The 144,179-nt window shown below is 40.9% G+C and overlaps 1 protein-coding gene and 1 long non-coding RNA gene across 2 annotated transcripts; one reads left to right on the top strand and one right to left on the bottom strand.

Annotated features, from left to right (window-relative positions):
- Positions 1-188: 188 nt before the first annotated feature.
- Positions 189-13,712, bottom strand: ARRDC4 (arrestin domain containing 4). Its single transcript, XM_036099918.2, has 8 exons — positions 13,260-13,712; positions 8,833-8,899; positions 8,433-8,580; positions 6,317-6,419; positions 4,847-5,103; positions 4,167-4,329; positions 3,568-3,722; positions 189-2,980 (listed from the first exon to the last, which is right to left on the bottom strand). The coding sequence occupies exons 1-8, from the start codon at positions 13,546-13,548 to the stop codon at positions 2,924-2,926; spliced, it is 1,239 nt and encodes a 412-aa protein (XP_035955811.1). The 5' UTR covers positions 13,549-13,712; the 3' UTR covers positions 189-2,923.
- A 30,363-nt stretch (positions 13,713-44,075) lies between these two features.
- On the top strand, positions 44,076-98,058 carry LOC118552471 (uncharacterized). Its single transcript, XR_013450127.1, has 3 exons — positions 44,076-44,207; positions 47,432-47,531; positions 98,043-98,058. It is a non-coding gene; the product is annotated as an uncharacterized LOC118552471 (long non-coding RNA).
- Positions 98,059-144,179: the final 46,121 nt, after the last annotated feature.

Here is a 144,179-nt window from a genome sequence, read left to right as displayed (position 1 = left end):
CTGAGCCCACTGTAAAACCAGGCTCAGAAGCCCCCAGGGCTGTCCGACCTGGTGATAGTATGCGCGTGCAACAAAAGGATCTTAATTTAACAGCAATTACACTTTGTCTTGTGGTACTGATTTCCCCTAAGTCTGTAACCATTTAAGTCATAGTCTTACAAAAACAAAGCAAACACAGAACCAGTACCTCACGGCATTAGTGTCATCATTTATTAACAAAAGGAACCCATAGGGTTCAAACCAGAATACAAAATACAATCTTTATTTTTTTTTTTCCTGTGGGTTAAACTGTTACATTTTTAATAATAAAAATAAAAAAGCTTTCATAGTTAACTTATCAAAAACAAAATCCCTGCCTATTGAGTTTCTTATTGTGCAAAAGAAAAACATAAAAATTAAAGTTCTGCCCATGGAAGGATTTTGTGTGCCAAAAGATACACATTTTCAGTTTCAAAAATTTTTGCATCAAAAAGAAAATTCTAAGGCCACAGTTTCTTTGCAAACTAAACAACAGAATAACAAGCAAATAGCAGCTAAATTTTTATCTTCATTCCCAAGAATTCTGTTGCAATGTAGAATTTTCTAACATTCGTAGAATAATTTCTTGATTATAAAACGGTATGCAGTTTCAACCTACTGCTTAAGGTCAGATATACTGATACCAATTTGATAAGGCAAATCATACCTTTTAGCTACTCTTTTAAGTGCTACAAAATGAGCTTTGCTTTAATTTTGTTAGCACATTTCACGATGTCTCTGTTACAGGTGATAAAACATCCTAGTGAAGGACTCCACTGAGTAGTTGGAAGCCAACTACTTGGCTTTCTACATGGGGCCAAAACTAAACTTTCTTCCTTCATACCGTTTTTCTTCGCTTCTTTCACTTTATTTTGGTATCATGGAGATGGACAATGTCTTGACAAGGCATATAAACTACAACTTAGAAGTCAAGAAACAGTTGAAGAGGATCTTTTTTTTAGAGTAAGAACAACACTGTTCAGATAACACTTAAAGACACATACCTCTTTAAAAATACACAAAGACAAAGCAAAAAAAAAAAAAAAAAAAAGGCACTAAAAACCAAAGCAGGGAATAAAGTTCTGTGACAATTTCAGTACCACAATTATTGGTATAACAGTTTTGCACTGTGATTTTAAACAGTGGCTTACAATGAAAAAAATTGCTTAAGATGCTTACATGATTACAGAGAGAGGTATGTCCAGAAGGGGGAGAAGGATACATTTACCTAATGCATGTAGAAAAAATCCCTGATCAGATGGCCAACTAACTTCTAAATACAAAACTTAACCTTAGAAGAGCTTTGATAGTTGTGACTGAATATACTGATTGAAAGAAAAATTATTCACTCTGGTGAATGAAGTACGGCATTCTGCATGGGAAGCACCAGGGTTTCTAGGTTGAACCTGTAGGACATGGAGAAAACCAAAGTACTCGGCTGGTCCAAAACCTCTATCGTGGAAATCCCTCCCTCCTTTCTACTGAGGGTCCAGGAATGCTCTCAGCTCGTGAAACCAACAGATGAAAGGAAAAGCAAGGGACCATGTGACCACGAACAGAAGGGGAGAGGGGAAAAGTCAAAACATTGCTCAGACTTCTAGCAGCAACACAATCTTGTTGGTCGGAATATCCTGAGGTTAAATGATAATAAAGATATTGCACCAAAACAATAAAGGAAAAAAATCACAGTTTAAATAGAATTACTAAAGAATTGAAATGGGAATAATAATACACGGCGCAGTGACTGCCGTCAGTAGACTAAGGTCTCTTCTTGGCAGGAATTCAGTTTGTCCTTTTTAAAAACCATGGTCGTTTGTACCCTCTTTTGATTTTGCATTTATTTTGAAATACCCTTTGGTAGGCATATATTAACTTTCATCTAACGCTAGCCTTATAGATTTTTCCCTTGGTCCACCTGCAGATTTAGTGATAGGTCAGAGGAGATTGCTACTGCCAATTAGCAGAAACTCTACACAAGGCTTATCAGGCCTCGAGTTTTCCAAGGATTCTGATAACCCCACTAGAGGTAGGTTAAGAAAGGCTTTTTGTTGGTTTTTTTGTATTTTTTTTCTGTGTAGTTATCAAGGCAGCCTGAGGATGCAACCTTCTTTTTTTTTTTTTTTTTCCCTTTCTTTTTCTACTATCATCCTAGGTAAATAAGACACGGGGAAAATCAAACACATACCCTAACAAAGTACTTAAATGGGGTAAGAACTATAGCCTTCAACCGAACGTGTTCTCATACTGATCCCCTCTGAACTGACATGCCTTGCAAGGAACTCTTTTCTTGGTTTCGTAATACTGCAGAGCCAACTTATACAGTGGAACTGTGTTACTTCGTTAGGACCTCACTGAAAGGTTCTTTCGAGGACTTCGGTCCTATGGGACACGTAAGAAAGCACGCAGCCCCTCACACTTGGTATCTAGGGTGGGCCTCCCCTATTCGTGCACGCCTCCGTGCCGCTACCGTCTTCAGAATCAAGGCTCCCAATGGGTCTACGTTTCCTTAAAGCTCAGGGTAACTTCTGCTCCACCTGGAGAAACCTCTGTAAAGTGACACAGAGCATTTCCACTCTCCACACAGCGTCTGTTCTCTGTGGTCAAGCGTGCAGGCACCCCCTTCACTTACTCTATCACCATCAGGACTTCCGGGACATTCTTCTCACGTGACTTTTCACATCTGCTTCACTGGATTACTTAAAGGGGACGCACAACGGTATCATCAACTTGTGCAATGATCCCGTCGGCCCACTGCGAAGTTCACATATTCTTTAATTTCTATCACCTTCGATCTGGATGTTCATTTATGTTCTTACACGCCTTTTCTCTCCTTCTTTTCCAAAAAGGCAGGGGGAAGGAACCGTTTTCTAAATTGATGATGAACACAGTGATTTCTGACATTTGTTCAGAGAATGAAGGAAACAGGCTGGGTCTCTTCTACATCAGGAGGATGTGGATCAACCTGCAAAAAAAGAGCAGACCAGGATTACTATTCCAGCGCCCTATAAATAATCTTAGTATCTATTTCTAATTATATGGTGGTTAGAAGCCAAGTTGCTATGAGCCTATTAATAAGAAGTCCCAGCGGGTCACTTAAGTGCTCTGTACTCCATGGCCACATAAAACAATTAAAGGCGATCCATGGTACTCTACGGGCATGCTATCGTTTACAAGGAAAATATTACAAAAGGAAGTAATCGGATCACTGCCACTTTATCACCAGAAAAAAATTTTTTTTTTTTTAAAGATTTTATTTATTTATTTGAGAGAGAGAGAATGAGACAGAGCAAGCACATGAGAGGGGGGAGGGTCAGAGGGAGAAGCAGACCCCCTGCTGAGCAGGGAGCCCGATGCGGGACTCAATTCAGGGACTCCAGGATCATGACCTGAGCCGAAGGCAGTCGCTCAACCAACTGAGCCACCCAGGCACCCACCAGAAAAAATTTTTAAATATGTATCCCCTACTACTTAGGAATCAGCAACAGATACTTACAAAGGATTATTTCCAGACGGCAACCTAAAAGTCTTATTTTCTTTCGTTTTGCTTACCTCTGAATAAAGAGGTGGCGGCTGAAACCGGAATTCCTGCATGCAGGCGAACACGGGACAGCATGCTTCCCCCTCACAGTTAGGGGGCTGCGGGTAAGGAGGCACGTGTCTAGAGAATTCCTCCTCTGACACTACGTCTGCGTAATTTGGTGGCGCTGTGACAAAAACAGAGTTGGGTCTCAGAAGTCCACACGAAAATTTGTTACATTCTTCTGAACTCTTACCAAAACAAGAAATTTAGCTAAATTTGAAAATGATGTTTTTCTTTTCCCCCCTCTAATGAGCAAGTTTTTGTGCCCACCATGATAGAACGTACTTAATCGATCCTTCTCTTGTGAAATCACTACTAACAGTTATCGCATTCTCCTCTTTTGAGATGGAGACTTCCTTCTGGCTCTGCAGCCAGCAGCTCTGTGCCCCGGCTAAGCCAGGCTCCCAAGTCCCTGCCAGGAAGGCGGTGTTAGGATTTCCAGGGCTCAGAGGAGTCAGGATGGCTGCGGAGGCAGGAGTCCTCGGCATCTGAGCACCTGCTGTCTTACGCTGCCCTCGGGTACCCTAGGTGTGAAACTCCTCGCGGGGGGACCCTCCACGCCTCGTACCTTCGGGCTGCTCTGGCAGGGTCAGCGTCAGCCAGCTCAGATCCATACTGAACTGGCTGGCAATGCTGGAGTTTCTGCTGCCAAAACCATGGTATGGAATCGTGCCAATCACTAAGGGCAGCTCGAGCATCAGTTTTTTAGCACCAGGAATGTGAATGTACACCTAATATGTCAAAAAAAGAAAAGAAAAAAAGTGAGAGAGAGAGAGAGAGAAAAAGGCAAAAATATAAATAAAACCTCCAATTTATTTTTTCACAGAAACAAGTATCTTTGTTGCCTACCACCACTTCTCCAATAGAAGCTGTAAAGGATCCTGACCAAATAAAATGAAGAACAAACCAAATGAAGAGCCCAGGAAATGCACTGAATGCTCTGTGATGGGGACCTGTAGCCTTAACATACTTCACTGTAAGCAAGCACGGCTTACATAATAATGATAAAAAATGAAGTCTATGTTTTCAATATAACAAACAGCCCTTAACTGCATGTTAGTTAATTCAATTCCTTAGGGGGACAGTTTTTGATTAAGAACAAAGGCCAATCTTCATCATTCCATGGTCTGCCATAATGCTGACATACAAGGACATTGTCCCAGGCATTAAACGTACATATTCGTGGTAACATGGCATGGTTATTACTCCATTCTACATATTTTTCATTTTAAGAAGATCTCCGCTTACAGCTAAGGAATAGTCTATTCTGATAATGCAGCAATCCAGGATGGACGGGGTAACAGGTGGGATTTTGAGAGTCTTCCCATTCCACGTGTCAGTGCCCCCAGATGCAATGTGGTTTCCTCGTACGTTGGCAACCATGTGCCGGACGGTCTTTGTTCTCCCACTCGCCAAGTACGTCTGGGTTTGGAAAATAGCAGCTTTGGGAACAATCAGCCGAGAGGAACAATTCTCTATCTCTGCATAGATTGGAATGGCTTCTCCTAAAAAGAGAACAAAAACACCTTCAGAGACTTTTCAGAAAGTTCTCACCACGGTGGAAGAGAGCCGCTAACCAATTAAAGCAAAAGTCGCCTTGTGACTTTAACAAATTGAGAGCCTTTGATGGGAAACTTGCATTGTGAATCTGTGTCAGAGATCTGAGAATTCACTGCAGGTCACGGTACATACTGGCTTCTAATTACGGCATTATTTGCTTTTCTAATGTAGCAATATTAGGTTGCCAGTTCTAAACATATGTAAATAACAAGTATCTATAAAAATTAAAATAATACATACAAATAAATGGCCCAGTACTACGTTAAGTACAAAAGATCACTAACAAACTCATTAATGCCCATCAAATTAAAATCTGCCCAACAGGAGAACAAAGACATCGCTTTTAAGGAGCCGATGTGACGGCATAAATGAAACGGATGGAGCAGACGACTCTCCCGTCCGCGTTACATGCCCACCGTCCTACCATCTGTACCACATTTGTTTCCAATGAGCCGGAACCCTGGAGTGGGGGCCAAACCCACTGGGCGGAATCAGAGCCTTCACAAACGGTTGCTCCAAGATCAATCTGACTGTTCAGGCTGTTCATGTTCTACACTCTCACCCCCTATGTTTGGGTACATAGCCCCAGCACAGGGTCAGACTGCCTGACGTGGTTTCCTGCTGCAATAGCGTTCTTTTTTTTTTTTAAGATTTTATTTATTCATTTGACAGAGAGAGACACAGCGAGAGAGGGAACACAAGCCGGGGGAGTGGGAGAGGGAGAAGCAGGCTTCCCGCGGAGCACGGAGCCCAATGCGGGGCTCGATCCCAGGACCCTGGGATCATGACCTGAGCCGAAGGCAGACGCCTAACGACTGAGCCACCCAGGCGCCCCGTGCAATAGTGCTCTTCTGAGCAACGCTGCTCCTGACATTCTTTGGCAACATCAAGTAAAATGCTGGCATTTTCCCCACTTTCCCAGTTCTAGTCTTTGTTACTAAAGTGAAAGGACCGAAGTCAGAAACACCAGAAGTTTTACTGGAATCGACTCATCACTCAAAAATACTTACATATCCATTATTTATATGAAAAACATATTATCCACATTTTAAAACAGTATGTACCTCATGAATTACAAAACACACTATTTAAAATCACTTAAAAGTAGCTAATAAAATGCATGACTCCTCTATTTGTACTTTCAAACATTTTGCTTACCATTACAGTATCCTTTTCTTTCAATTTTGGCACTCAGTGAGACAGGACCAGACGTGAAAAACCAACAGCCAACCATTTTCTCTTGAGTTTTCAATACAGGGGTCTTGAAAATTTCAAGAAATAACGTGACTTTAATTAAACCAGTAGAAAACTCACAGAACTTAAAATTACATCATTCTTTATTAAACGGTTGTGAAGAAATGTCTTTCAGAAAACAAATCAACTTTTTATCCTCATGTGACATTAGGCAAAATACTTGCTGAAATATAAAGCATTGAAAAAACAAGTCATTCTCTTTTAGGAAAACTAAGATGAATTGTCAGACTCAAATTAGGTGATAGGTCATAAGGAAATGATAAGAAATCCTATTTTATCCTATAATCATTATATTTCTGGGAAATGATATACCTTCCCTTAAGGTAATAATAGAAAATTACAGTAGTAACTAGTAAAGTGACAGAGATGCTTTTTTTCTTTTAAAGACTTTACGTGTAGATTAGGTTAAAAAAAGAAATGGTATAAAAATCAATAATCAAAATCTTCTATTTGTTTTGGCATCTAAAATATAGAAGAAGCAAATAGCCTTTTTTTCCTGAATTCAAAAATGCATGATTAGGCAGAAATTTCAAGTGCCCTCAAGTGAGACTGGTTTTGGGTTGTGTGTGGTGGCAGCACAACGCACCCAATGCAGTGGATCCACAAGGTTACCGAACAGACCACCCCACCTTCTCTCCTACGACATCAAGAGAAAGGGCACAAGACTTAAAATGCTCACTTTAAAAGACGCACAAACCAAAAGCTCATAGTAAAACCCAAAGCTGCAATAGTTTTTTACTTATAAAAAGAACATTAAAGGATTAATAGTTTTTCTTTTTGGCAAAAAAATAAAATCTCCTTAAATCATTTGCCACAATGGTCCCACAAATAGCTTAGAAATAGCCAACTTCCCAATTCTAAGTAGTTTTTAAAAGTACAAGACAGTATTGTCAATTTGCAAAAACAAAACAAAACAAAAAGACAAAAAAACCAGAAAAACCCAAGGTGTGAAGTGGACGGTAACTTCCGGCCATAACAGGAGCTTTCAGCCTGCTCGGCTGGGTGCGGGCTGTTCTAGGATTTTGGTCACAAGGGGTCCTGCAGCCAGAGCATAATTATTATACTGTCACCCTCCAAAAGTGAACATCAGAGAGAAGTCCATTCCATTTTCCAACGAAAATAGGGTGAAATACCTTTTAGCTCCTGTTTTTTCCCCTTATCTTTAAAAACATTGGCTAGAAAAAGAAACCCCCCAATACTAAACATACATCTTTGGAACACCCGTATCATGATGGAAAGTTCAAATTATCCCAGTATTTTCTATGAAGTAAAAAAATCATTCATTCATATTTAAATGAAGAACCATTAGGTCCTCACAGCTATCATGAAAGTACAAGGTATAATTTTATATTATTTTGATAATATGGGTTTAGATAAAAGAATCTAGCTCATTAGCTCCCATCCTGCCTACTCTGTTGTTACTTATAGCCTAATCTTTCTTATCAGCCTACAGTATTTCTGGTGATTATTAGAAGTTCAATGCTTTAATGTGGCCAAATCTGTCATAAGGAAATGATAAGAGAAAGGCTCTCCACGGCAGCTGCACGCACTTACTTAATGTTAGAAAATGACATGCAAAATGCAAGGATACATAGCATAATGGCCTGAGCCTCAATAACAGGCTGAGCATGATTAATACTCTTCCGTAATTACTGTTCCTCAACCTGCTATTATTGAAGAGTTTAGAATACCACAGCCCCGTGAATGTGGCCGCTCTGGTAAAAGTAACCACTCTCTGTGTGCGCATTATTATTATTAAGCCTTATTAATGCATTTCAAGCCTGTATAACTTTTTGGCAAAAGCAGCCCTGAACAATGGAGACATAATCAATAGTATTAACACAGACAATTTGTAATTTGCCCAACCTAGAATCACACATTTATAGTGAAGGCCCATGGGTTACAAGATTGTATCAGAAAGTGACAGGACAGACTAGCACCACACTGGATCGGTGTATACAGCACTACTGAAGGGAAGGAGGAAGGGAGGGGAGGAGAAAAAGGAGGAGGAAGAACTTACTAACAATGCTGGTGTGTTGACATCAATGTGACTAATCACCTGAAGCTCCCGCTTCACACTCTGATCGGGTACCTTGGGTCGTTCCAAAACTGCCCTCACACAGTACTGAATACTTCCATATTTCCCGGTGAACGAGGTTACTAAAGGTCTGAAACGAACCAAAGAGGTTAACTGAGAAGTTCATCTTTCAGTGAAACACCACTGGAAAAAAAAACAAAAAGCCTTAAAAGTGTTGGTTTGGGTTAAACAAAATAAAAAGAATGTGAACAGGGTAAGTCTACTGAGGGGCTATTCAAGATCAATGGGCATAACTGAGTCTCAGAAGATACCTGGTACCCTCACCTCGGGAAAGACATATTGCCGAGAAAGGAAATCACAAAAGTAGTATCGTTTCACTTACTCAGATGGAAGTTGAAAGCTAAATGGAAATTCATGTTTTCCAGGCTCTAATAAGAGGATGCCTTCACCTAAAAAAAGAAAATACATTTTAACTAAGGTCATATTAGATCAAGAATTTTCACAACGTAATCCTATTTTTTAAAAAAAGGAGATTTCCCTGGCTATAGCATCCAGGATACTCCAGAAAGTACATTAATCTCTAAGATTTAGAGAATTAGAATTTGAATCAGTTTCTATCAAGTTTCATCAATTTCAAACCATATATACACATACAGTTTCTATCTTTAAAGAGACCAATCACGCAAGTAATTACCATAAAGTGTCAGAGCCCAGAGTTCTCATGTACATATACACATGCACACACGCACACACGTGTGCACACACGCACATGTATGTATATACACACACACGTATACATACGTGTGTGTCCATGTACACACACACATCTGTTCGCCCCACTCATAAACCAGCACAAGTGTCCCAGCATCGTATTATAAACATACACCAATGCTATTACACTAACGTCATAGTATACTATTATACTAATACGACATATCGATATTAAATTGGATTTAAAACTGATTTAGCAAAAAATACATCTATTTACTTTGGGTATACCATAAAAATCACATTCTGTATTCCTTGGGCAAAAATGGAAAAAGGTGAAAGATTTCCTTGGAATAGTGTGAAGACTGAGTATAATAATACTAAACAGCCAAACTAACAGGACAACTTACGAGGTTAAGAGTCATGCATGTACACTTAAGCTCTACCCATTAATAGGTGGCTCGTTAATTGGTGGTTAAGTCAGGATATGGAGCGGGGTCTGCCTAGCACAGCCACGACTCCTCCCTCCTGCTCTGCGTTCTGGGTCAGCCAGCTGGGTTTTATCCCCCATAGAGGCTGAGATGCAGGGTGCAGATGGACCGTGTGAGGCCAGGGGCGCTGCTGGAGCTCCCATGAACACACACACAACTGGCATCATTCAGATCCAAAGTCAACTCCAGGGCTGTCACGTGGCTTAGACAGCTCTGCAGAGATGCTTAGAAACTTCCCCTTCACTTTATGCTCATCAATTCAAGTTCAGAACTAAACCCCCTCGTCAAGGGTGGCACGATTCAGATGAAGGAAGTGCAGCACAGATGAGAACTTTCTTCAAGATTTGCCTGGTCAGTTGATACTAAAAACAGAGATTTCTACTGTATCCATTCATTAAAAAAAAAAAAAAAGAGAGAGAGAGAGACATTTAAAGGGCTAGTAAAATGGAATATTTTTTCACTTACTAGAAACAAGTTAACATTTCAACCTGTCCTTTCAGAAAACAGGAATGCATTATTGGCCCATTTAGTCTTCTGAATCTATCCCCAATTTTCAGCGTGTAATATATTAGGGGGAAAAATGACTGAAGGTCATTCAAATATAAATACAACACAGGTGGGTGACTTGGAGGCGAAGTGAACAAGTGACAGGGACAAGAGGCCACTGTGATGGAGGCAGTCCGAGGGCTCAGGTGTGCCCAGAGCTGCCCTCCCTGTAAGACTCAGCACTTACAGCCGTGCTATCAAGTAAAAGGCTCAAGGCAATCCCAATGCTTCTGAGAGAGCTGGACTAAAGTTCTAAATTGTAATCCTTAGACTACTGAATAGGACAATCTGTGTACTTTACAATGTTTAAAAATGTGGATTTCATGTGAGTTCAAACCGTACAGTGCTTAGACGTCAGGCCCCATGGATACAAAGATGAGTAACGTCAATCCTCAGATAGACCATGGGAGGAGGGGGGGCTACAGACACATGCATGCAAGTAATGAGCACAGAGTGCGGGAGCCCGTGGAGGGGATGGTGCCTGCTCTGGACCTGAGGGCCAGCACGGAGATGTGGAGGAGGGGGTTTGAGAGGAAGGGAACAGCATGAGGCTGGGCACAGTGGGCATGTGTGGGGAACAGTTACTAGGGATACTGAGAGAGAGAAAGTTCTCTCATCATAGAGAACACGGATGAACATAGGAACTAGAACATTTAAAACAAGGCTTTCAATCCCCTCCACACATTAACAGAAACGCAAATGGAGAAAGTTGATCAACAGAGGTTATAGCATTTGGAATCATCTTAGTTTTCTTCCTTTCTCTTATGATTATCTTTTTGTTAAAAGTTTAACAAGCTGAATCATGTGCCCATTTCTGCTTCTGTTCTCATGGCTCAGTACTTCTGCCTTACACACTGAGGACTACGAAATCACAGAGAGGTGTTCCATTCACTGATGGTCTTACAGCCCAAGCTCCTCATTCAGGGCACTCGCGAGGGGTGGGAGCTAAGAACATCATTACAGAGTCAGAGACTTGGGCTCAGGAAGGTTGAGGGACTCCCACAAGGTCATACCACTGGTGGGTACCAAGTGAAACTAACTCTCTTCTGTCTTATCTTTCTACCACAACTCCTCAATAATTAAACAAAAAATGAAGAAAATCACAAAGATAGCAAGTAGATTAGATTAACGGTGCCAAACAATTATCTGGGGGGAGATTTCCTGAAAAGAAATGTCCTAGACACATTTCCCCCAAAAATCTAGATTTCTAAAAATCTCTTCAGGTGATCAAAATTCAGCTAGGTTTTGGAAATAAATGACCCTGAAAATCTACGACTATGCAAAGTTGCTAACTTCTTTCAAGCTACAGATGTTAGGAGTGTTTTTTTTTTTTTTTTTTCTCAATGAGCTCACCTAAAACAATGATTTTTAAATAAAACATAATTTTTGCCAATATCTGGTGTGATATCTTTTAAAAACAAGCTAAAAATTTTCAGGTTGTCTAGGCTTAGACATTCTATTCCATCAGAATGAAAAAGCAAGATCTAACCTGTGATTCAAAACAGTATTTGTCAGACCAGATTTTACCAAAGCAATTTTTTATTACTAATCCCAGGTCCAACTGCTATTAATCTCACTTCTGTTTACTCAGTAGTTATAGGCACAGAGATAGAGAGAGTCCACAGCCCGGGTCAAAAACCACTTCTCTCTTCCACGACCCTTGACTCCAGTCAGCCATCTTGAAAATCTGTGTTGTCCCTGCCCATTGGGGGAGGCATGTGTAGGCTGATCCTGGAAACCATACCAAGGAAAGGGTCACCCAACACACTGTACTTGTGAATCCAAAAAGGCTTTGGTCCCAAATATGTTTTTTTCCTCACTACAATACTTGGGATCACTGGATTCTCACATACCTTGAGGATTTAATGGTGAACAGTCTACTTCTCCAAAGTAGGAAAAGGCAAAATTGCACATACTATTTATTTTGTATAAGACACAGAAAACATTAAAACATTGATATACTGCCTTTTACTCTTCAAGGGAGGGGAGTTTATACCATTATCTCCTTTTATAGATAAAAGCTGAAGCTGATGAGGCAGAAAGATAAAATAGTTTAAAGTAGCTTCCACCAGCTCCATGAAGAGCAAGACTCACTGTTCCTAGTATTTTCATGATTAAGAAAATCAATTTTTGCATATTTACTATATATAATTATATAAAGTTTTATATTTATACACGTAGTATACATATAGATAAAACAGCTATGATGTAGGTTCCCACATAAGCACTTGGAAAAACCTACACTATTAACTGGACTTCAACAAGAGTGGACAAGAAGTGGGTAATCATTCCTCCAGAAACTTACAATGCCCAGATCCCACTGTCTCCAAAAGCCTACGGGGCAAGGGGCGGGGGGGAGGGATGTTGCAAGGAAACAAAAAGAAGAAGAAAAAACGAAAGAATATAGGGCAGAGGCAGAACTCTTGTTACTCTGCTCCCAGAAGAGGGAAAGTATGATAGTCAAGTATGATGGTCAACTCTAGAAACACTTCCTTTGAACCCCTACCGCTCAGGAACTACTTCCCTTTTTCCAAGATTGAGGTTTTGCTAATTCATCGTGAAACAAGAACGACTGTCTACCTCCAGGATGGGAAGAAGGGGAGGCCCATAAAACACTGAGCAACACAGCATGGAAACCTCATCGACTGATTCCACTCTCCATCCCTCAGGCCAGAAGGAACAGGACCTAGATCCCCAGATCTTAGATTTCTGACTGCTCATCACAGGTTCCCATGGCAACGGTTCACTCCTGGAAGGTCCTGGGACGCCCGGCGCTGGGCAGGCCCAAGCGAGCCAGAGGCGAGGAGCCAGGTAGACGTGCGCACTCACCTCGCGCGATCTCCCCGGTGCTTTGCAGTGGGGGGCACAGGCATTGTTACCCACCCGCTACCGGCGACCAAACTGAGGCTCCGGCCACCCCGTAGGCGGACCCCAGCCTCGGATCCCGCCCCCGCCCCCCTAGGCGGTGGGCGTCCGCAGACGCGCGCCCTCCCGGTTCCTGCCAGCCCCTCTGCGGAGCCTCCCGTGGCCCGGCGGGGACACCGGGGCCGTGGCCCTCGCTCACCGGCCGGGGGTTCGCGCAGGCTCAGGCGCACGTTCAGGTACTCCACCTCCGAGGCGGCGGCCGGGGCCGCGGCGCCAGGGCTCGGGCCCCAGGCGGCAGTGGCTCGGCCGTGGGCCTCCAGGCGCAGCGCGCGCAGGGCCACCGGCTCGGCCGCCTCCAGCAGCACGTGTCCCGCCACCGTCTCGCCGCTCGAGTAGCAGCCCTTGCGCTCATCCTCGAACACCAGACCCAGGCTCTTTACGCGGCCCTCGGACCCCACGGCCGCCGCGGACCCCGCCTCGCCGCCCATCCCGCCGGGCGATGGGGCCGCGCCAGGGAGGTCGGCAGCTGCCCGGAGCCGGCGTGGCGAGCAGAGCGGCGCCGCTGTCACGGGCGCCCGCCGCACGCCGAGGGCCGCCGCGGCAGTTGTGCGGTGCCCGGTGGAGCCCTGGAGCGCCGTGGGGCCTATCGCTTTAACAAACCCAGGTGGGACTGGACAGGGGCTGGGACAGCCCACCCCCGGCGCGCACCCATAGGCCGCTCTGAGCCCTGCCTCGTGCCGATTGGTTGTAAATGGCTACTGAGTCATTTCATAGGCGCTCCCACGCACCGGATGGCGCAGGTAGGCAGTGCGTGATCAGACAGTGGTGACCAATCGGGATACGCAGGCGTACACGTGCACAGGCCGCTTATTGGCTGGGGCAAGGCACAGTTCTCGGGCACTGACCAATAGTGAGGCGGTGCGCCCATGTGGACAGATAGTGGGAAACAATATTTGTTAGGGAGGGGGCGGGACCGGGAATCTCCGGCTCGCAAAGTGTCAACCGTTCCCATGGTTACGAACGGGGGCGGGGTTTCTGGCAGCGTGGGGACTGCAGAAGCCACTGGGTTTGCACTGGTATATGAAGTTGTGATTGCAACTGGCTTGTTTTTTTTTTGTTTTTTTTTAAATTTTTTTATTGTTATGTTAATCCCCATACATTACATCATTAGTTTTAGATATGCAACTGGCTTGTATTTATGATTTAATCTGCAGTACTCGTGGGGGAAATAGATACCCTGGAAAATGGAACTCAGCAATAATTCTCCTGTGAGTTTTTTGGGTGGAGGTGGGGCGGCTGCCTCGAAACTTTAATGGATAACTTGGCAACTACTAACCTCCCGGTTCCCGAGCCCCGCCTCTCCGGGGTTTCGGAATTCCCAGCCTGAGAAAGAGCCGCAAACTGGAGGAATGAAGGCTGTGATGCTCAACCTGGTACGACCCCCAAGGAGTTCTCCTGGACTCACAGCCTTTCTAAGCTGGGAATAGCCCAGAACACTGATTCTTCCTGTTGTAAACAAGGTCATGAATCAGGTTGTTTCAAAACAATATGTGCAACCCAAGTTTCTGCTCCACCGGAAAGGATTTCCTGACTTCGTGTCATAGTCAAGGAAGACTTAACAGGTGCCTTGATGACTTGTTCTCCACGCCCATGGCTCCTTTTGCCTGTCCTCATTTTCATTTTGTTCTTTAATATTCCATTCCTTCTCTACTCTAATTTTTTTTTACCATCTAGCGTAGCTGACATTATTTGGCCATTTTCTAACCCTTTTAAGTTCTTCCCTTATTAAATTTCCAAGTTTGTGAGCTGTTATCACAGATTGATCTCGTATTGAGATTTAAAACCTTTCCTGAAGTAGGTATTTCCTTTTTGTTGTTGTTGTTGTTTTATTTTAAGGATCCCAAAGGACAGGTTACTTTGCTGCCTTCTTTGAGTTTAAATTATTAACGTGGAACTTTACTAAAGCTTTGCAACTTCGAAGTTTCTTTATCACTTCTGAAAGAAAGTGGAAAGGGCCACAAATCTCTGCATACAGTTCTGAAATAGCTGTTAGTTTCTCAGCACTTTATCTAGAAGAGTTCCCAACATGCTATTACTGGTCCACTTTTCTTTATAACACAACCACACGTTATATGCTTACTTGCATATTGTTTATCACTACCATCTGAAGCACAGAACTTGTTCTCCTCATTGTTGTACCTGTAGTACCTAACACAGAGTTTAGGACACAGTCAGCACTCAATAATGTTGACTTGATTGAATGAAGGAATCCCAACCCATACAGTATTACTTGGCTTTGCAATAAATGAATAGTACTCTGCCTCTTACTCTACTGTATCTTCATCCTCTCCAGGCAGATGTTCTCTATCTCCCCACACCTTCCAAATTAGGTGGCTGAGAAAGGGGGAAGGCTAATGGCCCTAACCATGCCCAAAAGGCAGACTTGCACATATGGCAGGCGTTCTGTGCTGAGAACGATCAGGCTCTCTTTGCTCATTTGTCAGCTAATGATACTTTGATTCCAGGTAGCAGAATGCATGGCCAAACATTGGCTTAAACAATAAGTATATTTCTTGTTTACTTAACCAGAAGTAAGTGCAATGGCAGGTGCTATCAGGGTTGGTTAATCAGGGTCCTCTTATCTTTCTCCACTGCCATACTCAGTTCCCTTACTGGTGGCAGTGGTTACCACAGCTCTAAGTGTCCCAAAGCAGAATTTAAAAAATAAAGCAAGGGAGTTCATGTTCACTTAAAAAAAAAAAAAAAAAAAGTGAATTTTTTTTTTTCTTCTCTTCCTCTCTCCTTTCAGAAAGAAAATACATTTCCTAGATGCCCCCTATTGGGGGCATCTTACATGGTGTTGGCCAAAATGGACTCGTCTATGCACCCGTAGGTTATTAACTGGCAAAAAGAAATGAGATTTTTACAATTCGCTCAGACCAGTGATTTTTCTCTGGGGGCTAAATAAAATCGGAGCTCTGTTAGCAAATGGCTGTTGTGTGGTCAATCTAGAGCCATTCGACTGACGTTAAGTGGGCCTGGCCAAGTTTGCTATAGAGTAGAGCTGTGTCAGTCAAACCTTAAAAAAGTGGGTGAGGGGTGCTTGAGAACGCTAGACGATCTTTGCAGATTTTCTGTAAGTTTGAAATTATTCCAAAATAGCAACAGGGATTTTTTTTTCCCATAGTCTCCTGCTTGCAAGAACACTTGATCTGGGTTCTCTGACTAAAAGATAGGGGAGCCCTGTGATATTTTTGCTGCTTGTGGCTGCGTTGGATGTCTACACTGGGGTCATCCTTGGTTCCAAGCCAGGGGATGAAAGAAAACCTTCCAGAAAACTCACTTGTGATGGTTTGCTTTTTAAGTTTTGACTTCCCTCCCCAAGCCACTTGCTATTGCCAGTGCTCAGCTACTTCTATTCTTTCTCCTTTTCTTCCTCCTTCCTCCTCCTCCTCCTTTTTATTTTCAGAGTTTTAGTTATAATCACTGGGGGAGAGGTGTTCTATTGTGTGACTTTATGTTTTCCAGCTCTAGAATTTATTTTTCCCGATCCTTCAGATCTTAAAAAGGTAATTAAAATGCTGCGTAAGTTTCTCAGAGTCCATAGTCTCTCATGGTTCATCTCTCCCTCCAATTCCCCCCCCCTTCATTTTTCCCTTCCTCCTCCTAATGTCCTCCATGCTATTCCTTATGTTCCACAAATAGGTGAAACCATATGATAATTGACTTTCTCTGCTTGACTTATTTGACTTAGCATAATCTCCTCCAGGAGGGGGGTGGGGGATGGGTTAGCCCTGTGATGGGTATTAAGGAGGGCACGTACTGCATGGAGCACTGGGTGTTACACGAAAACAATGAATTGTGGATCACCACATCAAAAACTAATGATGTATTGTATGGTGATTAACATAACATAGTAAAATAAAATTAAAAAAAAAAGAAATAATAGACTCCTAAGAACAAAATGTGTTTTATTAAAGAAACTTTGTCCCAAAATAAAATAAAATAAAATAAAATAAAATAAAATACTGCATAAGTACCAGCACACATTCATTATCTTTTTGGAGAATGGACACATTCATCTTGCTTTTGCCTCACTATTTTTATCCAGCAACTTTAATTTGTGCTCACTCATACCTTGATTTTTATTTGGAGGCTGGCTGATGTTTGAAACTCATTTGCTACCTGAATTGGAAATCAAGTTTACAAAGCACAGATCTCTAGGAGGAAGGAGAAGAATCGTACCATACTGAACATTCACTGAACACCAGCCTAGGTGCTCAACATGTGTGATCCTGTTTAATCTCACAAAAATTCCTGTGAGGGGGCATTTCGGGATAGAGATCCAAGTTTACAGACAAGGAGCCAAGGTTCAGAAAGATGGGGTGCCTTGCTTCACATTCCATTTTCAGTAAGTGACAAAGCCAAGGTCAGACAAGGCATTCTGTGTTCATAACGTTGCCCTTTAGTATCATGGTTGACGGGAAAAGAGAAAGGAAGGGAGGGGAAAAGGATGGAAGAGAAAGGAAGAAGGAAAAAAGTTTAACTTACTTTAATAAGAGGAAAGAAGAGCCGTTCACCACGCCCAGTTGGGGTTCCCTACCAGCACAGTTCACACGCCCTTGACACTGAGGTGCTCCTCTCTTATGTTGACAATACCCCCCGAAAATGGTTAGCACCTGTCTCTCCACAGGCCTAAAGTGACCCTCCACCTTCTTCCAAAAATGACTGGTGGCAGCTGCAGAGGAAATAACTGAAATGAGCTTTTTTTTAGAAGGAAAGTTGGAAAGGAGAAAGCATATGGGGGAGTAGATAACTGAGCAGGGAAACAAAAGAGGACAAAATACACCCAAAAAGGGAAATACTGCAGACAAATTTGTTTGATCCCCCCCACTGGGGTGGAGAGACAGGAATTCATGTAAGAACGCAGAACTCTTTTGCTGCAGGTATCTTATTCTGAAGAGCAGAAAGACCCTGCGTTCTTCCTGCAGCGTTCTTGCATACATAATGTGGTTGAATTGTGACAGTAACAGAAGGAGCACAGCAAGAAAGTGTTTCCTGCCAGTGAATTGGTAGTAGATTACAGTTCCATTATTGAAACTGAACAGGCAAACATGAAACCAAGACTCATAAGATAAGTAACAATTAAGGATCTTAAATAAACATCATTAGACCCATATTGAATGCAGAATCAATGGGAAGAGCTTGTCTGTGACCAAACATCATCTGTTCAGCATAATTGTCCTTGACGACTATCCTTTTGCCCCACAAGGGTCTGCTGTGATGGAAATGGCCACGTATGGATTTCACAAAACACCTTCCTTCAACTATTTGGGGGCTTATGAGGAATTCTAATTGAATTAAGTCATAAAATTATCAATATAAATTATAAAGCTTTATTCCACTGTAAATTATAAAAACTGAGGAAAATCACTTTAGGAATCAAGACTCTTTCCCAGTGAACTCGAGCAGAGAGCAGGAGAGTCCTGTGAGTGCAGAAGAGTCCCATGCTCCTATTTTGGTCCCATTTACACCCTTCTTCCCTGGTCCGAGGCCATAGACACCATTCCAAGCTTAGAACTTACATTTGCAAGCATGTATGCATTTATATAGTTTTATGTTTGTTTTACACCTGTATGCACAAACACATAAAATCATACTCTAGTTATGGGCTCTGCACCTGCATTTTCTTCACTTCAAAGTATGCCGAAGCCTGTTTAATCACAACTTAAAGGTCTGTCTCATAGTTTTTTATGAATATCATAGGATTTCATGGTGTGACTGCACTATTGTTTATACAATCATAGCCCACTAATAGGCATTAGGGTTCCTTTAGATTTGGAGCTATTTTTGTTTTTAAGGCTTTTTAATTGTTATGTTAATCAGCATACATTACATCATTAGTTTTTGATGTAGTGTTCCATGATTCATTGTTTGCGTATAACACCCAGTGCTCCATGCAGAACGTGCCCTCCTTATTACCCATCACTGGGCTAACCCATCCCCCCACCCATCCTCTCTAGAGCCCTCAGTTTGTTTCTCAGAGTCCATAGCCTCTCATGGTTCATCTCCCCCTCTGATTTCCCCCCCTTCATTCTTCCCTTCCTGCTATCTTCTTCTTTTTTTTTTTAGGCTTTTTTATTGTTATGTAAATCGGCATACATTACATCACTAGTTTTTGATGTAGTGTTCCATGATTCATTGTTTGTGTGTAACACCCAGTGCTCCATGCAGAGCGTGCCCTCTTTAATACCCATCACCAGGCTAACCCATCCCCCCACCCCCCTCCCCTCTAGAACCCTCAGTTTGTTTTTCAGAGTCCGTCGTCTCTCATGGTTCATCTACCCCTCTGATTTCCCCCCTTCATTCTTCCCCTCCTGCTATCCTCTTCTTTTTTTTTTTTCTTAACATATATTGCATTATTTGTTTCAGAGGTACAGATCTGAGATTCAACAGTCTTGCACAATTCACAGTGCTTACCAGAGCACATACCCTCCCCAGTATCTATCACCCAGTCACCCCATCCCTCCCACCCCACCCCCCACTCCAGCAACCCTCAGTTTGTTTCCTGAGATTAAGAATTCCTCATATCAGTGAGGTCATATGATACATGTCTTTCTCTGATTGACTTATTTCGCTCAGCATAATACCTTCCAGTTCCATCCACGTCGTTGCAAATGGCAAGATCTCATTCCTTTTGATGGCTGCATAATATTCCATTGTATATATATACCACTTCTTCTTTATCCATTCATCTGTCGATGGACATCTTGGCTCTATCCACAGTTTGGCTATTGTGGACATTTCTGCTATAAACATCGGGGTGCACATACCCTTTCTGATCCCTACTTTTGTATCTTTGGGGTAAATACCCAGGAGTGCAATTGCTGGATCATATGGTAGCTCTATTTTCAACTTTTTGAGGAACCTCCATACTGTTTTCCAGAGTGGCTGCACCAGCTTGCATTCCCACCAACAGTGTAGGAGGGTTCCCCTTTCTCCACATCCCCGCCAACATCTGTCGTTTCCTGACTTGTTAATTTTAGCCATTCTGACTGGTGTGAGGTGGTATCTCATGGTGTGAGGTGGTATCTCATTGAGGTTTTGATTTGGATTTCCCTGATGCCAAGTGATATTGAGCACTTTTTCATGTGTCTGTTGGCCATTTGGATGTCTTCTTTGGAAAAATGTCTGTTCATGTCTTCTGCCCATTTCTTGATTGGATTATTTGTTCTTTGGGTGTTGAGTTTGATAAGTTCTTTATAGATTTTGGATACTAGCCCTTTATCTGATATGTCATTTGCAAATATCTTCTCCCATTCTGTCGGTTGTCTTTTGGTTTTGTTGACTGTTTCTTTTGCTGTGCAAAAGCTTTTTTTCTTGATGAAGTCCCAATAGTTCATTTTTGCCCTTGCTTCCCTTGCCTTTGGCGACGTTTCTAGGAAGAAGTTGCTGCGGCTGAGGTCGAAGAGGTTGCTGCCTGTGTTCTCCTTTAGGATTTTGATGGACTCCTGTCTCACATTGAGGTCTTTCAACCATTTGGAGTCTATTTTTGTGTGTGGTGTAAGGAAATGGTCCAGTTTCATTCTTCTGCATGTGGCTGTCCAGTTTTCCCAACACCATTTGTTGAAGAGACTGTCTTTTCTCCGTTGGACATTCTTTCCTGCTTTGTCAAAGATGAGTTGACCATAGAGTTGAGGGTCCATTTCTGGGCTCTCTATTCTGTTCCATTGATCTATGTGTCTGTTTTTGTGCCAGTACCATACTGTCTTGATGATGACAGCTTTGTAATAGAGCTGGAAGTCCGGAATTGTGATGCCGCCAGCTTTGCTTTTCTTTTTCAATATTCCTCTGGCTATTCAGGGTCTTTTCTGGTTCCATACAAATTTTAGGATTATTTGTTCCATTTCTTTGAAAAAAGTGGATGGTATTTTGATGGGGATGGCATTGAATGTGTAGATTGCTTTAGGTAGCATTGACATCTTCACAACATTTGTTCTTCCAATCCATGAGCATGGAACATTTTTCCATTTCTTTGTGCCTTCCTCAATTTCTTTCATGAGTATTTTATAGTTTTCTGAGTACAGATCCTTTGCCTCTTTGGTTAGATTTATTCCTAGGTATCTTATGGTTTTGGGTGCAATTGTAAATGGGATCGACTCCTTAATTTCTCTTTCTTCTGTCTTGTTGTTGGTGTATAGGAATGCCACTGACTTCTGTGCATTGATTTTATATCCTGCCACTTTACTGAATTCCTGTATGAGTTCTAGCAGTTTTAGGGTGGAGTCTTTGGGGTTTTCCACATAAAGTATCATATCATCTGCAAAGAGTGAGAGTTTGACTTCTTCTTTGCTGATTTGGATGCCTTTGATTTCTTTTTGTTGTCTGATTGCTGTGGCTAGGACTTCTAATACTATGTTGAATAGCAGTGGTGATAGTGGACATCCCTGCCGCGTTCCTGACCTTAGGGGGAAAGCTCTCAGTTTTTCCCATTGAGAATGATATTTGCTGTAGGTTTTTCATAGATGGCTTTTATGATATTGAGGTAGGTACCCTCTATGCCTATACTCTGAAGAGTTTTGATCAAGAAAGGATGCTGTACTTTGTCAAATGCTTTTTCTGCATCTATTGAGAGGATAATATGGTTCTTGTTCTTTCTTTTGTTAATGTATTGTATCATGTTGATTGATTTGCGGATGTTGAACCAACCTTGCAGCCCAGAGATAAATCCCACTTGGTCGTGGTGAATAATCCTTTTAATGTACTGTTGGATCCTATTGGCTAGTATTTTGGTGAGAATTTTTGCATCCATGTTCATCAGGGATATTGGTCTGTAATTCTCCTTTTTGATGAGGTCTTTGTCTGGTTTGGGGATCAAGGTAATGCTGGCCTCATAAAATGAGCTTGGAAGTTTTCCTTCCATTTCTATTTTTTGGAACAGTTTCAGAAGAATAGGTATTAATTCTTCTTGAAATGTTTGGTAGAATTCCCCTGGGAAGCCATCTGGCCCTGGGCTTTTGTTTTTTGGGAGATTTTTGAAGACTGCTTCAATTTCCTTAGTGGTTATAGATCTGTTCAGGTTTTCTATTTCTTCCTGGTTCAGTTTTGGTAGTTGATACATCTCTAGGAATGCATCCATTACTTCCAGGTTATCTAATTTGCTGGCATATAGTTGCTCATAATATGTTCTTATAATTGTTTGTATTTCTTTGGTGTTGGTTGTGATCTCTCCTCTTTCATTCATGATTTTGTTGATTTGGGTCATTTCTCTTTTCTTTTTGATAAGTCTGGCCAGGGGTTATCAATCTTGTTAATTCTTTCAAAGAACCAGCTCCTAGTTTCGTTGGTCTGTTCTACTGTTCTTTTAGTTTCTATTTCATTGATTTCTGCTCTGATCTTTATTATTTCTCTTCTCCTGCTGGGTTTAGGCTTTATTTGCTGTTCTTTCTCCAGCTCCTTTAGGTGTAGGGTTAGGTTGTGTACTTGAGACCTTTCTTGTTTCTTGAGAAAGGCTTGTATTGCTATATACTTGCCTCTTAGGACTGCCTTTGCTGCATCCCAAAGATTTTGAACAGTTGTGTTTTCATTTTCATTGGTTTCCATGAATTTTTTAAATTCTTCTTTAATTTCCTAGTTGACCCATTCGTTCTTTAGTAGGATGCTCTTTAGCCTCCATGTATTTGAGTTCTTTCCGACTTTCCTCTTGTGATTGAGTTCTAGTTTCAAAGCATTGTGGTCTGAAAATAGGCAGGGAATGATCCCAATCTTTTGGTACCGGTTGAGACCTGATTTATGACCTAGGATGTGATGGATTCTGGAGAATGTTCCATGGGCACTAGAGAAGAATGTGTATTCCGTTGCTTTGGGATGGAATGTTCTGAATATGTCTGTGAAGTCCATTTGGTCCAGTGTGTCATTTAAAGTCTTTATTTCCTTGTTGATCTTTTTTTTTTTTTTTTTATAATATTTATTTATTTATTTGACAGAGACACAGCGAGAGAGGGAACACAAGCAGGGGGAGTGGGAGTGGGAGAGGGAGAAGCAGGGTTCCCGCGGAGCAGGGAGCCCGATGTGGGGCTCGATCCCAGGACCCTGGGACCATGACCTGAGCCGAAGGCAGACGCTTAACGACCGGGCCACCCAGGCGCCCCCCTTGTTGATCTTTTGCTTAGACGATCTGTCCATTTCAGTGAGGGGGGTGTTAAAGTCCCCCACTATTATTGTATTGTTGTTGATGTGTTTCTTTGCTTTTGTTATTAATTGCCTTATATAATTGGCTGCTCCCATGTTAGGGGCATAGATATTTACAATTGTTAGATCTTCTTGTTGGATAGACCCTTTAAGTAGGATATAGTGTCCTTCCTCATCTCTTATTACAGTCTTTGGTTTAAAATCTAATTTGTCTGATATAAGGATTGCCACCCCAGCTTTCTTTTGGTGTCCATTAGCATGGTAAATGGTTTTCCACCCCCTCACTTTCAATCTGGGGGTGTCTTTGGGTCTAAAATGAGTCTCTTGCAGACAGCATATCGATGGGTCTTGCTTTCTAATCCAATCTGATAGCCTGTGTCTTTTGATTGGGGCATTTAGCCCATTTACATTCAGGGTAACTATTGAAAGATACGAATTTAGTGCCATTGTATTGCCTGTAAGGTGACTGTTACTGTATATTGTCTGTGTTCCTTTCTGGTCTATGTTGCTTTTAGGCTCTTTCTTTGCTTAGAGGACCCCTTTCAAGATTTCTTGTAGGGCTGGTTTCGTGTTTGCAAATTCCTTTAGTTTTTGTTTGTCCTGGAGGCTTTTTATCTCTCCTTCTATTTTCAACGACAGCCTAGCTGGGTATAGCATTCTTGGCTGCATATTTTTCTCATTTAGTGCTCTGAATATATCCTGCCAGTCCTTTCTGGCCTGCCAGGTCTCTGTGGATAGGTCTGTTGCCAATCTAATGTTTCTACCATTGTAGGTTACATATCTCTTCTCCCAAGCTGCTTTCAGGATTTTCTCTTTGTCTCTGAGACTCGTAAGTTTTACTATTTGATGTCGGGGTGTTGACCTATTTTTATTGATTTTGAGAGGGGTTCTCTGTGCTTCCTGGATTTTGATGCCTGTTTCCTTCCCCAAATTAGGGAAGTTCTCTGCTATAATTTGCTCCATTATACCTTCTGCCCCTCTCTCTCTTTCTTCTTCTTCTGGGATCCCAATTATTCTAATGTTGTTTCGTCTTATGGTATCACTTATCTCTCGAATTCTGCCCTCGTGATCCAGTAGTTGTTTATCTCTCTTTTTCTCAGCTTCTTTATTTTCCATCATTTGGTCTTCTATCTCACTGATTCTTTCTTCTGCCTCATTTATCCTAGCAGTTAGTGCCCCCATTTTTGATTGCACCTCATTAATAGGCTTTTTGATTTCGACTTGGTTAGATTTTAGTTCTTTTACTTCTCCAGAAAGGGTTTCTCTAATAACTTCCTTTTTTTTTTCAAGCCCAGCTAGTATCTTTAAAGTGATGATTCTGAACTCTAGATCTGACATCGTACTAATGTCCGTATTGAGTAGGTCCCTGGCAGTCGGTACTACCTCTTGTTTTTTTTGTTGAGGTGATTTTTTCCATCTTGTCATTTTGTCCAGAGGAGAATAGATTAATGAGAGAACAAAATGCTAACAGGGTAACAACGTCCCCAGAAAATATACTCTAAACAAATCAGAGAAGACCTGAAGCAGTGGGAAAGGAAAGGGAAAGAGAGAAAAAAGGAAAAAGAAAAAGAAAAGAAAAAGATAAAGATAAAAACAGAGAAAAACAGAACAAAACAAAACAAAAAAAACAGAATATGATCAAATATGATCAGGCTGGTATATAGATCAGTGCCACACACTAGATTTTGGGTGTATTTTGGTCTGTTAGAAGAAAGTGCCTCCCAAAATTTTAAAGAAAGAAAAACTTATATATGTACAAAAATAAGGGTTGATATGATGAAGGGATGGAATATGACTGTAAAGATGAAAATTATTAAAAATTTTATAAAAGGAATTGATAAGAAGTTGTTTGAAAAAAGAAAGAAGAGGATTTAAAAAAAAAAAAGGGAGAGAATGTGATCAGGCAGGGGAGTAGAAAAAAAAGATACACTAGAGATTTAGGGTATATTTTGATCTGTTAGAAGAAACTATCTCAAAATTTTAAAGAGAAAACAACTTATATATATATATGTCAAAAATACGGGTAACTACTATGAAGGGATAGAATATGACTCAAAATGAAAAATAAAAATGTTTTTTTTTTTTTTAAAAAGGGATTGATAAGATGTTGGTTGAAAAAGGGAAAAAAAAATTCAAAAAAAAAAAAAGTCATTTAAAAAAAAAAATTAACTTTGAAAGACTGAAGAATTATGGTAAAAAAGCCATGAATTCTATGTGCAGTATTCCCCTAGCGCTGGAGTTCTGCCATTCTCACTGATCGGTAAACTTGGTCTTCGCTGGCTGTTCTCGCTGATCTTCTGGGGGAGGGGCCTGTTGCCGTGGTTCCCAAATGTCTTTGCCGGAGGCGGAATTGCCCCGCCCTTGCCCGGTCCGGGCTAAGTAATCTGCTCGGGTTTGCTCCCTGGAGCTTTTGTTCCCTGCAAGCTTTCCGTACAGCTTTGGAGGCGGAGAGTGAAAATGGCAGCCTCCCAGTCTCCGCCCCGGAGGAGCCGAGAACTCGGGGTCCCGCTCCTCAGCGAGCCCCCAGAGAAAAGCAGTCAGTCACTCCCGTCTCCCCGGTCTCCGGCCGCACTCTGTGCTCACCTGGCCTGTGACCGCGCGCTTCTATCTCTGGCACCCGACCCTGGGTGGAGTCTCCAAACCCAGCAGATCCCCGCGGTGCGCTCCCGCTCCGCTCCTCCCCGGGGAGGAAGGGGAGTCTCCCCGGATCTGCCGCTTGTTGGGTCCCTGCTGGAGGAGCAGTGGCCCGACTGTGCCGCGGATCATGGTTTATGGCAACCCCGAGCCGAGAGCCCGCGCCTGGGCTCCGTCTCTGCAGCCGGCTTCCCTGCTCCGATACCTGGGAGCTCTGCCGCACTCAGGCACCCCCGGTCTTTCTGTGACCTCGAGGGTCCTGAGACCACACTGTCCCACGAGGGTTCCACCGCCCGCTTAGCCACCAGAGTGACATCCCTCAGCGGAGCCGATTCCTAAAAGTTCCAAGTTTGTGCTCCGTGGCTCTATCACTTGCCAGAAGCGGCCGACGGAGGCCCCTCCCCCGCCGTCTATCCTCCCGAATATCGCCTCTGATTCACTTCTCCGCACGTCCTACCTTCCAGAAAGTGGTCGCTTTTCTGTTCAGAGAGTTGCTGCTATTCTTTTCTCCGATCTCCTGTTGAGTTTGTAGGTGTTCAGAATGGTTTGATCCCTATCCAGCTGAATTCCTGAGAGGAGACGAAATCCAGGTCTCCTACTCCTCCGCCATCTTGCTCCACCCCCCCAGATTTGGAGCTATTTATAATAATTTTGCACACACCCTGCTGTAAGTCTCTGCATAATTATCTCCCCTAAGGTAGAAACCCTACAGTATGATTGCTGGGTCAAAGGACATGTCATTTTTAATTTAAATGGATACTGTCAGATTGCCCTCCAAAAAGATTATAGTCTCATCATCAGTGCATGGAATCACTTTTTTTATCTTGCCAACCATGGATATAAACAGCCTAAAATTTTTGCCAATCAGTTGGGTGGGAAGGGGTATTTCATTGGGGTTTAAATGTACTTTTGTATGAATCTGAATGAGATTGAGCATATTTTCATGGGCCATGTTATTCTGTAAAATGGTACTTCATCTTTCTTGCTCTTTTGAAGGTACTCCCTTTACCATGATTATGAAAACTTTATCAATATTTTCTCCTTTTGTTAATTTTTTTACCTTAAGCTCCTTAAATTTTGAGTATCTTGTGAAGAAAAGTATTTAATCATTTATAGCTGATTCCTCCAACATAATTTATTGTAATTTATATCTTTTTCTCACTGCATGGAATATTCATTTTTATCACATAATGAATTGATAGAAATCCATCAATCTTTTTTTTTTTTTTTAATTGTTCTCCCTTATACTGTCCTATTGTCTGTTCCTGCACCAAAACATTTTTGTTCACTTTGGGTTTTTCTGTAGTAAGTTCTGATAACTAGTGGAGCAAATAATCACCTCATTTCTATCCTTTTACACATTTTATTTTGGCTAGTTTTATGCATTTTATCTTCCTGAAGATATTTAGGACTAACTTGTCAGGTTTTCATCGAAAAACCTGGATATTTGATTGGAATAACTTTGGGAAAAGTTTGGATTTATCAGTTAAGTTTGTAGAGAATTAGCATTTATAAATATTAAGTTTTCACATCCAAGAGCTTATGTGTTCTTCAACAAAATTTTCTTTTTCTTCATATGGGTCTCACACATTTCTGGTGAGGTTTATTTTATATATTTTCCCTGCTATTTTGACATACATGGGATTCTTCTCCCCCCCCCCCCCCCCCGCCGGACATTTTCAGATTGGTTCCTGCTAGTGTATAGGAAGATTATTGTTTGTATGCTCCTGCACCTCAGCACTCAGTGGACTCTCTCCATCTGTTAGATTATGGGGCTCATGAAGCCCTCTCAGGTTTTTTCAAGGGTCAAGTAGATCCCAGGCAAATGGGGTTAATAAGGCATAAGAGTATAAAAATAATAAATCCTTTCACAGATTCCAAGAGTCAACTTCTCTGTGTCCTTTGGACCTCTTGAGTTATAAGGGAGCACAGCATCAGGCAAGGCAGGAAGCCTTCCAGCTCCCCACATCACACGTCAAGATGGCGGATCCCTTGGCCTTTGGCATTGGCTATGGGGCTACAAGCTGCTGAGTGGGGCTTATTGTGGATGGATGTTCAAAGGCACGTGGAGAGCAGATCTCTGCCTCGGGTGAAGGCCACCGGGGCAGAGAAAAGAGTAGGGGCTTTTGTTCTTAGGTTCAAACCCTACTACTATCACTTGCTCTATATAATTGAGGAAGGGACTAAGTTCTCTGGGCTTCAGATGTTAATGCCTTCTTTGCTGTCTGTGCATCTCTCATGTTAAATGGAGCTTTCTTTGAGGTGCCTGGTATTCAGTAAGCGCCCAGTGAATGGTGGCCCTTGTTATTCTTAAGATGATGGTGGTGGAGAAGGACTTTGAGTCTGACAAGCCTGCTTTTGAGCCCAGGCTCTGCTACATACTGATGGCATGATGGTGGACAAGCTATTTGGATTTCTTAAGCTCCGGTTTCCTCAAAGTTGCTCTAGTGACAATTTAAGGATTCAGTGAGAATATGTAGGTGTTAGTTCTCTGTGAACTGCCATATTTCATGTAATGGTAGCTGGTGATGTCATTTCTGTCATTCTTCCTTCTAGGGGCAAGATAAAAAGTTCCCATTGAGGGCGCCTGGGTGGCTCAGTTGGTTAAGCGACTGCCTTCGGCTCAGGTCATGATCCTGGAGTCCCTGGATCAAGTCCCGCATCGGGCTCCCTGCTCGGCAGGGAGTCTGCTTCTCCCTCTGACCCTCCCCCCTCTCATGTACTCGCTCTCTCTCTCATTCTCTCTCTCTCAAATAAATAAATAAAATCTTTAAAAAAAAAAAAAGTTCCCATTGAGATGCTGAGAAATATATTTTATTAGCTCATATTAAAGTCACATTTCTAATTATAATCTTTAGAGGGAGCTTCAAATAACATTTGTGTCCTGTGAAGAATGTTAAGATTTTGAATGACTGGATTTGTGTGTGTTTTAAATATGTCCTCAACTAGCTTTTTCCCATAAATGTATGGAATAAGGATCCCAGGTAATGATCTAAACTGTGTGCTCAAATCCTAGTGTCTAACTGCTCTCACAAACCTGAGCAACACAGGACACTGCTTTTCAAAGGCGTAACGAGACCAACTTACAACGTTGATTTTGTACCTCAAGCCACACCACCATGGATTACTTGGAGAAACAATGAAGACCTCTCAGTTGCTTGGGCCCAATATATTTTGAGTCTCATTAGCAGAGTTGAAATAATCCATTTCATTTATTCATTGCACTTAGGCTAGCATGGAGAGAGGTAGTTCAATTATTGTTAATAAAGAAAATCAATTGATTATCACAAATTTTGAGTTGGAGTCAGAAGGTTTTTTTTTGTTTTTTTGTTTTTTTAGGTGGGGAGGAGTAGAGGGAGGGGGGAGAGAGAGAGAATCTTAAGCAGGCTCCATGCCTAGCACAGAGCCCAATGTGGGTCTTGATCTCCACAACCCTGAGATGGTGACATGAACCAAAATCAAAAGTTGGATGCTTAACCGAATGAGCTACCCAGGCGCCCCTGGAATCAGAAGTTCTTTAAAATTGGACAAGGTGGGTTGGGGTGTGAGAGTAACATTTCATTGAAGGAAACCTTATTTGCAGAGGCACTGTTTCTATAGAATCTGCAACCAAACAGTGGCTGATGTGCACATTCTAGAGGACAAGCCAGATACTAACCAGCCCCCAAGATGTGGCCACCATGTATCCATCTATCCTTGAAAAAAAAAAAAAAATGAGTGCTTTGTAAAGTAGTCATTAGAAGTAATGAATGTTTCCAAGTGGAGCTTTAAGACTGCTAATTAGATAATTCATCACACTTGTTGCCAGTACCCACAAGCTTTAAATTTGCTGCTCAATGATTTTCAAAGAAGTAACTTACCTTAAGGGTTGACTGGAATAATCACCTCTTCAAATGCATATGGAAATGAGATGCACAAGTGGACCAGGGCTTGATTCACAGGCAAGCAGCTTGGAGATACTGACTCTTGTTTACTAAACACAGTGTGGCTCACCTGATTTTTCACACCGACAGGTGGTGAAAGGCTCTGTGAGTGAGGTCAGAGGCATGTCCCCACCCTGCTTGTGGAAGACTTTTGTCACTGATGGAGAGGTGAAGATTGACAGTTCATTGGAAGGTGTTTGTTAAACTTGGGTTTTAATAGTGTGCGTTTTTTTCCCCAGGTCTCATGTTTAGGACAGAAACAGGATTGTACCCGAGGGAAAGGATATGAGTAGAAGACATTCATCTCATCTTGCTCAGGTTTGGGCCCACCTGCTTCTTGTACACAGAAGAAGCTGAGAGGGACAGGGGAAAGCAGAGTAGGGATCACTGCTTAGCCCAGATCCAATTCAGGGCAAGAGCACCCTAGATCAGTGGTTCTGAAGTCAGGATGCACTTTAGAATCACTTAGAGAGCTTTAAAAAAAATACAGATGCTTGTGGGGGGAAGCCAGGGTGCTCAGTCAGTTAAGCGTCTGACCCTTGGTTTCAGCTCAGGTCATGATCTTGGGGTCCTGGGATCAATACCCCTCTTGGGCTTGGGGAGTTTGCTTGTCCCTCTCCTTCTGCTCCTCCCCCTGTGTGTTCTCTCTCTCTCTGGAATAAATAAAAGCTTAAAAAAAAATACAGGTGCTTGGGCTCCACTCAGATCAGTTCAACCATAGCCTCTGACCTGGACACTAGTGTTTATTTATTTTTTATTTTTATTTTTTAAAGATTTTATTTATTTATTTGAGAGAGCAAGAGCGAGAGAGAGAGAGAGAAGGAGCAGGATGAGGGGCAGAGGGACAAGCAGACTCCCCACTGAGGAGGGAGCCCGACGTGGGGCTCGATCCCAGGACCCTGAGATCATGCATGACCCGAGCCAAAGTCAGATGCTTAACTGCCTGAGCCACCCAGGTGTCCCTGGACACTAGTGTTTATTATGAGCTCTCTGGTTACTTCCAGCTTAAAATAGCACATCTGGAGTAAGGACTATTCATTGTCTCAAAGATGAGTTAGTTCTCATTGATCCCAACCAATGGGAAGCAAACTGGTAATCCTTACTTGTTTAGACAATGGTACTGTGAAGGTTTAAAGTTATAGATTCAAAGAAAAAATAAAAATGTATGGAAGGTGACAGGTGTGAGTTCTTAACCTGAGATCATAGGGGTTCCATCACCCCCTGAAACTGCGTGCCAAGCTTTGAGCATATGTAGGTCTCTATATTTGAGGAATGGGGTGACAGGGGGAAAGGGTTCATCCCCTTTAGAGGATTCCCAAAGGAAGCCACAGACAGCAAATATTTTAGGAACTGCTGAGGGGAAAAAACACCTCCATGAAATTCATGCCCACACAAAGACACACACATACAGTTTTGAAGAAAGAAAACTTATAGGTGGGAGGGTCCTGAGTGCTCCCCCAAACTTTCACTGTTCTCCCACTGTTCCCCACGCTAACTGCCGTGGTCACCAGTTCCTGGTGCCTGTGAGAGCTCCCACCTAACAATTCTGACCCCGTGAAAATCACCTTTCCTTGATATACCTTAGCACAGTGGAGTGAGTGCAATCTTCTTAAAACTACAAATGATGAAATAGAACAAATAATTAAGATGATCAACCAATGAAGGAAATAATAGCAGGTCAGATGGAGAATCTCTCTCTCTCTCCCTCTTTTTTGAAAATTTCAGATGGAGAGTCTTTTAATTCTTACTATGCTCATGCTCCAAATTTCTGTCTCACTTCCCATATATCTGAACTGGCTTCCCCCCAACCCTCCATCTCCTCTTGGCCCAGGACCCTCTTACTTCTGGCTACATGGGAACATTCTCCTGAGCCAATGTCCCTGGCAGATCAGTAAGAGATTGTTGCAGTTTCCAAAATGTGGGACATGCTTCATGCCTTCGGCACCTTTCAACTTCAGTCTGTTTTCAAAGCAAAAATGGAAAAGCGGTTTGAACTCACCCGCTAAATCCTACCAGTTGATATGGAAATCCTAGCAGAACTTCTTAAACTGAAAGGGGCATTTGAATCCCAAGGCTATCTTGCTAGAGATTCTGATTCCCTCTGAGAATCACTGTACGTGGCAAAATCCTAAAGGAGTCTGTTGCAGATGACTCCGAGGTTGGGACCCTTTGGCTCTGTCTGCCACCGGGCTGGGGATTTGACAGAGCAGGTGACAGTCCTTGTTTCAAGTTATCAGCCCTGCTTCCCCCTAGAACACTCTGTAGTTGCTGCAGCTGTGTCATTGTGGTGGGCTCTGTGCTTTCCCTACCGTTGCTGATCTCATGCCTTCCGTTAGCTCAGGAAGATGGCCTTGTCCCTACCATCAAGGGACAGCTCCCGTTACAGCGCTGCCTTCAGTCTGCTGGAGAGCTGATCTTGGCAGATCCTTGCAAGCTCCTCCCCTCTGCTGATTGGATGGGTTTGGAGACTTATTGCTGCCCCAGTCCGAGCAGTATGACCAGAGCCCTGGTGTCCCACGAGCATCTCTGCCCCCAACCAGGCACTTGGTCTTTTTGTCTGCTGGGTCTGGAGCCCAGGCTGGAAACCTAGATGTGGTCTCGCCTCCCTTCTCCTGAGGTCTGCTGCTGAAACTGCTGGTCCAGCCCAGATGGAGCATGAAGGTGAGATGCTGACCACATGGGATGATGGAACCGAGACGCTGAGACACAACACCTTGCCCCATTTTGCCAGACGGCTGCCCTTGGGGCTGATGCCAATCCCCCCGGCAGCAGTATTAACTCTGCTGCTTTGACGTGGTGAGTCAGACGTCCCTGGGTCTTGCTGTTCCAGCCCTGGAAGCTGCTGGTGTGTTCAGTGGTTGCTATTATTAGTAGTACTAGTAGTAATAAAAAAGAAGTCACAATTAGCATTTATTAGTGCTCCCTATGCTGTAAGCACTGGACTCAGCATATCACAATTGTTGTTACATTTAATCCTCCAAAGAACCCTATGAGATCGTTTCTTTTTTTTGGGCACAATTTCCCCCATGGGGAAACCAAAGCCCAGAAAGGTTAAGTTACTTGTCCAAGGTCACTCAGATAGTAAGAAGCAGAGTGAGATGGGAAGTCACAGTCTTCAGACTGAAAGCCCCTGCTTCTAACCACTATGACGCCCTGTCTCTGCTGCCAAGTGCCAAGCCTGTCCCTGATTGACAACTGCTAGAACTTCAACGTAAAAACAAAGCAAAAACAAAAACAAAAACAAAAACAAAAAAACCAAAAAACAAATAACACCGAAACGCTAATGAGTTTCTTTTAGAAGCTGCCAAACGTCATCTGATCCTGCAGCATTTGTGCTCTGGGCTCTGTGTAAACAAAGTTCTTCAAAGTTTGTGGGCACACTTTCTGCATATAGATGGCTGCTCGCAGTTTAAATACCCCAGAAGGGAGTTGATACCTTCTGTCATCCCTGATTGGTGCAGGGAATTAGTAAGGAAACATGACCAGCAGTCGGTGGAAATCATGAAGAATTTCATGCCCAGAGCGATTGTAAAACTATATATAAATATAGTTTTAATTTATTTAAATAAATATATAAAAACAATAGATGAGCTAATAGGACCTCGGCCCGGAGCCACCATATGTCAGTGGAAGGCAGGAGCCGTGGGACAGTTGCCTTCCTAGCCTGAATAAGAATATTTGGTCCAATTGCCAAGAACTTTGGCCTCTCTTGGCATGGGAGAGCCCCGGCGTACCGCAGCCATGCCACATGGAAATGCTGCTGGACAGTTCAGCCTTTGCCGAAAAATAACACGCCAGAGTGGTTTCTATAGCGTTGGTTGCTACTGCTTTGCATCTGCATTGCATTTGTCCTTACGGATGTTGCAAAAGTTTCTAAAAGTACTTTCTGCATGCCAGTTATCATCTGAGGGATCTCTCGGGGCTTTGTGTATGGCATCTTCTGGTCCCTCCTTTTGCAAGGGACACTGGTGCCTGGGAGGAGCACTTCCTAAGGAGACCGTGCAGCCCTAGGCTGAGTGCTGACAGCGGTTCTCTGGCTGGGTTCTTTGGTGATGAGCAATAGAAACCAACTCCGGCTGATTCCAGAAGGAAAGAGTGGGTGCTTATTGGAAAGCATGTGGTAGGTTTACAAAAGGAAAACCCGAGGAAGCAGACACAGGACAGGAGAGGACATAGACAAGCTCAAGAAATCTAGACATCAGGACCTAAAGCTCTGCCTTTCAAACTGCTCATTGTTGGGATGAAGCCATTCATTCTTCCTCTTGAGTTAGCCAGTCAAGATTCTTGGGGTGGGGAGCATTTGACCTTCTTTACTTCAGTCAAGGGGCCACTTTGGGGGCTAAGGAGGGGAAACATCTTGACTGATCATTCTGTTGTGGTGGCTGATTGCCAAAGGGGCCCCAATTATCCCCCTCCTATTAATTATCTCCCTCCTATTATCCATGCCCCCCCTTTTTCAGTAGGCTCTATGCCCCATGTTGGTCATGAGTTCGTGACCCCGAGATCAAGAGTCACGCGCTCTGCAGACTGAGCCAGCCAGGCATATCCCTGCCCCTTTAACAAACATGACTTTGCAGCTTGTTCCATCAAGGGGAGGTGTTTGTGTCCCCACCCTTGAACTTGGACTGGCCCAGTGACTTGCTTCGGGCAAGAGCAGGTGGCATGCCTTGAAGTGAGGCTCAGGGGGCTCAGAAGCTTCTGCTCCCTTTCCTGGAAGCTTGTCAGTCCCTGAGAGTGAGTCCTGGCTAGCATGATGGAAGATGAGAGGCGTGGCGTGGAAGTGAGTTGTCCCAGCTGAGGTCATCTTAGCCAGGGTATCCACTATCTGCTATCGTGCATCAGATTATTCCCCAAACTAGTGGCTTAAAACAACAATGGACGTTGATTACCTCACACAGCTTCTGAAGTCAGGAATCCAGCTGGAGCTTAGAGGAGGTTCTGGCCTGAGCTTTCAGATTAGATGCAGGCTGGGCCTGAAGTCTTCTGAGGCTGGAGGATTCACTTCCAAGGTGACTCCCGCCATGGCTGGCGACTTGGTGTTGCTTGTTGGCTGGAGGCCTCTGTTACTGCCCAGGATGGCCTCTCTCCACAGGCAACAAGACGGCTGCCCCCCCCCTCCCGCCCCTCCCCACTTCAGAGCAAGCAATCCAAGAGGGCAAGCCGGAAGTGGCAGGGCCTTTGAGGACCTAGCCTCAGAAGCCTCCTGCCTTCACTGCTCTGACACCTTCTGCTTATTAGAAATGAGTCACTAAGTTTGGCCCATATTCAAAGGAAGGGGGATTAGGTTTCACCTTTTGAAAGGAAGAATGTGGAAGAATTTTCAGACACATCCTAAAACCACCCCAAAGAGCAAGCCCCCAGTAACCCCTCCAGCTGACCACAGATTCCTAGGTAAGCCCCCAGCGTCAGCCAGCCCAGCCCACATCCGCAGAACTTGCCAGCTAACCTGCAGACCCATGGGCAAAATCAGTGCATGTTTTAAATCACTAGGTTTTGCCATGGTTGGCTAGATAGCAGGACTTAATTAAGATACCTACTGAGACTGTGTGCAGTGAGGGAAGGCTAATTTTCTTTTCTTTTCTTTTAAGATTTTATTTATTTGAGAGAGAGAATGAGTACAAGCAGGGGCAGAGGGAGAGGGAGAAGCAGACTCCCCATTGAGCTGGGAGCCCAATGTGGGGCTTGATCCCAGGACCTGGAGATCATGACCTGAGCTGAAGCAGACACTTAACCATCTGAGCCACCCAGGTGCCCCAAAGGAAGGCTAATTTTCTAAAGGAGGGTCAGGATGCTACCAGGCACAGAGATCTGCTAAAATACTTGTCTTTACAGAACCTTGACAGTTCTTTTTTTTTTTTTTTTTTTTTAGATTTATTTATTTTAGGGGTGCCTGGGTGGCTCAGTTGGTTAAACGACTGCCTTCAGCTCAGGTCATGATCCTGGAGTCCCAGGATCGAGTCCCGCATCGGGCTCACTGCTCAGCGAGGAGTCTGCTTCTCCCTCTGACCCTCCCCCCTCTCATGTGCTCTCTCTCTCTCTCTCAAATAAATAAATAAAATCTTTAAAAAAAAAAAAGATTTATTTATTTTAGAGAAAAAGAGAGTACATGCACACACAAATGGGGGCAGGGAGGAGCAGTGGGAGAGGGAGAGAAGCCCAAGCCGACTCTGCGCTGAGCGCGGATCCCGACACAGGGCTCAGTCTCCTGACCCTGAGATCATGACCTGAGCCAAAACCAAGAGTCAGATGCTTAGCCAACTGAACCACCCAGGCGCCCCAAACCTTGACAGTTCTATAAAGGCATGGCACAGATAGATGTCATAGTGTGAAACAATCATAGCAGTAGAAGCATTTCAAGGTCCAGAGTTATCACAGATTATAAGCTCCCAGAACATAAAGGTCATGTTTACCTTGAGTAGCCCTGCAAAGTAGACCACAGTGTAGATACTCAGTGACTGACTCTTAATACAGGAAGAGGATGGTTGACACTGGAGGTCCTTCCTAAGAGTTAACCATCTGAGCATGGTTTTAAAAGTGCAATAGGAATTTCTGAATTACTCAGTAGTAATTACTGAATTATTCAGAGGGCTTTGAATATGCAACACCTTGGAGGTGTGGAGCAGTGTGGCATAATTTAGAAACTAGTGGTGTGGAATTCCTAGAACCTGAGGTCCAAAGACACACTGGTGGAAAACGAGTATAAGGAGGTAGGAAAGGGACAGAGTGTCAAAAGCTTTCCATGTAGTTGGTCATTCATCCTTGTGTTCCCAGGACAGTGTGAGTTGATGTATGCTGTCCGGGTATAATTATTAATAGGGCTCCCTTTCACTGTCAAAAAAGTCCTGGTTTGGGCAATAAATTCTATGATCAGTGTGATCCTGTGCTGTGATGAGAAGAACCAGTGTCCACAGGTTAATCAGTGACTGGGCTTTTCACTCTACAATGAAACAATGAAAAGACATAACGTTTTTTGAGTTGAGAACACTTTTGCGAGAAAAATAAGAATCAAGGAAATTCTTTTCTCTAATACTTTATTTATTTATTTGAGAGAGAGAGAGAGAGAGATCGCGAGCAGGGGGGAAGGGTAGAGGGAGAAGCAGACTCCCTGCTGAGCAGGGAGCCTGATGCGGGGCTCGATCCCAGGACTCTGGGATCATGACCTGAGCTGAAGGCAGATGTTTAACTGACTAAGCCACCCAGGCGCCCTCAAGGAAATTATTTCTAGTGAGTGATTGCCAAGGCAAGACTTTCAAAAAAGCCTTCTTAACCCTGTTTTCCACGAGATTGTATTTTAATGTTTTATATGGCTTCCTGTTAGGAACGTGAACTTAATTTTTAATATGAACTGACAATTTTCTTTTACTATATGTACCAATTAAGGACTTTTATGACAGGACTATTGTTTGGAAAAGTTGTGTAAAATAATTAGATTTTTTTTTTTTCTAATCAGAGAAAATAGTCATGGAAGAAACTTCATTGTTTTTCTTTTTCTACATACTATTTAATTACAAAAGTAATGCTCCTGATAAGGACTCAAGTGATACAGAGATTTACTATAAAAATTATTATTCAATTCCCTCCTGATTTTCAATCAATCCCACTGAGTTAGCTAATGTACTTTCTTACCTACAAAATTATCAGGATATTGTCATATATTTTACTGAAATATTCTATAGTTTTATTAATAATGTTATGTTTGGGCATTTAAATATGGGTAAAATTTTTGGATATGATGTGAGATAAGAATTCAATTTTGCTTTCTTATTAGACACTCTTAATCACTAATTTGAAATGCCTTTCTATATTCCCATAAATATATGCTTAGCTTTGGGATTTATCTTGTGTCCCATTAATCTATGTACATATTTTTGCATTTTTACACTACTGTTTCAATTTCTATGGCTTTGTATTATGTTTTAGTATTTGATAAGATAAGGTCTTTCTTATTGTTCTTGTTTGTCAAAAAATCCTTATTGATTTTTGTGCATTATTTTTTTCTTTCAAATGATTTTAGAATCAGGTTATCGAGTTCCAGTTTTAAAAATTCCTTGTGGGGCACAGGGGATTTTTAGGGCGGTGAAACATTCTGTATGATAATGTGCTGATGGACATTATATATTATATATTATGAATTCATGAAAACCAAAACAAAAATAAACTGTACAATACAAAGAGTGAATCTCAATGTAAACTGTGGACTTCAGTTAATAATGATGTATCAGTATTGGTTCATCACTTGCAGTAAGTATACCACACCCATGCATGATGGTAATAATAGGGAAATTGAGGGCAGGGGAAAAGGAATATATGGGAACTCTCCACTTTCTACTAATTTTTCTGTAATTCTAAAACTCCTCTAAAAAATGAAGTCTGTTAATTTTTTGGGGGGCTGCCCTGATTAATTTGTGGGGAATTGGCATCTTTAAAATATAAAGTCTTGGCATCCTAGAACATTAGTTCAGGTCTTCTTGGATATCCTTCCTTCAAGTACGTCTTCTGCTTTTTCATTTTATTTATTCCTAGGCATTTTACAACTTTGTTGCAATAGTGAAAAATATATCTCTTATTTCTACTATGTATTCCTATTGGCTGTCTCTGTGATTTAAGAAAGATGGCATTTTTTAAAGTGTAATTTAAAGTAGTTTATTACTATATATTATGTTATTAATTCACTTCATTACTCACTAATTCTACATGTTCCAAAATCAAAACTCTTTTAAAATAGTTATCATGAATTTTCTTTTTATGTCTTATCTCTAGTGTTGCATTAAACAGTGTGTAGGCATATGTACCAAAGACCAAAATGTTTTCTACATTGATTGCAAAGAACTTTTAAGCCTGTCTTTCCAGGGACTTTAAATAAAGATTTTTAACTCTGAGAACAGCAGTTTTGTGATGAGCTACAAGAGAATTCACATTATTTGTCAACAATGGTATTGCTTATGCACTTCCTTTCAGTCCACAGTTACTAAATAGGGTACAATTACAGTTCTGGCATTCATGATTCAACTCCAAATCACAGTGCTACTTAGACAACTAAGTGATTATATAACAATACTTTTGAATATGCCAGAGGAATTTCAACACACTTCCTGAATGCTAAATAAATTCTTTCACATATGCAGGTAGGTTAGTCATATACTTAGATTATGTTTTCCATTGTTAAATCAAAGATTTTAATTTCGCTTCTTCATCTTGGTCAGATGTTTTTATGGTTATTATTTATCCATAAGTTTCCTATATCATTTTTACACTTACAGTTATTTAAAGTGTATCTTAAAATTTAGATTGATACATTACCCCTAAGTTTCAGAGTAAAATTAAAGCAGAGAATAAAGATAGAAGGGCAGATCCAATCCAATCCAATATTATTCCATTTTTATCCCTTTTGCTAGCTTATTGGTTTTATAAAATACATTTTTACTTACATAGTCTATTTTCAAGTGATAATGTACCAATTAATTTATAGTTAAAGACACTTAAGCTAATATACTTCCATTTATCTCCCTGTAGCCTTTGTGTTATTGTTGTAATATATTTTACTTCTGTATATGTTGTAAACACTACACTACCTTGTTATCATTTTTGTTTTAAATAATCAATTATCGGGATGCTTGGTTGACTCAGTAGGGGATGTGACTCTTGATCTCAGGATCATGAGTTCAGGCCCCACGTTGGGCATGGAGTCTACTTAAAAAAAAAAAAAAAGTAACAAACAAATAACCAGTTATCTTTTAAACAAAGAAAAACACCTGCTTACCCATGTAGTCATAGTTTATAGTGTTTTCATTCCTTTATATAGATCTATATTTCCAAATGGTATCATTTTCCCTCTGCTAGAAGCACTTCCTTTAGCATATTTTGTAGTAAGGGTCTGCTGGTAGTAAATTCTTTAGCTATCATAACTCCAAGAAAGTTCTTATTTTGACTTTGGTTTTGAAGGTGGTTTCATTGGATTAGAACTCTAAGTTGCCAGTGTTTTCTTTTACTACTTTACAGCTATTGCTCCACTGTCTTATTGTTCGCATTGTTTCCAAGGAGAAGTATCTTGTCATCCTTACCTTTGAGCCGCTGTACATCACATGTTATTTCCCTCTGATTGATTTTAAGATTTTTCTCTTTATCAGTGGTTTTGAGGCGTTGACTATGATGTAGGTTTCATTGACCTTCCTGGATCAGTGAGTTTAGACTTTATGACAAATTTGTAAAATTTTCAACCATTATTCTTTTCAATTTTTTTTGAAAGATTTTATTTATTTATTTGAGAGAGAGAGAGAGAGCATAGATGGAGGGGAAGAAGAGGAGGGAGAGAATCTCAAGCAGACTCCAAGCTGAGCACAGAGTCCAACGCAGGGCTCAATCTCATGACCCCGAGATCATGACCTGAGACGAAACCAAGAGGTGGTTGCTTAACTAACTGAGTCACCCAGGTGCCTCTCAAATATTTTTTTCTACCTGTCCCCACTGCCCTTCTGGAACTATAATTACAGGTATATTAGGCTGACTGAACTTGTCCCATGGCTCACTGAAGCTCTGTTCATTTTTGAATCTTTCTTTTTTACTTTGTTTCATTTTGGTTAGTTTCTTTTTTTTAATGTCTTCATGTTCACTAATCTTTTCCCCTGCAATGTCTAACCTGCAGTTAATGCCATCTAGTGTATTTTTTTAGCTTATACATTATGGTTCTCGTCTCTTGGTCTTTGATTTGGATCTTCTTTATATCTTCTGTATCTGTGTTATTTTTCAAGCATATGGAATACAGGTATAATAAATGTTTTAACGTCTTTGCTAATTTTAATATCCATGTTAGTTCTGGGTCAGTTTAAGTTGAATTTTTTCCATATTATAGGTTGTACTTTGCCCCTCTTTGCATGCATGGCAATTTTATTAGATATTAGGTGGTATAAATTTTACATTTTTTGAGTGCAGGATATTTTTGTATTCCAATAGATCTTCTTGAATTTTAGTATGGAATGCAATTATTAGGAAGGAATTTGATTGTCACATCTTTATGATTTGTTAAGACAGACTGAAGCAGTGCTCAGTCTATGGCTAATTATTTCCCTACCACAGAGGCAAAGCTTTCTGAGTATTCTGCCTAATGCCTTGTGAATCAGGAGGTTTTCCAATTTGGCTAGTGGGAACAGACATTGTTTCCAGTCTTCTGTGAATCAGAGCCCTGTTACCTGTAATACTTTCAGGTGATTCTTTCCCCAGCCTTAAGTAGTTTCTTTGCACACATGCACTGATTAGTACTCAGCTGAATCCTTGAGGGAGAGCCTCAGTAGATTCCCATAGTTGTATCTCTGTCCTGCTCTCTTCTCTCTGTTACACCATTCTATAGACACTAGCCACCTTGGTCTCCCCAGACTCTTAACATTGTCTCTTCAAATCAGTAAGTCTGCCTGTTTCCCTGCTCTATGAATTAGAAACTCTCTTCAGTCAGTAAGCTGCAAAAATCACAGGGCTTTCATTGCTGGTGAGAGTGTAAATTTATGCAAGCGTTTTGTGAAACAATTTGTTATTGATTTTTAAAATTGAAGGTGTGTATAATCTACAACTTAGGGATATACTCAAAGCACTGAAATGTGTTCAAGAGCATTCACAGCAGCAATGTTTATGATAGCAAAGTTTTAAAAACAAGCCAAGGTCCATTGATAGGAAAATGAATGAATTGTGGTATATTCATACCACAGAATCCTGGGTAGCAATGAAAATGAGTTCAGGGCAGCTTTATGTATCTCAATATGGACAAGTCTCATCACAATGTTGAAGTAAAAAGCAAATTGTGGTAAAAACACAGCATCGTACCATTTGTATGAAGCTCAGAGGCATATAAAATATGAAATATATTGTCTAGGGATTCACTTTGATGGCAAACAAGAAAATGATGCACACAAATTTTGGAAGACTAGTCGCCCCTGAGCGACAATGGATGAGAGGAAGGGGAGCTGGCATAGAGAGGAAGAGCGTACCACATATCGGGTTGGGGGGCTTCAAAAATATTGCTAATGTTCTATTAACTTTTGTGGAAGGTTTATGAGTATTTTACAACATTTTTATGCCTTATGCCTTTATATTATTTACTTGTTAGTATGTATGAAGTATTTCATAATAATAATAAAATAAATTTTGCATTCACACTGTTATATAGGTAACAGAATTTTAATTGTTTAAGCTAATCTTATTCAGCCTTCTAAAAGAGCTGTCCTCAAAACTATAATTTATTCAAATGCATTATAAACTAACTGAATTTTAAGATGGTGTTTGGAGGTCTCTAGTTCTTGAAAATGATTGTGCCTTTTGAAAAGGTACCTTATGAACAACGAATTAAAATATTTAATTGAAAATATTAAACTTACATTGGCAGAAAGTATAAACACCATCAACTTCTTTTAAAATCTCTGTTTGGAATAATTAACATGTCTTCTGAAAATTAAAATTACAATCTTTATTAGTTTAAAGATAAATTCCTAGCAGTAATATTAAAATACAGTTATAATTCAAACTGTGTTGTAATCATTAGTTTTGTTTTTAACTGTAGCATTACATTAAAAAAGAAAAAAATATAACTTCTATGTTGCTAGAACTGACAAGATGCCAAAAAGTATACTCATATATTAATAACATGTAAAATCAAACAGGTTTGGTGTGTGTGCATTTGTGTGTATTTTGTGTGCATTTTAAAGGTAAAATTCTCCCAAAGTTAACACCTTAAGGGATATAAACAGTATCATTGTGAATCCAAGAAGTCATGGCTTTGAGTTGAGAGGAACAATTTAACGTTCTCTCATGGTAGGCATGCTCCACCCCAGGGCCTTTGCACATATCATTGCCTTTGTCTGGAATGTTCTCTTTTCCCAGGTATCCTTATGGCTCCTATCCTCACTTTATTCAGATCTCCACTCACCTTGTCAGTGAGATCTTCCCTTGTCATGCATCTAAATGTTACCTATCCCACTCCTAATAGTTCATATCCCCTTATCTGCGTTTATTTTTTTCCCTTAGCACTTACTGTTGTCTAATATACTGTATATTTTATGTAATTTTTTTTCACTGTTTGTCTCCAAAACAGAATTTAACTTTCTCATGAACAGGAATTTTAGTCTTATTATATCTATCTATCTATCTATCTATCTATCTATCTATCTATCTATCTCTATCTATCTATCTATCATCTATCTATCTATCTATCTATATCACCAATAACTCAATAAATATTTGTCAAATGAAAAAAGATGAGTGAATGCTATTTTCAAATAAGAACTATCCATCATTGGAAGACCAATAGTTTTGGTTAAAGTGAATTTTTGTTTTAAATTTTTAAAAGATTTTATCCATCTATTTTAGAGAGAGAGAGAGAGAGCAAGCTTGTGGAGAGGGGAGAGGAGCAGAGGGGGAGGGAGAGGGAAAAGGAGAGAACCCTCAAACAGACTCTGCACTGAGCATGGAGCCTGACTCAGGGCTTGATCCCATGACTCTGAGATCATGACCCAAACTGAAACCAATACCTGGAAATCCACCTGACTGAACCACCCAAGCGCTCCAGTTTAAAGTAAATTTAAGACAAGTATTTTCTATAAGCTCGTTGGAAATAATGCAAAATAAACTAATTTTATTGTCAAGCGTTAAGGAGATATATTCAAAAATTGTCACAAAAGAATCCAGTATTAAACCTTATAGATCACGGTGTCACATTAGTAAGTTTTGTATATATTTTGTCATTAGGTAAATAAATAAACAAATATATGCTTTTAAAGGATTAGAGGTGGTATGAACAATTTTCAGAAACCCTATGAAAGGTGACTTCCACTGAAAAAAATTGTGAGAATTTGGCCAATTTCAATGAGAGTAAATTACAGATAAGATAGCTTACATCTTTAAAACAGGAAGATGTCTATAATGATATTGGAAATAAAGTAAGTATTTTTACTCTGTAAATAGCTAGTACTCTAGTTAGTGTGACTGTATTCATGTGGGAAAACTCTTTTCAACTTTAAGTGTCTGTATCTATCTGTCAATGCCCTTGCTTTGTAATGTAAGACTAGGATTCTGCAGATCACATTGCTTTTCAGGCAGCTACCTTCGCCATGGGTAAACGGGTCCTGGAGAGAGCCTGCAGAGCTGATGGAGTGAGACCTGCCTGGCTCCTTTATTTTTGTTCCTGTGGCTTTTGTATCTGGTTCCTTTCCTTGCCCTGGAAGTTCCGGTTGATTGAAGTTTACATTTTTCTTTTCTTCTCACATGTGCAGAATCCACTTCATGGCATTTCCAGATCACCAGCTGGCAAGCACCCTCTCCTGAGATGTCTGGGTCCAGGCGCCGGAGACCCATCCTCTGAGCTATGTTTTCCAGTTGCTCCTTTGTGATATGTTGGAGTTCTCTTTTTGCCCCATTCAGTTAGTTAACAAACTTTTACTTAGTTAATATCTTTTTTGTTGTTGTTGTATATTAAATCCTTTAAAGTAACTGTCATGATTCTGTCTTCTGACTGGTCCTTCACTGACACATCTCGTCCATTTCTACTCCTTGTACAAGGTAACATAAGTATATGCCCTTGGTGGATTGTTCCTTTTATCTATATTAAAAGCATTCCTTTCAACATTCTTTGTTGGTCCTAGGACTTTGGTCTCCATTCCCGTTCTTTGTGCCATCTCCATTCCTCACTGTCTTACAGGGGGGCTGACACGTGCAGGCTCCTTGGTTGACTGGCTTTCAGATGGGTTTGGCCAGCGAGAGGCTGTGGAGGGAGATAAACCTGGGAGGAACAGAAAAGCGAGGGTACTTACCCCTTGCTTTCTGCCTCTTGTCTTGGCTGCATTTCCTTGTGACTCTACCTTCTGCCAGGCAGTGATGCTGGCACCCCCAGGACCTGGAGACATGGCCTCCTTCCCGGGGTCACCACACCCTCTCCCCTTACTGATATCTCAGCAACTCCACTCCTGTAAATAGTTCTCTGCCCTACATTCCTGCTGTTGAAAATCCTTTCTGTGGTTTCTGTTTCCCTGGTTAGACCTGAGTAAAACACCATTTTGTGCCTTCTAACTTGTCTGGTGTGGATGTCGCCATTTTTTTTTTCTTTTTGTTCTTATTTACCTGGCATATCTTACCAGCCACACAGCACATATTTCTGTGTTATGGCTTTTCTTGTTTTAGTGATTTTTTTTTTGTTTTTGAACAGCATAGAGCCAGATTTTACTTTTTTACTTAATTGGAAAGAATTATTTACTTTTAAAAACGTGAAGTTAACCCCTTTGCATTTATTGTGATTACTGTCTTTTGGTTATCTTATTTTATAATCCTATAGTTACTCTATTTATACTGTTCCTTTAGTCCTTTTCTTGACTTTTAACTGGTTGATCAAAGTTTCTTTGTTCTCTTTTACCCGTAGTAATTTGGAATTTCTAATCTTGTTTCTAGGCATTGAGATAATTTCTTTTAGACTTTAGTTTTTAGAGTAGCTTTATTTATTTATTTTTTTTCTAGAGTAGTTTTAGATTCACAGCAAAATCAAGAGAAAGGTACAGAGGTTTTCTATATACTCCTGCCTCCACACATGCATAGCTTCCCCATTATCAACATCCCACACCGGGAAGGTGCATTTATCACAATAGATGAACTTACATTGACACATCATAATCACCAAAAGTCTATAGTTCGCACTAAGGTTCACTCTTGGTGTTGTATATTCTATGAGTTTGGGCAGTTGTGTAATGACATGTATCCACCGTTACAGTATCATATAGAGTAGTGTCACTGCCCTAAAAATCCTTTGTGTTCCACCTGATCTTCCTTTCCCCTCTGACCACTGATCTTTTTACTGTCTTCACAGTTTTGCCTTTTTCAGAATGTAATCTTTTCAGATTGGCTTCTTTCACTTAGTGATATGCATTTACATTTCCTCCATCTCTTTTCATGGCTTGATAGCTCATTTCATTTTAGTGCTAGAAAATATTTCATTTTCTGGATGTGCCACATACTATCTATCCAGTCACCTACTGGAGGACATCTTGGTTGCTTCCAAGTCTGGGCAATTATGAATAAAGCTCCTATAAACATCCGTGTGCAGATTTTTGTGTGGACTTAGTTTTCAACTCCTTTGGCCAAATACCAAGGAGTATGATTGCTGGATGGTGTAGTAAGAACATGTTTAGTTTGTGAGAAACCATCAAACTGTCTTCCAAAGTGGTTGTACCATTTTGTATTCCCACCAGAAATGAATGAAAGTTCCTGTTGCTCTGCATCCTCACCAGTATTTGGTGTTGTCAGTGTTCTGGGTTTTGGCCATTCTAATAGGTGTGCAGAGGTATCTTATTGTTTTAATTTTCATTTCCCTAATGACATATGGTGTAGAACATCTTTCCATATGGTCTTACCATCTCTGTATGTTCTTTGGTTTGGTTCATTTTTTAAGTTTTTGGCCCATTTTTTATCAGGTTGTTTATGTTCTTTTATTTATTTTTTATTTTTTTATTATGTTATGTTAATCACCACACATTACATTACTAGTTTTTGATGTAGCGTTCCATGATTCATTGTTTGCGTATAACACCCAGTGCTCCATTCAGTATGTGCCCTCTTTAATACCCATCACCAGGCTAACCCATCCCCCCCCCCAGAACCCTCAGTTTGTTTCTCAGAGTCCATAGTCTCTCATGGTTCATCTCCCCCTCTGATTTCCCCCCCTTCATTTTTCCCTTCCTGCTATCTTCTTCTTTCTTTTTTTTTTTTTTTTAAACATATAATGTATTATTTGTTTCCAAGGTACCGGTCTGTGATTCAACAGTCTTACACAATTCACAGTGCTCACCATAGCACATACCCTCCCCAGCATCTATCACCCAGCCACCCCATCCCTCCCACCCCCGACCACTCCAGCAACCCTCAGTTTGTTTTCTGAGATTAAGAATTCCTCATATCAGTGAGGTCATATGAACATGCCTTTCTCTGATTGACTTATTTCGCTCAGCATAATACCCTCCAGTTCCATCCATGTCATTGCAAATGGCAAGATTTCATTCCTTTTGATGGCTGCATAATATTCCATTGTATATATATACAACATCTTCTTTATCCATTCATCTGTCGATGGACATCTTGGCTCTTCCCATAGTTTGACTATTGTGGACATTGCTGCTATAAACATCGGGGTGCACATACCCCTTCAGATCCCTACATTTGTATCTTTGGGGTAAATACCCAGTAGTGCAATTGCTGGGTTGTATGGTAGCTCTATTTTCAACTTTTAGGTTGTTTATGTTCTTTTTGTTGAGTCTGAACAGTTTTTTGTATGTTTTGAAAAATCCTTTATCAGATGTGTCTTTTATAAATATTTTCTCCCAGCATGTGACTTGTCTTCTCATTCTCTGGGACACTGTCTTTCATAGAGCAGTTTTTAATTTTAATGGACTCCAACTTATTTCTTCCATGGATTGTGCCTTTGGTACTATATCTAAAAAGTCATCACCAAACCCAAGGTCGTCTAGATTTTCTCCCATGTTTTTTTCTACGAGTTTTATAGTTTTGTGTTTTACATGTAAGTCTCTGATCTATTTTAAGTTAATTTTGGTGAAGGGTGTAAAGTCAGTGTCTAGATTAATCTTCTTCTTTTTATTTTTTTAAGGTGGATGTCCAGCTATTCCATCACCATTTGTTGAAAAGACTATCTTTTCTCTGTCGCATTGTCTCTGCTTCTTTGACAAAGATCAGTTCAGTATATTTATGTGAGTATATTTCTGGGCTATCTATTCTGTTCCATTGATTTCCTTGTCTATTATTTTGCCAATACCACACCATACTGATTACACTATGTTTATAGTAAGTCTTGAAGTTGGATAATGTTAGATCTTCAGCTTTGTTCTTCAATAGCTGGCTATTCTGGGTTCAGTGGCTGGCTATTCTGCTTCTCCATATAAACTTTAGAATCAGTTTTTCAATATACCTGAAATAATTTGCTGAGATTTTGATTGGCATTGTGTTGAATCTATAATTAGAGTTGGGAATAATTAACATCTTGACAATATTGAATCTTCCTATCCATGAACCTGGATTATCTTTCCATTTACTTAGGTATTCCTTGATTTTGTTCATTAGGGTATTCCTTGATTTTGTTCATTAGAGTTTTGTAATTTTCCTAATGCAGCTCTTATATGTGTTTTGTTAGATTTATACCTAAGTATTTCATTTTTGGGAGGTGCTATTAAAATGGTATTTTGTTTTTCATTTTACATTCCATTTGTTCATTGCTGGTATATAGGAAAGTGATGGACTTTTGTATATCAAACTTATATCCTACAACTCTGCTATAATCACTTATTAGCTCTCAGAGTTTAAGATCAATTTAAAAAGATAAAGTATAATATACGTATAGAAAATTACTCAGATCAAAAGTGTACAGCATGATGAGTTTTCAAAAAGATAGCACACTGTGTATCAGCATCTTAGAATGTTCCTTGTTCTTTTTCAGTCACTTTTCCTTCCCAAAAGGTACCCCTACATTTTGGTATTTTTGAGCCTATGGCTTTCTGTCACATTAGTATCTATACTCTCTGATGAAAATAAAATCTTTGCATTTCTAAACATTTTTTTTGTACTCCTCCGCTTCCCAAGACCCAGGTTTGATAATATTTGTAATTTTAAAAATCATTATTTTAGCTCCAGATTGTTAAAAAACGGTTTTTAAACTTTTATTTTTAAAATTTAATCTTCTATTTTTGAAATTTAAAATCTATACTTATTTAATTGTCTTGTTTATAAAAGTATCTGTTCTGAGCAGTTGCATTAAACTCTAGAAATGCATTGTCACCCTTGTTTTGATGTAGTTCTAGGGTTTGCCAGTTGCTTTTATCTCTAGTGTTTTTTATATCCAGGATTTTTCTCTTTTTTGGATATAGACATAATTTTTAATTGGCTGGAATATATAAATGAGAAATATTCTTTTTCAGAAAAGACAAATTTGGAGGTATATTTTATGAATCCTTGTACAACTAAAGAAATGCTTAGTTGGTCTTCATGTGCAAAGATAATATGGCTTAAAGGATTCTGGGTTCACAGTATTTTCTTCAGAACAATGTAGATATTTCTTCATTGTGTTTTAGTATTGAGCATTTTATGATAAATTCAGCATATGTTTCTCTTTCCTTTTTAATAAAATTGTTTTATCTTTCTAAAAGTTCTTAGTAGTATTTTTTTTTAGAATTAACTTTTGAATTCGGAAATAATAGCAGGATATATCTAGTAATATGCAACTACTTTCAGTATTCCTTTTTAGTGTTTAGGTGGCACTTTAGTTCTGAGAGCTCAAGTCTTTCTCAAATAATTTATATTACATTTGTCTTTTGCTTTACATTGTCAAATTGGGCTTTTATTTTTCAATTTAATTTCATTTTTAGATTTTATTGATATTTATTTATTTATTTATTTATTTATTATTTATTTATAGTGTGCTGTAGTGAGCAGGGGGAGGGGAAGAGGGAGAGGGAGAATCCCAGGAAGACTCTGAGCTGAGTGCAGAGCCTGATGTGTGGCTCGATCCCACGACCCTGAGATCGTGACCTGAGCTGAAATCAAGAGTCAGATGCTTAATTGACTGAGCCACCCAGGTGCCCCTCGAACTGGGCTTTTAAATTACTATTTGGAGGTTGACTGTATATACATTTTGTTGTCCTGTGCCCCACTGTGTTTTATATTGTGCTAATCATATTTTTATTTGTCTAAGAATTTTTTTTTTTTACTTTCTAATTGTCCCTCTTTACCAGCCTACTCTTATTATATGAATGCCAGAATACCTTCAGTGTCATAAGGAATATTCAGATTTTTGGCCACATTTTCTTCTCTTCCCTTTGTCAATGATGTTTCTTTTGGGGACCATTTGTTTTGCTTTTATGGGGTGACTTCTCACTTTTATGCCATTATTTTTTTAATTTCTGGTGATTTTTGGTTATCTATGTATGTGTGTGTATATGTGTATATATATGTGTGTATATATGTGTATCTAAATATATTTATATGTGTATATGCATATATATACACACATATAAATGTCTAGAATAGATGACATTAGTTGCTGCTGTTAGAGCTTTTTTTTTTTTTTAAAGATTTTATTTATTTATTTGACAACAGAGAGAGACACAGCGAGAGAGGGAACACAAGCAGGGGGAGTGGGAGAGGGAGAAGCAGGCTTCCCGCGGAGCAGGGAGCCCGATGCAGGGCTTGATTCCAGGACCCTGGGATCATGACCTGAGCCAAAGGCAGATGCTTAACGACTGACCCACCCAGGCACCCTGTAGAGTTTTTCTAGGCATAAATGGGAATGTTATCTGCAGAGTTCTACTGGGATGAGGAGATGGGGGCCAGCTTCTTTTAGGATGTATAGGCTCACATCCACTGTGGTGGCCTGGAGTTGCCTGGGAGCAGCCCCATTTCTCTTTTGGCTTTAATGCCCATGCCAGGAGCCCACTGAGAGCCCACAGTTTGCTCCTGCTCCCTGAACCGGCTGACTTAGCACTTGAAGATTTGGGGGGCTTTTTTTGTAAAAATTATTATTCACTGCTTCAGCCACACCCTTGTTTACCTGGAGTAGGTCACAACTCACTTTGGTCTCAACCTCGGTTCTGTCCCACTTGTTTTGGGTCCTATAGATAATTTCCAATGTTGCTGGTCTTCTGGTAGAAAAGTTCTTAGGTTTTTTACTGCTTCTATCAAATAATCCTTACTTTTATTTTGCTTTTGTCACCTCAGTGAGATTTTTGGAGGACAAATTGGTCCTTTTTTAAGCCATATTGAATGAGATCCTCTTTGATCAGTTTTAACCAAATCCAACTAACTGGGACAAACTTAACCTAGTATGATTTGTCTGATGAAACAACAATGCCTATCTGATAAACATGCTTTGACAACTTGGAAATACAGCAAGACTGACCTTTTCTAATACCTATCATGTGGCAACAGGATCTTTACTACATGCTTTAGTATCACTCAGCTCTGGGTACAAAAGATATTCAGTCTGCAGTCTTGGTCTTACCCAGTCACTGAGCGTAGAAGACCAAAGCCGGCTAGCTCAGGAACTTAAAGCAGACCAATCATCTGGCATAGCCAAGAATTATTCTCCTGCCTCAAATTTTGGGTCAGTCTTTGAAGTTCAGGTTCCTCACTCAGCTCTGCTGAAATTCATCCTGCTTGAATGAGGTCCTCAACCCATGACTGACCCTTGATAGGTGACTTTCTTGAGCAGCTTTGAAGCTATCCCAGTAATTCCAGCTGCTGCCTGGGATCATGTCCTAATCCAGAGAAATGCTTGAGCAGAAAGCTCCTTCTGTTTGGCATTGATTCCCTGTCCAGAAGCTTCAGACACTCTGACCTGGCTATTTGGGCTGGTTCATTGGACATTGAATAGAACTTCTACACACAGTCGTTTGCTTGCTAACTCCTTTATCTGGCGGTCAAATTCTACTTCTACACCACAGACTCAACCTTTGCCCCACAAAATCCCATGTACTTTGATAGCCCATTGCTGAGGGAGAAGCGAAGTCTCTTGATTAAGGCAATTTTATGGTAGTATTCAGGGGGTAGTTTCAATTTTAACAATGTTCCTAATGGTCAAGAATGGTTATCTATGGGTGTTAGTGTTGTCAAAGATTATCTTTCTTCTCTTAAATCTGCAATAAGAATGGACTATCTTTTAAAGAAAATAAAAGGCTCATGTTAACTTTGAATTATTATTGTCAAGAATTAAATCTCTACCTAGAATGGAATGCAAGGACCCTAAAAGATGATGTAACAGTTGAAGGAAGCAGTTTTGAGATTGAGAATCAGTAACCTCGGTTGCCTCCCTGCCTGTCACTTCTCTCCGGAGACTCCCAGGCCTGTCTTTCTAAAGAAAATTGTTAGAACTGGATAAATGGAAGCCCCGCGTCATTAGCAGAGGGTAGAAATTTAATGTGCTATACACAGTTTTAGTGACTGTGGGGTTTACTATCTATGTTTCAGTGGTAGAAATGTTTAAATATTTAAATTCTTGACTTTGATAAGTTGATTAATAATGTATAGTCTATTTACATTTCTGAAGGTCTGTTCTACCTCCGAATCACAGTATCTGCTGAATAATTAATATTTAAAGCTTTTTATTCTTCCCCTGCTCCTGGGCTGGTGTCACTAGAGTTCTGGACCATAGTTGGGGCAATATGAATTTTGGCAAATTTCACACTTGAATCTCGAGGCTAGGCTGATGAATTTGGTCAAGTCACTTAATAGTTCCAAGCTTCTGGAACTGACAGTGAAGACAATAGTGTGACCTCTAATAATGAAGGGAGTAATACCTCCTTCACAGGGTCAGGATGAAGAGAGTAGGGTCTGGAGTTACATTGCTTGAGTTTGGATCCCCACTGAATGTCTAGCTGTGTAACTCGTTAACGTCACTCATCTCTCCCCAGGTCAGTTTCCTCAATACATAAATTGAAAACAATAATGATATCTTCCTCGTAGGGTTGTGATGAAACATATAGGCATATTATGTTTTATTTCAGAGTTTAGCACATTAGAAATATTCTGTAAATTTAAATATTTTAGGATTCTTATAATGCACTAAAATTTAGAGTTATTGGCTTTTCCTTTCTTTCTCACTCTCTTAACTTCATTTCATCCTTTATTTATTCTGTGCATACTGCGCACAATCACATCCAACTTATCTATTGTTTGTCTACCCCACATGTTGTTGGGCAATCCAGAAATAACCAAAGTAGCTGCCAAGAAGGCAGGCAAAGGGGTTTTGAGAATCTAGGACAGGACAGTTACTGGCTGTGTCATGACTATAAAGTTTGCCAAAGAAATAAGCGTTTATTCCATTTTTATTCAGTTTTTATTTCATGTCCTTCAAAAATATTTTATTCTTTTTGTCCAGGTGTAGCATCTTTTTCTAGATGCCTCATGGTTTGCTTATTTATTTATTTTATTGTGATTGCGAGTAGTTACTCTCTTTGGAATACAGCTTTCAAGTAGATTATCCTGCTGTAGCAAGAGGCTACTGATTTTCTATACATTGATCTTGAGCCCAGAAACTGTTATTTTTTTTTTTTTTCATTCTACTAGTTTGTTTGTGGATTCTGTTTGATTTATTCTGTTTGACCTGCTACATATTTATTATTGTGTAGACTGGGGGTGTGCAGACTTTTTCTGGAGAAGGCAGATGGCAAATATTCTTGTCTTTGAGGGTCTTGCAGTCACTACTAACTCTGATCTTGTAAGTCAGAAGCAGTCATAGGCAATACGCAAACAAATGGGCATGGCTGGATTTGGACTACAATAGGCTTGGTTTAGGCGATGGGCTGCTACACATAACCATTTTATTTATAAATTAGGACATTTTGCTTTTGTAGACTTACCTTAAGCCTTTTGCTTCTTTTTCATATATTTTATGGACTCGGATTTCTAGGATGGTATTATTCAGTGATGCCAATAAGTGGGAATTCTTGGCTCTTTCCTGATTTTATGGCGATTCATTAGAAAGTTTGATACTAAGAATGACATCGTCTTTGGATTTAAAAAGTTTCTCTCTGTTCCCACTTTGCCAAAAGCACTTATACTAAATAAATGTTTATATTTACAACTTTTCTGCACCTGTTGAGATGATCATATCATTTTATTCTCTAGGTTGATTGATTTTATAATTTTGAAATATCTTTGCCTTAGTAATATAAATCCAACTCATTAAGGATGTGTTAGTTTTATACACTGTTGATTTGACTTGGCACTATTTTGTTATTGTTGCATTTATGCTTATAAATGATTTGGGCCTTTGTCTTTTTGCACTACCCTTGACTGGTTTCAGAATAGGGTTATAATAGGATCAAAAAGTGAGTTGGAGAGCTTTCTCTATTTCTTTATTCTGAAAAATGTTGGTAAAAAAATAGTTTTGGGCTCTGTGCAGTTAAAATTATCTTGTGAAATTGATTGAGGAAGAGTTTTTAGACTGCTGATTCAGATTACTTAATAGCTGCTGGCTTTTTCACAATTTATTTGTTTTTGAGTCATTTTGGTGATTAAAGTATTTGGGGGGAATTTGGCATTTCAACATTATTTTCAAATGGATTGGTACAAAATTGTTTATAGTGGTAACTTATAACTTATCTGTGGTCATGGGGGCGCCCAACTGGCTCAGTCAATGGAGTGTGCAACTCTTGATCTCGGAATTGTGAGTTCAAGCCCCACATCAGCGGTAGAGATTACATAAAAAAATAAAAATCTTAAAAAAAATACCAAAATAATTTATCTATAGCTATGTTTCTTTTCCATTTCTGATTATGCTAATTTGTGGCTTCTCTATTCCCTCTTGATCAGTCTTGCTAGAGATTTATAAATAATACTCACTAGGAAGGAACTAGATCTTGGTTTTGTTGTTTTTCTTCATTGTTTATTTTAAAGAAAGTAACTTTACTCTTACGCTTAGTCCCTTTCTACTACCTTATTTGAATTTGTTTTCTTCCTCTTTTAATGTTGCTTTGGTTGGACATTTCATTCACTTACTTTCAATCTTTTAAAATGCTTATTAAGGAGGCACCATGGTGGCTCAGACAGTTAAGCCTCTGACTCTTGATTTCGGCTCAAATCATGATCTCAGGGTGGTGAGATTGAGTCCTGCATCCAGGTCCATGCTGCACGTGGAGCCTGCTTAAGATTCTCTCTCTCTCCCTCCGCCCCTCCCCCCTCCATCTCTCTTGCTTTCTTTCTCTCCCCCACTAAAAATAAAATAAAACAAAATAAAATAAAGTCTTCCTAAGGCTGTAACATTTCCTCAAAGTACTCATTTAGCTGTATCCTACAAGTTTGATATTTGCTATCATTTAGTTATACATATTTAATAATGTCTTATAATTTAGGAATGTGTTTTTTAGTCCCCATTGTATGGTGGTATTTTAGGACTTTTGCAGTAAAGTTTGAATATTATTGCATCATGATTAGATAATATCTTCATTGTATCAAATTTGGAACTGCGTTGAGACTTCCTATGCAATCCTGGTAAGTTAAAAGCATCAGTCCTATGTGTCATGTATTCTTTGGGGTGTCGGGGTAGTAGGGGGTGAAGGATTGGGGAATTCAGGTGCTGGCAGGTTGAAAGATGCTGTGGGTGTGGGCGCATCGAGGAAGCAAGCCTGCGTGTGTTTGTCAGTCGTCTTTAGCTTTCTCATTTGTCAGCCTATCAATCTTTATGATGCAGGTTTCTGTAGTATACCGTATTGCATTTTTACATTCTATACCTTGGCATCAGGTATGTATTTTACTTAAGGACAATTTACAAATCAAAACAGAAACTTGCAATAAACTCCCTTTACAGTTGTGGTTATAAGAAGCCTCAAATTCCCTAGGGCTTGATTGATAAAACATGGCATTTCTCCTATTCCTACGATAATGTTCAGCAAACTTTATGACAGAGGGAAGCAGCTGGTAAAGTGGGTTCACAGAAAGGTGAAGGTAATATAGCCATGAAAAACAAGAGCATAATGATTTTAAAAGGGATAATAGTTGTAACAACACCATTAACCTTTTGCTTCAAATTATTGAATGTGTGGTCTTCTTTAGGGGTCTAATCAAAGGTTTTCCATAACTGCAGTGTGGGAAAAAGAAGAAACAATGTAGAAGTTGCTGTAATTTTTCCCTTCAAATTATTCTTTTCCCTAATGCATTAAGAAATCAAGACCATTGCTGGGCTTGGACTTACTTTGAAAATGTATATAATTTGCTTTAAAGTGGAGAGAATGTTAAAGGGATATATAGACAGAGAGATATAGATAGAGAATATCTATAGTGTATTATATGTGTGTATGTGTATATATTATCTTTCTGTGTATAATATATCTATATAGTAGACCAGGATTCAGATACCTGGTGGTAAGAACAAACACCATTGCCGAGAGAGAAAGACATTTTTATGAAGCTTAAGCATAGAACAATATTTCCTATTCTAGGTTTAGAAATCCATTTGGGATTTTGTATGCCATTTGGGTGATAGTTTAATTTAGTGGAAATCAGAATCAGTCTCTTTTTAGACTTTGTGATTTTACAGCTGATGGAGGTTGCATGCATGCAGCAAAGGTGAAATTAATTGCAGAGTGAATGGATCAAAGAAAGCCAGATAATGTAAACATTAGTGGGACTAATTTAGATGAAAAACTATGATAACAGAATTTTTGTTGAGGGAAAGGAGAATTATCGAGACTGGGGTCTCTTAAGCTGGTGTCAAGGGTCACACGGATGTTCTTGGACTAGAGAGGTTTTGAGAACCTCTCGAAATAGTATGCACAGTTTTGTAAGAAGATACCTGTGTGAATTGTTTTGGGAAAAGGTCTGTAGGGTTCAGCAACTTCTCAAGGTTATGGGGGTAATGGATCTCTAACCCCTATAAAGTTAAAAACAAATGATCTAGATTTTTCTTTTTGTATTTACCTTGTTGCCTGGTAACTGCTACATTTTCTGCTTCTAGAAGTTTCTGTAGCTAGACTCTTGAGATTTGGTGCTTCCCTGCTCTTTCCTCTTCCGGAAGAGGCTATTACATGTCTTCTTTGGCCACCTTCTCAGAGTCTTGAACTTACGGGGAATTTCCTTTCCAAACCCAACTTTGGGATACATGGTCCAACAAGTAAGAGAGCGCTTGGAAGTTAAAGAAGATGCATGAAGACGGAATAGTGAGGCGATCTGGTCCGTCTTGGAAAATCTATGGCAAGGCTCCGATATATGCGTGAGTTCCTCAACTTTGTGTGTATGAAATACGATCCAAATATAGTTGGCCTATTGTTAAGGCCTTTGCTCATTTGTTTTTTAAAAAAAATTAAATGCAAATATTGCATCTCAAACCCTATTTGTTTTATAGGTGACTCCTATTTAGCTCTTACGTTTATCTCTCTATTTTTTATTCCATTTTGTGACCTGAGTTTAGTTTTCAACTTTAGGATGTTATTGTCCTTCTTGTTCTGGGTTTTATTGAGAACCTGGGAAAAGGTACAGAGCTTTTCCTTGGAGATACGCTCATTCTGACATTTGGGGCATATAATTGGAGAGCTTCCATAAATCCTGCAAAAAGTGTGGGTCCCAGAGGAAGAACTCTCGGTTTAGACTCTGCTCATTTCTTGCCTGGTTGTACTGCCTCTGACTTGGGTAACTCCAGCCCAGTTTCTACAGCGGTCTTTTTCAAAGGCCAATGTGATTATTTTGCACCCCTGCTGAAAACCTTCTAGTGGCTTCCCAGTGCTTACAGGCTAAACTCCATAAAGCCCAGTCTACTCCAGGGCCTGAATGCTTCTCACGACCATCTTCTTGTCTACCTCCCCTGCTGTCCCCTACCTCACGCTATATACTCCAATGCACACCCTGCCCCTTGTTTGCCTCTGTTATGCACACACCCTGCTCAGTTTTTTTCTGAACCTGCCATGCTGTTCCGGTGCCCAGTCCTGGCATTTGCTCCTCCCAGCTTGGCTGGTTACCCCTTGAGTATGGTTGGTGATCACCCACCCACTCTTCAGGACCCATCCATCTCTTCTTGAGTGAGGCCACTCTGACACCCTCCCTGCCCACTCACACCTGGTATGGTGGCTGTTGGCTCCTGTGTCCCACCATGGTTGCTTGTCCTTGTAGCTCTCAGAACAATGTAGTTCATTTATTTGTTTACATGTTAGTAAGGTTACTATAGTCAGAAACTAATGTTTTATTCTTATCTGTAGCCCAGTTCTTGGTAGGTTTCCTTTCAGTCAACTTCCTGTTTAAATTTTAGCTTTGTTGAATGAATGTTTCATTTGGGTTTGTTGGGTACCATGGGGAATTTATTAACACGAGAGATTCCAAAATTTGAAGAGCGAATCATCAGTAGATAATGTACAATCACTCTGATCCAAGACAGTCTATCAAGAGAACAATTCTCCCTCCTTCCCTCTTTTTCTTTCTCTCTTTATCACTTTTTGGAATAATATTGTATGAAAAGAGCATCTTGTTGTTTCTGAAAGAACTAAATTCAAATTCTGGATCTTCCATTTATTATTAGCTGAGCTTAATGGAAGCCCACTGTTCTACTTAACACTTATTCTCTTCACCTCCAAATTAGGGATCATAAATATACTTTTTCTTTTTTATCTCATAAGAAAACTATATGATTTCCATCTGTATGCAGAGATTGCTTTGGGTAATGTGACATAGAAGTGTTAGGAGCATTAGTTATTAATATACTGCTGGACTTATAGAACCATTACATTAATCTGAAAGTGCCAAGTGAAAGTGTTCAAACAGGAATAGAAAAGAAACATCTTTGTCCCCACTCTCTATTCCTGTACACATTGCAGACATCACCAATGGATAGCAGAACTCTTTGTCCCTGAGGCCACACTTTGTTTCAGACTCTTTCTCAAGAAGTCATTAACCAGGGTTGATGATTTTTTTTTTTTAAGATTTTATTTATTTATTTGACAGAGACAGAGATAGCGAGAGCAGGAACACAAGCAGGGGGAGTGGGAGAGGCAGAAGCAGGCTTCCCACCGAGCAGGGAGCCCGATGTGGGACTCGATCCCAGGACCCTGGGATCGTGACCTGAGCCGAAGGCAGACGGTTAATGACTGAGCCACCCAGGCGCCCCAGGGTTGATGATTAATCAAGCAGTCATTAATCGGGTTAAGCTATTAATCAGAGTTGGCTCAAGAGATAAAATGCATGTGCTATTTTTAATGCTAGAGTCTGTGACCAAGAAAGAAACAATAAGTAGGGAAGAATCTTGTTAATATTACAAGTCCACAGACAAATGCACATTTCACCGCCAACAGCAACTATGGTGTTCCATTGTCTTCCTTCCTAATGGTAGGGTTTTGCCTGGGCACATGGTTCCTCAAAATCAAAATGGGATATTCTGTTCTATTCTTTGTAGCAGGATGTGGCCATGGAGCATGAGTTTTGGCCAATTGGATGGCAGCTGCAGTGTTGAGTGGCAGTTTCTGGGAACCGTTCTCAGGAGGCGGTTGGTGCCAGCTCTTTGCTTCTCCTTCTCTTCGTCTCTTCCCGCATCCTGCTGCTGGCACAAGGACGTGCCCTGAGGAGTGATGACAAAGCAGTCAACTGGAGGAGCTTCTGTTCTTGAGGACATTACCAAGTAGGTCCTCTGGACCAGCCCCAGACTAAACTTCTCTTTTGTTTAAGACACTGTTAAATAGTCATTGAAATCTGCTGAGAGTCTGCCCTTCCCCATAACGGTCTGTTTATTTAATCCTCCTCCTTAGGAGTTCTTAGCACATAGGACAGTAAGGCAAAACACATTTACGGTAGGGATAACAAGGCCAACAGAAAGACTTTTGTGTACTTTTCTAGGTTGGAAAAACACACTGGGCCGATGTCCGTTGGGATAGTTGCCTAAAGTGGCAGCAGGAATGTGATGAGGTAATAGAGCTACGGATTGGGAAATTGGGATGTTGGATTTTGATTTGAGCCCTACATAAGTTGTCTGAAATTGTTCTAGGTAGGTAGAACCTCAGTTCTCTATTAAAAATAATGTGTACTGGAGGCGTCTGGCTGGCTTAGTTGGTGAAGCATCCCACTCTTTGTTTCGGCTCAGGTCATGATCTCAGGGTCGTGGGATTGAGCTCCACATCAGGCTCCATGCTCAGTGCAGAGTCTGCTTGAGAATCTATCCCTTTCCCTCCTCTTCTCTCCACCTCGTGTGCTCTCTCTCTCTTTCTAGGATAAAGTTTAAAAATTAAAAAAAAAAATAAGTAAAAATGATGCGTACATCTGAAGGGAAGTGGGGAAAGGTTTGTGCCGATGTGGGGGTGGAGGGTGTGAGGGTGTGAGGTGGGGACAAAGTCAGGAGAAGCCTTTCCAGATCTGAGAGACCTCGCCACCAAGTTGGGGGCTGACCTGTTAGCTGGTAGAGGCCCTGTAAGGGGATTTGTTAACAAGGGACAGCAGACCCACGATACCTTTGTATTGCGACATTCCCACATTCGTACACCTAGTCAACATGCCTCATCAATTTTCAACGGTGAATAGTTTTCTGCATTTGGTACGTGCTGCTCGCTTTAAATTTCTGTCGTAGAGCTCCACTTTCGCCCTTATCTTTTATATATTCTGTTTACATTTGAATATCTATATTATACTGACTACAGTAAAAAAAAAAGTATATAATAAAGTCATTCGACATCAAGAACAGCTTTTTATCTGCTTTGTCAGAACATCGTTTAAATAGCTACATTCTCTTAATGCACAGTAGTTAAATAAACTCCAAGATTCTTATCCTGCAATAACCCATTAAATCATCTTAAATACTATGTCATAATGACAACTTGATGCAACCAGATGTGATGTTTGGGGATTTAAAAGAAATACTTTTCTAAAGACACAGCCTCCTGATTTTACGTTCTTGAGGCCGTTTGCACAGCTGTTAAATCTCACCGTTCCACTTTCTGTGGGTGTATATCACTTCTGTTCTGCCTCGTGCATGGCATTACTGAAGTGCAAACGAAATGTTCCCCAGGACATTGTGATACGCACTTTTGGGAAATCCGCATCGGCCATGATTTAGTTCTCAACGTGAGATTTTCTCACTCCTGAAATGTGCAAATAAATCTAATCCCATTGCGACACCAGAGCACTAATATCAGGCCTTGCAAGATGCCCCTTGGTCTGGGCACCTTGGTAAGTCAGCTGAGCCCAAAAGGCCAGTATTCCTCATACCCAGGCTAGACAGAAGGCACGGGCTTGCATAATGCACGGCTGAAAAGTACAAATCCACATTTGGGTTAGGAATCACCTCCTGACAGCGTGTTTTTAACGCCATCAAAAGAGTAACCTGAGACCTCCAGTTTCCGCCCTGCAATGAATTATTTATAAAAGGTGTAAGCTTCATAGTATTTGAAGTTTCCATGTCACACGGGATCAGAAGTGAACTTTTGAACTTCTGATTTTATCAGCTGGTATAAAAGTTGGCACAATTCAAAGTTGGGTATGTGATGAACCATCAAAGAGAGAGAACCCATTTGACAACCATGTTATACATTGTGTGCGGGGAAAGATAATGCCGCCATCACGCAGGAATCCTAGAAATTAGGTCATAACAGGCAGTGCAAGTGGGCCCTAATGAACCCAGATTCATATCTGTGGTGAAATTATATTGCTGGATAATGTCCTCGGAAAAGCTGCCATATTTCAGTCTGGAAAGAAGCCCATTGCTGATACAACAAATCAATTGATAAGAAGTGTCTTTATTGCACTCAATAAAAAAACAGCTCAACCCCAAATAAACATACATGGCTCATAAAACAAATTGCTCACCTAAAATGAATTACACTCTAAGTTTTTTTTTTAAAGTAAATTACACAGAATATGTAATTGATATATGATGTTTCCGTCCACTAAAGAGTAAGATTATAAACAGTACTAAAAGTAAATGTTTCCATGTTTCTTTTTAGTTTCATTTTTTTTTTTTTGTTCAATCTACAGGATTACCAAGAGCAAAATGTAAAAGAAAAAACAGTGGTAGAAATTGCCTGTTTTGTGAAATATAGGAAAAAATATACCATCTGTGATTTAGCACGGTTCTCAATATCCCATCTGTGATCTAAGCACGGTTCTTAACAAAGGCTGAATCCATTGTAGTTCAATATGATTTTTAAAAAAGTTTTCCTAAGAAGACTACTTTTGTAAGATGCTAGTATTTTTGGCATGGCGTTCCTTCTGAATGAAATAGTAAATAGTAAATATGGCCTTTATGACTATTTTAAGAATTTGTCATTTTTGTTGCATGCAAGGGCTTTACAGTTCTGAAAAGCTAATAAACCAGAGCCATCTTCTATCACCTTGGCCCCAGAAGACTTGATAAATTGTTAATTTCAAATTAAAAAAAAACTTGTTAATTTCAAATGAATTTTGAACCCTGTGTGATGGGTTTTCGTTTCTTCACGCATTGCTTAAACAAATATTTATTACCAAGAATCTTTTTCTTTCTTTCTTTCTTTTTTTTTTTTGAGAGAGAGAATTCTAGAGAGAGCATGCACGAGTGGTGGTGGTGGGGAAGGTGCAGAGGGAGAGGGAAAGAGAGAATCTTAAGCAGGCTCAACACTCAGCTCGGAGCCCAATGTGGGGCTCAAACTCACGACTCTGAGATCAAGACCTGAGCTGAAATCAAGAGTCAGACGCTCAACTAATTGAGCCACCCATGCACCCCTATTACCAAGAATCTTGTTAGATGGGTTTCCATGTATGAGGGAATCTGAAAGTATTAAATGGTGCTATTATGCTGTTTTAGTCAATGTAGTTTGGTTCAGTATTAATTAGAAAACACAATGGCTCATCCCATAGTAACCATCAATCTTTTCTCAGGATGATGCTGCCACCTACCCACTTCCCCCTGATGAACTCATTTGGTGATATGAAGCCACACGTGGGCACCCCCACCTGTCACCATCAAATAACATGAAAGCAGGGTTTCTCAACCTTAGCATTATTGGCACTTTTGAATGGATAATTCTGTGTTGGGGGGCTGTTCTGGACACTGTAGGATGGTGAGCATCATCTCTGGCCTCTACCTGCTACATCCCAGTAGCATTCTACTCTCCCAGTGTGACAAACACAAATGTCTCCAGAAACTGCCAAATGTCTTCCACTGGAAAAAAAATCACCTTTGGGTGAGAATCACTCATATAAAAGGAGTTGTTAAATTTTCATATTAGCAATTGTTGGCAACTCTTAAGTTTTCTTTTTTTTCAGGGGCACCTGGGTGACTCAGTCGTTAAGCGTCTGCTTTCGGCTCAGGTCATGATCCCAGGGTCCTGGGATCGAGCCCCATGTCTGGCTCCCTGCTCCGCGGGAAGCCTGCTTCTCCCTCTCCCACTCCCCCCTGCTGGTGTTCCCTCTCTCGCTGTGTCTCTCTGTCAAATAAATAAATAAAATCTTTAAAAAAAAAAAAAAAGTTTTCTTTTTTTTTCCTCTCTCTCTCTTTCTCTTTGCAGAGAAATAGTCAATGATTTGTACCTAGCTTCTTACAGTAAATAAAAACGGGATGGAGACTATTACTGATTATAGAAAGGAAGACAAAGTGAGAAGTGGTTTAGGAGAAGTTAGGGCTGCAAGAACTGTTTTGTAATGTGTGAAGATCAGAGGTGGACAACACCATTGTCATTCAACACAGTCCAGTTCTCCAACTACTTAAAACTGTTCTTAAACTAACCAGGTTGTCTCAAACCACCATTCCTTTCTTCATGCTGGGTCCTTGGGGTATGTGTGTGTATGTGTGTGTGTGTGTGTGGGGGGGGGGTGTCCAGCCCTCCTTGGCCTGGAAAAATCCTTTTCATTTTGAAAAGCCCAGCTCCCATGTCTTCTCCATTTTTTCCTTTGAGGGTCTCCTAGGTCCCACTGAGACCTAGGAGAAGTTGGGTAACTTTTCTCTTTCTGCTTCCATGTTGTAGACTTCTGTTAATTTCAATTTAGTGCTTTTCATATTCTGCTCAATATTTCGGTTAAGTGGTTAGATACCTGCCTCTCAAGATAGTATAAACTCTTTGAAGCTAGGCTGTCATCATTGCTGCCTATAACATCTAGGCTAGGGATTGCGTTTGGCTGTGATTGACGGAAATCTGGCTTAAAGAAACTGAAGTAGGGAGCTTGTTTCCTTTATATCGTAAGAAGCCTAGAAGTAGGCAGCTGAAGCCATTGGTTCAGCAACTCGGCAACAAGTCTGCATCTCCAGACTTCTCTGGGCATTTCCTTCTTGCTTGCAAGACGGCGGCAGCTCAGCCAGCCTTCACTTCTGTGTTCTGGGCAGGCAAGAGTAGGGTTCTCCAGCGATGAGCACACTTGCCTTGTATCTCTTAGGTCAGAACTGACTCACATGGCGATTCCTAAGGGTAGACCAGGGGTGGGTGGGAGGGGTGAGTGTTGAGTTTTATAGTCTGTTGTAGAAACTGGCAAAAGAAAACAGGTTGGAATAGGTTTCAAGTTAGTCACCCTCCAATGGCTGACACCGTGCTAAGTGCTTGTGTAAGGGATGTGAGGTTAGACTCCAGCAAGAACTCTTCCTCGTAAGGCCTTTGGCACAGGAAGAACAACCACCAGCACTTTAAGAAATGTAAAAAATTTAAGAAATTTCCTCAAGTGTGCCATGAAACTATAAATCAGGCCTCAATTCAGCCGTTGCTTTCAAAAAAGAGTTTAATACATATTCGTGCGTCCTTATCTTTTGCTCTGATTCTTCATGGCACAGAGGATGGATTCAATAAAAGGAATATGTAGGAGAAGGCACAGAAGTCAGACTGAGGGGGCGTCTGCGTGGCTCAGTTGGTGAAGCGTCTGCCTTTGGCTCAGGTCATCATCTTAGGGTCCTGGGATCGAGCCCCGCGCTGGGCTCCCTGCTCAGTGGGGACTCCCTCTGCAGCTCCCCCTGCTTGTGCTCTCTCTCTCTCAAATAAATAAATAAAATCTTAAAAAAAAATAAAATAAAAGAAGTCAGACTGAGAGGAGTGTGAGAGGAGTGTGGGGCGGAAGGAAGGCACAAGTGTGATTTTATTGTGTTGTGCCGGGAGGTACCAGAGCCAGGAGGACCTGGGAGGCAGAAAGAAATTTGGATGGCCAACATGAACTGTGCTGTCACACTGGGATTGGGCTACAGGGGTCACATGTTAAAACGTGACTTTTCAGACCCACGTGAAAATTTACATAAAGACATCTAATAACCATTTGAGATGTGGTCTACCCCCGCCCCCTGCCCAGTCTTACTGCTTCCCCAAGTAGCCTGCATGAAGCCCAGAAATTTGTGTGTTAGGGTGTGTGCCTGTATTTTTTTCTCTCTCAAATATGCATATTGAGATCTTTAACCTGTAACAACAGTGTTAGTAGAAAACATCCATTTTATTTTCTTCTTCAGTAAGTGTGACAATTTTAACCAAGAATGGCCACATTGTTTTCTTTTCTTTCCCTAAGTCAAACTCTTGTCTATTGAGTAGAGGCTCACTTTGGAGTTGCTTTAAACAAAAGAGCACATTTTGTTCTGATATTTACTAGGGCAAACCTCAGCCTCCCTGTCTCTGGGCTTCCCTCACAGAAGACCTCACTAAAGGAACATTTTCCCCTAGCAAGAGATCTGCAGATCCACAATCCCCCGTCCCCCACCCCCACCTCGTTTCCCTAGAGATTTCTTTCACTTCGTCTGGTCTTGGGTATGATAAATGACATGGGGCTAGTGGTGACCTGTATGCAAACTCAGAGAAAGAAAAATGGGGAGTAGAAAAACAGTATTTCCCTTTTCTTATCTAAAATAATAAACTTATAAAAAATAAATAAAATAAAATAATAAACATATCTAATTGATTCGTGGGTCTTTTCTCATGAAACAGTAAGCCCTATTAGGAGATAAGATGATAAATTATGGGGGGAGGATCTTTGCAAAGGTTTGTCATTGGTTGGTAATAATGGTAGTGAGGGCGTAAGATTGATCACACCTGGCTGGCTCTCAATTCATTGAATCCAATCGCCTGTCATTGGCAGGTGGGCCAAGAAACGCAAGTGTTCGTGATGTTTCTATTACATGCAGTTTGTCCCTAATCATCCCAATGGACAATTAATGCGGGGACATCTATGCATTTGGCTAAACTACAGATTTATGTTTGTATTTCCTACAAGCTCCTGAGGAAAATAATTATTGTTTTGTTTGTGTGGGCTTTTTTTCCCCCTTTATTATTCACTTTTAGGTGTCCTGATAATGGCATTGTACATTATACTCTTTTATGTCTCTTCCTAAAAGGAAGTTTAAGAAAATTTGAAAATTTGCAGAATAACACATAAAATGTGATAGCATATTATTAAATATTATATTATTAAAAACAGCCAATGCTTATATACTTCTGTAATTGTGTCTGTATCTATGTTAATGCACAGAAAAAAACGTCTAGAAAGATGCTCACTACCCTGGAGAGGCTGGGGAACGGGGAAGGGTTATAACAAGAATATATTCATTTTTCTCTAGTACATTTGAAAACAAATACAAAAGAACTGTTTAAAATGAAGGAGGAAAAAAGAAAGGTCCTGAATCTCCTTATACTAACAAAAATGCTATTAGACTTATGTGATTTTTCCTTCTAATCTTTTTTCACTTGTATATATCATACATAGTTTTGCTTTCAGTGAACATAACATTTAAAACTATAATATTGTTTAAAATCAGAGAAGGATGAGAAAGAAAACCAGTGTTGGGTAAATCTACCATCCGCATTGTCCTATGTAATTATGTAAGTGTTTAGGAAATGCTAAACATCCTTTTAGGGAAAGCCTCCTTCCCTTTATTTATGAGCACCCTCCACCCATCCTTGTCTTTCCCTCCTAATTTCCAAAGAACTTCCAAAATTTCCAAAGGATTTCTTAGACTTCCTTTTAGGAAGAGACATAAAAGAGTATATACCATCATGTGTAAAATAATGACCATAACTAACATTTGGTGACACTGTTCTAAAGTACTTTGTGTGAATTAACCCATGTAATCCCCATAGATCTGTGAGTTACAGGTATGGTTGTTACCATTTTACTGAGGAGGAAACTAAGGAAAGGACAGAGAAGCTGAGGAAACTGTTGACAGTCACACAGCTAGAAAGTGGTGGACCCGGGATACCCATGCACGGAATATGGCTCCCGAGTCTCCACGGTAGTTTCTACCACACTGCCCCAATATTAATAGATCCTTGATAGTAAAAACACATGATACTATGTGTCTATCTGAGTCTTTAAATTTTACACAAAGGAGGTTACACCATACCTGCTACTCTGCACCTTGTTTTTTCACCTTTTAAAAGAGGTCTTTTTTTCATAGCTTATTCAAAAGAATCTTATTCTTTTACTATATTGCAGAGTTTTCTATTGCAGGGATGCAACTCTACTCATAAATGTTATAGTCCTTTTTTTCTGTTTCTTTTTGGTGTTGTTTTTCACTTGTATTGCTTTATTTATGTTTTCTCCCTCTTCTGGGGTCAACTTTGTACCTTGTATTTTTCTAGAAAATACATAATTTCCTTCTCTGTTATTTCTTTCCTTTTCTGCTCTTACCTTTATTATCCTCTTCTATTATGTGGGTATATTTTATTGTTGTTTTTCTTAACTTCTGGAATTGGATATTTAAGTAATTCGTTTTTACTTATTTCATTTGTAGGTTTTCAATGCCATGAATCTAGATAAACACATTTTTCCCCCTCTGATATTTTGCTTAAAAAAAATCCATGAATAATTTAAGATATTGTTAAAACTTTCTGGTTCGTTGACTTTTTCCCTTCTAATTCACCCTTACACTTTCCGCCTTCTATTACACTTCTTGTTCCTGCCTCGCATGTCCTGGTTGATGATCATTACATCTTCATATTTTATATTTTCAAGTTGATAATGTAAACTTTATCTTGTCTACTCCTATTTCCCATAGTAAGTTAGTTTTAATTGTTTATTTAAATAAATTCGATGCTCACACACAGCATTTTGTGTCCCGAATTTAAAACTAAACATGATCATTTTGTTCTTTATCCTTTTCAATGAAAGCAAGGGTAGTATTTTACATATATCATAAGGTACTTGGCGGCTCCTTCAACATTGGATGTTTAGATTGCTTCCCATTTTCCTTTCTTGCATGTTATACTGTAACCGCTGTTTTTAAGGATTTATCTCCAACCCCAGATTCTGCATTATTTGCACAGTGAGAGAGCTTAGTAGGTGGGATTGTGAGTGAGTGGTGGTTTTGAAGCCTCTGGTAATTTATACCTCTCCGCCTTGGGCAGCCCTGACTCTTGCAGGAATCGTGCTAGACTGCCCTCCTCTGGCAGTCATTTTAACTGCAGACACGTTTCCATTCCCCGGTTACTTCTACAGTTGGTAGCCAGACCTGGACCTGGAATTCAGTGAGACAGATCCCTTGGCAGTGAGGCCGGTTTCTCCTTATTTCTAGAACCTTTTTTTTCTTGATGTTCAGCATGTTTCCTGGACTGAATTTCAGAACCTTTCCCCAAATTCTACCCGAGAGTTGAGATTGCATTACTTTAAGAGAACCATAGAATTTGGACTCTTAAGAATCCATTTTGGAATCATTTTCTTCCCCATAATTTTCACATCCTTATCTGTATAAAAATCTACCTGCTCTGTTTTACTTTCACACAAAACCCTGCAAATATTTTCTTCGAGTCAGTACCCAGCAGGTGCTAACCTCAGATATAACATGTTACCTTTGTACTTTAAAAAAGGTTTTCTTACCAAAAACCAACACACAAAGGCTTTCTTACCTATTTTCAGTAGTAAGGGGCAGCTCGGTTGGGGCTGCCTCGTTGACGTGCCCACAAGTGAGGTTCGAGAACAATCTATTGCTATGAAATAACTTTTTCCTACAATGGTGTTGAACACAAGATGACCCAGACTGAGCTGATTCTCTTGTCCCCAGATCACTTCAAGCCAGTCCACTGAGCCCCCTCTCTTAGCCCTTCCTACTACCTTACCTTCTACGCCCTGCTGGTCTTATCTACCACGTATCACTCAATGTCCATCCTTTTTCTCTCTCCTACTGCTAGCGCCCTGCCTCATCCAGGCTGCCTCAAGATCTCACCGGGACTCCTGCACTGGCCTCCAGCTGGTCTTCTCCTTTCAAACCTGCCCTTTCAGTCCCTTACTTGGTACAGCAGTCTGGGGAATTTTTCTAACATGAAAATTTTTACTTAAAAGCCTTCAGCAGCCACTACAACTCTTGTGGTTAAGTTCAAATTCATTAATAGGACAGGTTATGCTCTCTGTCCAGTCTGTGGGTTTTGTGCATGCTCTCTCCTCTTCTGGAACGTTCTTCTCTCCCTTCTCTCTGTGGCTAAATCCAATCCATCCTTAGTGCTAACCTTAGATTTTACTTCTTCAGAGAAATCTTCCTGCATCTTCCAGGTTCCCTGGATATGGTTCCCTGTCCCACACTTGTCACATTGTACTAGTTCCAGCTGATGAGCCCCTAAGTTCTCTAAAGTCAGGGGTACCTTGGTTTTGTGCACTCTATCAATTAGAAATTTTACCTGACTGTTAGTAATAGAGACTAAACAGAATAAGATAAAAGGATATTTTCCTCACATATCACAGTCCTGAGAAAAGTACCTCAGAGCTGGTGTGGGGATTCCATATGCCCATTGGAGAACCAAGTTCCCTATATTGCTGCTGTGAATCCTTAGTCCTTGGCTCTCATCCTTAAGGGCACCTCATGGCCCAATATGGCTGCCAGAGCTCTAGCCATTACAGCCATGATCCAGACAGGAAAAAAGAGGAAAGAGAGAAGGACGAAGAAAGTCTGCACGGCCATTTGTCTCCCCTTTAAAGAGCTTTCTCATAATCCTTCCTAATAATGTCTGCTTCTATCTCATTAGTCAGACCTTAGTAACATGGTGATACCTAGCTACAAGGTCCATTGGGAATTAATCTTCCCCTAGGTATAATGCCACCCCAACTAAAGTTGGGGTTCTGTTACTGGGAAAGAAGATGGGAATGGGTATTTTCAAACAACCAGTAACTTCTGCTATGGTCATTCTAGTATCTCAAGGTCTACCTTTTTGAGTTCTCAGTAGATTTTTATGGAAGAGTGAATGTGCCTCACTCCAACCAGAGGAGCAGACAGCCCTGGACACAGAGGGTAAAGGAAATCAAATAGTTAGGATAGGAAATGTTTATACTTAGGTCAATAGAAACCATGTCCCTTACAATGATGAGCATGACCCATCTGTAAGTGACATGGTGACACCTGTTTCCCTGAGCTGCTCTTTGCTCCGGGTCTAGCACCTGGAAGTAGGTAAGTGTGGCAAAGAGATTCCTGGACTGGGGGTCAAGGCTAGGATTCTAGGCTTTGCTCTGTAACTAACAAGCTAGCTGGCTTTGTTCTCGTCACTTACCCTTCTAAATCATTTGCTTCAGTTGTAAATTAGGGCCTGTGCCATCTTTTCTATTCACCTGCTGTAGGGTGGGGGGCGCCTAAGAAGATAATAAGATAATGTCTTAATGAGATAATATGTGGACATGCAGGCCTGATCAACAGTGGGCCTGCACCCACCTGGGGTCAGCTGTTTACAATGGTGCTTTCCAAGCTATGATGTGCCTACACATCACCTGAGGCTCTTATGAAATGAACATCGGCTTCAGTAGATCTGGTGTGATGCCTGAGGCTGGTGCTCTGCCCTTTGGAACTCCCGGGCCAGCTCCACCTTATGGAACTGCGGGAAGGCTCTGGGGTGAGCAAAGAGGAGCTTAGTGCTAGGGGTCTCTGATCTGAGCACTCCAAGGATTCTGCCTTCACCTGAAGAGCTGCATTTCCTCATCCTCTCTTGTCAAGCACATTCCCTACCCAATGGAGCATGTGTTCCCCAGTGAACCTGCCCATGTCCTCTGGGGAAGCTTTGGGAGTGTGGCCTTGACCTTCTTCATGCCTTTGCTTTGCTGGGTCAGGTGGTGTTCAGACCTTCACTGATGGCCAGATCATTTTTTAACCCTTGTGTGGCAAAAATCTCCACTTCAAATAAATGGAAACCTTAAACAAACAAACAAACAAAACACCATTCAGATACAAATAAAGTGCACAAAGCAAACAGAATGTATAAAGTCGGATTTGCTGATAATCAATAAACACCTTGCAGGACTTGATATGGACGGCTCTGCTTACCCTAACTGCCCTTTAACCTTTGCAAGCAACTTACATGCAACAGAGCCCCAGCCTTGGCCTCACACGCCATGCTCTGAGAGCATGTCTCGGCCCAGGCAGGAAGGGCAGAAGTAGGGATTTTTGTTTGGCTAGCATCACAAAACTGGCTTGGTTTTAAAAATGACGTTAAATTTTTCAGCTTATGAAAACAACCGGTACTTATCTGAAAATGAAGGTGGGGGACAGAAAACGTAGAAGACAATCTTTCCTATGTGGGTATCACACGGCTTCTCTGTCTCCCTCTGTCACTAATGAGCATGAATAGAAGTTGTGCCCTCGATTTCTTGGTGAAGTTGAATAACACAGAGCCATTAGACAAATGAAGGGGTGTGTTTTCTGTTTAATCTTTGGACCAATGTGTGAAGGTAGGACCTATGTTATTCGCATTTTATAGATGAGAGAACTGAGGCCACGACCTTACTGGGTTATGGTGATGATTTTTCTTAAACGTGCAATATACATAGGAAAATATCTAAATTCTGGCACCATGTGTTATAATTGTGGTGAGACTTGGCCTAAGCACTAGCATTCTGGGATGCACTGGAGGGACTCCCAACTCAAAGTAGGAAAATCAAATATGGCCTCTCAGAGGAAACGCCAAACAGGAATGGGCTAAGTGAAGAGGGTGGGGTGGGAAGGGCACAGCTTCCAGGCACTATGGTGCGTTCCTTCGTTGTAAATTCTTTGCAGGAGATGAGAGGGACATCCACTTCCTCTTTGCCTTCTTCATAATAGGCATGCAAAATAGGTGTATTGACCATAATAGCAATACAATCTTCCAGAAACCAAATCTAGGGCCATTTTTGGCCTCAACAGTTACTTGTGCAAATTACAAATAGATGATCCCTCTGGGGGTAGGTGTTGGGCACAAGGAAAAGGCACCCTCCCTAGACCCTACTCTAGAGGCTATGGCTTTGGGCTTGGCCCCCACTTAGCCCTTGTTAGTTATCTTGTTCCGTGCACCCACTGCACACCACTACCCATCGGAAGTCCTTGGTCATGGCCCTTGGCCCCTGAATACCGTGGCCCCACCTCCCCTATCCCTGACACTGGGGAGAGGTAGCAAGTGTGGGTCCCATTGGCATGGAGGCATAATGACCAACACCAGATACTTTAAGACTGGATTTTGATGGGGGCAACAGGAAACAATCTCTGAAGGCCCCAAGTGCCTGAAGAGAGTGGAACGGAAGCAGCTCTGTGGATAAAACAGGCAAGTTGAAATGCCCAGAGATAGGCTTTTCTTCTTTCTAGAGATTCCCAGAGTGGCCTTGCTTAAACATGCCCTTTCTTGTACCTTGAGAATAACTTCAGGGAAAATAATTTTATTTGTTCCTCATTATTTTTATGTGACTAATAAATCACATATAATTCTGGCACTTCTTCCTGATAGCAATTAGAATAAACAATAAGAATCATTTCAGCTGCTTGACAATTAGGGTTCTAATGAGTGAAATGGAAGTTGTGTGATGAGGATTTGGACAATTCATTAGTTGGAAACATAAGCACTTTAAAAAAAACTAATGAAGTCTTTAGCTAAATTATTCAAAACACAATGAAAAACTGGACAGGAGGGACAGATGCCAGAAATAGGCCATATTCTTCACATTAGAGGGGGAAAAAACATTCTGAGACAAATCCTAAAAAGGATATAAGAATCAAGAGTCCGAATGGTGTGAAATCTTCCTATCACTGAATGGTGCAAGCGCCACCACATATTCATATAAGGAGGCACTTTCCACCATGTTCAAAGGCTTCGTCACTTGGCCTGACTATATCCCCACTGATTGAGTATTTCTCAGCTGAGGAAGATCAGAGAGGTTGGGCCACTTGCCCAGAGCTACCCAGCCATGTGACCCAAATGCCCATCTCTGTACCTGTCCACCCTGCCATTTCCAAGGTCCAAGGTAAATTTCTCCTGAGGGGACATTTTAGAAATGGCAGAAATCAACACAGGAAATGCAGAAGTGGAGGTAATCTGTATCTCCGTTCCTCCTTCCTTTTAACATAAGTATAATTTCCTATAGTAAAATACACAAATTTTACCCAAGTGCACAATATGTGAATAGGCGCACCTATGTGCATACTGCTCAAATCAAGGACTAGAACACTTCCACATCCCAGAAACGTCCACTGTGCCGCCTCTAAGTAATCAGCACCCCAGAGACAACGGGTGATCCGCTATCACAGTAGGAAAGCTGTCTTGTTCTAGAATTTCATATAAAGGGAATCATAAAGTATTCAGTGTTTCGTATCTGGCTCCTTTCACTCCACAAAAACCATGCTGTGGCACATATCAGCAGATCGGCCCTTTTGATTGCTGTGAGCGATCGCCGGGTATGAATATACCACAATTTGTTCATCCATTCTGCTGCTGATAGACATTTGGATTATTTCCAGCTTTGGACTATGATGAATGAAGCTGCTTCGAGCATTCTCACGGCACCCACATTTTGTGGCCATCAACACTCCTCCCTAGAAGGGGAATTCCTGGGTCACAGGGTGGGCTATGTTTAATTTCACTAGAAAGTGCCGTATGATTTTTTAGCTATATTTTTTTTTTTTTCTTTTTACATTAGCACTTCAACTCAGACTTTACCCACAGGCAAGAGTCACAAAATTTAGAGCTTTGGGTATCTTTGGGTTCCCTGGTGAGCAGTTCTTCCAATCTCATTTTAACTAAGGAAAATCTGGTAAGTCCATCAGAGTCTTGTGTTCATCAAGTTTGGTCTGTACGTTTCTGTGAGGGGTTGAGTGTTACAAAATTAAAAAAAAAAAATGGTGTTTTACGGAGCAAGTACAAATGGGAAGGCAGAAAGAGCCCATGGATGGAGCAGAACCCGTTCGCTCCCGGAGCGGTCCTGCGGGAACCAAGCACTGGCCGCCTCCGGCTGCCTGGCTGCGTGGCGCCACCTAGCGTCGGCCGGGCTCCGTGCCGGGCTTGCTCAGCGCCTCGTTTCCTTCGGGCGTAGGAAATCACCCGGCGTCCTGTCCTGGTGCCATCTTGTGCCAAAACCCGCAGAGCTCTTCTCAGCATCCTTGGCTTTCATCTTGCATAGTTCCTGAGCCTTCTGGAAAGGGCCCCTCAGGGCGCCTGACATCTTGATCCCCAGTCCTCGCTGTGCCCTGAGGCTCCAAGAGCCTGAAGACCATGGACAGCGCTAAACTGCACCCGCGTCCCCTCCTCCCCTCAGTCCTTCCCACTGTGCCCCTAAGTCTTTCCCTCCTGGACATCTCTCAGAGGATGGAGTCTTATTTTAGAAGTCCTTTGGGGAAGGCAGAAAGGGGAACTGTGAACACTGAGAACTTAACTTCTCTTGAATTGGTGTGCCAGGTTGTGGGGTATTTTAAAAGGCCAAAGATTTCTAGGATTTGAAGAGCCACCAGAATATATGTGGGGTATTTTATATTTAATGATTCAACAGGCTTCTGAGGCACCTATCATTAACCCATTTTATAAATTGGGAAAAGGAGATTCAGAGAGGTTCAGTTTTTTTTTTTTTCCCAGGTCTCACAGCCATTCCGGAAAGAACCAGATCTCAAACTCACCACTGGCTGATTCCTTCTAGGAAAACAACACTTCTTCTCATCCCCCCCGCCCCTTTGTTTCCTCCCCCCACCCTTTACATCTTGTCCTGCTCTCCTGGGATACTCATAAAATGTCGCTCCTCCCACTTTAGATGTCACAGATCACATGGTTGGAAGGAACTCCTGTTGGCCCTTACAGACCACTGCCTGGCTCCCAGCCAGCAGTCCTGAGTCTCCTGGAGGGGCCCAGACCAACCGTGCCTGTGCCCAGATTTCCTCGCCCCTCCCCTGTGACCTTCAGCTCTTTGCTTATATGAAAAAGAATCCCTCTGGGATTTGAGATGTGTGGGTGCTTTAGCTCCCTTTTCCCAGGAAGGGATGCTGATAGTGAGGCGAGTAGAAAAATAAAAATCCAGAGCAGGAAGGGTCCTTGAAGTTCATTTAGTTCTGGTGCAGAGGGATACTGAGGGAGGAGGAGCATGTCCTAGTGACAGATCCTGCATGACTCGGTGGTGTGGATCGCAGAGACAGGGTGGGTTACCATGTTCTTGGCTGTCTAGGCGCTGTCCCTGTGTGGAGAGAGGCATACAGGGTGTCCATGGGGAGTGGATAGAAAGGTATGCACAGACAAAAATGAAACTGGAAGGGAACAGTCACCTGTCCGAGGGGCCTTGTGAGTCTACAAGTATGCCCCTGACCAGTCTGTGTAGAGACCCTCTATTAGGGGTTGAATTGTGACCTCCTCCCACCTCATTCATAGGTTGAAGCCCTAACTCCCAGGACCTCAGGAGGTGACCTATTTGGAAACAGAGTTTTACAGAGGTAGTCAGGTTAAAATGAGCTCATCAGGGTGGGCCCTAATCCAATATGACTGGCAAAATAAAAAAAGGAGAGACAGACAGCTCCACTGCGAGAACACCATGTGAGGATGAAGGCAGAAACCAGGCTGATACTTCAACAAGCCAAGGGACACTAAAGATTGTCAGGAAGCCACCAGAAGTTAGGAGAGAGGCCTGGAGCAGGTCCTTCCCGTAGCTGCTAGAAGGAACCAGCCCTGCAGACATCCTGATCTCAGACTTTCAGCTTCCAGAATCAGAATCATGAGACACTAAATTTCTGTTTAAGCCTCGTCCCCTGCCACCTCCCCAGCCCACCCCCCCAGGTGCGCTCTGTATAGCAGTTCCCGGAAATGAGCCCAGGCTGTATGGTGCTCACTGAGTTGATGAAGGTAGGCTCATGTATGATCATTGCACTGTTGTTACACGCTTCTTTGTAGGTGAGGGACTGTGTTCTGTACTTGCTAAAGATTGCGATATTTTTCCTCAAAACTCTGGGTTGTTCCCACTGAGTAATGACTACTAGGTGACCATTAGAAGTGTGAAACTCTTGGGGCACCTGGGTGGCTCAGGCAGTTAAGCATCCGACTCTTGATTTCAGCTCAGGTCATGATCTCAGGGTCGTGAGGTCGAGCTCTGTGTCAGGGAGCCCGCTTGAGAGTCTCTCTCTCCCTCTCCCTCTGCCCCTCCCCACCCCAGCCCCCCACCCTCACATGTTCTCTCCCTCTAAAAAAAAAAAAAAAGAAAGAAAGAAATGTTGAGCTCTTGTCTCCCAAACCAATCTCAGGTTGAGGGGGAAATAACCTATAATTGCAGGACCAGCGCTGGGGAGAGGGAAATGAGGTACCCAGGGTGAAAAATTTAAGGAGGCCCCCTCTCTCAGGTGCTGACCCTCCACCGGCACTGCTCCATGCCCCCTTAAACTCTGCCCCCTATGTGCCTCTTTTGCCTTACCCTGGTCTAGACCCTGTACATTCGTACCTGGAGCCAAAGAGAAGGAGATAAGTCTGCAGGATGTCTAGAAACTGCTATGTGATTGCAGAAACTGCTGTCAAGAAACCGGAGATGATTGTAGAGAAGATGCTTCTGGACAATGCCTTTGTTTCCCTGAGGTGTCTCCATTGGCATAGCTGGGTATAGGACCGGTGTCATGATTTTCATTTTTAGTAATTCTCAGAAGACGATTTTGAAAGAATCCAGGGACTCCATCAGCAAACATGTCCCGATTTCATGAGCTTGAGCTGGCTTTACCATGGTGCTGGGAGGGCAGCAAGACCTGCAGCTTCGCTCAGGGACAGCCAGCGTGGGCAGAGCCCGAAGAACAGTTATTTTCCACATGGCAGGACCAAGCCGAATGATAAGCCTTTTATTTTTAACTCTCAGTGAAAGATCTCCCCTCATAGGAATCTCAGATGAGACACCCGGCCTTGCACCATTGAATTAGGGTTGCCAGACTTAGTAAATTAAAGGACGGGTCACCCAGTGAAATTTGATTTCTGGATCACCAATGAATAATTGTTTAGTATAAATATGTCCCAAACGTTGCATGAGACATATTTACCTAAAATTATTATCCTTTATCTGAAACAAATATAACTGGGTATCCTGTGTTTTATCTGGCAAATTCTATCTGGAGCCCGTATAAGGCAATTACCCGGAATGATTGCTGATATTTTTAAGAGCGCACAATAGTATGATAAGGTATGGAGGGTTGTGGCTCGTGAAAGTTTTGACCACTCCCCGCCCTTGAGGTTTCTATCCAAAAAGAGAGCCATTAATCTCAGTTTTTCAAGTGCTTCTAATTGTGTAGGCAGGCATGTTTCACTTAGAAGAATTCAAGCTACATTTTTTGGCTTAAAGAGATGGGAATGGTATATAGCAGCTTGTTTGGAATTTAAATGCGGTCCAGCCTCGAAGACAAGTCTTTCGTGACTTAGAGCTGTTTCCTTGAGGCTTTCTTCAAGGGTTGGTGTTCAGGGACTGTCTTTGAATGTAAATTACATTTTTGTTAAAAATAATTTGTTCTCAAGGACTGCCCAAGCAATGCGGCTGAGAGGAACATCCTCATGACAGATGTGATTTGGACTGGTGTCCTTGGCAACTCTACAGGACAAGGGGGAAGCCAGGGTCTTGTTGTTGGGAGTGCTCCTGTCCATCCACCCACACGTCCATCCCTTCATCCATCTGCCAAACACCTGGGTTAGGCACAGATGGAGAAGAGAGAGAAAAATGATCCAGTTATATTCTTGAAGGAGCCTACAGTCTTTTAGGGAATACAAGCATGTAAATAGGCAATTCTAATAAATTGTGACTTTGTTATGATAGAGGTTGATACTGTGGATTATGGAACTACTCAGAGGCAGGATTTAATTTAGGTGAAGGAGAGGAAAGAAGAACAAATTTTCAGGAGGAACTGAGGCCTTAGTAAGTCTGGAAGGATGAGGAGGAGTTATGTGGCTAGGTGATATATTTAGAAAATTGAAGCAAGAATCATTGGTCATTATTTGGGTAGAGACTACAGAGGGAAGGCGGAGGGAGGAATCAAAGTTGAGTCCTAGATTTCTGGCTTGGTACCCACCTCCTTAGGCTTGGACCTTCAAAGTAGTCACTCTTAGAAGTGAGTCACTAGACCACAATCAATATTGGGAAGACTTCAAAATGTTCATTCTCTGTGAGCTTGGTAGGTCTCACACTATTCAATGAGAAAGAGTCACCTCTCCTTTCTGGAAGCCAAGACACAGGAGGGCAGACTAGCAGACTGAGTTATTAAATACGCACATGTCCGATATCACCGTAAATGTCAAAGGTTTCCTTTTTTCCCTGATACTTTGGCATCCATAGTTTCAGAAGTAGAGCATATCTATGAGATCACAGGTGAAACAGAGTGGATGTAGGGAAGAGGAAGTCAGCTGTGCGGTCCTGCTGGGTATGGGGGTTGCTGCTTCCAGAGAGCTGCCCAGAGAACTTGACGCATCAAATCTGGCAGATTGCCCTTAAAAATGGGACTGTGTCATTGGGTGGCACACTTCCACAAAATGGGAGGTACTGAGTTCCATAGATTGTATTTTTGGGCAAAATGTACTAGATGAGCTTACAGATTGTATTTTCCATGTCTTCATGACTAATGTTTGCAATTACTAATAGTTGGGGACAGTTCCCACTGGAACAGACGTCTTCAGTATTTTTTTTAATATAAAATTAGTCATGTAGATTCCCTGGGACTTGGTGTTTTATTAAGTCTCTCTATCTCTTTCTCTCTCTCTCTCTTTCCCTTTTCAGAGGAAAGCTTTGTGCTGTGCACGCCTAAAAGATTTTTTTTTTTTTTTTTTTAAGTGAGATGTGCATTCAAAGCGAAGTGGACGGGTTTCTGCTCAGAATTCAAACAAATGCCTTTTCTGGTCAAAATGATGAAAGGATCTAAAAGACAACTCTTTGATCAACTATCAGATGATACTTTTGTTCTACACCAGTGCAGCTTGCAGAATGTTTATTTGGCAATAGAAAAAAGGTCACCATTTTAAGGCAGTTCAGAAACCAAATGTTCCCATAATATGGCAGCTTTCTCACAAAGCACCCCTTGGCTTTGCTGCTTTGGAATCTGTGCTTTTGACAAGCTCAAGCTCTCTTAGATGTGTGGTGTGTGTGGGGGAGGGCAGCGGCGGTGTTTGGAGGTCTGTGAATTGCAAAAAACGGAGGTCTCCGCTGCAAGGAAACTATTTATATCACAAGGTGAGTTCTTTAAATAAGAAAAGGAGGTGGTGGAGGGAGAGTTTCTGGGCTAGGTGCGACATATGTAGAAACAGAACAGCGTGTGCACAGAAATTTGAATCAGGTTGTGTTTTTTTTTTACTACCCAATCCTTTCTTTTAAGCAGCATTTGCACACCCCCTCCCGCAACAGAAACCTCTCTAATTAGCTCCTGCAGAATGTGTCTCTTTACTGCCACCTGTTGTTCAGGAAAATATTAGGGCTCAGTTGGGGGCCCTAGGAGCCGGTGGGGACTCCTGAGGTGCTGTCTCCGTTCCCCATGGCCATCCTCACTGGAAGGAACCCTGGGAGGCACAGGTGACCGAGGTGACGTAAGCCACGCTCATCCAGAGCCTGCAGACGGAGCTGGAAAACGACACAGTTTCTTGACACTGAGCAAGCTGCGCACTTCGTTGCTAATCGTTATTGATTTAGAGTCTTAAAAAGCTGTGCTTCCCGTTTCAAGAGAAGCGATGGAAAGTATTTTAGAGGTGGAAATTGCCTCTTCAAATGGTATTAAGGAAAAAGAAAGTGAGTGGAAGGAATCCAAGGTTGGGATTGTGCAAAACGCTATCTCAGCCTTCGGTATGCTAATTACAAATGCCGGGGAAAGTTGAAACTAATCACAGGCTCGGGTCAAAGCCCCAGTCACCGCAAGTTAACCCAAGTGGCCCACTGTATACATTATATTTATTTTTGCTTCTCTTGGGTATAGTAAATGTGTCTGGTTTTGTTCATTAAAGCCTCAGATTGGGCTTATTTGGTTAACATCTGTTAGGACGAGGGTCTTACTCTTAATTGGTACCATCTGGAAAGGAGGAGGAACACACAGAGGATCATCATAATGGATTGAAGGCCCAGCCCTTATATATCCTGCAAAAAACTTGTTTTTGTTTGTTAAGCTGGTATTATATACAGATATACATACATATATGTACATATATACGTGCATATACGTATATATACACATATACATACATATACATATTTTATATGTAACATATATATAAAATGTTTGCTCATGTGAGAGACTATAATTTTATAATTTTACCACCCAGCAATACAACAAAAAATGATCGGGATATGAGAGTCGCTCATTTAAGGTACCAGCAAGATGCGTAGGGATGCTAAGGATCTTCCTTTGCTGGGATTTCTCCTCTTTGCAACTCCCTAGTGCTTATTCCGGGCATCTTCCTCTGGCTCTGGTTTCCATAGCTGCAGCGGGCAGGTCCTCCCCACTTGCACACAGATGCCATTCTGCACTCAAAGCCACAATGCCACGGGCCATATTAGTGTTTCTGGGCTTTAGATCTCTCTTTATGTAATTTGAGAGCTCATTAATAAGTACCATTTTGTGAAATTGAGAAATAGAGAGGGAGTCCTGGCATTAAAAATAAAATCGGAGAAGAATTGAGTTAGGAACACAATGCACTTCTTTTTTTTTTTTCCTGCTTATGTCGATTATAGTCTGGAGATAAGTGGGGACCCAGACACTCCGCTGCTCGGCCCCCACCAAAACCTCTGCAGGAAGCAGAAATCCGAGTAGACTCTTAGGATTGATTTCCAGAGGCATCTTAGCTATGGAAGGGCTGCTTCTAAGATTCTAATTTTATCCCATTTAATTCTTGCCATCCTGTCCTTGCCGGGAAGCTTACTTGTGTGTGTGTTGAAGGGGGTGGTAATAAGCTTTTGAGGACTGGCCTGGGGAAGTCTCTTCATGGGGATTTGGAGTGGGGGGGGCGGTTTCCACCTCTTCAAAGTTTCCTCTGCAGGGGACTATGCCTCTGTTACCCTAGAAAACTCTGGCTGAAATGGGAAGTCACTTCTTCAAACTCCAACTTCTCGTACTTTCGGGTGAAGGGAGTCAGGTCACGCCGCCATGATGGGCCATGGAGCTGGCCCATGATGTGATGATATGCATGACTACCTCACTGGTTGATTTCTTTCCAGGTTTTGAAAGAGAGCCAGGACACTTCCCTCTGTTCCTCACTGCTGCCTTTTCACAGACCGACCCGGGCACAGACATAAAGTCAGACTGTGTGTCCCTGCTGGAAAGGTTGGAAGAGAAAAGGGTGTATTCGAGAAGAGGCTTAGTGTTATATGGGCCTCCATCCAGTATGTTTGGTAATATTTTCCCAGCCTTCAATTTCCTTCTCGTTATTTGTCAGACACGTGTGTTACAAGATTCTCTCTCTATTCATATATCTTCTCATACTCATAGATTTGATTAGGACTATACATGTTTCTAGGGCCAAGTTATTACATTCACCAGTGGGCCAATTATTGAATTATTCAGATACTTTCTGGAGTCGCCAGTGATCCAAAGTCCAATACTATGGTGATTTTTCAGGACTGGCTTCAGGAGGTGAGAGCTGTGTAGGAGTTGAGGCAGTTTCTTACCTCTGGGAGACAGCCTCCAGCCATCCACGCATCCCAGTCCATTGGAAGTGTTCTCAGACTCGGGTGCTGGGGAGCCAGGCAGGTGCACACCCTAGTCCCTTCGGGTCAGCTTCACAAGTGCTTGGACGTCTTTGAACAAACGGGGCTCCGTGCCTGGGAGCAGGCTCTGCAGACACTGAACATGGCAATGGGATCACTGAAGTCACGGGGATGGAGGAGGAGGACTCCAGACTGGCAGTCTAGCTATTTGCTGAGTCCAGTTCTAGCATTTCTTTCTTTTTTCTTTTTAAGATTTTATTTATTTGAGAGAGAGAGAGAGGGAGTGCATGAGCAGGGGTGGGGGGGGGTGTTAGAGGGAGAAGCAGACTTCCCGCTGAGCAGAGCGCCCACCCAATGCAGGACTAGACCCCAGGACCCTGGGATCATTACCTGAGCCGAAGGCAGATGCTTAACCAACTGAGCCACCAAGGTGCCCCAGTTATAGCATTTCTAAAGGGAAACTGGACTTCCATAAGACAAGACGTTTGCATTTCATGTGGAGAATGCTTTGTCCACATATAGAGTCATGGGGCTGTGTTCTCAGGACACCCAAATTGAAGAAGGTGGGGCGTTTAAACATTTCCAAATACACCTTTTAATCTATAGAGATAGATAAATCATTGATAAATGATTGACTGGCTCCTTAAGATGGTGTCATGTCTTCTGTTCCAGAGTTATTTATTTTTAATTGTGTGTGTGTGTGTTTTTTTTCAATATTAGAGATGGTACCACCAAATAAGAGCTTGCATTTCAAGAATATAGCATAGAGAAAAATTTAAGTTTATGACAGTGTATTTAAAAATAATAATCAATATTCACTAAAATCATGTGCGATATAGTTGAGAAGTCTCTGACAAAGAGGATGGGATTTTTATCAGTTAAAGCTGCCATGTATCTGATCTTAAACACAGTTTATAATTCCCATAGCTTAAAGTTCTGTGGTTCTTGGCTAAGTATAAAATTTTAGAGGGAGATTCATATTTCTGTTTTTTTTGTGTGTGTGTGTGTGTAAGGTCATATTTGTTACTGTCTCAATTGTGTATTTCAAATTTGCACAATACAAATTTCTATAAAATATAACTGCCCAGTATTTTTGAAAACATAGATGTCTAAATAGTTAGAAGCTAACGTTTTAACTGAGGGCTTAGTGGTTTGGTTTGCACTTAAAGAAAAAAAAATAAAGATTTTATTTATTTATTTAAGAGAGAGAGAGAGAAAAAACATGAGTGGGGGGAGGTGCAGAGGGAGAGACACAAGCAGACTCCCTGCTGAGCAGGGAGCTCAACTCTGGGCTCCATCCCAGGACCCTGAGATCATGACCTGAGGCGAAGGCAGACGTTTAATTGACTGAGCCACCCAGGAGCCCCCCAATTTTTTTATTGTGGTAAAAAATACACATAACATAAATTTTACCATTTTTGACTATTTTTAAGTGCAGAGGTGAGAGGCATTCAGTACATTCACTATGTTGTGGGACTGTCACCATTATCCATCTCCAGAACTCTTTTCATCTTGCAAAACTGAAACTCTGTACCCATTAAATAATAACTCTCTATTCCCTACCAATCCAGCCGCAGGCAACTACCATGCTACTTTCTGTCTCCAAATTTGACTAATCTAGGTACTGTTATGAGTGGAATCATGCAATATTTGTCCTTTCATGACTGGTTCATTTCATTTAGCATAATATCCACAAGATTCATCCATGTTGTAGCATATGCCATAATTTCCTCCCTTTGTAAGGCTGAATAAGATTCCATTGTATGGATACATCACATTTTGCTTATCCATTCATCTGTCATTGATCACTTGGGTGGCTTGCACCTTTTGGCTATTGTGAATAATGCTGCTATAAACATGGGTATGTGAATATCTGTTTGAATCCCTGTTTTCAATTCAGGATATATACCCTGATTTCCATTTTTGTGCCTCTGTACTTTTTGTTCCTGGTGTTCACTTTGCTTGGAACATTCTTCCTCCCATTTGCCCCACCACCACCACCACGATCCCATTCATGCTTCAGGGACTGGTTTTAATGTCTGCTCTTTGGAATACCTTCCTGGAAGTGCTCAGCAGAAAGCAGGCTCCCTACTCTAGGCATCCTTAACACTTTGTTCCCATGGTGGGTATGGATTACAGGGAGAATGAGCGGGGGCATGGTGAACTCTATCCACCATGTAGAGGTTTTTGACACCAACCTTCACAGAAAGACCAAGCCATGTGACTGGTGCCAGCAGGACAATGTTGGTTACCATGTAGTCCCTCTCTTAGAGGCACTCCTGGTCTCCTTGTGAAGACAGGACATGTTCATATAGAAGACACATGACAGTATCCTATCTTCCTTGGTGAACATATTAGCAGACCACGTAGTTCTAGTTTATGGTACCAGAAGCATATTACCGTTGACCAGATTTAACTGAGTACATACTATGTGCCTTGCACTATGGGGAAAACAAATCTTAAGACAGTTTGCAATTGACTTGATCACAAAGATGTAGCATGAAACACTTTACTTCCTATCCTGGTGTCGGAATCATTCATGGCCCATGATAGGTGCCACACATGCTTTTGAATGAATTGATTAGTATTTTAGAATCTTGTAGAGAGTTATCATATTTTTACTCCTTGTCTGCATACGTGATATTTTTAGCATTTAATAGTGAAACGCAATCACAATTTCCATTAAGTGAAGCCCCCAGTCAACTGAGGATTTCAGAGTTGCCCTCTCAGTGGTTCCCCTTAGGGGTGGTTGCCCAAGGAAAGTTAGGGCATGGGACAGAAGTAGCCTCTCTATCTAAGGGGTGGCCCCTGCTACTTGTTCTAGGCTTTTTGGCCAGAATTTTGTGCTGTTTCTCAACCTCTGCATTTCATAGTTGGACCCCATTTACAGATGGCTTCCAACAGGCTCATTGATAATTATCAGTCATCTGTCAGGTGGTCTTAGAACCTTAGCCTTTTGCTGGTGGCTCACAAAATGACAACACCCTCTATAACTGTCCCCCTCCTCCTACCGCTGGTAGTTTCAGTATTCCACGTGCTCGAGATCAACCACACAACACATTAATAGAAATCATGAAGCTCTCAATAGGTAGGCTGATCAGTGGTTCCACCTAAAGGACATATTTGGTTGAACCCTAAGAAACCAGGTCCCCTCCTCCCCGCCACCAACTCTAAGGTATCAATATAATTTGGCGGGGGAACAATGGAAGGTTAAGGCAGAAATGGGCCAGTTAGACTATGATTTTCATCAAATTATTTTTGTTAACAAATTGAATGATAAATTCTGGGTTTTGAAAATTTAAAATGGGTTTTGATTCGAGAGAATTTTATGGACTTTTCCCCACGGTGCTTAGCAATGGACAGCGGGGAGGAGTCGGGGGCCTTCCACTGGGTGTCAGGCTTCCTGAGCTGGTGAGGATTCATAAAGTCATCCAATGAGAAAATCACGGCAACCACAAGAACAGCTCCCAGCATTTCCGGCACCTTCCTATGTGCTGGGCACTGTGCATGTTTGTTTACATTACCTTACATCATCCTTCAAGAACTCTGAGGTAGATACTATTATGATGCTGCTGATTAGGATATTGGAGTTCCTAGATGAGGAGACAAGGCCCACAGAGAGGACTTCACTTGCCTGTTTGCCCAGCTGTGAAGTGGTGGACCCAGCATCCCAACCCAGGCCCCTCCAGGGTCAATGGTGTAAGCGACATCATGATGTTGCTGCTTCTATTGAAGCCTGTCCTTTCCGGGGGCTGATTCCAAAAAGCTATGCTGTGAAAGAGGTGTCTTCCTCATCTCCATCTTAGAGATGAAGCGACAGATGCCCAGAGAGCGTACTGATTGGCCAAGGTCGCACAGCGCATGGCAAGGTCAAGCTTGCGTGGACAGCGTCAGCTGGTGCACACTGTGTCCCATCCCCCCACGGTCACTGTACAACCATGGTCTGGCATTCTAAGTGAGGGGAAGCACTGTGTTTTCTGAAGAGTTGACATGGTCTCTCTTTTTCGGAAATGCAGCCTCTTAGATGGGGCTCTGCGGACCCCTAGAGAAGGTAGTGCTCCCCAGCAGTGGCCTGAGTGCGACGCAAGTGAAACCTCAGGGCCCCTCACTTGCTGGAACCCTTCCAAGAGCCCGGGAAGGACCCTAGTGATGTCGTGTGTGTGTGTGTGTGTAAAATATGGGCAAGTCAGTAAGATTTCTGTAAAATGTGAAAAAGAGGGGTGGGGGATGGAGTAACAGGGTGATGGGTACTAAGGAGGGCACCTGTTGTGATGAGCACTGGGCGTTATATGCAACTGATGAATCGTCGAACACTACATCAGAAACTAATGATGTACTATACAATGGCTAACTGAACATAATAGAAAATAAACAAATTTTAAAAAAATTAAAAAAAGAATGTGAAAAATAATTTTGTACTCTTTTTCTTAAAGAGTCACCAACCGCCAATTATTTAAGCCAGTGATTCTCAAAGTGTGAAACCCACCTCTCCCCCTCCAAAGTGTGGGTCCAACAACTAATGCATGGACAGAGAATTCCTTAGAAATGCACATTCTCAGCCCCACCCCGATGATCTGCATGAATTGGAAGCTCCCAGAGTGGTGTTTTCTCAAGGCCCCAGGGAGATTTAGGTGCAAATCCCAGCAGAAGCACCCTTCTGTGCAAGGTCCCTTCTAAAACCCAGCAGCTAATTTTATAGGACTGACTTCAGATTCTCTTTCTTAAAGGGCCTCCCTGGATTGTATGAGCCTCACAGCTTCCACCTAGATCCACCCCTGGTCCCAACTTTTAAATGTGCTTGTTTCCCTCATGCTGAAGTAGAGCGTGCGTTCCTGTCGTTCCTGTCGGGGCAACTAGGCGTTTGACGCACATTTGATGGTATCTCTAAAATGTTTGAACTTGACAGGAAACCCCACGATCCTCTGGTTTACCCAGGGGGAGAGATTTGACTGTGCAGCAAGAAGGTAACCTCAAGGCTCCATTCACCTGTGGCCCCGCAACTTGAATTGCCCCAGGCTCGCAGGCAGGCTGCAACCGGGCAGGCTCTGAACTTTAAAGAGGCCGGGGGAGGAGGGCTTGCTGCGAGTTTTGCGATGTCTTCAGCAGCCTGTCAGGGAGAGGCAGGTAGCATGTGGGCAGAAGCCTTCCAGCCTCCGCTGAGGTGTCCAGGTCCCCAAGTTGAAGGACCCTGCCGGGCTTTGTCCAGGAGAATCTTTTGTGGGGAGCTGCTGCCTGAGTTCCCAACAGGAACAGGCTGGGAGGGTTGCGAAGTAGACCTGTGGCTGCACCCTAGGGATAAAGTCCTTGGGCCCAGAGGGAGAAGCAAGGGGTTTAGATGGTGATGAAACAGGTACAAATGGGTCTTCTCTATTCTGTAACCTCCTGGTTAGTTCTTTTTCTTTTTTTTTAAAGCTTTTATTTATTTGACAGAGAGGGAGAGACAGCGAGAGAGGGAACACAAACAGGGGGAGTGGGAGAGGGAGAAGCAGGCTTCCTGCGGAACAGGGAGCCCGACGCGGGGCTCGAACCCAGGACCCTGGGATTATGACCTGAGCCAAAGGCAGACGCTTAATGACTGAGCCACCCAGGCGCCCCCCTCCTGGTTAGTTCTTATCACTAACTCTTGAAATTTTCTTCTTCTTCTTTTTTTTTAAGATTTTATTTATTTATTTATTTGAGAGAGAGAGAGAGAAAGAGAGAGAGAATGAATGGGGGGGAAGGGTAGAGGGAGAGGGAGAAGCAGAGCCCCGGCTGAGCAGGGAGCCCAACTGTAGGACTCGATCCCAGGAACCAAGGATCATGACCTGAGCCAAAGGCGGACGCTTAACTGACTGAGCCACCCAGGTGCCCTGAAAACTTTTTCTTGAGAATCTGTTGTTCAGAGCTGCATGGGGAGAGTTTACCTGCAAGAATGTTCTGTGCAATATTTTTTTTTATCCTAGTGAACAATAGATGCCATGAAGATCCCAAATTAGTAGAATGCTACCTATATTGCCGGTCCCTTCCTATATGTAGTCATTAAAATAGCAGTCATTAAAATGACGACAGGAAAAATTGCTAAACAGCAAAGCAGAGGAACACTCATGATTTTTTTTTTTTTAAGATTTTATTTATTTATTTAAGAGAGAGAGAGCACTAGCAGGGGAGAGGGGCAGAGGAAGAGGGAGAAGCAGACTCCCCGCTGAGCAAGGACCTCCCCCCCTCCATGTGGGGCTTGATCCCAGGACCCTGGGATCATGACCTGAGCCAAAGGCAGATGTTTAACCAACTGAGCGACCCAGGTGCTCCTTTGTTGTTGTTGTTGTTGTTGTTTTTTTGTTGTTGTTGGCTTAAAAGAGTTTGCAAATTACCATGCCCAGTTCAATCTTCTTTTTAAAAATGTTGTGTAAAGAACGAACAGTGGAAATCTATACTCCAAAATGTTCACAGGGTAACTTCTACACATAATGGGATATTAAGTGTTCATTTGTCTTTTTCCCTGTCTTCGAAATAATATATATTGAATGAGTTCTCCTTTGTCATCACAGAAAAGAAGTGCTACATCAGCAACTTCGATGGGAAGTACCATTTGTTAGTACAGCATGGCCATTTTAATGTTGCTGGATTTAAGCAAGACTCTCCAGAGTGTGTCAGTTGAGAGATTGAATATACAAATTACCAATGGCCAGACCATGAATAAACACAGAATTCTGACCCACAACCTGCAGCAACAAGTCCAGGAAACCAAACCCCTGTAACAATGGGCCCCAAATGTCCAGGACTTTGTCAGCAACGGACACCTTCCCTAATTTTTGTCCCTGCTTCCAATTTAGGACCAAGTGGAGAAAGCCAAATAGGCTTCCTTAACTGATGACACAGGATGCCCCCCTTCTAGTTAACCCATTTCCAGCCTCCACTTGGGACGTACCTGAAGCCTTCCTTTTCCCCACCACAATACTCTCCTCCTACTCTGCCTGCCTTTGAGTCTCTACCAAGCATGTTTGATAGCAGCTGGCTCCCTTGATACAGTAAACTCAAGATAGGTGGATAGACTCTGCTTGTTCTGCTTTGGGTGGTCTTTGTTCATTTCCTCAAAAGTGCAGCCTTTTGGAAAAAACATGTGCATTACACAAATTATTCACCATGTAGGTATCATTATGCTAGATCCTGCTATGAAAAGTCCAATTCCTCATTGGAATTATGTTAGTTCTGCTACGAAAAATCCAACTCCTCATTGTAGAGAAATTTTTCATCAGCCAATCATGAAATCTGAATGGTCCAGAATTATTTGGAAATGAGGGTCCAGCTCATAGTGAATAAAATAAATACCGAGCTTGAGACTATTATTAAGATTTCCAGGTAGGGAAATTAGCATCAGGTGTAGACCTTACTGGTTTTTGCAGATCTATGGGATTCTGACGCTCCCTAACTATTTGCTAATCTCATTACCTTGAATGAAGTTGAGTTTACAGAAACATTAAGTTTGATTTAGTGGCAAATGAGCTAAAAAACAAGAAAACCCATAAAGGGCTTAATTTTGAACAGGATACCATCAGCCATGTTGTGAGCAGTTAAACTGGAATTTTCTACTGGCTAAATTGTGTAAATGATCGTGTAACAGTTGATTGGATGGATCAAACTTCATTATCAATAAGAGTTACTTAGTGTGTTAGGCAGTTTTCATCTGAAAGAAAGCTAAGGCTAACTTCAGAACCTTTATAGGAGAAGAAGAATGCCAAACAATTTGGAAAAATGTGTTGAAATCCTGCAGAAAGAATTGAGACACGCGTGAATATGAATGAGGGATTCTGATTATCTAACAGGTTTTCAGAAGACATCTGTGGTGAAGTGCCCTGATATGAATAAAACAAGGGTAATTTGATTCCTGTGTTAATGGGCATGTGTAGGTGGGGGTGGGGTGGGAGGGAGAAAAGTCACAAATCCAAGCCACTGAAAAGAAATGATGCTTCTATACAAACACCAAACAATTGGCTTGTTTAGTCAAAGTTGGACAATTTCGGTGTCAGCATATGTCATTGATTCTGATGGCTACTTTGTATATGGTGGGTCCATGATGCATGTGTAACGAATGTGTTAATTCAGTACAATAATCTGGAGATCAAATGGGATTATACGATGTCAGAAAGGTTTCTCCAAATTCGAGCTGACTAATAAAATTTGCTGAATAGAGTTTTTAGGTGGGCTGCTTTTCATTATAAGTGAACACTGCATGCTTTTGCCATAACACTTGAATAAATGCTTACAAGTTTAGAATTGGGTGACATAAAAACACATTCCTGTGAGTATGGCATCCAAGAACAGTGGTGATTTATGTTGTTTTTCCACTGAATTTAAATGTTTAGTGAAGATTTTGTTGATTTTAAGGCTTACGACTTAAATCATTAAATAGTCAATGATGGAAGAAGTTGGCTTTGTCACCACAGAGCATGTTGCAGATGGACTGTATGGGCACTTCTGTCCTTGCAGTACTGAATCAGAAGGAGTAAACTCTTTTTTTTTTTTTTTTTTTTAAGATTTATATATTTATTTTAGAAGGAGGTGGAGAGGGGCACAGGGAGAAGGAGAGAATCTAAAGCAGACTCCCCGCTGAGTGTGGAGCCCGATGTGGGGCTCAATCTCCAGATGACCCGAGCTGATATCAGGAGTCGGACGCTTAACTGACTGAGCCACCCGGGCACCCCCAGAAAGGGTATATTTAAGGTTGGGTCAGTTTCATAGGTAGGTGGTATGGCATCATGGTAGATTCATTGAAAGATCCACCTTCCCTATGACAAGGTACTTATCTTGCCCACCTCCTTTGGCAGTTATCCATGCTTCTCTAAGCAACTGTAGTTTTTGCTTTTAGAGGGTAAGGAATGATGGCAAATAATTTCCATCTTTCAGGCCAACTTTAAGCCACTGGAAGTGGTTAGTTGGAATCCAGTATTTAGATTTGTAAGATTGCGCCTGGGCTCGGGGGGAACAAGTGTAGGACTGGCAGGCAGGAATTGGGAAACCTTGTATTGGATCTATGGCTTTACTCTCAGAAGCCACTAAAACAAAGTTTATAGTTTAGTTCTTACTTTAATAGCTTAATTGTTTGAGTGTCTACAGATTGGAAGGGTCTACACAGGCAAGGCATGTTTGGACAGGGTTGGAAGAAAATATTCCATTGCTGGACACTGCTCGTGTGAGGAAGACTGGCCTAGTTTGAAGTTCTGCCATGGGGAAGATGGGATGCCTGGTCAACCATCAGGGAGGTAGGAAAGTGCTTGGAAGGAATCAGAAGCGTTTGTGGGGGGCAAGTGTATATCAGAGAACTCATGTGGTCATTTTTTTTTTTTTTTTCTTTTTTTTTGCCAGCTCTGATTTCATCACCCTCTCTGGCAACTGTTCCAAAATCCTCAGGCTTCCCAGTTCAAGGAGAGAAACGCTTTCTATCTTTCTTCTGACTCTGAAACTTTTTATTTCCCATTGTTCTCAGGGCAGTCAGACTGGATCTTTCTTTGGAGCTCTTAAAGAAACAAAAGAATATCTGGGTAACGAAAACGAGATGCAGGTGCCTGGGAGGTGGTCCGGTGTGGATATCATTCCGGGAACTGCTAAAGGCAGAACTATATGTATTGATTTTCAAGTAGAATTAGGTGGGTGAGATCGTCTTTCAAAGTTGGCTAAAAAATGTACTTGTCCTTTCTAAGGTCTAATTAAGATCCTCTGTCAGAAACCATAAAAAGAACTGTATATAATATCACTGGGGACAATGCAAAGCATTGGCCCCTTTTGCAGCTAATAGGATGTCATGATTCAAAGAAGTTACCTTTAAAAAAAAAACCCAAGGCTGAAAAATAAAAAAAGAAGCTCTTCTCATTAGATTATATCTGAGTGACCCTCCTGGTCTTATATTTGCAATGTATTTGGAGTAAAATTCATGGATCAATATGGTTTCTGAGACAGGAGGTTACATTTCATGTTGATGAGATTCAGGTTCCCTTCTGTTATGGCATTATTAATGGATGCTACTCGCTCATCCACCAGTATATACTTTTTTTACTTTCTCATCTAGAAAAGTTAGAAAGAAGAGAATATTAAGAAATACTTCTGGGTTAAACTTTTCCCCCATTTTTCCTTCCCCCCCAGTGAAAGATAACTGGACCAGCAAATGGTTCCTGGCTACATATGGAGGCAATATGGGTCCAAGAAAGCTTGATGACAGAAAGCAGAGATGTAATCTATTCCAAATGGACCATCATCTGGATATTTGAAATGTCATGCTGTAAACAGTGTTCCCTTGTCTTATAAGTTGTTATGTAGGGTTGAATGCAGATGAAAGCCTAAATTTATATCATGAAGCAAAGTATAAAATGAATGTTAACCTTCTAAGTACTTCTTTTTTTCAATGTCAGATTCAGTTAACTGCCTGTCTTCTAATAGCGGTGCACCTAAAATCTTTAATGCTCTGGCCATTTGATGACCCACCCCCCACCAAGGGGTAAGAAAGTTAGAATTCAAAGGAATTTTGGGACCCTTTTTCATAAAACTTATTTTATAAATCAGCTCCACCTTATTTTTAAATCAGAAAACTAAGATCTAGGGAAGCTATCTAGTCGCATAGCTCTGTAGGTAGTAGATGATCCAGGAATTTAGTCTACGGGCTCCTAGGATATGATAATTTGTATGATGCTATGTTGCCTTTAAGTAAATACCTGTCTTATCCTGTAATGTTTCCATCCCTAGGAGAGGACTGATTTCACACCGTGTCCTCATAACCAGAATAGGTATTCAGAATGGACCATTTGGTAGTGTAGGCTTTATTCATTCAATTTTCTTTCATTCATTCATTCATTCATTCAGATAATATTTATTTTCCTTCAGCTTTTATTGTAAAGATATACATACTCAACATAAAGAGTATCAGCAGCATCAAAATCCATATAAAGGAGTACAATTCTCCTTTCCGCCACCACATCGTGCTTCCCAGATAGTTGCTCATGACAGCATACTGTATATCCTTTCAGACATTCTTTGATGTATAAAAATATGTTATAGTATATAATATAGCATATATGTATGCACCGGTTAAAAAATGGGGGAGTACTTGGGGCGCCTGGGTGGCTCGGTCGTTAAGCGGCTGCCTTCGGCCCAGGTCATGATCCCAGGGTCCTGGGATCGAGCCCCGCATCGGGCTCCCTGCTCGGCGGGAAGCCTGCTTCTCCCTCTCCCTCTCTCTGCTGCTCTGCCTACTTGTGCTCTCTCTCTCTGTGTTAAACAAATAAATAAAAATCTTTAAAAAAAGAAATAAAAAGAAAACTATTAAAAAAATGGGGGAGTACTATACATATTTTCTGCAACTTCCCTTTTTAACGTTTTTCACATCATAATATCACGGACACTTTGCCATGTCTTATCTAATTTGTTCCTGTTATCGAGTGTGTGTGTATATTTTTTATATATTTTTAGATACGTAGCAATCCATAGTTTGCATGCTATGGATGCTTATCTCACCATTCCTCTGTTGATGGGCATTTTATGTAGATCCTAATTTTTATGGTGGAAGGCAATGCTACAAAGAGTGTCTATTTTTGCATGTGTAAGATGCATTCCTAGAAGGGGAATTTCTGGGTCCTTCCATTCATATTTACTGAGTAACTATCGTTTGCAAAGTGCTATAAAATGATTGGATGGGCTATAAAATGATATGATGCAATCTTTACAGGTAGATGGTTCCTGCTCTCATGAAGCTTGTAGATTAGGTAGCAAGAAATGTATACAGATAGTGGATTTCAAGTAGAAAATCACGAGCGCTATTTGGAAAATACATAGAAACTGCCACAGGAGGGTAAAGACACCTTGACTTTCTAACCCAGCCAGTGAAAACTAACAGTTATCTGGAGATGGGGGTCTCAGTGGAAATGCACTGAACATTTCTGAATAAAGTTACTTGAATGAGTTGAAACATTTGAGAATGCGGGAGGGGACTTGGGTCTTGAAAGAGGTGTACAAATGTCCAGAAAACATAATTGGTTTTGAACTTTTAGGAAGTATCTATATTTGCAAAAGGGAGAACTGTTGCAGTCCACTAGATCATATAAGACTGAAAGAACTTTTGTTTCAAAGGGCCTTCCTCATTGTTTGATGTAACAAGGTCTTATTTTGACTCAAGCCTACCTTGCTTTAGGTTTTGGATTCACATATGTGTGGGGTCAGTTACAGGTGGCCTTCTCTTGAATCTGGACCATTTTAATAAATCACATATCCGTCTTCAGCATAGCAGAGGTCAAGAACGAGCACTTCTATTTTTTTCTTTTTTCAGTTACGATCCTGAACCCCATTGTCGTAGGGAAGCTTCTCCTGAAACTTCAGCAGCCTTCATTAAAACATCCTCCTGCGTGGGAATCTTACAATAGGATGCAGATTTATGGGTTTTAAAAATCTCTTCAAGCATAAAATGATTTATGTGGAGATGGAGGTTATAAGCCGTGCGCTCTAACATCTTCATCTTTCCAGTGAGAAATTTGGTGGGGAAAGGTTCAGATTCTTATTATTTTGAGTATGATATTTGGCAAAAATTCCTCCAGTAAAAATCTTAGAATCCTTTTTTGCTCCATTTAGCTTCATGTCCTTGAAGTTACCTACTACATAATACAAGCTTAGCCCCCACTTGTAACACTCAGCAAGTTCAAAGTACCCATCAACACGCAGTGAAAACCCACAGGATAGTAGGGAAAGTGATCAAAAACCAGAGAAACTAACCCCAGGCAGAATAAGAGGCAATTTTCAGAAGAAAAAATTGGGGGAATCTTAAAACATTTTGATCATTCAAAGCATTTCTCAACTCCTAATAAGAGAGGGCAACACACTAAATCATTGGCAACTGGATTAGGAGTCAGGTCCTGATTCTTCCATTGCAAGGTACAGTGGGGTGGGGCTGGGGTGTAGGACAAAGAGATTTGCATTCCTCAGAATGCAAAGCAGACAGCTGAGTTTAAATGTTCCCTTTGGTGTGTGATGTCTTCATCAGGCAGTCAGGAGGCTCCCCAGAAGCCCTGTCAGGCCTGGGTTTCCAGACAGCTTCTTCAGGAAGCACCATGGGTGGATGCCATCCATGCAAGGGTCCCTATGGTCTATTGTGAGTGATGTCTCTCAGTAAGGCCCCAGAGCCTGCGTCCCACAAGCAAGAAGCAGCAAGGGAAAAACAATTTTGGCTTTCACAGGTGTCAGGACTGCAAACAAAGAACTGTTTATGAAAGAGGCAATCACCCCCTTTTTAAAGTCAGCTTGGATGGTTGAAAGCCATGCTAGGAGTTATCAATAAGAAAAAAATTATTTCAATAAGGAAGAATTTTAATAGGGATAAACACTCTTATAGATAAACCCTCTGGAAATGGGAGAGTTAACTTGTTTGTTGATTACCAGAAATATAAAAAAAAGATGGATGCAGTTAGTTTTCAAGTAGATTTTACCTATCATATTGAAACATACCCTAGAGGTTTCTTTAAATTGTGATTTCTTTATTATTAAAACTAGTAACTGATGTTGGGGCACTTGGCTACCTTAATCAGTAGAGCATGTGACTGTTGATCTCAGGATCATGAGTTCAAGCCCCACGTTGGACATGGAGCCTACTTAAACAAACAAAAACTAGTAACTGAATCTAGTTGGTGTGGTCATGGGTTAAGACACCGTGGGTTCAGAACCAAGTGGAATCGGGTTTCAGTCTCACTTCTGCCACTCACCACATGTAAAACTAGGCATAGATGGCCTCACCTTTCTGTGCCTCAGTTTCCTTGTCTGTAAAATGAGACCCATAATAGACTCTCTTACATAGGTTAGTAGGAGTGATAAATGAGATGATTTCTAGAATGTACTAAAAAATTATTCATCATCACAACTAATACTAGTTATAATTCGTGTTGTGGTTTAAATAACAATTACATTAAAATATTACTTAGTATTAATTATGTTCCAGAATTAGAAGCTTTTAAACCATTATTGTTGTTTGGTTTTATTAAAACTCCACTTTGGGGTGCCTGGGTGGCTCAGATGGTTGAGTGTCTGCCTTTGGCTCAGGTCATGATTTCCAGGTTCTGGGATCAAGCTCCGTATTAGGCTCCAAGGAGCCTGCCTCTCCCCCTGCTTGTGCTCTCTCTGTCTCTCTCTCTCTCTCAAATGAATAAATAAAATCTTTAAAAAAAAAAACCTCCACTTCATCCACGTGTTCACAAAATAAGACAATTCTTACTCAGGTCAATAAGTAGCCACTATACATACCAAGAGATCACTGACAGTAAAAGTAATTAAATTAATTAATTTTTTAAAAAGATTTTATTTATTTATTTATTTGAGAGAGAGAGAGAGCACAAGCGGGGGGGTGGCAGAGGGAGAGGAAGAAGCAGCCTCCCCGCTGAGCAGGGGGCCTGACGACGTGGGGCTTGATTCCAGGACTCTGGGAGCTTAACTGACTGAGCCACCCAGGTGCCCCAAAAGTAATTTAATTTAATACCTACATCGTTCAATATCTCTCTGATGATGAAGATGATGAAGAGCCTGGCTCTTGGTAAGCACTTATTAAACAGATTATTTTTATTATCATAAGTGCATGCTTCTCTGGTCTGCTCCCTTTCTACTTCCCCTTGCGGATGTCCCTTATAAGTGTCTATGAGTCAGTTACCATGTGACTGCTTTGTCTACACGTTTAGGTTTGAGGACAGGAACTGTGTCTTCAGCACCTGAAGGGATAATGGTTCCTGGTGGGCATGAAGCATCTAGCATAGTATTTGGCACATAGTAGATGCTCCGGTAATTGAATTCCCTTTTACCGTGAAGCTGTGTTGTTGACTCATTGGATTCCTCTTCATTTGGGGAATGTGGTGATCTACATTCTCCATTAATTTTGTGTCACACCAGGACTTCCCTCGTACATTTTATCACCCTAGTTCAGAAATCAGGATTTTTGGAAGTCAGGGGACAACACAATAGCATCAGGCCAGCAAAAGCTGCACCTACCAATGGCCTCGTGGTGGTTGGGTACACAAAAATGCAAGAGGGTGGGGGCACAGGCACTGCCAGGCAGCTGAAGGGGCTGCTGGGGCAGGCTTTTAATTGCTTATGGTTGTGCCTCAGGTTTATTGCGTTTGTTAATTGAAAGGTAAATTGATCATTCGTCCTTGCACATAATGAAGTATAGAGATGGAAAATATAGAGATGTTGAGGGAAAGTGTGCTTTGTTTTAGAGAAGGAGTTGGATTAGTTAACTAATCATTGGGCACTATTCCAAATCATAGAGGGAAAGAGGGTTGTTGACAGTCCAAATTTGATGAATATACTTGGAGTCAGTGAGATAAGAAATAAAGGAAATTAAGAGAAATTAAGGTATAAAGGAAAGCCAGATGATGCCCAGTAGAAGCTGGGTACAGCCAAACCGCAACCCAGAGAGAATGAGGAAGTTACCGTACAGGACTTTCGGACTCTCTTAGTCTTGATCAACACATTGACGAGTAGAGGAGGAATAGTTGAGCCTTCACACACATCCCACCCTGCACAGGTGGACCAGCAGCCTTTCTCCCATCTAGGTCCCCATCTTGTTAGCACCACCCCAGCCATTGGGACGTTCAGCTGGACTCTGACAACAGAGATGTGAAAGTGTCTACGTTCAGGAGAATCGAAGTGGGATAGAAGGAAGGTAAAGGGAGCAGGTGAAAGAAGGAAAGCTTTTCCTTCCCAGGGACCAGTCAACAACCCAGAACCTGGCTGACTCTACTCTGAATTTCCTTCCTTCATTCACTGGTCACATGACCAAAGGAAAGAAAGCATGATGGCATCTTAGTTTCATTCCCTTTATGATTATTTAAAGAATGGGAAATTCCCTGCCCTAGCTCCAGAGCCTTGTCTCTTGATTTCTTTTTCCTCTGTGACCCTCCTTCCCTCTGCTGGACGTCTCTGCACACTGCCATGCCTCTCCTGCCTCCTCCAGCTGCCTCTGCCTTCCGGCCCTCCGGCTGCCTTCACCCCCTGCCCTGCCCGAGAGGAAGGAAGGCCGCTGCCACTGAGAAATGCAAGAGGGCCGCCACCCGGCAGGCTTTTCTTTTTCTCTTCTTTTCTTTTTTTTAGCTTCAAGAACGTGTCTCTCTGGCCTTGGTAAGTGTGGGCAAAGGCTTTGGGAGATAGTGCGGAGAATGAGGATGGGAACGGCGACAGTTGTGGCAAGCCCACAAGCACCAGCAGGAGGGAAATGCTATCCTGCCATTTCTGGAAGCTACAGAGCATATGGAGAGCCTGGAATTGTTGTCAGCAGCCCAGATCGGGGCGGCGCCATCCTGGCGGCTTCACTCTGGCTTTAAGGAAGCATTTCAGCAAGCTCCCTTACCTGCAGTTGTCAGCAGAATTGCCCCAAATACTGGTCCTGGGTAGTTTTCCATATTCCTAAATAAATATACCTGAGGATCATGATTAAAGGCTTCATCGTACTCCATAGTGTGAATGTACCATGTAAGTTACCGAACAGAATCCTGACTTTAAGACATTTGGTCTGTTTCCATTTTTAAGAACTGATTCTAAACAACACTATAGTGAACATCCTTTTAACATACACTTTTGTATACTTCTCTTATGCCTTTGTTAGCAATGTCATTGCTAAATCAAAGAATACATGTATTTTCCAAGACTTTTGATATATAATGCCAACCTGGTCCCTAGAAAACTTAAAGTGATGACTATATCCTTCAGTTATGCAACATAGGATCTCATTTGTATGTGTAGGTATATGCGTATTGATGTTTTAGCTTAAGAAATATTCTGAAAGATAAACACTACCATGTTGAGAATGGCTATTTCTGGGTACTAGGATTTTAGGAATATTTGGGGGAGGAAGGGGAGAGACATTATTTTCTATTTTTCTACAATGAACATTTACTACTTTTGTATTTAGAAACCTAATTCTATCATTCTCTCTAAGGCTGGAAGTCTAGAAGTGAAAATAATATCCTAATGAATCTTAATTGATTCTTATTTATTTTCTCTAGACCCACAGACTGTCAGGGCTCTAAGGGATCTTGAAGTTCACCTGGTCTCACCCCAACCATGTACTTACTGATGTGGAAATTGAGTCTCCAGGATATGGCTGGAGCTACCCCAAGGCAAAACCATTCTCTAGAGGCCAAGAACATTCCTGACTGTTTGTTGACCAAGCATGTTTCCATATTCTTCCTTCGGCTATTAAAAAAAGAAAATCGAATTTGCTTTTATTTATTTCCTCTTACATTTTAAAATTATTCCTACTAGCTGATGATTAACTTACCAAAGCACTGCTCCAAAGCTTTTGGAGATCCAGAACAGAGTTCTTAGCTTTGCCTAAAAGAAGATGTAGATTCCATCTGATTTAATACATGCTCATTTAAAACATTGGGCAATAAGAGCTGGAAGAAGAGCATGAACGAAGACTCAGAAGACAGACCACTGCCATTTTACTACTGGTGTTGCCTATTCTCTTCCTTGCCTTTTCAAAAAAAAAAATTGCTTTTTAATTTTCCAGTATCTCTCCTGTTCTTTGTTATGTGTCCTTAAATTAAAAAAAAAAAAACACAAAACTTCAAATTGCCCACTTAAGGCAATCATTTTAGACCACAGAAAACCATCTCTAAGTCTTCAGAACGCTCAAATAAGCTTGATACTATTTAATGGGAATGGGGATGGGTCAAACTGCTACTTCCCAGGAGGACAGATGTGTAAGCAGGGGAGTTCTGCTAACTGCTGACACCATATGACACAGAGATAGAGCATTCAAGCTATTTAAAGAATTTTGATAGAGATGTTAAAAATGGGAGAAACCCCAATACTTAATTCCGCAGTGCCTAAACATTTGGGAAGTCGATGTCCCCAACCAGGCTCTATTTTCTTGCAAACTGTAAAAGGAACATTGGAGTCTATTGTATTTGCTGTACTTCCATTTGACCAAAAAATATAGCAGGATCCTGGAAATACAAGTCCTTCCTCTTAATGGGTTGTTAGCTGGGCTATGAGAAGCCAGGCCACTGAGCATTTGACTTCAGTTCAATTCACCTATGACCCCAGAGGAATCCTGACTTTAGATGGGGAGGGTGGGTCTGGGGGTTGTTGTGACTTTTCCCAACATGGCGCACAATATGCTCAATTGGTGATGGGACAGGTTGTGTTTGGGTGGGCATTGGTCCCCATCTTTCTGTCTATATATATATGTGTGTGTGTGTGTGTGTGTGTGCACGTGTGTGTATACACATATTTACATAAAAATAATATGGTATAATATAAATGGCATAATAAGAATCAATTAAAATATATATATATATATATATATGCACAGAGAGAGAGAGAGGTTTTCTTTCTATATGGAGAGCTTCTCTTTATATAGTAGCTTCCTGAAAAATCAATGTAATATAATAGGAGGAAAAATACTCAGTGAAATCTTTCCTTTCTTGTAGTTGATGCAGGTTGGAAAATAATGCTACTTAGATTAAGAGAAGAAAAATTGTCATTTTTGGGAAAAATAAGTAGGAGGTCTGCTGGATCCTCAGATATGAAAACTCCCCATTGTCACCTCCACTTGCTTTTGTTCGTCATCCTGTGCCTGATTGCATGTTATCACCTTCAAGAGAACAGCTGGGTCACTGTGAAAGGGTGTTAATCTCCCAGTGGCTTCCCTAACACCTTATTGACAGCTCAAGTCAGGGTGGCCTATTTTGGCTTTGGTGAATCTGACTTGTCAAAATTCCTTTTCAACTTTATATTCATTTAAAAAATATGGCCTCTGCAATTTCCCGAGCCAGATATGTAATGGTAACTATTTTAAATGACCCAGCAGAGTTGCACAATAGCTCTCCCATTCCTGGGAGGCATTCTGCTTGGCAGCAAACTCCTACCTGCATGCATCAGCCAAGCCTGGGGTCTGTCTCCAGAGAGAAACTAACATACAACTAATGAGTTATAGACAGTCCTATGCATTGCACAGAGGAACTCCAGTTCTCTGCTGATTTGAAGATTTTTAGTGTTATTTCCTGTACTTGTTAGCTGGAGTGGAGGGAGTACAGTCAGGTCCAGATTCTCTGTTGTACTCCTGCCTGGCCTTCAGCCTGCCCTATGCTGGACCTGCCCCTGATCAGAACCCATCAATCTAACAGCAAACCCTGGTTGAGTGTCCGCCCATTTGATGAACATGTGGTGTAAGCAAGTATGCTGGAATAGGAGTGAGATTTCAGCGAAGTCCCAGGAAAGCTGGGACAAGTCGGTCATCCTACAGGGAAGCCAGAATGAAAAGGAGGGTTGTGGCCAGCCGGGAGAGTCATGGTCCTGCTTCAGTGGCAGATGCTGTTGGTTTAAATAAAGAGAGGAAAGAGCACCACATGGAGCTTGCAATCTAGCTGATGAAGTAAGACTAGTAAGCACAGGACAGTTTTAGCATTAAAAAAGAATATTTGATGCTGAGCAGATTTAGTGTTAATTTGTGCTTTGCATGCAATTAGAGCATGGGCCATGTACTAATTGGGTAGCTAGAATGCATTACAGATAAGCTAAGAGGAGGGTCCATAGGGTTTCATGTAAGCTTTGAAGTAGGGGCCAGGCAGAGGGTGGCATGATAGATAGGAATAGAAAATTTGAGTTTAGGCTCGGGTTTGAGGCAAGTTCTAGTGTGGGTAAAAGACTGCCCTCTACCTGTTAGAAGAGAAAATGTTCTTGCCAAATAATAATGGGGACACATGAGTAGACAGGGCTTGGAAGTCCAGATGGCAACTTGAGGTATTAAGAGGCCAGAATTTCCAGGAGGATGTTGTCCGGGTGACCAGGCCCATGACATCCTCAGAAAGACAAAGGGTTCCCTGAGGTATCCAGTCTGGGAAACACCCCATGCTCTCTTCCCTTAGTGGAAAGTCACAATTAACAGTAAGATACTTCAGGCTTGGAGAAGTCCTGCAATAATGAAATGGAACAACCTATCCTTTCAAACACAAGAGGCCACCAAGCCCCCTTTCTATGGAGACAGGGTCAAGATGGAAGGCAGGCATTTAATAATATTTTGTGGAAGAAAGATTCTTTGGAAAGTGCTTTGGAGCATGTTACTGAAAGAGTCATTTTTGTTTGTTTGTTTGTTTGTTTTAAATGCTAAAGTGACACTTTGAATGTGTTTTAGGAGGCTTGCCCTAACAATGATTGCAAAAAAGATCAGAAGAGGTACCATGGCAGCAAGAACCATCAGAAGGACAGGCAGACCTGAGTTCAGATTTGCCGCTCACTGCCTGTGAACCAGGTCTCACACAGGTTTATGTGGTTCAATTAAAATTTGGTTTTAAAGATCTTGGCACAAAGCCTACCACATGGCAAACACTCTATGGAAGTTACGGTCATTATTTTCAATTTTTAGTGACAAATTGGAACAGAGAGGTCAAGCAAGCAAAGTTTGCCTTGCCTATGGGATTTTAGACATTCCCAGAGTTGTCCCTCCTTCCCTCCCCAGACAAAACTCCCTCACCGTTAATAGTCTCCAGGCGCCATCTTTCCTTCCCCAGTGAGTGCACTGTTAAAAGACTAGGCAGCTCCCAGCAGAGGCAGAGCCCAGCAATATGCAGCCTGTTGTCTGTCAGACGATACAGTAGCAGGCCCAGTGAGGGGCTCAGCACTCACACCCCAGGAGAGAAAGTCTCACTGCATGGGACATAGGAGATGCTGAAGAGGTGAGGGACGCACCATATGCTACTGGGTCTTTGTGTGTGTGCGTGTCAAGGAGGGGGGAGAGATAAACAATGGCAGAAGGTAGCACAAGGCTCAGGCTGGAACATCCACCAAGATGGCTCAGGTACTCCAATGGCAATCTCCTGGACACACACACTTGCTTTCCTTCTTCCTTTTGGAATAAAAGAATGTTCTTAATTTTGGAACAAAGGAACAGTAGCAAAGCATGCTCAGCCAAAATGAAAGTGAGGAGAGAGCGAAAGGAGAAGAGGACCCATATGCTCATGTTCATCCAAACAAGCCACACTTCCTTTTGAAATTGGGGAGAAGCCATGCTGTACTGTGGCCAACTGTTGTCTTCCAAGTCCTGATTTCCTTACCCAGATCCTGCAAAGTGTCAGGTAAGCACAATTCCCCTCAGGGGAACCCCATGTTTTACAAAGGAAGTATTTGGAAGGTAAGGGGGGCAGGCAGATTTGGTGAGTAGAGTTGAAATGCCATCTGTTGTTCTTGAGATGTTTTATGAATTCTGCTGCCACCGTAGAGTGAACATGGGATCAGTCATTCAAACAGGGATGGTTTTGAGAGTGAGAGGGTGGTATTTAATAATTACATTGGGACAAGGAGCTCACTCTGGGTCTCCCAGGCGAACCAGAGTATATGGCCCCTGTTGTGGTCTGAATTGTGTCCCCCCCCCAACAAATTCATATATTGAAGGTCTAACTTAGGCTCAGTACCTCAGAATGTGACTGTATTTGCAGATAAGGTTCGAAAGAGGTGATTAAGTTAAAATGAGGCCTTTAGATTGGGCCATAACCCAATCTGACTGGTGTCTTTATAAGAAGAGAAAATTTGGACATGCAAAAGAGAGACACAAAGGGGTGCACACAGGGGGAAAGATCATGTGAAGACCCAGAGAGAAGGTGGCCATCTGCAAGCCAAGGGGAGAGGCCTCAGAAGAAACCAATTTGGCCAACACCCTGATCTTGGACTTTTGGCCTCTAGAACCATGAGCAAATACGTATCTTTTTTTTTTTTTTTCCCTTTAAGATGTATGTATTTATTTAAGAGGCAGCGGGAGGGCAGAGGGAGAGGGAGAAGGAGAGAAGCAGACTCCCTACTGAGTGCAGACCCTGACGTGGGCCTCCATCTCAAGAACCTAAGATCATGATCTGAGCCAAAGTCAAAAGTTGGAGGCTTAACAGACTGAGCCATGCAGGTGCCCCAATATATTTCTGTTGTTTAAGCCACTCAGTCTGTGATATGTTATTATGGCAGCCCTAGCCAACTAATAAAGTCACTTAGTTGAAATTTCCCCAATTTCCCTCATCTGTAAAAATGTAGAGAATCATGCCTAGCACCCAGGATTAAATTCGACAATATATAAGATGCTTAGTACATTGCATTGTGCTATAATGTAATGTATATACACATTGACACACGTAAGCCTACTTAAGGCCACATCCTGAAAGTTGTTGGTTTTACCAGTTCCAGACAATGCACTGGGATCTTAATTATAAAAACAATAAATATCTGTTAGTCCCATGGAGCCCTTGAAAATGACAGCCTGAAGGGTTTTTTTTTTTTTTTTTTTCATTTGGAACTTGAGGAAGAAAACAAAAGGATCAGTTGAGAATAACTAAACCCACACTCTGGAATATGAACTAGAGACAGAATTTATTCTAATACAGTTAAGTTAAGTATGATCCCACATCACCGAATGTTTAGTGACTTGCACTAGCATTCTGATGGGCAGGCTTCCCAGGTGTCTACAGCCTTACCTCTGGGTGGGGTCATCCACATGACTCATTCCCTTGCATGGCCCACATTGGGTTGACCACCTTGTGGGGGCCTCCTGTGGTTCTTAAACCCCCCTGCCTGTGGCCCAGTCTTCCCTGCTTGTACCTCAACTCTCCTGCCTCTGGGCATGTGTTCATGTCCCATTGGCCATGGCTCCAAGTTCATTCTGGGATTAAGCTCAGTGGATTCCAAGAAGGCCTGCTTGTTTCACACACTCGGCCAGTGGCTGAGGCTGGTTACCAGGGGTTGGGGTGCAGGGAAGGTGTGGAGGGGGGCTTTGTCTCCACTTGGGCTGAACTTCTATATAGCTTTACCTTCTCACTTGTGTGCTGTGCTGGCTTTTGAGGCAGGGAGCTTACATGTGGGACAAACGCCAGCAGAGGAATGGGGCCTGTCCAGAACGTCACTTTCCTGGTCAGACAGTCTCAAGAGGGTCTGCTGGACCGTCGCATGACGGTCTCAGGAAGCAGGTTCCACTGAGCCATGCTCAAAGAGCAGCAGACATTCAGCACACGGTGGCTTTCCTTTCCTGGTGGCTTTATTGGGAATTATTCCAAGGCTGTCCTTTCACTCTTCTGAGGAATAAAGAAGGCCTCATTTCTCCCCATGGGATGTGTAAGGGAATCTGTGACTTACACAGAAACAAGAGGCCAGCTTCAGTCAGTCACAGGACCAATACTCCTCCAGGCCAGGAGTCTTGAGGGGGCAGTAGGCCCAGCGAAGGGGGAGCAAGGACAAGGCAAAGTGAGCTGAGGCCTGAACACCTGGCCCCAGGTTCCAGTTCCTCTTGCCCTGATTAGTTTTCCTCTCTGGGCTTCAATTCTTCTCACTGGCTGAATGTTTTCTGGATACTTTTCCACTGACTTTCATGCTGAGGTCAAAAGATATGACTCTGCCCCACAAGGGTCTGATTCCTATTTAGAGAGAAGTCTTATTAAAAGGACCACTTCCTTAGTTACGTATAACACCCAGTGCTCATCCCAACACGACTAATGAATCATTGAACACTACAACAAAAACTTATGATGTACTATATTCTGGCTAACTGAACATAATAATAATAATAAACAAGGACCAATTCCATTCCATTCAGTCACTCAACAGTTATGCAAGGCTTACTGTTTGTCAGGAGCTCATTCATTTATTTATCAATTTATTCCCCATCTTTTTTTTTTTTTTTATGGTATACTAGGTAATGTTTCTAGGCCCTTGGGATTTATCAAAACAAAACAAAACAAAAATTATGCTTTTACCCTTAGGGTAGGGAATAAGATATTAACATTTAGGAACCACCAAATATGATATGCTAGAGCAGATCAGTGCTGTGGAGGAAATAGAGCCAAGGAAGGAGGTAAGAAGCACCGGGGGACATGGTTGAATGCAAATTTATGTAGGCTTGTCTGTGAAGGGCATTCTGATTTGAACCAAACACTGATGGGATGGTAAGATGAACCTGGTGGAGAGCCGGAGGAAGAACATTCTAAGTAGGGGACAGCAGGAGCTGAGCTTGTCCTGTTGGGACCCATGTGGAGCTCAGGGCAGCTGGCCAGGGTGAGTGGGCAGGTGAGTGCTGGAAAGTGAGTCCCAGGGTGACAGTGGCTGGATGAGGGAGGGCCTTGAGCAAGCTGAAGGACTTGAACTGTCACTCTGTCTGATTTGAGCCAGAATGACCTGATCTGACTTCTGCTTCAAAAGGCTCACTTTGACTTTCATGTAGACAACAGATGCCAAGGGAGAGGGTGTCCCCGAGTGGATCAAGGACACCTGTTAGTCAGAGGGTATGGCGGTAGTCCAGGTGAGAGGTCATGGCACCCGGATGGGTGTTTTTGTAGTCTACCTGTGTGTGGTACACAATGATTAAATGGATGCCCTCCAAGCTCCCACTAGGGGATGGTTACCAGTGTAATGCTGATAGGATTGTACCACCTGGGATAGTGATCAAGCTAAACCCTCTTCAGTGTTCATCCAGTGTCTGTCATATACCGGGAACTTTCCAAACTTTATGCCTAATTATCATAAAAATATCCCAAGAGAATATGATTGCTTCCAGATTATTAATGGAGAAACTGAGGCTCAATGAAGTTAAGCTCCCCATGGGTCCAAGGTTATACAACTAGTACTTTGGGGAACTGAGCCTCTGGCCCAAATGCATCTGTCTTCCGCTCTGCTGTGAATTCACTCCATCCTAAAGCATCTTGCATATTCCTTTTTCATATAGGATCTGTGAGACGTAGCACCTTTGGGTACTTGAAAATTTTAGCAGTGAAAAAAGAAAGATTCCCATAAGCCATATCTGCATCTCCTGTGTGTTTCTGGCAGTTGGCTGTCCCCTATCCCCATGTGTACCAAAAAAGCATATGGAATCCTTACTGAAAGATGGATCTGAAATTCCAGTATCCTCTAGAAGTCTAAAGCATACTTTTCTATTGGAAATGACACATGTCAATAACCAGATAACACCTCATACTCTGATGTCATAAGTACAATGTGAAGAAAGAGAATATGTATCAACATTTTATATAACTTAGAGATTTACCTTTCATCCAATCATATGACATTTAAGTTTCTATCAATTTTGAAATAAAATTGACCCACATCAGCTCAATATTTTCCTTCTCTAGAAAAAATAAATTAATACCCTGATCATTGTAATACAAGGAAAATATACTTGATGTAACATTGTATTTCCTTCAGGCCAGGTCTCCCCCAGCGAAGGGAAGCCAAGAAATGAGATGGTTATCTGGAGAATCAGAACAAAATCATTTTACCCTCAATAATGTATGGAATTTAAGACAAAGCATTTTTGTTTTGTGAATTATCCGTGCAGTTTTATCTGCTTTTAATATTAGTATTGGAACCTGAAGGCATCTGAGATTGTTCTGTTCTTCAGGTATTTTTATGCTCAACAAACTTAACCCAAGTTCGCCCAAACTGTGGCTGGAGGCGGTGGGTCTTTTTGCCAGCTCTGAAAACCTTCAGCAGAGTGTCTGAAACAATGTGGCCTGAACTGCAAGGTAAATCACTGGGAAGGTCAGGGGAAGGCCTGCAGTCCCTCTATTGGAACCCAAGCCTGACCTGGTCCAGGGGGCTGCAGGGGTCTTTATAACCTCCCACATGTGTTTTGACTCGATATTCAGCCTGTAAACAGCTGTCAGGAAAGAACAAAGGGCTGTTTTTACCCTGGGGCCCTGGTTGCTGACCTGGAAAGGGTGGTGCTTGTCAAGTGGATTTGGACAGAGCCCCAGCAGGCGGGAGCAGGGTCAGGCGTCAGGGTGGATGGTTGCAGTTGGATCTCTGACACCTTGAAAGAGCTGGGTCCCTGAGATGAGACTTTTTAGTCCCTTTCTGGAAATGTTCTGTCAATGCATTAGTGTGGAGTGTGGGACTCCTATAAGTTTTCAGCCTTGTCCCGTGGTTTGTGCTGTGTCCACTTGTCTCCTCCACCATGGGCTTAGGTAGGCAATTCCTGACCATCTTCAGCATCAGGCTCTGGGAGCAAAGATGAGGTATAGTTGTCCTATGTATGTTCCTTCTCTCTCTTCCTTTAAAAGTACAATGTGGTTTTTTTTTTTTTTTTTTAGGGTTTATGTATTTATTTGAGAGAGAGAGAGAGAGAAAGTACCAGCAGGAGGAGGGGCAGAAGGAGAAGCAGGCTTCCTGCTGAGCAGGGAGCCTGACGCCAGGCTTGATCCCAGGACTCTGGGATCATGACCTGAGCCGAAGGCAGAGGCTTAACCCACTGAGCCACCCAGGCGCCCCTGGTCTTTTTTTTTTTTTTTTTTAAGATTTATTTATTTATTTTAGAGAGAGAAAGAGAGAGCATGAGCAGGGGAAGGGGCAGAGGGAAAGGGAGAGAGAGAAGCCTCAGGCAGACTCCCTGCTGAGTGCAGAGCCCAACATGGGGCTTGATCCCAGGACCTTGAGATCATGACCTGAGCCAAAATCAAGAGTTGGAAAAATTCAAGAGTCAGACGCTTAACCGACTGAGCCACCCAGGCGCCCAAGAACAAAGTGGTCTTAATCATAAAACTGAACATATCTCTTGTATGGATTCTGTTGGACTCAAACACAGGGAAGTACCCTATGTGTAGACTTGCAAAGTACAGACATCGCCTGGAAGCTCTCAGGGATGTGGTCTCTCCAGGCCCCGCTGCAGACCGACTTAATCAGAATCTGCATTTTAACATGTTCTTCAGGGATCCTTTATTTTTTATTTATTTATTTTTAAAGATTCTATTTATTTATCAGAGAGAGAGAGTATAAGTGAGAGAGAGACCATGAGCAGGGAGGGTGAAAAGCGGGCAGAGGGAGAAGCAGGCTCCCCACTGAGCAAGGAACCGGATGTGGGATTCGATCCCAAGACCCTGGGATCATGACCGAAGGCAGACGTTTAACCGACTGAGCCACCCGGGCAACCCTCTTCAGGGATCCTTTAAAAGTCTGAGAGGCACTGTCCCTGAGTACGGTGCCTCTGCTTCCTCATCTATACACTGGGATCAGGGGAAGCTAGATGAGGGGAGGAATGCCCAATGCCCTACCTGGGGTCTGGTGGGGAGCAGGGGCCACGGAGAACCCAGGGCTCTTCCTCCTGCAGGCTGAGTGCAGTGCTCCCTGGGAGTTGGAAACATGGGACTGTGGCCTTGGACAGACAGCTCAGGAAACGCAGCCAGCCCTGCCTTGCACGGAGCGGCGGACTCTGCTGTGATGCCAACCACCTGCCAGGCTCGTCCCAGCCCCCACCCTGAGCACACTGCAAGTGCCAATCAGCTGCAATGAACCCCAGTGGGCCCCCAACAACAGGTGTCTCATTAAACATCTCTCGCCCTCCCAGGCTTACCCACTGACAAGCACCAAACTCACACTCAATCACCGCTTAATCACAGCCAGACTCCATTAACAAGTCATACTAATTACCAACTTCTAACAGTGTCTCCGGTTCGGAGGCAAAATACCTTATTCTTTTTAGATGAAAACTGGCTTGTGATCCTTCAGAAAGACCCATAATTAGGTCCTTTAAAAATGGGGATCAGGGGAGGAGACAGGAGAAAAGCCGATAGACCCAGGGTGGGTACGGCCTTGAACGTGCACAATGAGAAGCTCTGTTTGTTTTAATTTTGTGCCTGCTGGTGGCCCACAAGGGTCCAATTAGCTTGTTACAGATGCTTGTATTGGTTCCATCCTCTTGTCTCATCTTTCCTTCCTTTAAAAAATATTTCTTTTTCTAGAAGGGATAAACTTGTAGCACAGATTGCTGGCCTGCAGGCATCCAAAGATCAACAACTCGTTTTCTGTGATCGAGCCCCCCTGTGAACCATGAACACTCATTTACAGAATTCCTAATGCATAGGCTGAAGCAGGGAGGGAACTTGGCCTGGGCTTGAGGTGACTATAATAGGATCTAGTGCATTTTTTAAATGGCCAGAAGGTACATATATTTGGCACGAGAACAACTTTTGTTGACTGGCTTTTATGCTTTTTTCAATGTATTTTGAGTCATAATAAAGTTATTATCTTTATTATTCTTTGTGTTCCCTTTTCCATCATAAAACACTTCATTTTATTACTTGGAAGGGATCTTATTTTTTATTTATTTTTTAGAGAGAGCGAGAAAGAGAGAGAGTGTGGGAGCTGGGAGGGGAAAAGGGAGAGGGAGAGAGAGAATCTTAAGCAGGCTCCATGCTCAGTGTGGAGCCTGATACAGGGGTTGATCACATGACCCTGAGATCATGACCTGAGCTGAAATTGAGAGTCCAATGCTTAACCAACTGAGCCACCCAAGCACCTCTGGGATCTTCCTTTTTGGAAGAACTTACACTGTGTATAGAATATTCATTGCCAGTCAAATATAACAAATGAATAAAAATGAATTTCTTATTAGATTGGATGTGCTCTTGGACTCAGCCCACGGATGGTAATCACTCTGATGTCAAGGTCAGTGTAGCCAGCACCCAGCAATGGTGGAAGAGTTAGGACAAGAAGGAAACTACAATAAAAAGTGGCAGAAGGGTGCCTGGGTGGCTCAGTCGTTAAGCGTCTGCCTTCGGCTCAGGTCATGATCCCAGGGTCCTGGGATCAAGCCCCGCATCGGGCTCCCTGCTCCGCGGGAAGCCTGCTTCTCCCTCTCCCACTCCCACTGCTTGTGTTCCCTCTCTCGCTGTGTCTCTCTGTCAAATAAATAAATAAAATCTTTAAAAAAAAAAAGTGGCAGAAATGTGGATGATCACCTTTTGTCCCAGTCTTCTTCTATTGTCAAATGAGGGGGCTTTGTAGCCCAAATATTTGAATCAATTCTACCTTTAATTAAAGAATTTGAGGGGCACCTGGCTGACTCAGTTGGTAGAGAATCTGGTTTTGATCTCAGAGTAGTGAATTCAAGCCCCACGTTGGGTGTAGAGATTACTTAAAAATAAAATCTTAAAAAAATGGAAAAATTTGAGATCGAATCAAAACCATGTTTTGAAATCTATGATTTGTGTTCCTCAGTGGAGATATGATAATAGTTTTAAGGGTTCTGATTTATAGAAAATGTTTCTTTTAAAATTTCTAAAAATTCCAAAAGTTTCTATGGTGCCAGCCAGCAAGTTTTCCCTCCTTCCATTCCTTCCTTCCTTCCTTCCTTCCTTCCTTCCTTCCTTCCTTCCTTCCTTCCTTCCTTCCTTCAAGATTTAATTACTTAATTTATTTGAGAGAGAGCAAGCACAAGTAGGGGGGAGTGACAAAAAGGAAGAGAGAGAAGCAGACTTCCCACTGAGCAGGAATCCTAGGACCCTGGGATCATGACCTGAGTTGAAGGCAGACGCTTAACCAACTGAGCCACCCAGGTGCCCCTTCCCATCCTTTTATATTTTCAGTCATTCCAACTCCAGTTGATCACATTTAGTTTCTGAGGTGGGAGATACCACTTGATTGTACTCATTGGAGATGATGACCATAATCTTAGCCATAAAGCAAGTCATTAATTTTAAATTATTAAAGTCATATAAGTATGTTCTCTCTAACCACAAGGGAATTAAATTAAAATCAATAATAGAAATATATATGGAATATCCCCAAATATTTGCAAACCAAATAACATACTTCTGAAAAACAGGTCAATAAAAAATTGAAAAGGAACATTAGAAAGTATTTTGAATTCAATTAAAATGAAAACGCACCATGTCAGAACTTGTAGGATACTGGTAAGGCAAGTGCTTAGGGAAAATTTATAGCATTAAATGCCTTTATTATAAAATAAGTAAAGTCTCAAGCCAATGCCTTCAGCTTCTATCTTAAATATCTGCAAATTAAACCCAATGTAATAAGAATAAGGGAAATAACAAATATCAAAGTGAAATTAATGAAATAGGAAACAAAAAAGCTTCTGAATTAGTCAAAGAAATAAAATCTAATTCTTTGGGAAGATCAATAAAATTGATAAACCTCTAGCCAAACTGGTCAGGAAAAAGCAAGACATGAATGACCAATATTAAGAATTATGTTGGTGACATCACAACAGATTCTACAGATATGAAAAATATGAGAAGACAATATTATGAACAATTTCAAGACAATAAATCTGCCCATTAGGTAAAAATGGCCAGCTTTCTTGAAAGTCATAAACTAACAATGATCACTCAAAAATAACTTTATATCTCCTAAAGACATATAATTTTTAGTTTAAAATTTTTTCAAAAGACAGTTTCAGGCCCAGGTGACTGTGCCAGTGAACTTTACCAAATATTTAAGAAAAAATCCCCCAACAATTATTTACAAACTCTAAAAAAAAGATTTGAAAAGAAGGAAATATTTTTAAACTAATTCTTTGAGGCTAGCACTACACCAAAATGAGACAAAGATATTATAAAAAAAGAAAACCATATATCCATATATCTCATAGAAATATACAGAACAATTCTAAACAAAATTTGATCAAGTCAAATACAACAATATATAAAAAAAGGTAATACACAGGGTAAAAGTGGAGCTTATCCCGGAAATGCTGGTTTGTTTTAATGTTGGAAAATATTAATTGATGTTATTCATTATATTATCCAAATAAATAAGGAAAATCTTATGATTATCTTATTAAATACAAACGAAGCATTTTGAAAAAAATTCAACATCCATTCTTAATGAAAACTCTCAGCAAATTAGGAATAGAAGGAACCTTCTAAACTTGATAAAAGGCATCAACTGAAAGCCTCCAGATAAACTCATACTTTTATTTAAAGACTAAAGACTTTCCCCTAAGATCAGGAACAAAGAAAGGATATTAGTTTTCACAAATTTTCATTGACACTATACTGTAAATTCTTGCCACAGCAATCAGGAAGAAAAAAAGAGGAGGGCATTCATATTAGAAGAGAAGAAATGTAACTTTCTTTATTCACAGACATGATTGTATATGCAGAAAATCCAATGAAGTCTCCAAAAAACTACTAGAAGTAATGTTAATTTAGCAAGTTTGTAGGATGTAAATCAATATGCAGAATATAATTGTATTCTTATATACAAGCAACAAATAAATGGAAATACAGGTTATAAAGAAAATGCATTGGGCGCCTGGGTGGCTCAGTTCGTTAAGCGACTGCCTTCAGCTCAGGTCATGATCCTGGAGTCCCTGGATCGAGTCCCGCATCGGGCTCCCTGCTCAGCAGGGAGTCTGCTTCTCCCTCTGACCCTAACCCCTCTCATGTGCTCTCTCTCATTCTCTCTCTCTCAAATAAATAAATAAAATCTTTAAAAAAAAAAATAAAGAAAATGCATTTACCATAGCATGAAAAATATAAACATCTCAAAGTTAATTATAGTCTTAAATATAAAACCTAAACCTACAAAACTTCTAAAGGAAAACAAGTGAAAATCTTCATGATCTAAAATTAGGCAAAGACTCCTTAAGGACAACACAGCAGCTGATTCATAAAGGGAAAAATTGATAAATTGGACTTCATCAAAGTTAAAAACTTCTGCTCCTCAAATGATACTATGATGAGAATGAAAGAAAAGGTCACAGACTGGGGAAAATATTTGCAAAGCATTTCTGATAAGGGACTTTTATCCAGAACGCATAAAGAACTTTTGAAATTCAATATAAAAACAAATAACTCAATAAAAATAAATGCACCAAAGATCTGATAAGATACCTCACAAAGAAGATATATGTATGGCAAATAAGCAAATGAAAAGATGCTCGACAGCATTAGTCTTTAATAAATGCAAATTCCAAGCACAGGGAGATATGACTACACAGCTAATAGAATGGCTTAAATTGAAACTGATCATACCAAATGTTGACGGGAATGTGGAGCAACTAGAGCTCACATGCACTGCTGGTCGCCATCCAAGAAGGAATAGCCACTTTAGAGAATGGCCTTGCAGTTTCTCTTGGGAAGCAGGATGAGAAGAGTTAAGAGGGAAGGAGATGGGAAGAGGGTGGGGATACAGGAGGGGAGAGGAAAGGGTTACAAAAGGCAACAAGGAAACTTTTGGAGATAACAGATCTGTTCATTATCTTGATCATGGTGATATTTTTCATGTGTATACATATATCACAACCTACCAAATTTTACACTTTAAACATGTGAAGTGTTTTGTACTTTCATTATATTTCAATATAGCTTAAACATTTTTTAATGTTATGTGTATTACAATTTTTTAAAGTTAAGTTTTAGTCCTTGTTAATCCATGGGGAAAGTAGGCTGTTCCTTTGCTTGTGTATAGCTCCTGGAAATTCATGGTCCAGAGGCTGTAGAGTGAATGGAAGAGTTAGCTCTTCTTTGCAATGTTTCCCTTCCTTTATGTAATCTATTGTCCTTAATGTGCCCCAAATCCTATTTTATTAGTTGACGGACTCATCGTCCTTTTATGAGACTTTTGTGCATTATAATTCCAGCTCTTGAGGTTAAGGCTCTCAGGTCAACAGAAATTGGCTCAAAACCACCCCTCCCCCAAAACTCTGATTTCTACTTAATTGAGAAGCAGAGCATATTAAATACTTTTTTGTTGTTGGATGATGCCTGGTGAATGACAGCAATACTCTGTGATGTACTTCTGTGCACATCCTATGTTAAAATGGGCCAATTTGTTGTTAAAACACTTATAACTGAAAGCTGGATGTGGTAAAGATATATCTTGTGCACGGAGACTATGTTGACACTTGTTTCAATATGAATTGAGGTTTATGCACTGAGACTAAGAAAAAAGCAACTCTCAATTGTTGCATTGATGAACCAACTAGAAGCCAAGTTAGAAATGGAAGATTTGATGGTTTTTGCACTTATACAGAGTTTAAAGATCCAAAATTGCTAAAAGAATATTATTTGTTATAATGCATTGGACTATCAACTAGTTAAAATTTGTTTTTTGAATTTAAGAAACAAAACAAACAAAGAAAAAATGGAAAGAAACCAAGGAACAGAGTTTTAACTAGAGAGAACAAACTGGTAGTCACCAGAGGGGTGTGGGTAGGGGGCAATGGGTGAAATAGGTCAAGGGGATTAAGAGTACACTTATTTAATGAGCACTGAGTAATGTATAGAATCATTGTATTGTACACCTGAAATGAATAAAATGCTGTATGTTATCTATACTGGAATTAAAATAAAAAATAAACATCCTCAAAAAATTTATTTTCTGACATTTCAAAACATTGATTCTATTTTAAGCTTTTCTTAAACTCTTTTAATCCTTTTCTTAATGCATCTTTATCGTAATAGGGATATTTTCTTACTTTATTTACAGTGTGAGAATTTTGGAGAATTTGACTTTAAAATGTAAATGAATTAAGAATAAAATAAAAGGGCAGAAACTCCTAATTTGGCCGTAGTTACTGAGGTAATAAAGAACAGAAATGATTTCTAAACTTTGTGAGAACATGGCAAATTTTAGAACTCTTCGTGACATATTTAACTCAAATGAATTTAGAAAGCTATGTGCACAGTAGACCAGAAGCCCAGCAGATGGTCCCCTTGGCCCCTTGTTCCTACTTGGCCCCTTTCATGTACTAACATTCAATAATTCATCCTGATTGCCAGAAGTCCAGTAGTCCCCCATCAGTAGCCAATTCTTCTCTCCATCTTCTTTTTTCTGGAATATATTTGTAACTCAATAGATGTGAATCATTAATATAAATAAATGTTAACAATAAGTGACATACTCACTTGGTTGTTTGATCATTCATTTATTCAGAAAACATTTTTGGAGCACTTTCTAGGTGTCCAGCACTGTGGCAGGTTCCAGGCCATAGGACATTTTCTTCCATTTATGAAGGAATCTTATAAAACAAGCCTTATGAATCTTATAACAAAGGACCATAGACTGGGTGGCTTATAAACAACAGAAATTTATTTTCTTTCAGTTCTGGAGACTGGAAGTCTGAGGTCAGGGTGTTAGCAGGGTTGGGTTCAGTTCAGGATCCTCTTCCAGGACACGGACAACCACCTTCTGGTTGATCCTCACATGGCAGAAAGCATGAAAGCTCTCTGGGATATTGTTAATAAGGGTGCTAATCCATTCATGGGGGCTCCACCCTCATCTAATTATCTCCCAAAGGCCCTACCTCCTAATATCATCTCATTGGAGGTTAAGATTTCAACACATGAATTTGGGAGAGACACAAACATTCAAACAACAAACTGATTAGACAGCCTCTTTTTCAAGCCCAGCTGTGATGAGTAACTTTTTCTGAAGTTTATATGGGCTTTTCTATATTTTACCAACTTCAATCACTCTCCTCTCTCTCATTATAACCGTCATTACACAGCAAACTGATTTCATCAAAGGAGACAAAGAGAGGTGAGTGGAGAGGGCTTTTGCAGTTACCATTTTGTGCCTCCATCTTTGTTATGTGAGCTCTTGGGTTCTTAGGATCTGAAATACTTTCCCTGAAGCATGGCCAGGGGCTGATGGATCCAGGGGCTGGTGGGCATCTGGGTGCAAGGATACAATCACAATTCAGCTGTGTTCCTTCTAACATCTCGTATCAAGTTAGATACCTAAATCCAACACAGTAGAAGGGGAAAAGCGAAGGTCTTGTCTCCAAGTAACTATAATTCCAACAGAAGGCTGTAGAGAGTCTTAGGCAGGTCACAAAGAAAGACCTTGGGTGCTCTGCATTTTCCTGGCTGTGATAAGGTGTTCCCCACCATCGAGGGTTCAGGGAGAGCATAGAAGGAACCTGGGGAGGAGCTTCCACTGGGCTCCTCTATAACTCCTTGCAGTTTCTGAATCCTCCCATCTCCTGATTCTATTTAGGCAAATCCTAATATAATCATTCTGTAGAGTTTAAAAGCCTGTTTTCAGGAGTCTATTGCAGGCCAACTCACTGGGTTGACCTTGAGCAAGTTATTAATTTCTCAAGGACTCAGTTGCCTCTTCTTTGAGATGAGAAGAATAAGAGTATCTACCTGGTAGGCTTGTTGTCAGCATTAAGCTCCTGCTGTTATCGTTATTATTAATTTCCTACAATGTGCCAGATGGATATTTAGGAACTGGAGCCATAAAAGTAAAGAGTGAGTTCCTGATCTCAGAGACACCATAGACTAAGGGAGAGGCAGATGCTAAGCAGGATAATAATACAATGTGGTAGGTGTGTTCATAGAGATAGTGACCTCCTGTTGTGTCATAGGGGTTAGAAAGCATTAGCCTGGGCCACCTGAGTGGAGAAGGGGGAAGGGGTGGGGGTGGGAGCCTCAGGTACCTGCGGAGACATGGAGTGGAGACGTATGTGAGGGCAGAGATGACAAGCAGCTTGCTGCAGAAGCAAGAGGGGTTGGAGCTGTGGCTTAACCAGGGTGGAAGGCCTTGTATGCCATTCCCAGTATCTAGAATTTGATTCTATTAGATGAAAGGATAGGAAGGATATTCAATAGGGAGGTGACATGGTGGTACTGACTTTTTAGATGGAAAGCTTTTGTGGCCATGTGGTGGTATTTGAAGGAGACAAGGCAGAGAGGCCAAGGTGAGTCCAGACTAGGGTAGCCATAGTGATCATAGACAGGAGGGGAAGGTTTGGAGAGATGGCAGATATCCTTTAGGAGTGATGTGCCAAGGAGATTTCCAGGATTCAGTGGAGAAGAAGACAGCAGTTAGTTGTTGAGGTATAAAGTCTGCATGTGTATGTAGTAGCAATGAGAAGGCCAATAGTAGGGTGATAGCAAAAGCATCAGACATTTACCATTCTTGATTCAGGAAGTACAATGGGTGGGCATGTTTGGATTGGGAGAACAGCAGTGAGGGAAAGGAGGAAATTGAGCATGATTCCTGATTCTCCAGTTTGAGCTATTGAGAGGAGCAGAGAGGAACAGACTGGGAGGAGAGCAGTGGATGTCATGGCAGATTTCCTTCCCCTCCCCTTCCTCTTCTTCCTCCTCCTTCTTCTGGCTCTGAGAAAGTCCCAACTTGTTCAGTAGGTGCTAAGTGGGCTGCAAGGAAAGCCAGGGGCTTCTGGAACTGGAAACAACTGTGGGAGACAATTGAGAAGAAGCATTGCTGAGCCATTGATCTTGAACTCCTAGATATGTTGTGTTTGCAGTGATGGGCCATGACCTCTGGGGTTAGGATAGTACCTTCTGCTGGTAGCAGCACAGGGATACTGATCAGCATCCACACTCGGATCCCACAGAGCCTTCTGAATTCTTCATTTTGTTCTTCTTAACATTCCAGATTCAGCCTCTTGGGTCGACAACATTCTGTCCAATATCCAACCTAAATGACTTTGTTGCAAGGGGCTGTAGTTACATAATGAGCTGGAACCTAAGGGTAATTTAGTAGCTAAATGGAAGGTGAAAGGTGCTGAGTTTTAATCAAGAGATTTTTCTTGAATTTTCCACACCACCAGATATAATCCTCCTTATGCCTTTTCTTTTATCAGGTATTAATAGCGTCAAATAGCGCTTAAACTTGTACATGAGGTCACTCAGGTCTGATTTGAAATGTACAGCAAGGGACCCTACAGTGTTCCTTGGCCCCAAATGGCCTTCTCAAAATGTTTAAACCGAGAGATCAACTACACTATACAATATGCACAACAGTGTACAGTATTTAAACAGTATATAGTATATAGTGTAGACACAGGCTTGAAAATATCAGCCTGGGTGCTTATCCTGGGCTTGGTTTTGAAAGGTGGGCTCTTATTTTGTTTTACTATTTATTTATTTACTTGAGAGAGAGAGAGAGAGAGAGAGAGAGAGAAAACATGTGAGCGGGGGAGGGGCAGGGGAGAGGGAGAAAGAGAAGCCTCAAACAGACTCTGAGCAGGGAGCCTGATGTGAGGCTCAATCCCAGGACCCTGAGATCATGACCTGAGCTGAAATCAAACGTTGGATGATCAACTGACTGAGCTACCCAGGAGCCCCAAAGGTGGGCTCTTATTAAACATGACTACTGACCTTTTCTCCAGGGGTTTAAACAGTGCTAGGGGCCAACACACCCTTTTCTTACATTCACAGCATCTTTTGTTAAATAAAATCATTATTTACTGCAGGAAGAAGGAGTCCTCACCCTTTGAGCATCAAAATATGCTGATACCTCTCCCATCCTGAAAACAACAACAACCCAAATTAACTTTTCTTGACACACTCAGCTACCTACCACCTATATGCTCTGTCCTCACTTAGAGCAAAATTTCTGAAAAGAGTTGTCTGTTCATCTGTCTCCACTTTCTTGCCTCCTGTTCTTCTTTGTAGCCACTCCAGCCATGCTCTGGCCCCACACTCCACTTGAAAGGGACTCTTGTCAAGGTCACATGTGACCACCTATTGCTGTATCCTTGGGTCAGTTCTCAGTCCTCATCTCAGTTGGCCAAGAATAGCATTTGCTATGCCCTCCTCATTGCCTTCCAAGACACCCAACACTGTTGGTTTTTCCTCTATCTCATGAATTGCTCTTCTATAGGCTCCTTCCCTAGTTTTTCTTCTTTTCTCTAGACTCTTGCTTTTGCACTACCAAGTTCAGTCCTTTGTTCTCTTCTCTATCTAAATTCCATTTGATGTCCTTAAATGTTATCTACCTGCAGATGACAAGCAAATTTACATCTTCAGCCTAGATCACATTCATGAATTCCAGACTTTTATTGCACCATGAACCACTCACTTCATCTCCCTTCAAGAAAGAATTTGCCTTGCCCTTCAGCCTCAAGGAATATAGTTGGCTGTCAGTCTCCAGCTTCAGTAACTTTAAGAGCAGTTGCATTGTTGGAGCTGAGGCCAGGCTCTCCCCAGCCCATCACCAGCCAATGACTGAAGACAGCAAGGATATTTGAACCTGACCATTTCTGTCCAGTGTGGGAATTCCCTAACTGGCACTTAACCCCAGAGCACTGAACTGGCTTGGCCAAGACTTATCAGATCTACATCATGATCTGTGCCTGTCCTGGTCTAATCCTGCTTCTTGCCCCTTAATTATAGTGTTGTTTCCAACGAAGTTCATGAACTCCCAACCCTGTTCCAGTGTCTGCACCCTCCATGGAGAGTCCCACTTGACAATAGCCAACTGCCTACAACAGCTTTGCAAAGTTGTCTGTTAACTACCTCAACATAACACGTCAAATATCAAACTCCTGTTTTTCTCCAGTCTCCTGGCTCCACAAGCAACCTTCATCTTGGGGGATGGAGGTTCATCCATAGAGAAACTCAACCAAGAACCTTCTGTATCTCTCACAATCTACCTCTAGTTCATCAGCATATCTTGGTGTCTCTCTACCTTCAAAATATATCCAGACTCTATCCATGTCTCTCCCCTTCTACTGCCTGAACCCTGGATTATTGCAGGACCCCTTAACAGGGGTTCCCAAGGTCTATCCACATGGTCTGAGTAGCGTTTGAAAACTGTCTCAGGTCAGACCCCATTAAAGCAGACCCCGTGATAACAATTCAGGCATATGGGAGTTTTGAAGAAAATGTACCTAGGTGAAACTAATAAGGGAATGAAGAAAGGGATAAAGGAATGATCAAGGAAGGGTGTGATTGAGATAAGGAGCAAGGGTGCTCTGGAGTAACATGTATGTCCTAGAGTTTGTCCAGCTTGAAGGAAAGGATTAGTGCTGGGCACTAATCAATTCCAGGCTCCAGCCTGGAGATGTAAATTCCTAGGTACTGTGCATCCTCTGTGTTGGGGTCAAGGCCCCAGTAGCCCAAGGATAGTTCTCCAGAGAAAAGTCACAGGTGTGTTTGTGAGAAGAAAAAACACACAGAAGCCAGAGGATGGGTACACAGGAGGGTCCAAGAGATTGAATGAAGCTGACAATATCTGCTACAAAAAATTAGATCATGTAACCCTTTTGATCATAACCTGCAAAAGGTTCCCCATTTCCCCTCTAATCAACCTAAGCCTTTATGCTGGTCTATAAGGCCTGACATGATCTGTCCCTCCCCAACCACAGACTACCTGTTTGTCTTCATCTACTATACTACTACTCTCCTTCCCTCATCTTGCTCTGGCCACACTGGACTTCTGCTACATTTCTAACACTCCGAACATTTCCTCACCACAGGACCTTTGTACTGGTTGTTTCCTCCCCTGAAAAGCTCTTTCTCCAGATAACCACATCATTAAATTCTCCACTGCTTCTAAGTCTTTGCCCAAAAGTCACTTCCTCAATGAGGTGAGATTTCCTCAGTCTTCTGAGCCCCATAATTAAAACTGATCTGCCTACACTGTGACCCATGTTTTCCTGACTTCTCTCACTATGATCTATTTTTTTCTATAGAACTCAACATCTTGTAACTAGAACTAACAATCTTGTACTATAGAAGGTAGGTGTTTATTATGTTTATTGTTTATTGTGTTTCTTTTGATGCAATGTCAGCCCCAGGATGTCTGTTTTATTCACTGATGCAGACCAAGGACCTCGAACAGTGCCTGACATGTAATAAATAGGCTTCTCAATAGATAATGTTCAAATCAATGCTAAAGGGTACAATAAGGGTTAGATTCTCCATGCTGGCCATCCTAACAACAGCTGTGGTAAATGTTTTTAAACTGCTATATTTCACTGCTTTGTGAGCTAGAACACACATCTCACCATGGGAGATTTCTTCAGGATGCTTCCTCATGATGCTTGGTTCTGGAGGAATGAGTTAGGATAAAACAAATGTCAGAGAAAGAAAAAAAATAAGGCTCACTATTTTATCTTAAAAGGCCAATGGTATGCCGAAGCAGGCTGTGGGAGAGCAGAGGCATCGTGCATTTGTTCTGTGTACTTGGCTCTTTTCTTCCCTGCATACTTACATACCTAGAGTAAGGACTCAATCATTGTGTTGAATGAATAAATGAGTATATTATCTATTTGTCTTTTCTTCTCCTATAGCCTTCTTTTCCTGAATGCAGGAAGGATACATTTGACCAGCGAGACTAGTTTTGGCCTAGGTTTAAGGATCAGTCTTGAATCTGAGAGTAATTTCACTGCATGGTAGTCTGGGTGTGGTTCTACTCTGGTTGTGTGCTAGGAACTGCTTTTCAGGGTAATGAGGACGAAACTCTGGTCTTAGTACCAGGATTCTCCATGAATCTTCTGGACACTGGTCTTGTACCCTTTGCATTTGTCCTTTGCTTGCATATTACCTGCAGGAACAAAGTCAGCTCTGGTTCTTTAAAATGGTTCTACTACCCAATACAACCCCCCCCCCCCATTCCTGGTGTCCTCTGAGGGCAGCACCCAGGTGGCTGCTGATGGATTTCCTTCTTGTGTTTTCTATGCTACCTGCCAGGCTTGTCTCTCCCAAATGACCTATTTCTAGACTCTAAATGGATCCCATGTTGATTGTTTGCCTGGATTGCGACTTGTTGACTATTTTAGTTTTTGGACTGTCTGTGGCTGAATTTTCCCTATTACCAACTTCTAAAGCTCATCTCCTAACCTCTCTTTTTATGTTACCTACAAAGCAAATATTGTTTTAGGTTTTAATTCAATTTACCTTGTCCTACTATATTTAACTCTTTCTCACCTGGCCAGGCAACCATGTCATAAATTAAGCCATATATTAGAGAAACCCCAATGTAACTTAAAAATCCATTCTCAAATTTGTGTAGACCCAATGCAGACAGCTTTACCTGTGTTAAAATATCACTGCGGTGACTTGATTCTATCTCTGGAGCCCACCACCATTTGGTCGACATGAATATCTCTGGACACACTATTTACTTCCTGCTGTAGAATTTGACAGACTTGAGCATTTGTAATGCACACAAATTGGAAATTCTGGAGCTCACATTCCTCTTTGATCAGGACTTCCTGTGACATTCCCCTGTGTGCTGCATCAGTGAATTCCACATCTATTTCAAGACTGCAGTCATTTGGTAGGACTTCCCTTCAAAGAATGTTGTCAATGCAGCACGTATAGATGAGAACGCCCGCCATCTGCATTTCAGGAAATCAGAAGACGAAGAAGAAATATGCTGTTTAAGCTAAGGATTTGCAATTTCATCACACTGCTTTGAAATGAGTATTTTGCATTTTAAAAGGCTGTATTAACAATAGAACCACTGAAATATCCCCATAGTGAATAAGACAGGCTAGATGGGCTGGTGTCCAGGTTATAAATACAACTAGTACTGAATTCAGACATATTAAAGTTAACATTTCTCTCTTGGCTTCCAATTCATTATAAGGAAAGAAAAATACTAGAGTCATGGTATTGGTACAGGGAAGGCCTTAAAAGATGATGATTCAAGAGCTTTCGAACTGTGTGTCTGGAGTCCCAGAATTCTCATCATTACCTCCAAGGGGTAAGACAGGGTAGGGCATAGAATGTGGAAGTTTGGGATATGACAATGAACTAGTCAAGGCTTTGGGCAAAGAGGTCCACTTTTCCTATAGTACATATTAGTGTTTATAACACAATTTAAAAAAAATTCTTTTATTATGTTATGTTAGTCACCATACAGTACATCATTAGTTTTTGATGTAGTATAACACAATTTTTTTTTAAATAAAAAGGCTATTATTTTTAAGTAGACTTTATTTTTAGAGTAGTTTTACGTTTACAAAAAAATTGTACAGAAAGTACAGAACATTTCCATAAACCCTCTCACCACCCCCACACCATTTTTCTTATTGACATTTTGCATTGGTGTTGTGCATTAGCTACAACTGATGAACCAATATTGATACATTATTATTAACCAAGGTTATAGGTTATGTTGGGTTCACTCTGTATTGTACATTCAGTGGGTTTTGACAAATGTGTAATAGCGTGTATCCATCATTGCACTTTCATACAGAGTAGTTTTGCTGCCCTAAAAATCCCTTGTGCTCCACCTATTCATCCCTCCCCTGAAAACCCTTGTAACCACTGACCTTTTTAATAACTCTAATTTTGTTTTCTCCAGAATGTCATATTGTTGAAATCATGCAGTATGCAGCCTTTTCAGACCGGCTTCTTTTACTTAGAAATATACAGTTAAGATCCCTCTATGTCTTTTTTGTGGCTTGATAATCAATTTTATTTTATTACTGATAATACTCAATTAAATGGATATGCCAATTTGTTTGTTGGTTTGCCCATTGAAGGTCTTCTTGGTTGATTACAATTTCTGGCAATTATGAATAAAGTTGCTATAAACATTAATGTATAGAGGTGTGTGTGTGTGTATGTGTGTGTAGATATAAGTTTTAATCTCGTTTATGTAAATACTTATGAGTGCAATAGCTGGATCATATGGTAAGTCTATATTTATCTTTGTAATAAACTGACAAATTATCTCATGTGGCTTTGCCATTTTGCATCCCCATCAGCAAAGAATGAATTCTTGTTGCTCCATATCCTTATCAGCATTTGGTATTGGAAGAATGGGGTATCAGCCATTCTAATATGTGTATGGTACCATGTCATTGTTGTCTTAATGTGTAATTTCCTAATGCCATCTGTTTATCTTCTTTGGTGAGGTATCTGTTCAGATCATTTACTCATTTTGCAGTTGCAATATTTGTTTTCTCATTGTTGAGTTTAAGAATTCTTCGTGTATTTTCAATATATGGCCTTTATCAGATATGCATTTTATAAATATTTTCTCCTATTCTGTGGCTTGTATTTTTATTCTTTTAATGGGGTCTTTGTGGAGCACAAGTTTTTATTTTAACGAAGTCCAACCTATCAATTTTTAATTTTATGAGTTGTACTTCAGTGTTGCATCTAGAAAGTCGTCATCAAACTCAAGGTCACCTCGATTTTCTCCTTTATTATCTTCTAAGAGTTTTATGGTTTTGTGATTTACATGTAGATCTATTATCCATTTTCAGTTAATTTTTGTGAAAAGTGTTGTCTGTGTCTCACTTAATTTTTTGCATGTGGATGTCCAGTTGTTCCAGCCTCATTTGTTGAAAAGACTATTCTATTTATTTTTTAAAACTTTTTAAAAAAGATTTATTTATTTATGTTGAGAGAGTAAAAGCACAGGAGTGGGGGGGGAGGGGTAGAGGGAGAGGGAGATAATCTCCAGCAGACTCCCTGCTGAGCATGGAGCGCAACACTGGGGCTCAATCCCAGGACACTGAGATCATGACCTGAGCTGAAACCAAGAGTTGCACGCTCAACCGACTGGGTCACCCAGGTTCTCCTAGACTACTCTATTTTTGTTGAACTGCCTTTACTCCTTTGTCAAAGATCATTTGACTATATGAATGTGGGCCTTTTATGGGCTCACAATTCTGTTTCATTGATCAGTCTATTGTTTTACCAATACCACACTGTTGATCACTGAAGCTTTTTAGTAAATCCTGAAGTTGGGTTCTATCAGTCTTCTGACTTAATGACTCCCTTCATTTTCAGTATTGTGTTGGCTATTCTAGTTTCTATTTCTATTCTCTCCAATTATATGTAATTTATTTCTCTTTGTGTGAGTTTTGATAGACTACTTTTCAGAGAACTGTTCCAGTTCATCTATGCTATTAAATTTGTGGGCATAAGGAGTTCATACTATTTGCTTATTTTCTTTTTAATGTCAGTGAGATCTGTCTTGAAGTCCCCCTATTTCCTTTCTGATATTAATAATGTATGAGAATTCTTTTTTCTTCTCATGTAGGCTGGCTATAGGTCTACCAATTCTATTGATCTTTTCAAAGAACCAGCTTGTGATTTTTATTGATTTTCTCCATTAATTCTTGTTTTCAGTGATTTTTGCTTTGCTTTTTATTATTTTTCTTCTGCTTATTTTGAATTTAATGTGCTCTTCTTTATCTAGTTTCTTTAGAGTAAAAGCTTAGGTTATTGATTGTACATCTTTCCTTCCTTTCTAATATATGTATCCAATGCTCTACATTTATCTTTAAGCACTGTTTTTGCTACGTTGACTCATTTTGATAAGATGTATTTTAATTTTTGTTTAGTTAAGTTTGTTTTAATTTCCCTTGAGACTTCTTCCTTTATCTGTGTGTTATTTCTAAATATTTTGCTTAATATCCAAATAGTTAGTATTTTGGGATTTTCTAGCTATCTTTCATTTATTAATTTCTATTTAAATCTATTATGGTCTGAGAGCATACTTTGTATGATTTCTATTCCTTTAATTTTTAAAAAGTGTCTTTTGTAACTCAGAATGCAGCTTATCTTGGCGAATCTTCCATGTGAGCTTGAGAAGAATATGTGTTCTGCTGTCAGTGGATTAAGTATTCTATGAATGCAAATCAAATCCAGTTGATTAATGGTGCTTTCCTGTTCAGTTATATTATTTATTCTCTCCTGCTGGGTCTGCCAATTACTGAAAGAGGAGGGTTAGAGTCTTCAACTAAAATAGTGAATTTGTCTATTTCTCTTCAGTTCCATCAGTTTTGTTTTGTTTTGTTTTGTTTTTTATCTCATGTGTCTAGATGCACTGTTTTTAGATACACACACATTCAGGGTTGTTATGTCTTCTTGAAGCACTGACCGCTTTATTATTATGTAAGCCCTCTATTTTTGATAATTTTTCTTGCCCCCAAATCCACTTTCTCCAAAATTAATTGACCTACTTCAGCTTTCTTTTGATTAATATTATGATGGTATCTTTTCCCAACCCTTTACTTTTAACCTATCTGTATTTTATATTTAAAGTGGGTTTCTTGTGGACAACACCTATACTTTGGTCTTGTTTTCTTATCCACTCTGACAATCTCTGTCTTTTAGGTGTATTTAGACCATTTATATTTATTATTTATTATTTTTTCCAATAGTTTTAATTGTAGTAAAATATACCTAACATAAAATTTACCATCTCAATCATTTTTAAGTGTGCAGTTTAGTGATAATAAGTATGTTCATAATGTGTTACCATCACCAGTATTAATCTCCATAACTCTTTTTGTCTTGTAAAACTTAAACTTTATACCTACTAAATAATAACTCTTCACTACTCCCATCCCCCCCCAGTCCCTGAAAACTCTTACTTTATTTCCTGTCTCTATGATATTAGCTATGTACCATGTATAAATGGAATCATAGTATTTGTCTTTGTATGAATGGCTTATTTCACCTAGTATAATGCCCTCAAGATTCATCCATGTTTCATTACACAACAGAATTTCCTTTTAAGGCTGAATAATATTCCATTGTATGTATATACCACATTTTACTTAATCATTTATCCATCAGTGGACACCTGGGTTTTTCCCACATTTTAGCTATCATGAATAATGCTGGTATAAATAGGTGTACAAATATCTGTTTGAATCCCTGCTTTCAATTCTTCTGGGTTTACATCCAGAAATGGAATGGCTGAATTATACGGCAAATCTGTTTTTAAGTTTTTGAGGAACTACCATATTGTTATCCACAGCAGCTGTGCCATTTTACATTCCTACTAACAGTGCCGAAGTGTTCCAATTTCTCTACATCCTTGCCAACACTTGTTTTCTGTTTTTTTTTTTTTTTTGATGTAGACATCCTAATGGGTGTAAGGTGGTATTTCATTGTAGTTTTTATTTGCATTTAATTAATGAAGTTGAGCATTTTTCATGGCTGTTTGGCCATTCGTATATCTTCTTTGGAGGAATGCCTATTAAAATCCTTTGTCCGTTTTTAAATTGGGTTTTTTGTTTCTTTGTTGTTGAATTTTTGGAGTTCTCCATATACTCTAGATATTAATCACTTATCAGATATATGATTGCAAATATTTTCTGCCATTTTGTAGGTTGCTTTTTTACTCTGTTGATAGTGTCTTTTGATGCACAAATTTTTATGAAGTCCAATTTGGTTATTTTTTATGTTTTGTTGCCAGGGCCTTTGGTGTCATAGCCAAGAAATCATTGCCAAATCCAATCTCATGAAATTTTTGCACTTTATTTTCCTTTAAGAGGTTTATAGTTTTAGATCTTACATTTGGGTTTTTGATAGATTTGGGGTTAATTTTTGTATATGGCATTATTTTCGGGTTCAACTTCATTTTTTGCATGATATCTAGTTTTCTCAGCACCATTTGTTGAAAAGGCAGTTCTTTCCCCACTGAAGGGTCTTAGCACCCTTGTTAAAAAATCACTTGATCATATATGTGAGATTTTGTTTCTGGGCTATTTTATTCTGTTGATCTCTATGTCTGTCTTTACAGCAATACTGCACGGTTTTGATTACTATAGCTTTGAACTAAGTTTTAAAATCAGTAAGTGTGGGGATGCCTGAGTGGCTCAGTCAATTAAGTGTTCAACTCTTGATTTCTGCTCAGGTAATGATCTCAGCATCTTGAGATCAAGCCTGGCACTGGGCCCCATGCTCAGCTGGGAGTCTGCTTGAGATTTTCTGTCTCCTTCTCCCTCTGCACCCCCCCATGTGCTCTCTCTCTCTCTCAAATAAATAAATAAATCTTTAAAATCAGGAAGTGTGAATCTTTTGTGTTTCTTTCGTCTTTTTCAAGATTGCTTTGTCTATTCAGAGTTCTTTGAAATTCCATATAAATTTTAGAATGGGTTTTTCTATTTCTACCAAAAATATCATTGGAATTTTTGTAGGGATTACATTGAATCTGTAGATTGCTTTGCTTAATATTGACATCTTAACAATGTTAATTCTCCTAATCTTGCTTTTCTTTTCAGATTATGTTATTTTGTCTTTTAGCATGGCAGTGTTTAGTGTAAGGTTTTATGTTTATCTTGCTAAGACTTACATTGTATTTACTCTTTGCTGTACTTACAGGTATCAGAGGCTAAAATTTCCTCATGTGTTCTTGTTTTTGTCTCCTCTGTTGTCTTTGGGTTTCCATAGAGGCTTCTTCTTAAATAGGGCTGAGGCTTGCAGTTCTTTCAGTTGCATTCCTGTTATTATACAGAAGTATTGATGTGATGGTAAGATATGAGGGAGGGAGGGAAAACATTCTATAATCCTATGATTAGGTTTCAGCCTTATAGTTAGCCTGTGACCCTGGGCTGTGACCTTTACAAATGTTTCTCAGCTTTCTTTTTAACTTCTTAGTCAGACAGAAAGGCTAACAGGAGCTGGAGTTGGATATTTCCATTTTTTTAAGGAGAACAGAACATTCAGCACATATTTCAAAATGATTAATGTTCCCTTTCCCTTGCCAAAACAACAGGGAATTTTCTGTAATCTTCAAAGTGAGAGCCCGGCAGGACTCCTAGAGGAATGACTCATGAAAATGTGCACCCTAACCTCCCTGCAACAAGCCTGGGCCCCAGGAGATTTTACCTCACCAGCTAGTTTGTGTTCAGTCTCCAGTAATTAGTCAATTTCCCTTTGAGTATTCTTAACACTTGCTGGCTCCAGTTGTGGTTTTTGCTCCCAATACACTGTGGTCTTCTGTGTCCACCTGTCTTTCTACCTTTTGGAGTAGCAATTTGCCCACTGACTTTAATTCTCTGATGGATCTAAGAAGAGTTCCTGATTTTTAGTTTGTTTAGATTTATCTTATTCTGATGATGGGAGTAATGACTTCCAAGCTTTTTATGTGTTGCATGGGGGACCACAGAGGCCAGCATTATTTTTCTTAATGTTTGATAATATCACTGATCTAGTTCAACATCTTTTCATGGAAGACCAAACTGAACAAAAGAGGTTATGTCAGTTGCCCAAGGTTGCATAACAATCTGATAACTAAAAAAGCATGTCTCTAGACTTAGTTTTCAATATGTCAGTGATGAACAATGTGAACAAAAATTAAGAAAACATTTCCATTTACAATAGCAACCCAAAGAAGGAAATACCTAGGAATAAATTTAATTAAGGAGGTAAGAAACTTGTACACTTAAAACTATAAAGTATTTGTTAAAGAAATTAAAGAAGACCTAAATAAATGGAAAAACATCCCCATGTCATGGATTGGAAGACATAAGTCCATTCCAAGTGTACAATTCAGTGTGATTTTTAGTAACTTTACCAAGTGGTGCAATCATCATTATAAATAAGTTTTAGAATATTTTCATTCCTTTAATATGATTGTTCATGCCCATTTATAATCAGTCCCTTACCAAAGTGGTCTACAGATTCAACCAATTGATTGATTGATTCCCAATCAAAATTATGACTTTTTTTTTCAGAAATAGAAAAACCAATTCTCAAATTCACATGGAATTTTAAGGGACTTTTAATAGCCAAAACAATCTTGAAAAAGAACACAGTTGGAAGAGCCATGCATTCTGAATTCAAAACTTACTACGAAGTTACAGTAATTTAAAAAATGTGGGACTGGCATGAGAACAGACAGATATATGGATGAACAAAATGTGATATATACATGCAATGGGACATTATTCAGCCAGATAAATGAATGAAGTTCTGATACAACATGAATGAATTTTGAAAACATTATGCTAAGTGAAATAAGCCAGACAGAAAAGTACAAATATTGTAAGATTCCACCTACATGAAATATGTAAAATATGCGAATTTATAGAGGCATAAAGTAGAATAGAGGTTACCAAAAGCTGGGGAAAGAGAGAAGGGGAGCTATTGCTTCATGGGTACAGAGTTTCTATCTAGGGTGATGAAAAATTTTGTAAATATATAATGGTGATGGTTGCATAACATTGTGAATTTAATTTATAGTACTGAATTGTACACTCCCCCTTCCTTCTTCTTCTACCTCCTCCTTCTCTTCCTTCTTCTCTTTCCCCACTTCCTCTTCCCCTTGTCTACCTTCTTCTAACAGCTTTAATGAGGTGTATTTTTCATATCATAAAATTCATCCATTCCAAGTGTACAATTCGGTGATTTTTAGTAACTCTACCAAGTGGTGCAATCATCACAATGAATAAGTTTTAGAATATTTTCATTCCTCTAATATGATTGTTCATACCCATTTATAGTCAATCCCTGCCCCCTCACCTGCCCAGTTCCTGTCCCCAGGCCCAGGCAACCAACCTATTTTCTATCTCTATAGATTTTTATTTTTCTGGATATTTGAAATGTAAGTGTACAATATGTAGTTCCTGGGTCTAACTTCTTTCACCTCAGATACTATATATGATGTTGCTCCATAACATAGCATGTATCACTAGTTTGTTTCTTTTTATTATTGAATACTATTCCAACTATTCCATTGTAAGTCATACTACATTATATTTCTGCATTCACCAGTTGATGAACATTTTGATTGTTTTCAGTTTTGGCTATTGTGAACAATGCTGCTATGAACAGTCATGTGCAAGTATTTGTTGTGTATATGCTTGTTGTGTACATGGGTACGGACCTAGAAGTAGATTGCTGGGTCATATGAAGTTTTTATGTTTAACTCCTTAAGACACTGTCAAATTGCTTTACAATCTCGCTTTACCACTTAGGATTCAACCAGCAACATATAAAGTTATCATTTCTTCACATTCTAGCCATCATATGTTATTATATATGTTATTCATTATAGCCATTGTAGTATGGGTGAGGTGATATTTCATTGTGGTTTTAGCTTGCATTTCCCTAATGACTAATGATATCGAGCATCTTTTTTGTGCACTTATTAAGCATTTGTATATCTTTGGATAAATGTTCATATTTTTGCCCACCTTTTGACTGGGTTGTTTGTCTTCTTACTATTGAGTTGTAGGCATTCTTTGTAAATTCTGGATATAAGTCTTTCATCAGGTATGTGTTTTGCAAATATTTATGAGTTGTTCAATGAGAAGATTTTGAAGGCCACTGAGTGTGAGCTAACATGGTGGGAAACACTAGAACATGGGACATCACACACTATGGCATCCACAGATCTTTTCTCACAAACAGCATTTCGTCTAATAGTGTGTAGATATGTCAAAAATCAAGTTGCTTTCATTAGTAAGCAGAGCCAGTGAGAGTCTCTGGGATGTCAGGAAATGATGCTGACATTGTTCCTTGCTAGATTTGGAGGTGGTGGGGGGAGGAGGGAAGTGACTTCTTGTATCATTTGGCAACAAAACAAGCTCTCAAAGAAACCTTCCAGCAGGTTACAAATAATTTTGATAATACAGGAAAAAATGGCTTTGAATATACATGGACTATTTCTTTCTTTCTTTCTTTCTTTCTTTCTTTCTTTTTAGCAATACTATTCTTTCTTGTTTTTTTTTTGTTTTGTTTTGTTTTTTGAGGGAGAAGCCTGCTTTTTTACAGCAGTGTAAACAAGTCAGTGAAGTATACTACTTTGAGTTTCCCCACATATATATTATTTTTATTTTTTTGGAATGTTAGAATACAACAACCCAGCTGCATTACATAGTAGTTACTGAATGCAAGTCAGGCTAAAACAAGGGTAAAGTTTTGTGGCTAAAAATATTCATAGCAGCAACTTTTAAAAGATGATTTTATTAAATCAAATCATTGCACTTGGTCATTTTATTTGCTACAGCAAAACAAGGCCATTAAGTTTTTAATGCTTCTCATTTCTGATTTTAACAGATTGTCTTATTCTGTTCATACATTTCAAGTTAAATGCAAGCACAAAATGTTTACCAACAACTCAAGAGAGCACTTGGGTTTTTTTTTTTTTTTCCCCAGTGATCACAGTAAAGCATAAAAAAGAGAACCCTCATTCTCTTACTATCTTCAGACTTAAATTTTGTAAAGAGGTAACTGCTTTATAGTAAGACCAACCACTAAAGCTTGGTGGTCACACACACACACACACACACACACACACACACACACACAATACTTCTAATATTGAAATACAAGTAGGAAAATTAGTAATATTGTGTGTTTCAAAGAATAACAAACCTGAAAAATACATTCACTAATAATTTGGCAATGGACTATTTATTTCTTATTAGTATTTTATCAAAATCTCCTGAAGTACACCTGTAGGTGTCCAGAGCACAGGTGTTCAGACCTGCCTGCTATATGCTTTCTTTGGAACAAGTCTTCAACATCCATCAGTGTATTTCAAAATCATGACTTTCTTCAATGACTCTGACCTTCTTTGAAAACACTTGTCTTTCGGTGAAAACAATATTTTTCAATATGTGAGAAAGGAGAATATAATCAATTATGTGAAATAAATAACCAATACACCCTGGCTTTTGGGGAGTGAACAAATATCAGTGCTAACACAATGCTTGGAACTTTCCTTGTAGTAATGCAATCCTCATTTCCTTTATTGAGTATGTAGCTATGGGCAGATATTCCACAGTGTTCTTCTTTTTTTCACTTTGTGTGAGTTTGCCACCCAAAATAACCTAAAAAAGAATGGCATCCTAGATACAATTAATATCCTCATAGAAAAGCATCCTGATGTAAATACCATCCTAAATTTCTATCCAAATTGTAAGCCTGATACATGACTTTCCCATTTTCGTAAGTTTATGTCCCTACTTGCTTTGACCATCCCTCTTTTCAGTGGGAACATCCGACAGAGAAATATATATGAGACTAAAATCTCAGAGAAACCTTGTGGAATCCAAAAAGATGACCCACGCAAATGTTTTAGCTCTTCAGGGATCTAGGCAATTAAAAGCATGAGGTCAATACAATTCTATTCCATTGGTAAAATTTCTATTGTCTTGTGTGAAATTTATAGATTCTTTCTTCTTTCCTCACTGGAAAACTTTAAACCTGTATTGGAGTAGGGAGGTAGGCATGTGCCCCAACATCACGCCATGTGAAAGCTTCACATTTCGGAGAGGGAAAAGTAGTTATAATTGTTTAAATTGCAATCATATTGTTAAGTATACATGAAAACAATTAGGTTTGTTGAGACACAAAATTCCTGTCATTATTTTATTTTATTTATTGCTCTGGGACAATATAAGATCTTCGTTTTTTTTGAAAGATAGAAAATAAAAACAAAGACACTCTAGGCATGAACCGGCAGACCTACTCTTGCTCAAATTACCACCACACACTACCCTCCCTTTGTGGCCTTCCCATTTCTTTCTCTCTCTCATCATTGATCTACAACTAGTACACGCAGAAGTCCCTTGAAACAGGATTCTCATGAAAATCAAATCAAGATGGAATAGAAAAATGGTAGAGATTATTCATATTTCTGGCCTGAATTCTTTTAGGTCTTTGGCATTTCTCTTCTTAAAAGAACTCAAAATAACTTCTAGATATTGATTTGCACCAACAATACCCATGTGAAGAATAGTAGAGGTAATTAACCACCCAGTATTAAATCCAGGAATACTGAATCAGAGAAAAAAAAAATACCATTACACCTGACTTTAAGTTAAACGTGGGTTCTCAAAAACTTGTTTATTATGTTTTAATAAACTGAATGCTTTTAAATATACAAAGAGTCGTGTGTATTTAGAAGCAGGCTGTGGTGGATGATAAGAAGGGATCAAGTACAGTATGTCAGTGTTGATAACTGCATTCTGATAGGTCCGTTCTGTGAGTCTGGTATGTGCTGGAATTTGGTATGTGCTGCTTGGACTCCTAGCATGGCTGTTCCTTTCTGTGTCAGAGGGGGTGCTCTTCCCATCCAAGGTGGAGACAGAGGGGACGAACATCGAGGGAAATAGGCTTGAAGGTCATATAACTTGAGAGTCCTCTAATGGCATCTTGTCCTCCCCATCCAGTGATCCACAAAGAGTTAGACCCAATAGATGATGGAAGAGACAGCATCATCCTCTTGAAATCTTCCCCAACTTGAGCCCTTTTTGGAGACCCACCAAGCTGAAAGGAGAGTCTGATAAACATCTCAAAGCAGGACCATGTTTTGCCTTGATGGAACTAACATATTCCCTCATGCTCCACCCAGTGGAAGAGATGTTCTCAGATTCATGGGCTTTTGGATGCCACATGTTTAGGCCCATATCTACAGCTAAATCTGTATTATTATCTATATCTCTATCTACTCCCTCTTTTCTGACATGGGTTTCCTAGATCTCCCCAGTCCTTCCCTCAAGGAGCTTCTTCATATCCCATGACTCTACTTCCCTCTCTCAGTCACCTCCTCTGCTCCTCCTAAGAGAAAAGAACCATAAATCCTGGGCCCCTTAATGTAGCTTAAAAACCTTACCTGTTCAGAATTTGGCCTCAGGTTAATGGAGACTTTCTTTTACCTAGATTTTTCTGGTACCAGATAGGACAGGGGTAGGATAAAGGAAATGATGATGCTTTGATTCGTGTTCTATTTATTTACTAGAGAGATCTGTAGGTGGCTCACCTAAGATCTTAGGTTAATTTTCTTGCCCCTCGGGTTTATTTTCTTCCTAGGAAAATAGACGAATTCGTGGGACTTAATTAACATAATTTTGCACGAACTCCTTTAATTAAATCACTTCTTGGGAAATAGTTACTAAGCACTTGTCTCCTTCCTGAGTTTATTCATGCTATAAGAGCCTTCCATGTTGCAGATAATATCTCTCACTTATCCAGAATGAATGGATTCTCACTGATAAAATGTCCACATAATTGGGTTGTGGAGGTGGAGAATGGGTCTTAGTTTGTCCTTTTGCATATGTAATGCCATGACCCACTTCAACTACTTTTTTTTTTTTTTTAAGATTTTGTTTATTTATTTGACAGAGAGACACAGAGAAAGAAGGAACACAAGCAGGGGCAGAGGGAGAGGGAGAAGCAGGCTTCCCGCTGAGCAGGGAGCCTGATGCGGGGCTCGATCCCAGGACCCTGGGATCATGACCTGAGCCGAAGGCAGACGCTCAACGACTAAGCCACTCAGGCACCCCCCACTTCAACTACTTAGAGTATAACGGGTCACGTTGTTTTAAAGTTTTCAAATTAGCTCCTTGTGAACCCCCAAGTTCAGATGAGCAGAAAGTTGAACCTCTCCAAGGACCAATCATCTGCTTAAAATGTCAAGGACTTAGTCTGCAGGGACCAGTCCTGTTTGCAATCCTTTATCTAGAGATACATGCAGAAGTTAATCAGTTTGCTATCAGGGCCCTATTGTCCTAGGTCCTGGTTGCCCTTATTATGGCGCTCTGAGGAAAGCACTGGTGATGCAGAGAGCTGCAGAAAACACAAGAATTCCTTGTGAACAGGTGATCCTTTCTCCTTCTTGTTCTGCTTGGCCAGGGGTGCACCATCTAGGACTCCTTGGTTACAGCCTTTCAGGTGATATTTGTATGCCTAGCCAACTCCATGGGCATTGTTGCTGGACTACCCACCCTCATGTCTTCCTCACTCACTGGGCTCTAGCATCCTTCCTTTTTTTTCTATTCCTTGAACCCATAAGGCTTATTTTCTCCTTAGAATATCTGCATAAACAATTCTGCCTGGAAAGGTTTTGTCCCTCAGATTTGTATTGTTGGCTCATTATCACTGAGATCTCTGATGTTAAGCATGGCATCACTCTCTGTTAATTCTTTGCATCTGTTACCATCTGATATGCGTGTTTGTTTGTTGTTTGCTGTCTACTCCCCCAGTAGAAGGTAAGCTCCTAAGGAGCCCCTGTCATAATCTGATCTTTTAATTTTTTTAATTTTTTATTTTTTTAAAAGATTTTATTTATGTATTTGACAGAGAGAGACACAGCAAGAGAGGGAACACAAGCAGGGGGAGTGGGAGAGAGAGAAGCAGGCTTCCTGCCGAGCAGGGAGCCCGATGTGGGGCTCTATCCCAGGACCCTGGGATCATGACCTGAGCCGAAGGCAGACGCTTAATGACTGAGCCACCCAGGCACCCCAATAATCTGATCTTTTTAAATTCTGTGTTCTCAGTTCATAGAACAGTGCCTGGTATGTAATAGGCAAATATTAGCCATTTTTGAAAAAAACAAAACAACAACAACAAAAAAAAACAGCTGAGAGTTAAAAGAGGAGGTAGAAAATTTGCAGAATTATACTTACAAGAAAATAATTTTTAATAATTTCTCTAAATAAATTTTCTTTCTTTCCTCTATTTCTCTGTCACCTCTTTCCCAGGGCAGAGGCAGAGGGAGAGAGAGAATCATAAGCTCCAAGCCCAGGCCCAGCACAGAGACGGACAGGGGGCTCGATCTCATGACCCTGAGATCATGACCTGAGTGGAAATCAAGAGTGGGACGCTTAACTGACTGAGCCACCCAGGCACCCCAAAACTCACTTGATTTTTCAACCTTTTATTTCCTTCTTTGCTACAGAGTGTTTCAGATATACTAAATGTTACAGATAATAATATGAATGCATCCATGTTCTCACTAGCTAGCTTAAAAAACCAGCATGACACAGAGTACAGTCTGAAATTCCATGCCCACCACTTCCCAGTCCCATTTCTGTTTTATTTTTCCCTTTTTTTGTTTTTTTTTCAAAGGTAATCATAATTGGTATTTTAACATTCCATGCCTTTTTACTTTTATTACCTAAGACTATATCCACAAACAATATATAGTATTGATTTGCATGTATTCAAATTTCATAAACATGATAGCATATTATACATTATGTTCTGAAATTTGGCTTTTTCCTCATTATGCTTGTAAGATTTATCTGTGCCCGCACATGTAGCTCTACTTCATTTTTTCCCTGATAATTAAAAATCATGAGTTTCCACAACAGAATAGTCCATCAAATAACAACTATAATGACTGCTACATGATGGCGCATCATTATGACATTTCTGAATGCCAGCTATGAGATTGTGAAAGCTCCCAGAGAGAGAAATTAGGTCATTTGGTGTGATGGATATTTGTTTGTCCTTAAATCCATTCCCTCTCTTCTGGGCTTAGGGGGCAGAAAACCTGCAAACTATGATTTTTGACTCCCTGACAGCTGGGTTCTGTCACAATGTTTCGCAAAAGAAGACACTGGCCCAAGATTGGAAGGTGGAATAGAATAGAATAACCATCTACTTCTAGCCCCAGCCCCAGCGGTGCCTTTTGATAGCTCCCTCCAGCGGAAGCTGCGTGGCCCCGCCAGCGAGGCAGAGATAGGGCAGACTTGGGTCCAGCAGGAATTGTGGTACCTTCCTCATTTGCATAAAGCCCACCCCTCTTTGGAGGCTCCAGGAATTCCCTTCTCCCCTTGGCTTCCCCACCCCTTCAGTCTCCTAGTAACCAAATTGCCTGCATTCAATACATCTCTGTGTTCTGACTCTCCCCTGACAGATATGCTTTTGCTTGGTTTCGGCCATAGGACCGAAAGGGGTTTTCGAACAATTCTCCCACAGTAAACTCCTAGAAATGCTGGATGAAATATAACCTGCCTTTCAAACGAGTTAGTAAAAAGGGATGTAAGGGGACGACTCACAGGCCAAAAACAAGGTGAGAAAAGAAATTTTAAAAAGTCCAAATAAACCAAGTGCTAGTGAGGATTTGGAGTAACTGAGTGGATATTAGGTACTGGAAGGAGTATAATTTAATACAACTACATTGGAAAGCACTTAGCAATGGCTAGTAAAGTTGAAAGCAAGCATTTCCTCAGAACCCTGCAATAATACTTCTCCCCCTCCCTCTCCCTCTCCTTCTTCTCCTTCTTCTTCTTGAGACAGAGTTGAGGGGGAGGGGCAGAGGAAGAGGGAGAGAGAGAATCTCAATCAGGCTCCATGCTCAATCAGGCTTGACCTCCTGACCTTGAGATCATGACCTGAGCCGAAATCAAGAGTTGGATACTTAACCGACTGAGCCACCCAGGCGACCCTGCAATTCTAATTCTGGATATATATTCCCTAGAGAAATTGTCTCATAGGTGCCCAAAAAGAAATGTACAATAAAGATCATAGCAGCATTATTTTAAAATAGTTAAACCTGGTATATCTGTCAACAGGAGAATTGATTAAAAAATTGTCCTATAGTCGTGGATGGAACTGGAGGGTGTTACGCTGAGCGAAATAAGTCAATCAGAGAAAGACATGTATCATATGACCTCACTGATATGAGGAATTCTTAATCTCAGGAAACAAACTGAGGGTTGCTGGAGTGGTAGGGGGTGGGAGGGATGGGGTGGCTGGGTGATAGACACTGGGGAGGGTATGTGCTCTGGTAAGCGCTGTGAATTGTGCAAGACTGTTGAATCTCAGATCTGCACCTCTGAAACAAATAATGCAATATATGTTAAGAAAAAAAAAGAAGAAGAAGAAGATAGCAGGAGAGGAAGAATGAAGGGGGGGAAATCGGAGGGGGAGACGAACCATGAGAGACCATGGACTCTGAAAAACAAACTGAGGATTCTAGAGGGGAGGGAGGTGGGAGGATGGGTTAGCCTGGTGATGGGTATTAAAGAGGTCATGCTCGGCATGGAGCACTGGGTGTTATGCACCAACAATGAATCATGGAACACTATATCTAAAACTAATGATGTAATGTATGGTGATTAACATAACAATAAAAAATAAATAAAAGAAACTGTCCTATAGTAAGGAAGACAATACAAATTTGAAGTGTCTGCCTCTAACTCAGGTCATGATCCCAGAGTCCTGGGATCATGCCCTGCGTCAGGCTCCCTGCTCAGTGGGGAGTCTGCTTCTCCCTCTCCTCCCCTGCTTGTGCTGTCTGGCTATCTCTGATCTCTCTCTCTCTCAAATAAATAAATAAAATCTTTAAAAAAATTTTTTTTTAAAATGTTATCTCAAGTGAAAAAAAACTATTTGCAAAAGCTTGTGATAATTATATTTTTATGTAAAATTTTAAATCATGCAAAATAATGCTATATGCTATATATGAATATATGGATATATAGTAAAAGTATGCATACATGTAAAACAGGCATATAAACTCTAGATACCAAATTCCATTCAAGATGCTGACTAACTCTGTGGGGAAGCAAGAACAGTTGGATAGGTTAGAGGCAGCCACATGGGGAGAAGAAAAAAGAAAATGTAATCATACTCAAAGCAAACAAAATTGTATTATATTTTCATCAAAAATATAATCAACATTAATACAAAAATCAAAAAAATCAAAGTGTTCTTTCCTTTTACAATAGCTTCTTGTTTCTATTAGAAAGAAAAGAGAAACACAAATTGTACTATCAAAATTTAAAACTAAAATTATAAAAAGCTGAAATGTTTTCTTACTTTTTGAAAAATTAATCAAATATTATGCAATGTATTTATAAAAATAAAACTTTTCCCAATTCTAGAGCTCAATGCTCCTCTCTTTCTCAATGTCAGAAAAGGCCTCACACTTCACTTACACCTAATCTGTATTCACAGTTATTCACATTCAAGCTTCATACAAATTTGTTTAATGCTGCAAAATGGTCCTTAGCATTAACAGAAACTGTTGTGAACACCTTGTTAATTTCTACACAAATTCACTCTGGAAACACAAGTTGGAACAGAGAGAAAGGCTGAAAACTACAAGATGGGATTTATAGGGAAAAGATACGCAAAACCCTCCTGCATTCGTTTTATCTGAGAGTAAAATAGTGACAAGTTAATGAATTCGTGTGTTCACTTTCCCAACTGATTTTGCCATTCAGAATGCTTCCCTCACTCCCAAGCCAAGTGCATCCTCATTTTGGCTCTTCATAACCTGCAAACCTACACCCCTTGGGACCAATGGCCTTTTGCAAGGGGACAGAAGGCAAGTGGTATGGCCTCCAGGGATGTTAGTCACCAGTAAAGCCTTCTAGGAGACAGGTCATGCTGTATCCAATCCCAAGTGACAGACGCACTTGTGTGTTCTTTAATAAAAGCATTTCTTTGTGTTTGTGATTTGTGGGCCTAAAGCAAGGGGTCCAATATAGGGGCTCCTATTGCCCGGATCTAAAGGTGCTGTTAAAAATAACTTAAAATCAGCACAATGATGGGGCGCCTGGGTGGCTCAGTTGGTTGGGTGTCTGCCTTTGGCTCAGGTTATGATCTCAGGGTCCAGGTCATGATCTCAGGGTCCTGGGATCAAGCCCTGCATCGGACTCCCTGCTCAGCGGGGAATCTGCTTCTCCCTTTCCCTCTGCTCCTCCCCTTATGCGTGCTCTCTTTCTCTTTCTTCACTCAGTAAATAAATAAATAAATAAATAAATAAATAAATAAATAAATAAAATCTTTAAAAAATGGACAGTGATATCCATTTGATTTCTAAAATCTTGGAAAATAGTCACAAGTCTTGAGCTGGTCAATCAATCTGGTATTTTTCCATGCAGATTAAGCAAGTGAAAAGACTAAGTCAATTTTTAAACATGAAAATGAAGGAAATAATGTTGAAATAATAATGGGTATTTTCCCCAAAAGATTATTATTTTTTAAATCCCATTTTTATGCTAGAGGCAATCTCGAGGACTCTGATAAGGGTTTGGAGCACCATCTCTTGGTACTTTAGCCCTTGGACCCATCCCTGTGATGTTGTTGTCCTTTGGAGCCCAGCGGTTTTGCTACTCGTGGTCAGTAGAACTGAAATTCAAATCGGAGCTGTGTGATTTTAAAATCCTTTCTCTTCACCACTGTCGAGTTGTGGGTCCCTAAGGATACATAATTTTTATTGTAAAACATTGGGAATGTACTAAAACGCCCCTGAGTTGTACACTTCAAAATGGTTAATTTCATATTATGTGAATTTCACCTTAATGGAAAAAAAAAATACATGATTTTAATTTTCTTTCACTCTAAAGCGATTCCTGCACTTACATTATCTCCATGCTAAACCATTATGTCTGCCATGGAATTGCACTTTGGGACCCCTGTAATAAAATGAGATGGCATTTTTACACAATTTTATTGATCTTATGCAAGTTGGACTTGTAAAAAAAAGAGGCAATTTATATGTGCAAATATGTGTGCACTCATATTCACATATATACAGGCACATTTATGCTTTGTGGTTGTATGTATGATGGTGGGATTGACGATGGGGATGGGGGAGGAATTAGATTGGAATGGAATATGCATGTATGGAAGTTCTTGGAAGTGGCATCTTCCTGGGAGGGACCACATTCACCCAGTTATGCTCATAAGTGGTCACTGACACATTTCGGTGCTTTTTGATGTTGCTAGTAGCTCCAGGTTCCAGGCTTGGGGCTCTGAGATCAGCTCTGGCGTGGTGGCTAAGTAAGGGGAGAGGACTAATGTGCCCTATGGGGGATGGTGATGGACAGACTCGGTGAAAGCAACAAATTTGACCCCCAGCAAAACCACCTCAGACATGCAGTGAGCCTCCCCTTTTGGAAAGTGTTTGGCAGTTGAGGAGTATGCTCTTTGGCATTTGATGACAAAGCACAGAATAGCGATCTCCTTAATGAATTTAATGTCGGTGTCCAGTATATTATAATTTCACTGGGTTCTTTCTTTCTTTCTTTCTTTTTCTTTCTTTCTTTCTTTCTTTCTTTCTTTCTTTCTTTCTTTCTTTCTTTCTTTCTTTCTTTCTTTCTTTCTTTCTTCTTTCTTTCTTTTCTTTCTTTCTTCTTTCGATTTTATTTATTGAGAGAGAGCAGAGAGAGCATGAGCAGGGGTGAGGGGCAGAGGGAGAGGGACAAGCAGACTCCTGGCTGAGCAGAGACCCTGATGCAGGGCTTGATCCCAGGACCCTGAGATCATGACCTGGGCTGAAGGTGGATGCTTAACCATCTGAGCCACCCAGGCCCCCCTCACTGGGTTGTTTCAAATATATTCTGGGACATCCTAAAGTAGTACATGCAGTGAGGCATCTTATTTTCTCTACCTAATTTGATTCATTTGCCATTTCAACTGATAGTTTATTGGGCACCTATTATATACTAAATACTCTGGTGAGATGAAAAAAATGAATAAGAATTGCACTATATATGGAGCAGGTGGGTGCCTGTTCTTTTATCACACAAAGCAATCCTTTCTCAGATACTCCAAAAGCTGGAATTATTTAAAAAAAATAGCTGTCATGTGTAAAATAACATAACTCAAATATATGAACTAATTTTCCTGATAGAAAATAAAATCAGTGTATACCAGTGCAAACATCTTATCCCACATAGTTCACATTGGCATAATAAAGCCTCTGGCTCTTTAGCACAGATGACACAATACTAAATATCCAACTATGGACTAGTAGGGAAGAGCTTCTCAGTACTGAGCGCAGGTAGCATTTGGCTAACTCCTAAAATTAACTCACAAACAGGGAATGATTGGGATCTATGGGTACCATGCTTATTCTCTTCAGTGAGCTAGAGCTCACGTGTCCTTGTAGCCAACTCCTCCATAAGTAGACTTAGTCCTACCCTTTTAACACTGAAGTTTGATCATGTGATTTTGCTTTTTAAATTCCCGTGTTAAATATTTAAACACAGAAGAACACACATGTATTGCATGTTATTCGAACACAATAGAAGTCCATACTAAAACTAACATTTTCCTCTGGGCGCAGTTTTAATCTGATGATATTTAGGGCTCAGCTAAAATACTTAGTGGCACTTGCAAGCCAATTCCCTTTTTTGTCAAGGCACTAGATTTTATTTTTTTTAATTTTTTTAAAAAATTTTTTTGTTTGTTTTATTTATTTATTCATGAGAGTCAGAGAGAGAGATAGAGAGAGGCAGCGGCAGAGGGAGAAGCAGGCTCCCCGCCTAGCAGGGAGCCCGATGCGGGACTCGATCCCAGGACTCTGGGATCGTGACCTGAGCCAAAGGCAGACGCTTAACCATCTGAGCCACCCAGGCGTCCCAAGGCGTTAGATTTTAATTTCCCAGTTCTGACAAGAGAGAGAGTGGCTCAGTCACCTGATGGTTTGGGGGTTCATTTTTTCCAGTTGGCTGCAGAGTGAAGAAGAACGACAGCCACTTGAGGTCCCCTGGCATGCACAGGAACAGCAGACCACTCCTCCCAATTATGGCTCCTTGAGGATGCCATCAATATGCACCAGTGGTTTCTCTCTCTCTTTTTTTTTTTTTAGCCAGAAGCAAATGAATATATTATCTGTCAGCAGCTAGACATGGGGCAAATGGATCTAGGAGTCGTGGGTGATTGGGATTCCACGCGTGCGTGGGGGGTGTGACTATACTTCAGAACTCATTTTCACTGATGCTGACATACGGGATGGTCCTCGGAGACCTGTCAATCAAACCGCAGCATGCTCTGCAGAAAAATTAGATTACTCATGCTCAGGCAGAGGGGGTGATGGCAATTTAGAATGGCCCCTTAAATACCAATTACATTTGTATTTACTAAGCAAATTAAACTCACGTGAAGGACATTGTTCACAGTGGCTGCCCGGGCTATGTATGAACGGGGTTCGTCACTGCTGTTTGGAAACTCATGAAGACAGACACAAATACACACACGCAGCATGTACAGCTTTTCTCTCCTTTTGAAATTTAATTTCAATAACCCTGAGCTCTATATATTCATTTTAGTAGTGAGACTTATTGTTTTACTATTATTGCAATATGACGAGGTTTGCAAATCCACTATCTGAATCCCTATTATCTGTATCCAACTACCTATTATAAGCGAGAAATTTGCAGGTGGATTCTCTTTGTCAGAGCAGAAGCTGGGGCGAGGCTCCCGTTGCTCACCGTAGGGATGTATTTCTGGGCTCTGCATTTCATTCACAGTGTTTGCATAGTTACTGAAGACAACAGATGTGTCAGAATCCATCCGATGAGCCCACTGCAGTTATGTGCAGGCTTGCCAGTAAAATCTATTTTTATTTTTAAAATAAAAATTAGCAAATCCTGTGTAATGAAAAATTGTATATCAAAGGGGCAATGAAATCTCACTGGAGAGCAAGGTGAATAGCTCTGGAGCTTTTTAAAGAAACCAGAGAGGCACATAACGATTCTTGGCTGGAAAGAGGCCTGGTACATGGGGAGGTCGAGTATTTCCCAGCACCTCATGGAGGGCTTTTCACAGCTCTGGATAATGAAAGAGGCTTGCTGGGATAAGATTTCCCTTCTTGTAATGACATGACAGTGCTAGGCTCTTTGAAACTCCCTGGGTATGTTCCGGAATGCTAATTGAGCATTTGGATCCCCATCTAGTGGGGTGTTCATTTGGATTTACTTGTTGCAGCCCAGTGGCAAATTCTGCCTGATTTTTGTGATCAGCGAGGGATCATGGAGGATTTCTCGGATTTACAACTCCCCAGACCATAGCCCTTGCAGCTCAGGACCAAACTATCTTCATGTTTCCACATTCTGATATCTTTCGTTATATAATCAGCCTAGATTTGTTTATCCAGCATTCTGTCATCCAGAAAACTCTGTTAAGTTTTGCATCTGTTCTTGGCTGCTATTGGGATAATTGATGTTCATAATAATGACCCTGAAGCAATTCAGGTGCCTTTTGAATCATGCCGGATTACATTCTGTTTTGTAGGGAAGGGAGTGAGGGAGTCTCTGGGGTCCTGAGGAGTACATGGTTTGAGAGTCACAGCCGTGTCTAGCAGGGGACAGAAAAAGAAGGTTGCTCACTCACATTGCTCCATCCTTTATGCATGCATCTAGCACTCATTTTCTGAATGTGTGTACCAGCCAGAGACTCTGCTAGGCACCAGAAATGGGCTCAACTCAGGCTGTG

This window comes from Halichoerus grypus, chromosome 8, assembly GCF_964656455.1.
Source record: "Halichoerus grypus chromosome 8, mHalGry1.hap1.1, whole genome shotgun sequence".
Classification (NCBI taxonomy): domain Eukaryota; kingdom Metazoa; phylum Chordata; class Mammalia; order Carnivora; family Phocidae; genus Halichoerus; species Halichoerus grypus.
Note: the sequence above shows the minus strand (reverse complement) of the source record. Positions and strands in the feature narration are given on the sequence as shown.

What these genes read in the sequence shown, in the direction of transcription:
- ARRDC4 (XM_036099918.2), bottom strand. Translation starts at nt 13,548, where the DNA reads ATGGGCGGCGAGGCGGGGTCCGCGGCGGCCGTGGGGTCCGAGGGCCGC. An exon ending in CCTGCGCGAACCCCCGGCCG is followed by an intron (nt 8,900 to 13,259) that starts GTGAGCGAGGGC and finishes TTCTTTTTTTAG; the next exon opens with GTGAAGGCATCCTCTTATTA. An exon ending in CGCCACCTCTTTATTCAGAG is followed by an intron (nt 2,981 to 3,567) that starts GTAAGCAAAACG and finishes CTTTTTTTGCAG; the next exon opens with GTTGATCCACATCCTCCTGA.